The 142355-nt window shown below is 39.1% G+C and overlaps 12 protein-coding genes, 2 long non-coding RNA genes and 1 pseudogene across 32 annotated transcripts in view; 8 read left to right on the forward strand and 7 right to left on the reverse strand.

Moving 5' to 3' along the window:
* The window catches only part of LOC110054137 (unconventional myosin-X-like), a 40416-nt gene extending 31266 nt beyond the window's left edge, over positions 1-9150 (forward strand). The window contains exons 48-59 of the mRNA XM_089284320.1: positions 59-98; positions 562-648; positions 1426-1562; positions 2122-2245; positions 2528-2640; positions 3190-3286; positions 3891-3927; positions 4562-4662; positions 5019-5105; positions 5846-5955; positions 6416-6500; positions 7034-9150. Of these exons, the coding sequence (XP_089140446.1) occupies positions 59-98; positions 562-648; positions 1426-1562; positions 2122-2245; positions 2528-2640; positions 3190-3286; positions 3891-3927; positions 4562-4662; positions 5019-5105; positions 5846-5955; positions 6416-6500; positions 7034-7135 (1120 nt within the window). The 3' untranslated portion in view covers positions 7136-9150. The remainder of the gene's footprint in view (positions 1-58; positions 99-561; positions 649-1425; positions 1563-2121; positions 2246-2527; positions 2641-3189; positions 3287-3890; positions 3928-4561; positions 4663-5018; positions 5106-5845; positions 5956-6415; positions 6501-7033) is intronic.
* A 7749-nt stretch (positions 9151-16899) lies between these two features.
* On the reverse strand, positions 16900-23058 carry LOC110054342 (vesicle-trafficking protein SEC22a-like). 2 transcript variants are annotated; one of them, XM_020760731.2, is made up of 6 exons: positions 22878-23058; positions 21491-21654; positions 20575-20745; positions 20074-20201; positions 19570-19632; positions 16900-18685 (listed from the first exon to the last, which is right to left on the reverse strand). In XM_020760731.2, exons 1-6 carry the CDS (start codon positions 23051-23053, stop codon positions 18485-18487), a joined length of 903 nt encoding a protein of 300 aa, XP_020616390.2. In that variant the 5' UTR covers positions 23054-23058; the 3' UTR covers positions 16900-18484. The 2 variants fall into 2 exon arrangements, with proteins under 2 accessions (XP_020616390.2, XP_020616395.2); XM_020760736.2 differs by lacking the exons at positions 21491-21654; positions 22878-23058 and adding an exon at positions 20993-21484.
* Positions 23059-23275: 217 nt separating this feature from the next.
* LOC110054303 (uncharacterized) lies at positions 23276-40928 on the forward strand. The gene is made up of 12 exons (XM_020760690.2): positions 23276-23590; positions 25318-25443; positions 25924-25992; positions 26101-26362; positions 28777-28910; positions 32359-32566; positions 34413-34797; positions 35261-35387; positions 36807-37055; positions 38014-38118; positions 39006-39084; positions 40300-40928. The coding sequence occupies exons 1-11, from the start codon at positions 23276-23278 to the stop codon at positions 39063-39065; spliced, it is 2040 nt and encodes a 679-aa protein (XP_020616349.2). The 3' UTR covers positions 39066-39084; positions 40300-40928.
* Positions 28869-50813, reverse strand: LOC110054436 (spondin-1-like). Of its 4 annotated transcripts, XM_089284328.1 has the most exons (3): positions 50315-50813; positions 44176-44269; positions 43943-44085 (listed from the first exon to the last, which is right to left on the reverse strand). In XM_089284328.1, the coding sequence occupies exons 1-3, from the start codon at positions 50811-50813 to the stop codon at positions 44076-44078; spliced, it is 603 nt and encodes a 200-aa protein (XP_089140454.1). In that variant the 3' UTR covers positions 43943-44075. The 4 variants fall into 4 exon arrangements, with proteins under 4 accessions (XP_089140455.1, XP_089140456.1, XP_089140453.1 ...); XM_089284329.1 differs by lacking the exons at positions 43943-44085; positions 44176-44269 and adding an exon at positions 28869-28931; XM_089284330.1 differs by lacking the exons at positions 43943-44085; positions 44176-44269 and adding an exon at positions 32741-32848.
* A 170-nt stretch (positions 50814-50983) lies between these two features.
* Positions 50984-64510, forward strand: LOC149114782 (uncharacterized). Of its 2 annotated transcripts, none has more exons than XM_089284323.1 (2): positions 50984-51306; positions 60009-64510. In XM_089284323.1, the coding sequence occupies exons 1-2, from the start codon at positions 51030-51032 to the stop codon at positions 60356-60358; spliced, it is 627 nt and encodes a 208-aa protein (XP_089140449.1). In that variant the 5' UTR covers positions 50984-51029; the 3' UTR covers positions 60359-64510. The 2 variants fall into 2 exon arrangements, with proteins under 2 accessions (XP_089140449.1, XP_089140448.1); XM_089284322.1 differs by lacking the exon at positions 50984-51306 and adding an exon at positions 54967-55970.
* A 1747-nt stretch (positions 64511-66257) lies between these two features.
* LOC110066543 (uncharacterized) lies at positions 66258-69278 on the reverse strand. The gene is made up of 2 exons (XM_089284326.1): positions 68716-69278; positions 66258-67091 (listed from the first exon to the last, which is right to left on the reverse strand). Exons 1-2 carry the CDS (start codon positions 69227-69229, stop codon positions 66943-66945), a joined length of 663 nt encoding a protein of 220 aa, XP_089140452.1. The 5' UTR covers positions 69230-69278; the 3' UTR covers positions 66258-66942.
* A 58-nt stretch (positions 69279-69336) lies between these two features.
* LOC149114783 (uncharacterized) lies at positions 69337-74882 on the forward strand. Of its 2 annotated transcripts, XM_089284336.1 has the most exons (3): positions 69337-70378; positions 71416-71684; positions 74278-74882. In XM_089284336.1, the coding sequence occupies exons 1-3, from the start codon at positions 70069-70071 to the stop codon at positions 74290-74292; spliced, it is 594 nt and encodes a 197-aa protein (XP_089140462.1). In that variant the 5' UTR covers positions 69337-70068; the 3' UTR covers positions 74293-74882. The 2 variants fall into 2 exon arrangements, with proteins under 2 accessions (XP_089140462.1, XP_089140461.1); XM_089284335.1 differs by lacking the exon at positions 74278-74882 and having other exon boundaries at positions 69553-70378; positions 71416-72495.
* Positions 74883-76929: 2047 nt separating this feature from the next.
* On the reverse strand, positions 76930-82057 carry LOC110066542 (uncharacterized). Of its 2 annotated transcripts, none has more exons than XM_089284325.1 (2): positions 81553-82057; positions 76930-77975 (listed from the first exon to the last, which is right to left on the reverse strand). In XM_089284325.1, the coding sequence occupies exons 1-2, from the start codon at positions 82055-82057 to the stop codon at positions 77881-77883; spliced, it is 600 nt and encodes a 199-aa protein (XP_089140451.1). In that variant the 3' UTR covers positions 76930-77880. The 2 variants fall into 2 exon arrangements, with proteins under 2 accessions (XP_089140451.1, XP_089140450.1); XM_089284324.1 differs by having other exon boundaries at positions 76930-78041.
* A 228-nt stretch (positions 82058-82285) lies between these two features.
* Positions 82286-86951, forward strand: LOC149114784 (uncharacterized). Its single transcript, XM_089284337.1, has 2 exons — positions 82286-82580; positions 84274-86951. Exons 1-2 carry the CDS (start codon positions 82286-82288, stop codon positions 84558-84560), a joined length of 582 nt encoding a protein of 193 aa, XP_089140463.1. The 3' UTR covers positions 84561-86951.
* A 2355-nt stretch (positions 86952-89306) lies between these two features.
* Positions 89307-95820, reverse strand: LOC149114785 (thrombospondin type-1 domain-containing protein 7A-like). Its single transcript, XM_089284334.1, has 2 exons — positions 95316-95820; positions 89307-91004 (listed from the first exon to the last, which is right to left on the reverse strand). Exons 1-2 carry the CDS (start codon positions 95818-95820, stop codon positions 90886-90888), a joined length of 624 nt encoding a protein of 207 aa, XP_089140460.1. The 3' UTR covers positions 89307-90885.
* On the forward strand, positions 91827-93101 carry LOC149114786 (uncharacterized). Its single transcript, XR_016205891.1, has 2 exons — positions 91827-91897; positions 93033-93101. It is a non-coding gene; the product is annotated as an uncharacterized LOC149114786 (long non-coding RNA).
* Positions 95821-96068: 248 nt separating the features above from the next.
* On the forward strand, positions 96069-104720 carry LOC110066548 (uncharacterized). Of its 2 annotated transcripts, none has more exons than XM_089284332.1 (2): positions 96069-96357; positions 103308-104720. In XM_089284332.1, exons 1-2 carry the CDS (start codon positions 96069-96071, stop codon positions 103658-103660), a joined length of 642 nt encoding a protein of 213 aa, XP_089140458.1. In that variant the 3' UTR covers positions 103661-104720. The 2 variants fall into 2 exon arrangements, with proteins under 2 accessions (XP_089140458.1, XP_089140459.1); XM_089284333.1 differs by lacking the exon at positions 96069-96357 and adding an exon at positions 101858-102621.
* Positions 104721-111343: 6623 nt separating this feature from the next.
* Positions 111344-116401, forward strand: LOC110066536 (uncharacterized). Its single transcript, XR_016205892.1, has 4 exons — positions 111344-111706; positions 113501-113548; positions 114930-114967; positions 115918-116401. It is a non-coding gene; the product is annotated as an uncharacterized LOC110066536 (long non-coding RNA).
* Positions 116402-117807: 1406 nt separating this feature from the next.
* The window catches only part of LOC110066525 (caspase-3-like), an 81249-nt gene continuing 56701 nt past the window's right edge, over positions 117808-142355 (reverse strand). For 6 of the 10 annotated variants that reach the window (XM_089284341.1, XM_089284345.1, XM_089284339.1 and 3 more), the window contains 9 exons: positions 136491-136532; positions 133213-133254; positions 132913-132954; positions 132493-132534; positions 130271-130312; positions 126134-126175; positions 124341-124382; positions 121844-122448; positions 117808-121378 (listed from right to left, as the gene is read on the reverse strand). In XM_089284341.1, the coding sequence (XP_089140467.1) occupies positions 121211-121378; positions 121844-122448; positions 124341-124382; positions 126134-126175; positions 130271-130312; positions 132493-132534; positions 132913-132954; positions 133213-133254; positions 136491-136532 (1067 nt within the window). In that variant the 3' untranslated portion in view covers positions 117808-121210. The remainder of the gene's footprint in view (positions 121379-121843; positions 122449-124340; positions 124383-126133; positions 126176-130270; positions 130313-132492; positions 132535-132912; positions 132955-133212; positions 133255-136490; positions 136533-142355) is intronic. The other 4 variants (XM_089284348.1, XM_089284346.1, XM_089284344.1 and 1 more) reach the window with 3 other exon arrangements.
* The window catches only part of LOC110066549 (uncharacterized), a 15082-nt pseudogene continuing 10554 nt past the window's right edge, over positions 137828-142355 (reverse strand). The window contains exons 4-5 of the transcript XR_016205893.1: positions 140594-141414; positions 137828-138461 (exon numbers count right to left, since the gene is read on the reverse strand). The product of XR_016205893.1 is annotated as an uncharacterized LOC110066549 (transcript). The remainder of the gene's footprint in view (positions 138462-140593; positions 141415-142355) is intronic.

A 142355-nucleotide genomic window follows, 5' to 3' on the forward strand; every position in this document is an offset into this window, starting at 1 on the left:
AGAATGCAGAGTTGTTATGTATTATTTTTAATAATTAAGCCTGTTTTGTGAATTTCAGGGAGTTCCCACCTTCAAGAGAAGAGATTATCTCGCTTTTGGTAATAATCTGATCATTCTCTCTGTGCACACCTTACATGTTCAGATTCACAGTTAACTGATTTTGTTGGTATTTTCTGCTGCCACTGCTTTTTTATATCAATGGTGTAATTTTTTTTTATCGCACCAAGGTCAGTTGAGGCGTTAGTTAAAGCAAAGATTAACAGTGGATTTTAAAAATAGTGCTGAAAGAATTTCATGTTACATAATCCGTTAGACAAGAATGTTATAACATGGTGTACTGAAAAAAAGGAAAAAATACAAAGTTCGTCGAATATTTTCCATTTCGAAAACGTCGCGATCGTTACCAGTTTTATCCATCTTTGAGTCTTTTTGTGCCTGGCTTATGACATTTTCAACTCTCTATTCACTGTAATTTTGCAGATTTTTGTAGTTTTTATAATCAATCACTTAATATTTCATTTCTTTGAATACCTCTCTCACCTAGCTGTCTTGTTTACACAGGGCCGTCGAGAGCTGTCCGCTGTTGTGCACTGTTATGGAGGAGGGTCCTGCAAGATCACCATTAACTCCGCTACCACGGCTGGAGAGGTACGTTACTTACGGAAGGAATGGTCTGGCATTTTATGCAAAAGTGTAATGCATACAGGACGTGTTTCCTCCTCAATGGCTCGATTTACATTTTTGAGGGTCCAAAGTCAGAGACAATGTTTATTACAGAAGTAGTCCAACGTTATCTGGCAAACTGTACAAAACGAGAGGATATGTGTCCCTGCCTGCATTCGTCCTAGTTTTCAAGGGTGGATAGGGATTGTAGTTTGAAGTCGGCGTCGGCAAAGTGGTCCAGGAATGCTAGACCATCGCAGGGTTAACCCCAACCCATTTGCCAGAAGCCATTCATATTCTTAGGTGGAGTGAAATTCTGTGAGACGTACGTGTCTTGCCCAAGAACACAACAACATGACCTCGGCCAGGGTTTGAACCCATACCACTCGATCTGGAGACAAGCGGGCTAACCTTTAAGCCACCGCACCTTCCAATAGGCCATCTCCGAATTTCCTTTAGCCTCTTACTCAAAGCGAGTCTTTGTGCCCGTCCTTTCATACGAAAATGAGATTTCATGCGCGTGCAAATTAAACCCTTTTTCACTTGAATGGTTGTGCACCAGGCCTCGTTTTGATGGAGCGGCTTAAGGCAACTCGGAAATGGGCAATTCTACTCTACTATACCCTGAAAATGTGTTTAGAAATTTAGTTAGTTGCTTAAAAATGTCGTACAGCAAGTTTAATATATTTCGTTTTTGGTTTCTGGTCGCGTGTTAGGCGGGTACAATATTTGCTTCCTTGCTGTCTTGTCTTATTTTCACAGGTTGTCGAGAAGCTGTGCAAGGGCTTGAACATTCCTCAGAAGTGCAACATTTTCACTCTGTTTGAGCAGTGTGGTGCGATAGAGAAAAACATTGAAGACAGAACTGTGCTTGCAGACGTCTTGTCCAAGTTTGAGAAGTAAGCACAGCTGAGTAATGTTACTAATGCACGTGTTTGAATAATAATTATATAAAAAAAAAATGAATAAAATTGAGCGAAATCACTGAACCTTTTGACAACATCTCGATATCATTTTCTCAAACTCATTAACAATTCATCAAGTTTAAACAAAGGCAATCACGACCGTGATAGTGTTTGGATATCTGATCTTAATTGGCATAGATTTTCACGGTTTAAGTTCTCCGTTTTCTTCTCAGTTTTAGTTTCGATTGAGAAGATATACTAAACACTCGAGACAGTGTTTGACCACATTTCCAAACACCTAGAAGCTCGTCAAAAATACTCCGCTACGCGTCGTCATCTCTTCTCAGTGTTTGGAAATGTGGTTAAACGCGGTCTTTCTTGTTCGATATATTACTTGCAAGTGAAGAAATAATACATAGTATACCAAAAAGAGTGACAAATAGTCTGTTTAGCCCCTACTTCCCTCGATGTTTGTTACTGTGTGGTTTTAATATCTTAGAGTCTGAGAAGATAGAGTTTTCAGCCCAACAAGACGTTGCTTTTTTCATTTTAGGTACAAGGCGCTAGGTCTAACAGAAGCTGGTCATGCGTGGAAGCTTTTCTTCAAGATCTTTTGCTTCCTTCAACCAGAGCTAGTGGAAGTAGACTCAGTCGAGTATGGATTTCTTTATGAACAGGTCAGTTAAGAGAGAGATCAACATATTATTTCTCTTAACAAAATCAATATGTTATGAGGCGACTAAGAAGAGAAAATACATAGTCATAATAGAGGAGATGTATTTTACACGCAGCTCAAATACCATGTTGGTACATAGATAGTGTAGCCTGCCTGGTCATAAAGTGTTATCTTTCATAGCCTCAAGATTTAAGATCCTCGTTGCCATTTCCATCAAACTAACTGGGTACACAAAGGATGCCTCGAATTGTTTTCTTATCAATATTTTTTTACATTCTTTCAGGCTTGTGATTCAATTATTCTTGGTAAATATCCCGCGCCTGACACTACGCTCTACCTCTTGGCTGCTTTACGACTTCAGTTTAATGAGGGAGACTACAAACCAGGCGCTTGGGTGTAAGTATGACTAAAAAATGTAAACAACAGGTCGTGAAAGACAAAGAAACAATGTAACAGTAATAGGCCATTATACAGCGCTGTGAATTCTAACCGAGACCCTGTATAAAAACGAGGTTTGGGTTGACCTTGTCATGATAGAGATTAGAAAGTAGTTAGCAGGATAACAGAATTACTTACATTTGAAAAATAACTGGGTTTGTGTCATAACAAAGTCAACTCTAGCCTTGCTTGTGTTCAAAAGGCGTGATCACCAAGAAAGGAACTGTAAAATGAGCTATTGCTTTGAAAGACTTTGGACAAGATTTGGTGCTGAAATATTTTGTTTTCTTGCTTATATTCTAACCAATTTGTTTTTTTGTTTGTTTGTCTGTAGTATTAAGTCTCAGTTTGTGTTTTCTGTTTGTGTCTCAGTTTCTGTGCTGCTCACAGTATTCGTTTAGCTGTTTGTTTGTTTATAGTCTCCGGTTTGTGCCTTTTGTGGCATTTGATTTGCTTTTCATTTTCTTGTTTGTCTGCTTGTGGTATTTAATTTTTTTTTCTCTGCAGATCTAATCTGGACTCAGTTTATCCACCTGGAAAGCTCAAACAAAAGGTGAAGCCTGAAAACAACGCAGTAACCAGAGAACGACACTTCAGCATCAAGGTACTGACCAACATCTAACGTCTCATTACAGTGTTCATACATAAACAAGCAGACACGTATTGAGAATAAAGACGATCATCAACTGGCTAATAGTGTCTTGATGTACTACCAAATTCTCACAACAAACGCTTATTGAATATTTAGAAATGATCGTAGAGAATTGATAGTCTAGTCAGTGATTGTACGGTTGCTTTGCTGTGAAATTCCTGCGATGGCAGAGCTGTCACGACCGCTGTTAGTTAACTGTTGCCACTAAAGCAAAACCAAAATGTTAAAAATTTGCTCTTTTACTAAAATGGTTGTCCACTTAGTGTACAAAAGCGATCGATAAAATAATTTCACTTTGTTTGTGAGAAGCAGGATTGATTCCAAAAACGTCCATGAAGAAATTAAGCCTCACTTTCAAGTTTGAACAGTCTTGAGGTATTTGGTAGCCTTCTATGCAGACGCTATTTGGGATTGTCACGCAATCTCCCCCTCCCCAAAGTCCTTCGTCACGCAATCTTCCCGAGCCTATAGAGCGTCTGCGCAGGAGGCTAGGTCTTTGGTCGAAAATGAACAAATCGTTCTTCACTTTCATCTGTCTTTATTGTTTCTTCAAAAGGGCACAATAAAGAAGGCTGTGTCGCCCTTTAGATCAGGTAAGCTGCGTGTTGTGAGTTGAAACCGCTTCAATGAACTTTTTAAATAGATGCAAATTTTTCTTGCGACTGAGACCGCTGTTTTCATTAGAAATGTCGTCAGGAGGCAGCAACGAGGATGCTGTTGTGTTAGGAACCTTTAGATCGGACGATTGAACGCGAGTTCGATTTTTCAATTTCAAACCAGTGACGTTTCCAGAGCCCTCGCTCCTCATGTTGGTTTTAGGTAGTGATGGTAGCTTATCGGATGAGACGGGTATGTGACGTGAAAATGTGAAGCCTGCAAACTAGAATTGAAAAGTCGTTCTCGTACTCGACCTCGTACACGTACTCAAATCTAAAGGCCTCCGTTATTAAATTCGCGCTACAAAACAGAAAATCCTTGTGCACTTCAACGAACACTTGCTAAAAGGGATCACGCTTGCTCACTCCACGAAGTTAGTGTTTGATTCGCGTGTCACTCGATAATTTCCTAACCTATCAAATCCGATATGGGTTTTTGAAACAGATTTCCGTGTTAACCATCTCTCTTCTCTCCTGTCTCTATGAGTGGTTTTGAATGTGTCGTTTTAGGGTAATATATGTCGGTCATTTTAGTGACCTTTCGTTTGGGTTATATCATGTTCTCCTGCAGCTGGTGGGACAGAAAATGGCGAGGACGATAGCAAGAAAGCCACTGAAGAAGAATTGTCTTTTATAAAGAGTTCTATATGTGAACAGTGGAAGAAGCTTGGGGTACGTATAAAACGAAATTGCATGAGGGTGAGACCCTAGTGCGTCTATTTATTATTGTTGTTTTGTGGTTAGGGCGCAGGATTTGTAATCCGAAGGTCCCGGGTTCAAATCTTCCTCCCCGTCACTAGATGGATTTGTGTTTTGTAATTACTATTTATTATGTTCTAGGACAATTCAAATAACAGATACAGGACACAGTACTTTCGTGTGCCATTTTGTTTTTGTTTGTTTGTTTGTTTGTTTTTTTGCAGTATTTTTTCCTTATGAAATTGCCAGATTCAATTTGATAATCATTAAAAAGGCATAAAACAGTAAAAGAACTTTTGATGCAAATTTGTTTTTCTTCTAATTTTCAGGGCATGGATCAAGAAGAAGCTCAGAAACAGTACATGGAAATACTGAGAAGCTGGCCAGGGTATGGCTCCACTTTGTTTGACGTGGAGGTACGTAACGCAATACTTTCTGCTCAAATGTCCACAGAAATTACACGCCTGTTAATCTCTCTTTACACTGTGTCTGTGGGTGGTCTGCAGGGGGGGAGGAGGGGGGAAGGGGACTTGTCAGTCCGATTGATTTAGTCATGTTTTTGAGCAAGACATTTTTCTCTGAGATATCACAACATTGAATAATTGCGTTACAGATTGCTTGGCCGTACCGTAATCTGTATTAGATAAGCGTCACGTCGAGTCACGTTTAGGTAGAGTAGAATTGATGTGGATGATTTCTACTGATGGGTTATTTCCATTGATGGCTGGTTATTATGAACGGACAGACGTGAAGTTTACCTCTTAACACACTGACAAGTAAACAGCATAAAGAAATGTACCAGTCACGTGCATGTGTAGAATTAAACAGTCGAGCAATCAGCATGCGTGAACTTTTTTCGGCAGGCACAAAACTGATTCCACATTTCAGCGCACACAACCCAGCCAAGCATTTTCGGGATCTTATTTTCCTAGTTGGCTTTGACATCGAGTATTGTTTCCCCTCCTGGATGCTAGTCTGTGGTAGTCGACCTTCCTCCTTCCCCCTGCCCCTCAACCCTCCCCCCCCCCCCCCCCCTTCTCAGCCCTCCATTCTCCAGCATTTCGCAGTGCTGCTCTATCATTACAACCGACTTATGTATATACACTAACGTGAACCACAGCTTGGCTGAAGTTGAAGTTGGTGTTTTCTGTTTTAGACAAAAGATCCTGGCTTTCCTCCTGAGCTCTGGCTGGGTGTGAGTTTTAAGGGCGTAGCTTTGTACAAGCGAGGAGATGTCAGACCACAGTGTCAGTTCAGTTATGAAAAGTGAGTTGTTGCACGATTATACAAAAGTCATTTTGTGATATCCGAAACTATATCTTCCAGACTTCAAGACCCTAACGTTAATAGCTTAGTATGGAAGAGTAATGTTTAGAGAGTCAAAATTAAGCATTAAAATGCGCGGAAGGTCAGTGAATAAAATCTTCGATGTTGTTGTTGTTCCGTGGGAGCAAAACTAGAATGAAAGTGAACGTTTTTGTAAAAGCAGACATGTGTTTGTTCCATTCGGTTTCATTGTATTTTTACGTAGTTTTGCAATGGACGGCTAGGGAATGTACGACAATGTACAACGTGTGTATATTCAAGTGCCATGGCAACGCTTAATTTTCGATCTCTCCATTGGCATTACCCATACTTTGAGTAATCGAGACCTCATGATATAGATCTTAGAGATCATGTAACAATCACCTTTAGTTATTTGCTGCGTTATAACTTCTACTTACAGTATTCTATCATTTGGAGCTCCGGCTGCCAATAAATACAAAGTCATCGTTGATGGAAGAGACCCAATGCTCTTTGAAACATCACAGGTATGCTCATTTCTTATTTTAGTGACTGCCTCTTTTTTCTTCCTTTTTAGTTGGTAGCAATATTCACTTGGCAGGCGTTATTTGAACTCACACGATTTGCGGAACCAATACGAAGTCAATCGCCAGTTGACAAACGCCATGTTTCCCGCGGTTTACATCGGTTGCAAGTTGCTGCTTTGAATTCTGATTGGTTTATGTCGTAAGACGTAGTCGCATCTGATCAATTAAAACGAAGCGAGTATAACACAATCAACCAACCAATAGGAAGTCGAAGCCAAGCCGTGCAACCGATGTCAAGCGCGGGAAAACCTGCCTTAGCCAAAGGACGAATGGTTTCTGATTGATCCTGATTGGCTAGGAAAGAAGCGTATCTGTTCTGATTGGCTACAGCAAATCGCTCCAGTCAGGTATAATTTCACACAAACGCAAAGGCAAACCAGAAACACGTCATGACAAGTTTCAAGAATTTCTTAAACCGTCTTGTGATGTGAGCTTTCAAACCGTTCTTATACGTGTTCTTTTGTTACCCACAGGTTATCGAGATTGCCAAACTGATGAAAGCCTACATCAATCAAATTGTGAAACTGCGAAGATCAAGCTACCTAAGCCAAGTATCAGAAGCATCAGACTCTTAGCCAGTCGATAAACTGAAACATGAGTTACACTTCTCTCTCTGTTTATTAATTGAATAGTTAGCTTTAGTTGATATTTTCGTATTTCTGATTCTGGGGAACAAGCACTGTGTTCGGTAAACATTTGTTCAAGCGCTCGTGGTGTTTGCAATTCTCATTATTATCTTATCAAGAAAGAGCACTAAAAAGAACTCCCGATGCCGTCTTCAGCTGGTACCTGCTTCCCCTTGTCTGTACCGCAGCTGTAAATGCAATTAAGGGGACTGCGGTTAGAATTAACGTAAATGGAAGGGAGGTACATCGGAGGCAATAAGATATAGATTCTAAAAAAAAAGCAGGGAAATTTCTTGAATACTTTATCTTCCCGCAGTGATTAAAATCTTTCTCTCTCCATTAACGATAGCATTTCAAGCGGTCAGCTGATGAGAATAAAGAAGATCCGTCATAACTGAGGAATTTACTTTGATAAACCAGCAAATTCTCGACACTAGAATTAAAAGAAATCTATGGCAGTGAGTAGGGAGAATCTACACTTCGATCTTAGAAGAAGTGAACGCTTTCAGGCCGTCATACTCTCTTCATTTTTAGTGGAAAAGAAAAATTAACTGTAAGACTGGTTTATCCATAAATTTATTACTTGTAGTAATTACCCCGGGTTCCTAAATTTGTTATTCGGAATTAATTAAATAAATAAATCAAATAAGGGTTTCAAAAATTTACGTAAAGCGCGCGTGTTGTGAGACAATCAAAGACGTTTGTAGTCAATTCAATATTTTTATACTGACAATAGCAATTCAAACGACCATTTTGGTTGGTAATTTTTCTAGGAAACTGTCTATTAACGTATTTTTCGTGGAAATATATAAATAAAATATTTGTTGGAGGGGGAGAATGTTCCCATAGTTGAAAGGAATGCATAGATTCTAACTATCGAGGGGAACGCCGGATATTTTAAGGTAGTAGTCTGACTAATGATTGTTAACTGAATTCTTCATTGATAGATAATTACAAAGAATTGTCACAATCTTGCTATCACCAATTAAGAAAGCGCTGCTAGTTAGGAAACAAAGTCTGTGAAAAAGTTGAGTTGTGAGCGCGATGTTTTACAGACTATTGTATTTCAAAACTGCTAAGTATTGCGAATAATATATATCGGTTTGGGTTTTCTTAAACGAGAAATGAAGCGGCAGAATTTTTCACCTCTGATATCAAATGAGAATTTGTTGACCTGTACTTAATATAAGCGAGGTTTTCTGTTGGCTGTCGAGCGCTAAACACTTAAAAACTAACCGGTCCTTTCCCCGCGCTTGACGCGGGTCACCCAATCACGTGTTTTTGGGCTGATCGAGTTCTGATTGGCTCGTTGCGTTATTTACGTTTGTTGTGATTGGCTAGGTGTAGCTATGTTGGATTTGGTGTATCGACAGCCTTTAGAAAACCTCTAACAGAAGTATGATAGTTTTTTTAGTTTTATCACCTATTCTCCAGAATGTGAAGTCCCAGATAGTGAGATCAATAAAGATCATTTTACAGACATCTACTACAGTGAAAAGGAATCTCTATTTTCTCACTATTTTTATACTAGTAAATTATCTTTAGGAATCTTTGAATCCCTTGTGAGAAAAGAAACAACGATTGCACGGGCTCTTGTGAAGTTTTAATTGACCATTAAGATCGTTTGTTTTCCAATCTGCTATGTACGCCAATTAGAACCGACAGTCGCACGTGCGATAGATGTATGGGCACCTGATAGTCACGTGCTGGTATAACGCGGTTTTCATCGGCCAAGGAGCAGGGAAACCAAAATAGAAACGATAGAGCTCGTTTTGCCCCTAATGGTTAAATTTAACAGCTTTTAAATTGCCAATCTGTGGAACACAACAGCTAATCTTAAGAAGCTAGATAGCTGTCAATTTTAGATATGTAATTTTGTATGAATATTCTGTATCTTTTGTATTTAACAATGGTTTGTGAACAGTTTTATTAATGGAATTAAATGACAAAGAAATAGAGCAAAAGCCTTTGATTTGTCATTGAGTTCTTTCAGTCACCCCTGAACTATCAGCTGAACTATTCTGTGGTAGAGCTAAACATTCGTTAGACAGTATAGGCCCTCTCCCCTCCTTTGAGCGCAGTAAAATATTGAGGCCTAGGAACTAGGCAAAACCAGGCCATGTATGTTTCTGTTGAGAATCACAGGCCAAGCTTGTTTGTATGTTTTGGATTGTTTAAAAAAAATAGCATGTTCATCATAACATGTTATCTGTGAGTGAATACATTTTTAACCAATTATTTAAAAACTAGATTGAAATTTTCCATTTTTATGTTCCAACCCACTTAAACTTCTGTTTTTACCCCCTCCTCCTCACCTCTTCTACCCTTCCCATCCTCGCATGATGACAAGTATAGTATATATGTAAAGTATATTCTCCCACCTTTTTGTCAAAATACATTATTTTTGCATTATTACTGCATGATATTTAACTCACTATCATTAGCCTTGCCCCTTCTCTCCCCCCTCTCTCTGTCACATCCATAAAGATGGTGCTATACAGCAAAACCAACTCCCAGCCTAGAACCTTACAAAGAAATCCAACTACATGGAAAATCAGGGCTCCAACACTCTACCTGTGGAGTGAAAGGTTTGTTTTAATGGTCTTAAATCATGTTTCTATTTGTGCTGGTTGTCATTGGTACTAATTATTATTAGTATCACCCAACTAGCGAACCAATGCAAATCCTGCATTTTCATTGGCTATGCTACTAGAGGACTATTAGTAATAGTCCTTGGGTAGCGAAATTGGCGCAATCAAGCATGACGCTTTCTTTCATTTTATTCCCAAATTCCCAAATAAATATTTCTTCAACTTGCATTACTAACTTTATTATTGCCTTTTCTGTCTGACTAGTTGGGTGATACTGAAACAAAGACCCTTCACCCTCAAGTGCCTTCACCTCATGTGCTATTGACCTGTAGCCTGCAAGGGCTACAGGTCTAGTTGTTAATAGATTATATTAGATTGTGATAATCTGTGCAGGTTCAGTTACAGCTCCTGTACCACTGTGTAACTAACTTTACACTGATAAGGAAGACCAGAGAAAAAACATTGAGCAACAGTCTGAGCAAGCCATTGCCTGATTTCAAGCCGAAAAGGACTAGGTATGAGTCTGTAAATTATGGGATAAGCAACTATTGATCCACATAGTCAGAAAGAGCACACCAAGATTCACGAAATCCCCAAGTTTAGTGTTGATCAGGCTAGTTTTGACTGAGATACAGCCATTTAAGAATACCAAAATTGCACAAATATTTGGTCATCTGGACACAGCGTCCGGATGGCCATACATTTTTTTGTAAATTTTGATGCTTTCAAATGGTCGTATCTTGCTTACTATGGGTCTATTTGCACAAAACTTGAGAATTGTGTAAAGCTTGGTGCGCACTTTACATGACTATGTGGATCAATAGCTACTAATCCCATAATTTGTAGACTCCTACCTAGTCCTTTTCGGCTTGAAATCAGGCAATGAATGCTGCACAATGCATCAAGTTCCTTTCCGTTTTTGCCCCAGTGTTCAAAGGGTGCAGGGGTGGATCCAGGATTGTTCGAGGAGGGGGGGGGGGGGGGTTGGTTGCAGAATCAATGGGACATGTTCGCAAAATGTTGCAATTTGAGAATTGGAACCGAACTGAAAACCGTTACACAAGAAATACTATCAATGCCACAAAGTTGCAATTACAGTAAGGTACCTGTCCAGAGAGGTTGCCTTTGTTTCTGCCTTAATATTCACAACCTTTTTCATTTTTTTTTATGCTTTTGCTTCTCCAAAAAGGGTTGGTGGGGGCAGGGTGGCAAGCCACCCAATCCATCCCCCCCCCCCCCCCTTCCCATTTGGGGTGGATTTGCTATCCTCTGGCTAAATCACTAGCCAGTGGATAGCATAGTTTGTTCTATTTAGCTTGTTCAGTTTTCTTACTATTCTGAGTAGTTTTTTGGCCTAATTAAGCTAATTGTTTTTATGCTGTTTATTCTTATCTTGTAAACCTGGCAAAATAACGTGGTTGGTTGCTGTTGATCCACTGGATAGCAATTTGTTCAGTAGACTGAACATTATCACGCTTTGAACAGCTGAGCTCAGACTAATAGCAAATTGTTATTGCACATAAAATACCGGTAGATAAGTTCTATCGTGTATTGATGTCTTTCCTATTCCCATTTTCCTGTTTGTGATTCCCAGTTCTGGAGTCCTAAACTCCATTTTCTGAGTACAATACAAAAATCCCACTTTTCATTTACTCCTTCAGGGTCCTTCATCAAGGGTTTCTATTGATCACTCATACGAGTAAAATGAATGTACATCAGAAAATTAAATGCTGCTGTAAGTCAGTAGTTAAGAAAAATAGCTTATCCTTTATTTGCGGTAATTGCAACAAATTCTACTTTTAAGAGGATATCATGTCTCCTAGTGAAATAACCATATCTTACAAATACCTTCCACACATCACCATTGAAAATAATAATTATGTCATGGATTTTACACTGCTTTTTGTAAATGACACACAGTTTCTGTAAGGTTATCACAAACCCATTTGCCTTAGTTTACGAGTAAAATTTTCACAACAATCAAAGGACTCTTCTTATGGGCAAACCTGCAAAGACATCACAAGTAGTGAAAGAATCCGTCTTAGTAATTTAATACTTAAAAGTACTGGGGTAACTTTAAAAACAAAAATAGAGGCATTGCCATTTCAGCAAAACTTCTCTCACAAAGTTCTCATTTGAGGGTTTTTTTAAGCCCCTGAGAACAGCAGAGTTATCACCTATAATGTTACAAATGGGCTAAACTCACACTTCAATGACCACAAATGATTGAAGGTGATTCTTCAGAAATAAAAAAGTTGTCAAACTATTCTTTTTAATTTTCCCAGAATGTTCCCTACCAAGCACTGCAAGTTTTGAAAAATACAATAAGATAGTTCACCATGCTCACAAGAGATATGATGAGCCAATGTTACCCAGTTTATGCAGAAGCTGGATACAAAGTTTTTTAAAAAGTTCTTGAAAAGAAAATTGATAGGTAGAAAGACTCCAGCACTTGCAACAATATAATCTGTATATAATGTGTAGTTCCTAAATATATCCATACCTCCCCCACGGAAGGAAATTTTTGTAAGTCCCCCCCCCCCCCCCACCCCTCTGGAAATTCCGATTGAGCTTCATACATTTCTTGAAATTTTTTGGTCTTACAGAACCTCCCACCCCCAAGGAAATTCCAATCCCTTCTGTTGGGGGAGTATGGATATTTTCTGGAACTGAACAATTTATGGAAAAGACACACAATTTTAAAAGACATTGACTCAAAATGGTCCACGAGTCATTGTTTTCAGGGTCATAATTTGGATCTTGTGCACACTTTTAGCTATATCTTTTTTCCACTCAAAGAATTTAGTTTTCAATTTTCCGACTAGAAGAGAATAATTTGTACACCAAAATTATGTAATAAATAATAATGGTCACCCTGCTCATTTAAGGGAAAACTAGCATTTATTTCGCTGTGAAACTTAGGAAATCTCTTGATGTCGTGTATATGCATAAGCTCATGCACGTGTGTTAATGGCACAGAAATCCTGCCCAGTAGGTATGCACAATGCAATTCTGAAGACGCAAAATGCAATTCTGGAGAATCAGCTCAACAAGATTGCAACATTTCAAGGTTGACATTACCGCAAGCACCTTTAGCTGTCTAAATGGCATTTTCACTATTAAATAGTATACTGTAATTTTTTTCTTCGCATATTACTGCTACTGTCTTTCTTAACTAAAACTGTACAAAGCAATAGCCTTTAAATTTCTTCCTAATTTTGTGCAAGTTCTCTCCTCGTGAAAAGATGTTCAAACCGAAAAACTAGTCAACTCATAGTGATAGATGTAGAAATATAGTCTCTTACAGGAAAACAAAGCTCTTCGGCCATTCCAGATAAGAAACGTTTTACATACGTCACAGCCAAGTTATTTCATTCATTGTTCACCTCCAAGCACGATTCAACATCATTTCTTTTGTGCGGTTCGTCCACCTCTTTCACGATTAACCTTTTTTCTTTTCTTTCTAACCAAGCTCTTGACCAGATCGTAAGACAAACAAATTTAACGTCTCCTTTTTCCAGTCGTAAGTTGTCTGATCCATGAATACAATCAGAATGAATCGCACCCTCCTCTACAGGAACGATTTCCAGCGCAACACGATACAAGATCCCCTCTACAACTTGTGACGATGCTTCCAACTTATCGCATTTCACCTTGTAGTCGAAAGCAGAGTCGTGACGTTCAGTAATTGACGCCAAATACAATCTTACCCCTTCCTTAACAACGTCTGGTATACTTGTTTCGCGCGATATTCCCCCAGTCATCATCGCCAGGCAAGGCGGGAAATATAATCCAAACATGAACAAAACTACCACAAAACTCACAACCACCTTCGCCATTTTGGTTTGTTGACCGTTTTCTACGCGCGAAGAGACGTCTGGGTAAGCTACGATACGGCAACGGCAAACAAGAAGGTTTGAACGCTTCAAACAGGTTTCTGGCTCGACAAATTTGTAATTCAGGAATGAAGTTTGCGTGATCCACAGCTATTTCAGCTCAGTTTTTATTTCCCTAGCTACCACTAGTTCTGACAAGTTATGGCGAAGACGAGATGTAAAAATGGAATCCATAACTGGTTTCCAGTTTTAACCGGACATTTGTCATCAGGTAAGAGAAAATACCGAAAATAAGCTAAAATTATTTGACTGGAACGAGAAGACAATTCAAGCTGCAAAGAGGAGTATTCCAAAAATTGAAGTTAGATCTATGATTGTGTCGAGTGTGGATCAGTAGCAAAATAAAATTTCTAGCAAAGCCGGCAAAGCATAATTTCATCCAGCACACAAACATTTATAAGGAGAGTTGCGAGGTCAACACATTGTGTGAATAACATAATAGTATTTATTTACAATTCAAATTAATTTAATTCAATTCAATTCTTTACAAGCCTTTGTTTACAATATCATTAATAAGTACGCGCTTCATGTCAAACGCTTGAATAACAAAAAAGGAAAAATGTCTTATCACTCATTATTATATGGCTGTGTCTCACAAGGACTGGGAACTACCGAATTCACGAATTTGATTGGCTGAAATCGATATTGAAAGCGGTCTAGATTTTCCCATCTAAACCGGCATCTAGACCGGTAATGTTTTGCCGTAAAAAAGGTGCAAACTAAAATGCAAAGTCATTGACTGTTTTCATCTAGCAATATTTATTTATGGAAGTGCCAAAAAGCCTGATGAGAAAAAAAGGAAAGAGGACGAGCAAACTTTAGCAGAATTACATTCAGCTCATCGCCGTTCGCAAGCAAAATGACAGTTAGTACAAACCAGTTACATTAAAATGAATTAAATTATTCTTGTTTGCGCCATATAATAAACATCTTATTAACCGAGCTTAGTCGGTCTGTATGGGAGAATCTTGACCTCGGTCGTGTGTACAGACCTCACTGCGTTGGGTCTGTACTCACGACCTCGATCAAGATTCTCCCATACTGGCCATACAGACCTCCTGGTCGGTTAATAAGAGCTAAATAAAGAGCACAGAGCGTGCAACTAACCCATATTCCTATCACGGAGTTTGCACAGACCAATGTATTTTAAGTTTGAATTTATCACGAAATTAGACCCTGCAAAAACCTCAGTGAACAATCCCAAGCACGGACTTAATTTTGAACTGGCGCCATCATTTCACCAGAAGATTAAGTTGACATGTCTACCCGCAGCTGAAGCCGCCATTTTTTTCTTTGCCGATGCGCGCTCATGTAGACCGGAGCTGACCTATTTCGCGGCAAAAGAAGCCTAGTATATAGATTTAGCCAAGCCTAAAAGCGGAGCTCCTGGGCAGGGTTGTTTAAAGCCCGATTAAGTTAACCCAGGATAAGCGAGAAAAATAGACCGGTCTGTAAAAATGCCGTAATACAGGCCTAGTATGGAACTGCACGCTCCTAGTGATGGACTTTACATAGTTCGTGTTTAAGTTCTCTGGCAATTAAAAATTTAAAATTAAAGAAGTTAATTGTCCGAATCCAAGTCTGGCTGAGAGAGACTCGGGGTGGGGGTGTGAGCTACTGAAAATAAAAGGGCGAAAATGAACGAATTAATAATTTAGAGTGGAGAACTTCAGATCGAGCTGTTTATCGTGAAACACAGGTATTTCTGAAATCTTGCAGCAAGTAATAGATTTGTGTAGCCAGCCACAGAGAGAGCTTGTCAAAAGTAAAGGAATGCTGCCTTGGGTTAGCAATCGATCTTCGATCATGGGCTCATAATGCCATGTAAACCCCCCTCGACCGAGATTAAGATCAAGCCAGAAAACTTAGTGATGTTTACACAAAATATTGAGTATTTATTGGACAGCGGTTCAGCTAGTATGGGTGCCGGCTCCGTAGTGTTCTAAAATTGAGATAAAGGTTAAAGCCCCCCCCCCCCTTACCCCCGGAGGGCACTACCATATGCAAAGGACAGGGGTGCTTGTCGTACCTTTTAGGGGTTTTAGAAATGCAGTTTTGGTACCTCTTAGGGTGTTTAGCCTTAAAAGATCCACAGCAGGAGCTTTTACAGTACCTTTTAGGGTATCGAGCCGAAAAATGTCAGTGTCTGGACGGGCGTAAATTAAATAAAATTTGGATTTAGTCAACCTCGTTCCCAGCCCTGGGAACGAGGTTAGGATTGGTTTCATTTGATAGAATTTAAGTTGATAAGGTTGATTGATTAAAAAAATCCTTGAATTAGAGGATCGAAATTACTCACACGAGAGCAGGCTCCAAGCTGACCACGCGCTTTGTCAGATGACTTTTACGAACACGCGCCAAGCGATCTTCTGACCTCAGTGGCGAGTGAGAAAAAAAAAAAAAAACAGTCCAGCATCTAAAAATATCCATGAATAGACAACATGGCCAGTAACACAAGCCATTTGGTGATCAAATTGAGTCAGATTTCCAATAGAAAACAACTGATATTTGAATTCGTAGCTCGCTCTGCCAATCATTTGAGTCCGCGGTGCTTGACTGTGAGTTCTTCATGAATAACTCATCAGTCTCAAGTTTTACAAGGTTGATGAAGTCGTAAGATTTTAGCAGGCCCGAGGATTTCAGCCGCGGTACTTTGAAGGCCACGAGTTCGAATCGTGGTGTGGAAACTTCATTCTTTCTCTCCCGGGCTTCTAACGCGTGGTTTGAGTTTTTAATTGAGCGCTGGAAAATAAAAATGTTTACGTCATAAAGTAATGTATGAATATAGGAAAACGAGACTGTATACAGTATAGAGAGTTGGAATAATTTACGGAAGAAAACAGTGTGTGTGAAACTTTCGCACATCATTTCTTTTTTCGGGAAAGAAGCCCGCTCTCCTCCCCCGAACTCTTCTCGTCTCTTCTCGGGGAGGAACGTAGACCGGACTCGAGAAAGCGGCGGAAATCGAGCCTACTTGGGGGCTAAATTAAACGACCGGATACCAGTACACTGGTCAGCGGAATGTTACCACAACAAAATTTACGACCCATCAACCGAGTGAATTATTTCTTCCCCAGCTAACTGCTATAACTGCGTCTAGCTACGCCATCACTCGTTAAAAATGATAAGCTTGGAGAAAGTCTCAAGGACGTCGCATTAACGTTGATTAGTGACATCTAACTTATGAGATGGTGGATTTCTTTCTTCTCATCCATTGACTTCCTGCTTATTACAGGTATTTCTGAATCCCTTTATTGTTGTCTAAAAGGTATGTCGATATACATCCCTTTGTTATATTTGTGTAAGACATCTTAATTAACTCCAACCTCGTTTCCAGGGCCTCTCATCATCCCACCCTTCCTTGCCCCGGGTGGGCGGCAAGATGGGAGACCCTGGAAACAAGGTTGATCGAATAAACCCTTGTAACAACTTACTATGAATAAAACTGAAGTGAATCAGGAGTTATTAGTGTCCTGATGCGACTTAGTTCTACGGAAAATTAAAAGTTCTCAAAACTTTATCAATTATATCACAAGTATTGCAGAAAATGCCTTCTTGTCTTGCATAAATAATATAATTTCTGCGACTACTTTTCAGTAGAGCACCTATTAATGTTGAAGGGTTTGGAGAGGCAGGGCATTTGAACCTAGCTGACAAATCCTGTTCCCCTGCATTTGCGTTCCCTTCCATTTACAATAACACTGCTAAATTTTGAAACGTTTGTAAAATGAAAATCCCAGAATACAGTCAACTCTCTCTAAGATGGACACCATAGGAACCGGCCTCAGCTGTCCGTCTTAGAGAGGTGTCCGGCTTGTAGAGCGAAGTAACATGACCCCAGGAATTTTAAGATAATAATGCTGAACCTGTGCACAGTGAATACGCGTCTGTTTAAAGTTTGCTTTAAGTTATTTACTTGAACGAAACCTACAAACTGGAACAAAAACATACTTATAAAATTGAATCTCTTTTCATATTAGAATCAATAGTTAACGGGTTAAATAGAGTCCGAACAGTGAAGAGAGCTGTCAATTAAAGGTCTGGTGTTGAAAAGAGTCACCTACGTGGTAATTTAAGAATTTTTCTTCCCTAAATCGTAATTTGCGGTCACATTCAGCACCTCACAAGTGTCCGTTGACGATTTCAAAGTGTCCGTTGACCGTCTTATGGAAGTGTCCGTCTTATAGAGAGTTTGGTTATAGTAAAATGACTGAGAAACGGCTGGGACCAGCACCAGGTGTCCGTCTTATAGAGGTGTCCGTTAAGAGAGAGTTGACTGTACTTAAGCTTATTGTTGAAATATTTTCCTACCAAATATTAAGATGTTTTCTTTGTTACAATGGAGTCAAATTTTCCAATTTTATTCATATTGTTCCCAAAACAGTGGCACCCCTCTAAAGGGATTTTCTTAGCCATTTTGTAATGGCAAAAAAATGGCTTGGTTAGAAGACTGGAAAAGGCCGATACACTTAAATAGATTAACCCTGAGAAGGCTCAAAGTCAACAAAAGATGCCACCAGAATAAGTTACTCCCAATTAAAGATAGCTTTTCTTGCTTACAAGGGGTAGGGTAGAGAATGTTGCTTCATGCTCTTTGAACAAAAGAGGCCAGGGATATTGCAGTGCTTCACCTCTTGTATCTGTAGTTTTAAATAGTAACAGAGTAACCTAGACAGAGAAATAAAAACTAATATTATATAATTATAGCTGTACAGTTAAAGAAAGTTCTTTCCTCAAATTCACAATTACATCTAATTGATATAATTTCTGTAGTCTATATTAAAAATGTGTAACATACACATCTCTTTGTTCTAAACATTGTAATCTGGGGGCTTTTCTTGTAGTTGTCTCTTTGTAGTTTGATACAACACAAAAGCAATAACCGTGAGGTGGAAGAGAGTTTGCCAGATGTTTCGAAGGCTTCGTAGCCAATAAATAACAAGCAGAAGCGTAACAAACAGTGATCTTGCTAATGGCATCCTCCATCGCACAGAAAAGAAAAGAAGATATAGCTGTGGAAAGGATAAGGAAAAAAACAAAATAATAATTAGAAATTGTAATAAGCATTAAATCCATAAAACAATTTATTTCAAAAAGTGTGTAAACTGCATGGAAAAGACAAAATGCAGTCGGGTCTGAAAAAAAGTCAAATTAAGTCAAATGAAAATCAAGTGAAAAGTACAAGCTAAGATGTCTTCTAACCACATATGAATACAACTAAACCTGTACACTACTGGATTTGTTGCTTGTAATTCGGAGGTCAACACCTCCATTAAGCTATGTAAACAGCCAGCTGTTCTGTCTCCTGCTAGCTGGGATCATGTATTTGACCATGTTGTGCTTTACTATTTGTAAAATCGTTTTTGTCTTTTAGAAGGGCAAGCCTACCTGACTGTTTGTACCTTGAAACACCTAAAATAGTTGTTTTAGATATGGCGCTCAGTTGGCCAGCATCACACTCCATTTATCAATAAAAAATTTTACACTGGTATTACCAAGACGCAATAATGAGTTTCCTAATCTAACATGCCTGACAAGCAATAGCATCACATTCATATGGTTATGACTCCTTCCTCTAAAATTTGGCTATTGTGCAGTTCAAGAAAATATCCATACTTCCTCCACAGAAGAGGATTGGGATTTCCTGGGGGGTTCTGGAAGACCAAAAAAATTTAAAGAAATGTAAGAAGTTTAACTAGAATTTCCAGAGGGGTGGGCAGGTGGGGAGGTGTTAAAAAAAATCCCTTCTGTAAGGGAGGTATGGATATTTTCTGGAACTATACTGTACATTGTCATTTTCCATGGACCGCAATATCTATGTTCTACCCATACACTATGACCATAGGTCAAATGCTTCTCTTTTTGACTCTTAAAAGATCAGACTACATGTACAAACCTGGCAACAATTTAGAACACCAGCAAGAAAAAATCCAGCAGCCGAAAACCAAGTATCATTGGTCTAGAAAAACAAATCAACAGAAGATATAGACAGTTGTTAAAATTGCTTTGCTATCTTTTTTGTCACTGAATTGTAAGTTTGATTTTCTTTCGTTTTTTTTTTTTTTTCTAACTGCTCGCTCGAGCAATGTGCAGTTCGGTGGTCTCAGAGCAAGAAGGATATTCCGTGACTATGTACATGAAGTAATTACATTTTGTGGCTGCTTATATGAATGGATTTACGGAGTCCAATATGGCATACAACTGACGAAGCTAGAGTTTCAGCGAAGTACATTTCGTAGTGCCAGTCTTACAGTTTTTTAAACTTAAGACCTTTTTACAGTGTGTCGAAACAATATCCAGGACAAGATGTCTTTAATTCATACATGTATGCACGTATGTTTTTGACTGCTAATCATGGAATACTAAAAACCAAGTTATGTTCCTATCATAATTTCCTCACCTCCTCATCAATAACAATAATATTTAAAAATGGGAAACATCTGAGAAAGTTCAGTAGTCCACAAACACCTGCTAAAACACAGGCTGTGAGACTTTGCCATGTCAAGGGTTCAAGCTGTCTCATGGGACCTGAAAGAGATCCATAGAAATTTCTGTGTGTAAGTTAAGGTACATTGCTGTTCCCCATGGATTAGATGCCTGTGTATCACAGGTTCTCGTGAGAAATGAAAATTAATGAAAGAAAGTAGATTTCTGTCTTGCGAAGAAACTAGGTAAGGGGTGGTACACCATCATCAAAAGATACACTGTCCACGTTAAGTGTCTCACCCAAGAACATTTTGTACCGCAAGGGGACACTAGCCATGGGTTTGAGGCAGGCAGCCAGGAAGTTGCAAGCCAGGATGATAAGATTGAAAAGACTGGCTCATAATTACATTTTTTGTCAAATTTCATACCATAAACAGACTTAAATGACAACACAGGTAGAAATACAAGCATTCACCTCCTGTTTTATAAGTCTTGACATCAGCATTATTTTCTGGTCCAAGTTCAGTTTGTAAAATCTCAAATGGAGGATTGTTGTGTAAGTCTTCACTCATCTCGCTTAAATTAAGCCGCGATGTCAAAGTTCTTGTGTTGTTGTATCGTTGTTTAGTTTTCTGAATGAAGGAATCTATAAATTACATATGAAAGAAAATTAATCAATCATTTGACCATGAGTGATCAGCGTACAAGTAGATGTTATTTCTTCCTACATTTATATGATATTAATACACTTAAAATTGAAGCTCACTTGTAACCAACCTTGATCAGTATGGTCAAATTTTTTAGCTTGCACAAATTATCATTTTCATTTTAAATATGACTAAAATTAATGCAATTTAGGCTCAGTGAGTTAGATGCAAGACAATATTGCTCACCAGCAGTCTCCCACAGGGTTGGTGTGTAGGGTAGCCAGGGGTTTGGGCAGGGGCTCCTTGTAGTTCTCAGCTTGGCTTCAGATGCCAACTCATTCTGCATGTTTTTCACTGCCAGATTGTGTTCTTTGAGCCATTTTCCCAGCCCAGCTATTCCTCTTATCATGGTAAGTATGTAGCGAGTATTTTGTTTTCACTGTTTGTTTTCTTTGACGGAGCATGGTGGTTGCTCACTCCTTGGTATTACAGAACACTTCAAGAGCAAACAAGTTGCAGCCACCTGATGACTCAATCACAAAACCTGTAATTCTGCCATTTTTAACAAGTAATCACACTTTTCCTGATGCAATTTAGGCTTAAAATCACTTGTGTTCAAAACTTTCAAGTTCCAATATTTTGGGTACTTTACAAGTGGCATTGATAATAATTCTAAACTTTACCTGATCCCATGTAATTGTATGAAAAAGTAAATAATAAATTAACACAAGTACAAATGCTTACCAAACTCTATAAATGAGTAAGGTCTCCTTGCTTTTTGGACATCATGACTCTGAAATGTTATTGTGAACTCACGCTGAAGTTCCTCAAGGAAACAGAAGACTAAAACAGCTGGATATGTTCCTTCACAAACCGCCAAGAAGCAAACCCCAACAGCCTTTACAAAGCTGAAATGGAAGACAAATTAAAAAAAGAAATGAAGTGAGAGACGAATGAAAACAATGGCAGTTCTAGAAAATATCCATATGCGGTACTCTTCCCACAGAATGGATTGGAATTCCCTGGGGAGTAGGGGGTCTTAGAAGAATCCCTTCAGTGGGAGGGGTATGGATATTTTCTGGATCTACACAATATATATTGTTTATAACAGATAAGATGATCAAAGAAAGTGAAGAATGATCATCGCAGTAAATTTTCCAATTTAAGCAATTGGAAGAAGAAGCCTGAAAAAAATCAGGGCTTCAACGGGATTCGAACCCGTGACCTCCGCGATACCGGTGCGATGCTCATAGGCTTCATAGCTCAGTTGGTAGAGCATCGCACCGGTATCGCGGAGGTCACGGGTTTGAATCCCGTTGAAGCCCTGATTTTTTTCAGGCTTCTTCTTTCCAATTGCTTAAATTGGAAAATTTACTGTGATGATCATTCTTCACTTTCATCTACAACCGCAGTTCATATATGAATTATTTCATATAAACGTCAGATAAGATGATCAGTTGCTTGTTAAAGCATTTAGCAAGAAAGAATACCAGTAACGTTAATCGACATTTGATGTAAAATGTAATGTAGATGTGAAATGCCTGGAATGCATTATATCCACTTCACAGTATACATTGCACTATTGGAAGACTGTCAAATTTACAAAATGCTGTAGGGTTGAAAAATGGCAATACAACTTTGTGAGACAGCAAGACACATATCCTGTTTTGCAATCTTAAGACTTTCTTATCCTCAGCTGGTAAAAGAATTCGAGACTCTGGACAGTGTCACGAAAAATCACACTGACAGGACCTGCTTAATTAAATACTACATTCGTGTCGCATTTTTTGAAGGAGCAGTTCCTTACCCTACAAATTAAAAGACTAAAAACATATTTAATTACCATTCCATGATGATGAATCTTCACGATGTGAGATTTCATCATTGAAACAAAATACATGTACCTTTATTTCACAGTTTGTTTGAATGGCAATATGAGTATAAACCAAAACCAACATATAAGACTTCACATGGAAATGGAACATCAAAGATCAAAAGAACAGAGAAAGATTACTGCACGTGCAGTGCTTGATCTTCAAACAATCTATTACTGGACACATGTACACTTTTTCCTTACTAATCCTGACGTGAAATATTTAAGTCCTTCTTCGAACCAATAAAATTTACTCACTAGATTTTGTGATTTCCACATTGCATGGTGCATCTAGCTGGGTACTGATTAACTTTTCGTGCCAAAGTTTTGGCGAATCTCTTGCTCTCCTTCAATTCAAAGTGCATATCCAAATCCGTAGACGCTGTGAGCGGCATTCCATCGGAAATCCGTGTAATCATCGCAAACACGACCATCGTGGATCAGCAAACTGAATTTTCAAGCTTTAAGCTACACAGGCATACACAATTCAGTCGTCTTTACGCCGTTACCGAACAAAACATCGCACTCTCTTTACGTAGCCGAAGCAGTCTTTGTTGTGCGGCTATTGCAGCCATATTGGATTTCATACTGAGCCCGAGATAAGCTTAGTGGTTTTCTCTTTTAGGACGTGCGCACTGTCGAGATTTACGTTCAACATGGCGACGATGGCAACCAACATGGTCGATGTCTCTACTGCTGAAAATACAGTTGTTACAGGGAATGCAAACCTAGATGCAGGAGCCCAGGTTGTGAGGGAAGAGAAAGAGAAGCAAGATCAATTGTACGCTGACTTCCCAAGCGACGCACTTTCTGTGTCGAGTCAGAATCAGCCGGCAGAAACTTCAGGAACGGGTGCTTACACAAATGCTAATCAGACAAAGAGAGTTGATCCGCGTCAAGACTGGATTAATACTGACAAGACAAAACCTTACTATTGCAAACTGTGCGACTACAATATGGACTGTATGGAGGTTGGTGCATTTTTCAATTCCAAAATTGAAATAAAACTGAGGCAACCTTTGTGCTCTGGTATTCAATGCAGAATTTATTTATTTATTTATTTATTTATTTGTTTATTTATTAAATGCATTCTGAAATCACTGGTTATCCTTGCAGTCTGATTGGCTCTCATTGGTACGATTTATTCACGAATTGCACTATTTTTTGCACTAAATTGCATCTTTTTCTCACTCAATGAAAATGGGACAGTAGAACAAAACAACCAATCAGATTTCAAGATAAGTTTAAAGTAATCAATAAAATTTTAGGAAAATGAAAGGCAAAAAGCCATTGTGTGGAGAATTTTGCAACTACTATTGCCAAAACTTTGTTGTTATTGTAGTTTTTTCCAAAAAAAAAATTGACAAATTTAATTAATTACAGTTTCTGAATGACGATTATGAGCTCCTTCAGGCTGAAGACCTACTTTAAAGGAAGTTTCCAACTTTCAGTGTCCATGTTGATGAATATTTTGGCAATTTTTCTTCGACATCTGCTAAAGATCCGTGTGATACCGAGTCCAGTAAAACTTAAACAAACGAAAACCACACGACAACAAATTCAGAGCCATCTCAAGAAGGTAGATGTTTCCAAGTTTGTGGTAGTTTCCAACGAAGCAACAAAAGAGCTTAACTCTGTCGCTGTGAATAAGCATAGTCAAAATACGCCCCACTGCACAAAACAGTGAATGAACGAACATCTTACGAAGCTGGTGCCAGTCCCGCCATCTTTGAAATATCTTGAAACAAATGGCACTGCAAGAACTTGACAAGGTCCTGAGTGTTGAGTCCTACACCGAGGTCACAAAAAGAAACGGAGATGATAACGAGCTAGACTCCCTTAAAATCATGCCATTAAATGGTGTTTAAAAGAAAAAAAACATACTATCCACTGGGCATCATGAACTCGAGGGAGTTTCACAACTCAAAAGAAATCGATTGCAGAATTACACAGGATGCATCTTCAAATTCCTTCTCCAAAGACAATGAAAGTCCCAGCCTAAACCACAAAAGAAAGGAAGGCCTTTCATCATTGATTCAGGTGATGAGAACTGAACTTTTGTACCTGAAGTAGACTATTTTCATTCTGATTTCAGAACTGCTTGTTTCTTTGTCATGCTCGAATGAGTTTTTGTCACATGACATCGTTTTGCATACTAAATGAGACGTAAAGACGTTTCTGGTTCCGCTTTTTTTTAACAAACCAGCTACTGGGACAATATACAAAAAATCTAAAATTTAAGGCAATAAAATCGTGTGATTTCAAAATGGATCTAATAAAGTGGCAATTGAACTTCGTGTCATGCAATTTTGGTCTGAAATCATACTTGTGATTTCAAATTGAACTCGCACTGTGTGCTCGTTCGATTTTGAAATCACTCGTATGATTTCAGACCAAATTGCACTCCACTTAGTTGAATTACCATTATTTATTGATTGATTGATTGATTGATCGATTGATTAATTAATTAATTACAATTTATGGCATACAAAAACAGAAGGCAAAGAATGAAATGTAAAAGAGTCAAAGACCCCATATTAAAGCAGATCACCAATTTAGTGAAATGATTTTCAAGAACATCAAAGTACATGTAATTTGGCTGAGTAATTGCATGTGTGTCAAACCCATACCTTAATTGACTTGGTTAATTCTCCACTGTGCAATCAATACTGTACTTCATTTACTTAATTTGTACCAGGCTTTTCAGCATCACTGCATGTGTGCAAGGCACATAAAACGAGCCATTGAAGAGTTTAATATCAAGCTTCCAAAGAGACTGGAGGAGAAAGAGGAGAAGAAGCCTGTTCTCCAATATAACTGCCAGGTACATGTGTATATAATTTATTTAATATGTGTATATAATTTATTTGTCAATATACATGAATTATCCTCCTTTATCTTGATGCATTTCTTACAGTGCAAGTTGGGAGAATTTGATATATGCATTATAGCACTAAAGTTGTAATTGGAGATTTTGGTGATAGCTTTATGAATCTCATGAACATCCTACACAAGTCTACAAACTGTACAATTTACATCGTACTCTTTTAAGTTATTTGTTAGGATAACCCTGTGCAACGTTTTTTTTTCTTTTTGAAGGAGGAAGCAGGGCTTTACCCTTATGCTTTCTTTTTGTTCTTCCCTCTGAGGTATGGAGGCGTAACGTCTTCAGCCTTTGGGACCTTATACATGTACATGTGTTTGTTAGGCGTAAGGGGGTGCATGTGTCCCTCCTCCCGGCAAGATCCATCACTGGTTTCATGTTTGTTTACACAATGATGTGTTTCCTCTACTGTTTCAACAGGTGTGCTTAGTGACATGTAATAGTGACTCTGCTTGGAATTCTCATCTTATTGGTCAAAAACACCGAAAGGTAAATGCTGAAAGTTCTCTCAGTCCAGATCTTACACAGGCTTGTGCTGAGAATTTGGTAGGTTGCACACCCTTGGTGTTTAAAGTTACACTGTTTTCCCATCATTAGGCTCTAGAGAAACAAGGAGCTGAGAGGGCCCAGCAAAAGGCACAAGAGAAGAGTATCATGAACCCCATGAATACAGGATTTACCAGGGGAGGAAGAGGTGCAGGTGGAAGAGGAGGAGGTGTGGGTCCCATACGTGGAGGAACATTTGGTCCAGGTCACTCACGTAAGCCGTATGACAAGCCAATGCACGCTGTACAGCAGCCCAGCCTCAATGGTCCAATAGGAGCTAAAGACTTTGCCACCTACCCTGAGCCACTAATTGGTAAGTGTATGAATACCAGCTTACATGTACACATACATTGTATTTTATTCCCGGGGGGGGGGGGGGGGGGGGGGGGACTCCCATATGGAATGAACGGGGATGCTCGTCGTCTCGCTTAGGGGTGTAAATTTCAGATTTTGGTCTCGCTTAGGGTGTTCTGGGCAAAATGTCATTATTTTTAGCCGTCAAGGTCTCGTTAAGGGTTGCACACGAAGAAATAACAAAACAGAAAGAATTTTGATTCTTTATATTTACTCAATTCATATAAACAAATTCACCATCATTAAATGTCACTGTACTTTTTATTTGTCTGTTTTATAAACTGGTCTCTTTTAGGGGTCTGCATAAGCTTCGGCCACGCCCAGATTGGTCTCTTTTAGGGGTTAAATTCAAAATTTCCGACGAGCATCCCCGTCCACTCCATATGGGAGTCCCCCCCCCCCCCCCCCCGGGATTTTATTAGATAGTCACTGGACAGTATTACCAATTAAACCTTCATGCAGTTCATAATAATTCGCAGAATGTTGTCAGGCATTCTGCAGTGTCACTGTGCTGCAATATTCATTTTTAAGCTCTAACCACTTTGCAGTTAGTAGTTGGCTGGCAATTTGGGGCACTTAGCTATTTAATATCAACTTGGAGATAATTGTGGTAAATTATGACAGCAGTTAATTTACCACATTCGACTTCCTGTTGATAAATAGCTAAGTATTTCACTTGCCTGCCATTAATGTGGCACAATAGTTTCTACAGAGACTAATGGGCAATTTGGAAGTCAATGAGGTCAGATTATAGCTGACATTAATTTTAGTCCTTCATCAGTGGAGGTCTAACAATCAAACCATCCGAGGCCTGGTTGTCCAAGGGATGGATAATGTTAGCCATTTGATAGTTCACTTGATATCTACTGGATAAGTGTTATCGTAAATAAGTTCATTTTGCTAACACTTATTCCCTGGATGTGATTTATGATCTGACCAATGGCAATGATATTAACCACCTTTTGAAAAACCAGGACATGAAAAGAGAAAATTTTACAATCGTGTGTCATATACATACACATGCATGTACAGTACTAGTATTGTACTGTGAGGCTGTCATGGTAAGAAATATATGTGCTGGAACATGTACTTCAAGATACATTGTACAAATTAAAGTATATCAGTCATATTTCTAAAAGCAGGCTTTTTTTGGACTGGTTTTTCCGAAAATATTTTGCAAACATTCGTTATTAGCATTTTACATAACAGAAAATGAAAGTCTGAGGCACTGATCTGTGTGACCAGACTGTTGCAGCAAAAACATGGCCTTGATAACATAGGAATTGTTGTGTTTGCACTTGCGTTTACCCAAATAAAAAGTCATACATGTAATATCACAGACCAGCACAACATCTGTTAGTAATAAACCCTTGGCTTACAGGGGAACAGTTGGGTGTGCATACCTTAAGGCGTAGGAGATTTCTTAAGTGAATTTTCATTAACAAAATGTAAGTGAAATTATTTCAAAATTTCTTTGCGACTCATGATTTGAGTAAACGATGTGACAATACTGACAGTGAAAGACAAATTGCAAATTCTTGCCAGGCAACTAGGTTGTGAACTTGCTAGTAGCCTTCAAATTTCTTATTGGACTTGCGATAAAATTTTATCTCAAAATTGGGGAGTAATTTGCCTTTCATTGTATTTATTGAATAGATGCTTTAAAATAAACGGAGGAGTCACATTTGGAATGTCATTTTCAAGTCTGATGTCTTCCACTGGTTCAATACATGTAGATCAGCACTCCAAGCTGCAACCATTTTGGTCACCATGGCGAGTAAATAAATCATTTGGCAACAAAATGTTACAAGTACATGTACGTCGCCAATTTGATGACTAGTGCATTGATTGCAGTACAAGAGGCTAATTTGTGGTATAATCAGTAAGCCAAAGGCTAATTTGTTGTATAATCAATAAGCCAAACAAATTCAACCACAATTTAAAGCATGTTTGTCTTCCTTACCTGTTTCTTTTTTTCTTTTATTCACTTTCCTGAACAGATGTTGACTATTCAACAAAAAAAAAGGTACAAATGAAATCTAATAGCATTGGAACGTTCTTTGAATGCTTCCAGTGTGGGCTCATTGTGGTTGGCAATATTAACTTCATGTTAATTGACATAAAATGTCATTCTATGAAAAAGTTCAGATTTTGGCGACCAAATTTGTCTTAGTGGGCAACCATTATTCAGAAGAAGGTTGCCAAAAGGCGATTTCTGAAAAACTTGAGCTTGGAGCGCTGTAGACACAGCTGTAGCAATGGAATGCATGATACAGTTGTGTCGCATCATTACTGGGTGAAAATATGCAACTTTTGTGTGGTTGATTTTCACCTTCTGGCATGTTTGTGCCATCACTTGTTCTGTTACTGTAGGCCTGGAGTATGTTACAGAAATCCAGGTTATAGGACAGAGTCCAAGGTACCATTGCGAGCTATGTGACTCCAAATTTGATCACAACTTGAAGTTCCCGCATCTTGTTGGAAGCAAACATCGCTTTAACGTCTTGGTGAGTAAAAGATATGGACATCTGAAATTCAAAATGGAATTGCTTTGGTTCCAATGTGTTGATCAACATGAAAGTTCTCGTTACGTAACTGTCTGGCTCTTAAAAGTGATGGTTGTGTCTATTTAAGTTTTCACACAAATCATTACTTTGTCAGAGAGACAAGTAGTGATAAGAAATGAACAAAATAATGATGGAGTGGTTTGTTTTGTTGTATGTCAAAATTATCACAACCATTCAAATCAGCAGCAATTAAGTGACCATCACTTAGGGTTAGGTCTTAAAACAGTTTCAGCTTTAGTTATAGCTCTTTAAATAAAGAGCTGCTCAAAGAAATTCATGTTGCTCCAGTTGTTGGGACTAAAGTTATTTTTGAATCTCAGGGGTGACAAAGAATTCTACATGTAGCTGTCGTGAAAGTTTAATTTGTCTGTCAAATTTCAGGGCAGTGGTGTGAAATGTAATTAAGCATTTCAAGGAGGCTCAAAACAGTTTCCAGCAATTTCCAAGAGGTAGATTTTGATGGGTCATTATAACCACTCTACATCAATTGATGCCACAATCATGGTTTCAAAAAACTGCCCAATCATTGGAGAGCATCTTGGTGTCAATTCCGGGGGAACAGTATATCATAATAGCAACAGTATGAACTGCACTTAAAGCTAAAATTAAGTGTGTTTTTAACAGATTGTATTGTCCCTATGGTAACCTGCTATATAAAAACGATGACCGCAACTTATTTTACCAATGATTAAGCATTTGTGTGATACCATTATTGTACATGTAGCATCACTTGTTAAACAGTGGTAGTATTCATCTTTCAGAGAATAACTGTTAGAAAAGTGCTGGAAACTGTTGCCAGTCTCCTCGAGAACATTCTATTTGAGACAGGGTTCTTTTTTTGTGATGTGATGAAAACTGTCCTGTGCAATAATCTCACACAAGATCAAAAGTGATCTTTTCAGAATTTGGATTTTATTGATCGTAAATCAGCTGTCCCTGCATGGCCAAACTCTCAAGATCCAGAGTTGACCAGAGTTTGGGTAAAGCTTTACAGTGCTATTTATCATACCATTGCCACGTGACTTGAGAAAGTTTGTGGTGAAATTTTGACATCTTTTTGACAACATTTTGATACATTTTTTTGCTGGCTTTCTTTTCAACTGGCTAATCAAAACATGGGAACTGTCAAAGACAGTGATGTTAAATTGTCAAATTCACCATTTACTCTCCTGGGAATTTCAATTTGAAGCTGGTGGCAAGTTGTCACAGTTTGATTGGCCATTTGAAACAGAAGCCATGAGAAGTTGTCAAAAAGATGTCAACAACTAATCAAAAACTTTCCTATATATGTAGGTGGCAACAGTAAGGTGAGTAGCACTGTAAGAAAACAGCTGAAACTTACGGATTATTTACTTCTTCTGTTGAAATTGTTGAAACAAAATCTAAATTTGTACTGAATTATCATGAGTGGAAAACTAAATCCCTGCAGATGTTGTCATTCCTTGTGCTTTATAGGTCATCCTCCTTAGATTGCTAAAAGAAAGTTGTATCTGGTAACATGCAACTGTTCCTTGTTTGCTCAAAAGAAAAGCTTTTGATGGTAGATTGTTTGATAATGACCTACATCGATACTGTATACATGTACGGCAGGCCCATACACTTTAATGAGAGCTTAATCTCTTAATGGCTGAATTTATACTAGAGACCAATTATCACATGCCAAATTATATTACGAAAGGATTTTTTCATCTGAGATGATTTCTTCATCTGAGATGGATAAATCGTCTAGGTATACATCTGGTGGTTAAACGAACTATAAGACCAAATTTGTCGTGAACTGATTCGTCTGATAACACGTCTTACAGACATGCTGACATGCTGACATATGAATTTGCAAAAGAAGAATTTGAGCACATAATTCGTCTAAACACCAGATTTATACCTAGACGATTTATCGGTCTCAGAAAGACGAATTGCCTGCCTCAGACAGCTAATTCATCTCACATGGATAATTTGTCCCTAGTATAAATTTTGGCAAATGAATGATAATTATGAAAAAATTGTATAATCCAATCCAAGTATGTACATGTATAGATGGCAACCAGCTTGCTTTAATGTCAAACTGAATATATGGTCCTTTCCTTTTTTCATAGACAGGCTAAATCGAGAGTAAGGAAATACATTACGTACTGTAGTGTGATTTTTGTGTGTGATGCAAGCAGAGATGCAAGCAAGAGTGCATTGATTTTAATTTATGCAAAAAAGAATCACAAGCGGAAAGGATCAATAATTAATATAAATTTGATCCTTTTGCTTGCATTTGCTTTCTGCAGTGTTTACTTGGACTGCAAATTGTTTGCAATTACTGACAACATGTTTGTTCTTGCATCATTCATCAAAACCATGGATGCTCTTGTCAAGATTTTTTGGCCAGTGTACTCTAATTCCCAATTCATAGCCATAACTTAATGGCTGTATATGATGGGACATGCTGTTTGTTGGAAATTAAAATGGTTCTTGCAAACCATTTCACTAACAAATTGTACCACACTTTCATTGACAAAAGTGTGTCATGTAAAATATATTAAACACGTCAGACCATGGGCAATATCCATTAGATGAAAAATTCTGGTTTGAATTTTGGCAAATTTCTAGTGATAAAGAGAACAGCATTTTCCAGAATTTCTTCAAAAGAGGACAACTGCATTTTCGGAAATTTCACACCATGAATTTCTGTTCCATTTCATTTTTCTCTTAGGCTGTCACTTTCCAGAATTTTTGGTTGAATGGTTGCTTGTTCGAAATTCAACAATTTATGGATTTTCTGGAAACTTTCCCAGGGAATTTCCATTCTATTTGTCACTGTTTCAAAATTTTTGGAATTTTTGTTGAATAGAAAGTGCCCCATGTTTGACCACATTTCCAAATATGCCAAGAAGAGAGTTGAAAATACTGCATGTAGCGGAGTAGTTTTGACTAACCTTGAGGTGTTTGTAAATGTAGTCAAAGACTGTCTTCAGTGTTTGATATATTTTGTCAATTGAAACTGAAACTAAGAGACGATAGGGAAAAACGACTGTAAAATGTGATGCTTATCAAGATTGAATATTGTTGTGGTCAGGATTTTTAAACTTGCCGAATTGAATGTCTTTGAGAAGCAAAGTGATACTACATGCTCAGAGTACTCAACTTACTGTGCTCTTTTAATAACATGAGATTGTACACTCTAAAGTCCAAAACCCAAACAAATATTGTTTTTTCCTCTGCCATAAACTACAGTAAAGACAGCTCACAGCTTAGCGTTAATGAGTCATGAATAATAACAGCTGATCAGTGATGAAAAATAATTTTTAAATCAAGTGATAATTAACTGTCACAGCCTGATTTTTCCAAGAGTAGTGACACTAATTCTCTAACAGCAATGAAACAACTGTTATCTCACTAACAGAAAGAGAAGGTCCCAGATATTGCTCACAGTGTCCGTGGCGATGTCAAAAAGAGATCAGAATTGTCGAGCAAGCTGCTTGAAGAGGCGCGTAAGCTAGAAATGATGGTTGGTCGACAGCAGGTGAAAACAAGAGTGGAAAAGAGCCCATTCAATGTCATCAATAACCAAGCATCTGGCCAGTCAACAATGCAACACACAGCAAGAGGAGGTTGGTTAGCACGTTTAATTCTTAAGGGTGGTCAGCATGTGTTTTTGCTTTATTGACATCAGTTCATTGTCAAGCTGGTGAGTGGCATTTACCAGTTACGGTGGAATCCCAATTGTTCCAGACACCCAGGGGAACAGACAACTGATATCACTCAAAATAATTCAAGGGTAAATTTAATCAATAGGCTCGCAAAATCGAGGACTTGAAAAATCACACTTCCTCTGCATTGTGAGCATTTGATCCTGTTGATAACAGTTTACTCACAAAACTGAAGGATGCACTCTGTGAAATTAAATTAATCATTCTGTTATTTACTTGCCTGGTCGTTGTTGCTGGATAAGATACTTATCTCCCAGTCAATCACTTGGGAACATTTTACGCATACACGTATACACAAATGTACATGTAGGTTTGTTTGACTTGTAGAAAGTGAAACGTTAAACTGTGGACCATGTTCTAAACAGTAGTTGTCGAAGTTAAAGATAGTCACTCACTAAGGTCAAAAAAAAATTATTGCAAGACAATAATCCATTATGAATTAAAAAGGCAAAGAAAATGACAAATTAAATATTAAATATGAGGCTGAAGGTTCGCTAATGGGTCAAAAAATTTATAGTGGCTGGTTTACTACACCTTTTGCTGTTCATTTACAGAAAATATCCATTCATTTGTGTTCAAATTTGTTTCAGTATGGTTAATATACTCTCATTAACACCAATATGACCTTCATTTGCGCGTGAGGAACGTTCAAGAATAACAATATCTTCTCTTGACATTCATAGGCTCTAAATGTATTTTCATTTTTGTCGAAATAAGATTCGTTGTCACGAAACGACAATCATTTACACTTTTGGACATTCCTTTTTCAACAAAAGACTTTCAGTAACACAATTTGCATGAGCACTCACAATCAATTGCATTATTATACAACCATATCTGTGAAGGTGACAATCTTTAGTACGTTGAGACAGACATTACCGTGTTTTCACCGAACGTTAAGAGAAAACAATAGCTCATTAGCGTAATTGTTTTGAACAGAAATATCGCGCCCAATTTTCCTCAAAAATTTGATTATAGGACTAGCGACCGTATGTACCTTTTTTTAATAGATGTATGTTCACAATCCTCCCCTTGCAGATATAAATCCATCCTCTTACGAACCTTTTGCGTACAACTCAAAGGGCGCACTACAGTATACATGAGCATGTGATAAAGTGACAGTTAGATTTCCCCACAAATGCCACGAAGAAATAGAATCCCATTTGAACACAGTGAAAGGATAATCAGGGCCTAAATGTGGACGATTGTATCGTTTCATGCAAACATATTTGCCATGATGCCTCAATAGTAAGGCATTTGAGGGATAAATATTATTGTTCAACAAATTTGATATTCTCTCTTCCAAAAATAAATGTTATTAAGGCTGTAATGTTTGTCTCACCGCACTTAAGATTGTCACCTTCATGGATATGGTTGTATAATAATGCAATTGATTGTGAGTGCTCATGCAAATTGTGTCATTGAAAGTCTCTTGTTGAAAAAGGATTTTCCAAAGTGTACATGATTGTCGTTTCGCGACAACAAATTTTTTTTCGACAAAAATAAAAGTACATTTACAGCCAATGAATGTCAAAGGAAGGTATTGTTTGTCTTTTGATGAATTTGAATGTTAATACACATGCAAGTGTCATCCTTGAACGTTCCTTATGCGCAAATGAAGGCCATATTGGTGTTAATGAGAGTATATTGACCATAATGAAACAAGTCTGGACTCGAATGAATGGATATTTTCTGTAAATGAACAGCAAAAGGTGTAAACATTTCGTTTCGGGCTTGAACATTTTAGGACAGCAATGGCAAAGTCAGAGAGGAAGAGGACAGGGGGCTGGGCGTGGTGGGCGTGGTGGGCGTGGTGGACGTGGAAGTACATATGGTGGACAGGGAGCCTTGTATGGTGCAGGTGAACAGGGAAGCTCATATGGTGGAGGAAGCCAAGGAGGTACTCGTGGCAGAGGAAGGCAGCAAGGAGCACCTCATAATCAACAGCAGCAGCGAGGGTCCAGCCGAGGTGGAAGAGGCAGAGGAAGAGGATCTTCAGCCAATCATCAGAACCAATCCTGGAATCAGAACTACTCATCTTTCAAAAGTGCTTCAAACCAGACCTTCCCCACTGGTTCTTATGGCAGTTTTGATGACAGTTCACAGTGGAACAGTGGAGGTCAAAGCGGAGGGTAAGTATAGATGTTGAACACCATAAAATATTGGTTTATGCTTCTCGCATGGTTTGTGACCACACTGGAAAATAAAGTTTACCAAGTATTACTGTAGGACCATGAGAACAGTGTCCTCGTGGTTAGTGCACTTGTCTGTGGATTGAGCGGGTTCAATCCCTGGCTGGGGACATTGCACAGTGATCTTGGGCAAGACACTCGACTCTCACAGTTCCTCTCCCTTTAAATATCGGCACACTGGTATCATCTTGTCACCAAACACTATCTGTTATATAGTTGTATCAATATTTTGGAGGTGTTGGTAAGGATAGATAAAGTTTGATTGGACATTGTGGCCTTGTGATGTCGCTGTGTCACTGTTTGACATGACATCTTTTGTCATTGCACCCACCTATACATGTACATATGTAATTGGCCTCTTATGTCATGTCTTCTTCTAACTCTTGTGGCTATGTTCATGTAGAGATAAGATGCTACCTCCTGATGCATTCAAGCCCAGATCTCCAGCAAGGTCAACACAGTACGGCAACTATCATGATAATTATTATGATGACTATTATGGTGGTAGTTACAGTGGCTCAAATTATGAGGTGATCATTATCCTTATGTGTCGCTACAATACATGTGTCGCTACAATACATATCACCCCTGTCCTAAAACAGCTCCACTGGTTACCTGTTTGCTACCGTATAATTTTTAAAATTCTCCTACTAAGCAACAAAGCTCTCAATGGAACAGCACCTTACTACATCAGTGAATTACTTAAGTACAACACCCCTCAACGGAAATTAAGATCGTCCTCTCAACACCTTCTGGCGATCCCGAAAGCTAGACTGAAAACATATGGAGAGAGAGTATTTGCTGTGGCGGCACCGAGACTATGGAACTCGATCCCACTTGAACTAAGATCCAATGGTTCGACTGACATTTTTAAACGGCATTTAAAAACATCTTTTTAAACAAGCTTTTTAACTCTTTTAATTTTTAGATGATTTTTTTTTCCCCTCCCCTTTTTTAGCTTTTTAAATATTTTTTTTATTTAATGTAAAGCGCCATGGACAAATAGTGGATTGGCGCTATATAAATATTTTCCTATTATTATTATTATTATTATTATTATTATTATTATTATTATTATTATTATTATTATTATTATTATTACCTTATACCTTTTTGTTGTGTCTGTCTTGTTATTGATCATAACATTGTTAAAGGAACTGTGGATCCACAAGGCGATACCCGAGTGGATCCGCACACTACTTTGACAATGTTATGACGAACTTCATCGTCAATAACAAGACAGACCCACAAAAAACTAACATCAATTTGTTTTTTACAATAAATTATCGCATTAATTACAAATTCGTGTGTCTGTCCAATTATTGACATTGAAACTTACCCAATGAATTGGCGAGAGTTTCTGCAGTTATGGTAAATATTAGTATTGATGAGTGAATGCTATGATCATTTTCATCTTGATCAGTCAATTCACTCTGTTAAATCTCTCTCGGTAGAATGATGTGTATCAGATTAGGTTGCAAAATAAACCCTTTAATCTTTTGCATACAGATTAGACAGAGAAAGTGCCAGGTCAGAAAGTTAGAGAGACGAACGGACCAACTGACCAAGCATCTGGTCAACTGACTGACTGAACAAAGAGACAGCTAGATAGCCAGGCAGGCGGAACTCTCCTATCCCCTTCACTCCTCTATGCAGCACGAGGCATCCCCAGTTTCCTTCCACTTGTCTCGATCGTGGGCTTTGAGTTCCATTTCGTGGCATTGCGACCCTTGCTGGTTCCGCAATAGGACCTGCCTGGCCCCACTTTCATGCGGTTTTCTTAGAGTGTGGCGGATCCATTTTCACTTCTTCCTTCTAATTTCAATTACCATTCTCTCTTCGTGTGTTTTCATCCAGAGATGCACCAGAGACCAGAAAGCATAGACACCAGTGTACAAAGCCTTGCCCTTTATATGTAATCTGCCAATGTTAATGTTTTCTCTTGCCAGTACAATGACTCGTATTCCAGTCAAATCCCAAATGATCCGGGCTTCCAGCCATATGATCAAATTCCAAGTGTTAGCAGTGGAGACATGGCTGGTGCTAGTGGCAGCATGAGCGGTGGTGGCGGCGGCAGCAGTACCGGCAGCAGCACTGTCATGACCAGCGGTGGCGGTGGTGGTGGTGGTGGTGGTGGTGGTGGAGGAGGAGGAGGAGGATCAAGTGTGAGCTTTCTTCAAGGAGCTATTGCAGATCTGGTGAGAAGATGTGACTATTTTGAGCAGTACTGATTAAAAACGCCTTGTAAGAGAGGACGCACTAAAAGTCATGCTGATACAAACTCAGAACTAGAACGAGCTGTTGACGTAATGATTGCGTAAGCAAAGAGAATATGCATTTTGATGATCGAAATAAACGAGTGGTTATCATCGTTTTTTCTTGAAGCATTTTCTAAGAGAATTAGGAAACATTTCCTTCGTGTTTCTATTGAGGTAAAGAAACACTCATGAAAAATTAAGAGCACTCGAAAAGCTACAGAAACACTCGCCTACGACTCGTGTTCCCATGGCATTTCTCGACAGACGGAAAATGTTTTTTGTTTCTTACATTCAATACAGAAATTACGGGTACTACGGCTACTGTTCTCGCTGGTGGGCAAGTAAACACTGTGTACTTTGTTAATTATTATGAACCCAATGGATTGTTGTCCAAGTGTACAGTAAAGATTAATAAACAGTTAAGTACTCCCCCCTCGGGGGGTTGGTGTGGGTTTTTTTTTTTTTTCGCGTGAATATGCTTTGCCTTTTTGCGTTTGTTATTTTGTTTTTCAATGATGAGCGGTTTTCTTTTGAGTGTAGGAAAGTAATTGGTTTTGCATTTACTACGCTACGCGACTGGCTCAAAAGACTCGCGCCACTTTTTCATCGAATCAGAAGAAAACCAAAACCAATTGTAACTCACTGGCACACTCGTTTTCCCGCGCTTCGCGTCAGCTACATGTACATGTATTTACTACGAGTTGTGATTGGTCATTGGATTGTCTGTGTCCTTTGTGATTGGCTAGAGTGATTACTTTGGTTTTGGTTTTACGACACTCAATGGAAAACTTCTCTAAATCAGTAATTCATAGATTGATTTACTCATCCATGGTCTCATTTGTTTTTTTCTCTTGCAAGTTATAAGTTGATTGATTGATTTTTGTCTTGCATTTTTCAGGGGAAACTTGTGAGCAGTGAAGAAGATGCTTCAATGGCTTTACAGGTGTCTAATGCCTTGACACAGGCTCTACTTCAGTTCCGTATGAACAACTTGCCGCAAGGGGTGAGTTTGAAAAGACCGGAGTACGAGAATCCCACGTAGGAAAAAACACAGTGGAGGTGGCGTGGCCAGCCAACCTACCGCTGCTTTTGTTATCGGTAGCGCCGAGTGCAACTCTTCGACTGCATTGTGTAAATAGACAACTGGTCAGCCTCCCACCAGTTGGGATTCTTTGTAGTTTATGTTCTATTTGCAATACTTGGTTAATTATTTACAGTGTCCCTAATTAGCAAAACAGTGCTAAGTACATTTGACACTTCAATAAAGATATATATTTACTGAGGTGGAGACTACATTTGAGGTGGAGACTACATTTGGAGACTATTGATAACAGTACTTTGTACTGAAGGGTTTTCCTAGGTAAATATTCGATTATTATTATTATTTATTATTAAGATGTTGGACTTTTTCTTTACGTTTTTATGAGCGTTGTAAAGGTTTTCGTGCACTAAGAATTATAGGTCAATGCACCAGACGCCATTTTGTTCCTACGAAGGATTAGGGCGACCACGCACCGTTTACAGGGGTCTGCACGATTCGCCAAGCGAAACCATAGGTATACAACACAAACAATGCCCCTAGCCCTTAAAACAAAAGAAATGCAGATTAACAAGAACGAATCAAAAGAGAAGCTTTAAAGACGTGCAGGTCATCTTGAAGGATTACGTTCCGTTCCACTTCAATGAACTTTTGGACGCGGTTTGGTCGAGTGGTTAGGGCGCTGGCTTTGGAAGCCGGAGGTCCCGGGGTTCAGGTCTACCTGCAACTAGATGGATTTATGTTCGGTAGTCCCTAATGTCCTGTAAAAAGATGTGGCCAGAGAATTTTGAGTCCATTGAATTATAATGAGTGTGACACTTGAGGTGATTTTGTTGTTGTTTTTATTCTAGGCTCTTGGTGATAACAGCGCGTCAGCCGGTAACGCTACATCCTCAAAACCCGAGACATGAATCCCGACTCTGTTACTAGGTATGACAGTTAACGTCCCAAAGATTAAATATAACCGGAATAGACAGGACTCGATTTCAAGACTATAGGGGAACCTTTGCTAACGTCATTGTTTACATTTTTTCTCATTAACATACGACTAACTTTGCGCAGAGAAAGCATGACGCTAGACATGAATTGACTACAAACATTTAAAGAGCTTGTGAAACTTAGTAACTGGTGACGTGTTTGGCACTGTGGGTGTGATAACCTAGGAGAAATTGGCTTTCAAAAACTGCAAAATTTCTGGGTGACCAACGCGCAAATGAGCTCATACATTGTTTGTAAAATTTTGAGCTTTTGAACCCGCGTCGCACAAAACGGGTTCAATACATCGAGCTCAAATTCTCTGGGACAGTTAATTGTGCTGTGCCCTTTCAACATTCAGAACTAATGTTTTTGTAACTCCATCAGAAACTGCATCGCTTATGCTAGTGAGGCAAATATTGTAAACAAAGATTTTCGTATTAGGACAGTTTTCTACCGCCTCCAAGTCTCGTCAATGTTTGATGAAAGTAACCAGCAACAAATAAGTGCTTAAATTAAACCCCTTAAGCCATTGTAATTGACAGGCCTACAGATATATAATCATTGAAAATACTCCCGCTAATTGTGAACTAATAACTGTTATTATCGTTAACTTTGTTGATGTGATTTTGTTTCACATCCACTTTGCTGACGGCGGGCAAAAAAGCACAGCTGCTTTAACTTGCTGTGACTAATGATTCTGGCGACCTAGTCAACTCTACTCCGTATTCGGCGCTTTTCAAACCTTTCCTGAATACCACTGGCGAATTCTTAAAGGACATGCTCTCTTGCCAACCTTATGCAAAACAAGCCTGACCAACTGTGCCTTCCCTTGCCAAAATAGCCCTTGCTGAACCATCAACATTGCATTGTGCGAACCATCGGAGAAAGGAAAAAAACACACTAATTTTAGATGTTCATCCCAAAAGATGTCACAATTGAAGTGTTTCAACATTTAGGTAGAACCCTACTACTTTCCACGTGAGAAAGCTATTAAATCATCTCCCATACAATTTAATGATACAGCTGTGACCATCAGCTTCAGGGTAACCAATGTATATTTACTAATTAGTTTACGAGTAATTCCAAATGTCAGCATTGTAGCTGTTAGGTTTGTTCGTTATTGCCGGAAGGATATCCTAGTTATCGCATTTTCCTTTATTTTTACAGATAAAGAAGAACTATTGATCTCAGTGGACCATGCAAGATTCACTTCTGACCATTTTTCTTTACTAAAAAAAGAAAGTGATTATGGAGGCTCTTGTTTAAATTTTTTCATGGAGAAAGATAACATGGATTTAAGATGACGCCTCTGCCTAGGGATCATTTTGAGTCCTATTTTATGGAGAAACTGAGTACCGTTTTACTGGTTATGACCGCAGGTAGCTCTTGTCAGATTTAATTTGACTTATCCATTGGCTAACGGAAGGAGAATAAGACTGAGTGAGAAAATCAAACACAAAACAATTTTCAACTCAGCTTGTCGAACCCAATAAATGGTATTTATGTGACTGACAAAAAATGTCTCTTGGCGAGAAAACATGCAGTTCACAACTGCGTCGACAACTGCAGATTCTTTTTAAATAAAGGATTTTACTTTACTCACTTTTACTTAGATTACTGCATAGCAGACATCATGCCGCTTAATAAACGACTACTTGATTGGCTCTCGAAAGTAACTTCAAACAAACACCAGTGATTAGATACGTCTTCGCAATGACTAAGAGGTATTTTGGAGGGAAGAATAACTCAAAAAGGTGTAACTGAGTAAAATGAATAAAGTTTTTCCTGCCAATAAACCTTTTTACCGTAACGGCGGCCATTTTAAATTCCACATTTTGACGTCTTATGTGATCAGTCACTGAACAGACGTACAGCAACCCCCCCGTGGGAGGGGGGTACTCCCTTATATGGGCTATATAGGTATGTGCGGCCCCAAAGGGTATGGTTTTTCAGCCGTTTTGGTCATAACGGGGTACCGATTTTAGCTGATTTTGGCCGTTTTGGTCATAAATAGGGTGTGGTTTTTGCACTCTAGCCTTAATATGGGTTAATGTTTTTAAGAAGAAGCCACTTTTTCATCATTATCGGAAAGAAAATCAACAAAAGTCCTTCACAAATTATGTTTACGGTAATTTAACATTGGTCTGAACTTGGGAACTAATTATAACGCAGGTCTGAAACAGGGTTTTGATTTAATGGTCGCGTCATAAATAGGGTTTCGAATTTTTGGTCAGGTCACAAATAGGTTACAAGCTGCAAACCTTCACTAATCGATGTCTGAGAAAGATCCTAAAGATATACTGGCCAGAGAAAATCAGCAACAGAGAACTTTGGGCAAGAACAGAGCAAGAATGTATTCCAGCAGAGATCGTCAGGCGCAAATGGAATTGGATTGACCACACATTGCGGAATCCAACATCTGATACAACCAGACAGGTCCTTGAATGGAATCCGCAGGGTAAAAGGAAGGTAGGAAGACCAGTGAAAACCTGGATGAGGTCAGTGGAAGAGGAGCTCAAAGAAGCCAACATCACCTGGACTACGGCAAGAAGAACAGTCGCGAACAGAGTCCGCTGGCGCAGCATTGTAACCGACTGCCCTTTGTTCCACCAGGAACGTAATGGCCTAACCACTACATAAATAGGGTAGGGAATATCGCAGATTTTGGTCATAAACAGAGTAAGGGTTTTGGGAAGTGGGCCGCACACCCCACCCAATTTTTCTGGGAGTACCCCCTCAGGAAAGCAACATGGAATTTGTGTGTTTAAAAACTGTCTACAGGTATGGCTGAGAAATGACACCTCTTTACCTGATCGCTGACATCTTAGACTTTCCAAATTGACTGATAGCTGAGAAACTGCGACAATTCATGACGACCGAGACTGAATTGGAGCAAGCACATTTAACCAATCAACAATCAACGCTTTATTTGTACGAGCTGAGTGCTAAGTAAGCTCGATCAAAATACGAACGTGTACACAAAAAGCAAACCCAATCAGAACCTCTGTCTCCGAAGTATAACACATTTTTTACTCTAATCACACCGAAACGAAAATCAGATATTTTGTAACTGATCTTAATAAACAAACACAAACACAACATCAGGAGCGAGCATCTCGTTTATTGATACAGGATACAGCGAGCGTTACAACATCATAAGGAAAATACAGCGGTAAGAAATATAAAATAAAATAACTGAGGTTGACAGAGATGCAGCGTCATAAGCCGAGCTTTTCAACCAATCAGAATGTCAAAGATTCACATCCGGAATATATACTAAAACGAACTGTAAGTCATGCATTGCTGCGAAGCATATCATTAGCGAAATGTTGCAAAACAAAATAAATAAAGCAATAATAAAAAAATAGATAAATAAAGCAACAATTGACAGAATTGCCTTCGAGTGGCTCTTGCATAACTCACAAAACCTTACATAGCCTACTAACTCTATGGATTCATCACAGTTACAAGCAGGCTTAAAATACTTCTACACTCAACAAGAAACATAAACTAGTGTACATATTCTTGAATTGTAGCAAAAGGTTACATAATATATTTGTAGATTTACGGGCTGGCTTAATAAATTGTAGTTACAAATCTCGGCCGGGTTGTTCGAAAACCGGTTCACGTTAACACAAGATTAAAAGTTAACTGAAGTATAACTTTATTTATAGTTTGAGATTATTCAAATTCAACACTAAAGGACAAACAATGTAAACAGAAAACCTCACCGAAGAGTAACAAAACTATCAGTTAACTATTCATCACAGTTACCAGCAGGCTTAAATTACTTCTACATTCAACAAGAAACATAAACTAGGGTACATATTCTTGAATTGTATAATTAGCAAAAGGTCACAAAATATATTCATAGCTTAACGGACTGAGCTTAATATATTGTAGTTACAAACCTGGTATCTTGACTTCTGGATTAAATATATATGAATTGTTTTTATTAAGAATCATTAGCAATTTTGCGGTATGTTGTCTTCTAATTTATACTGCGATATACAGGTCACTTTAGTGGAATTTATTCCATGTAAGAAAAGTTCTAATCACTCCCTAATCATATCGGAAGCTACTTCTTTCCATGCTTAGCGTCGTTTATTTGCTGCATGAGGGGGATGAACAGGGGTACACAAACTGAATCCGCCGATCCGTGTCGTTTTTTCTCCAAATCCGTTGATCCGCCAATATTTTTGTTCAGATCCGAAACCACAACCACATCCGGAAACAGAAGTGTAAAAGTTCAAAGGCAAACTGGTAAATGTGAATACCTTTGCTAATTTCGCAAGAATAGTGAAGAAGGCAGCCAGCTTGATGACTCTAACACAGCACAATTCCGATAACAGTCTCACACCTGAGTTTAAATGAGCTTCGTTCGAAAAAAGAAATAATTTGGATGAACTCATTAACATATCGACCAAGGCTGAAGCAATATCTATGATCCAAATTTTGTTTAGGAGCCAAGATCTGAATATCAAGACAGGCGCAATCCGGAATCCCCGCCAAAATTCACAGATCCACTGTTTCAAGATCCGCGAATCCGCTCGATTTACCGCAAAAATCCACAACCTGTGCGCTTTTTAAGGCCTATTCCGTCGATCCGAAAACCTCTTCACCCCCCTCCTGCATGAATCAATGCAAGGTCGAAGCCGGAACAAAAATTATGACTGAGGCAATGTCCATCCCCATTTGCTTCCTAGCTTGGTATTTAGGGTGCTTATGATGATTACAAACAACAAAAACGAAAACTGATAAACTTAAGACTGAGACAAGTGCCTCGGTTTGCCTGTTACTTGTTGGCTGCGATATGTATTGGATGTACTCTTCCACGGTAGTGAGAGATGTACTCCTTTATTTTCCTCCAGAAGCATCCTATGACCACAAATACAATTACACCTAACAGACAGGTTGGGATGATCGCCCCAAGCAACTTGTTATCAAAGCCGGCTGTTTAAGAGAAATAAGTGTGTTACATATGCTGTGAATATTCAACTAGTAAATTAAAACAACGAAAAAGGAAAAAAATGAATCGATTACGTTTTGCCGCGTCCTTCAATTGTGTCATTATCGTTCACCCCTTCATTTTTCATGAACATCTGGCAACGGTAAATTGATTCATGGATACAAAATTCTTAAGTGAAGGGAGAAAAAAACACGACTTAGAAAGCTTTTATAGGAGGACATCATAAGCACAATCATCTCAATACTATGGAACCCCGTTAATACGGTTACCAACGGGCCATGACAATGTGACCGCATTGATGGGCTGGCGGTATTAACGGGATTGGACCACATATTATGGTTGATATAAATTGAATATCAAAATTGCGCTTTTATACTAAACACCTGTCCTAACTTCAATAAGCATCCGGAATGCCGATATAATTTATAAAAAAATGAACCTTCAATCAGTAGATACAATATTATCAAAGCAAAAGATAAACATAACTGGTATGAGTTGCCTTATAAACGGGGTAAAATGATAAAGGATTATCAGATACCTATTTGGATTTCAGAATGTGGCCATTGGCCGTATTAACGGGGTGGCCGCAAATGTAACAAAAGTACCTTTGCTCGGACCACAAAATAGTGCAATTCCATAGGATGATACAAAGCGAATTCGATTGCGACAATGTACTTTACCCAAGACTTCGAGACATTTTTCACCCGTGACAATTTACCTGCCGCGACCCGCGAAGATAAGACACTCTAGCTTTGAGACTTTAAGAGTGCCACTAGAATGAAAATTTCATTGTCTTAGCGATCCAAATTATCGGTTTATATCATTATTAAAGGACAGCCTTCAAGTTCGGCTGATAGCAAAAGAATCAACAGCACTAATCATTCGATGTATTTTTTCTTCCTTTTCGTTGGTCGAAAGCCAACCTCATGACCTGAAAATAACTGCCTACAAATAATGGTCTGATCAAGCGTAGTACCATCTAAATGTGTTTTGCTGCAAATAACATACTGCTCATGCGTACGCAATTGTAGCCATGATCTCTGATAAAAAATTGCAAATTGCTTCCCTGAGCTATCAGAGAGTGATTTACACCCGCTTTCAGTGTTACGTGCATAGGCGACATCTTTCGACCATCTTTCGACATGCCATATTTCGACCATGCTATGAAAGACCGTTAAACTGTGAAACTGGTAGTTTTTCCGGTTATTAGCGGAGGAAATGACAAGTTAATAATAATTACCTACCTCAAATGGCTGAAGAAGATTTTGGACTTTGCATGCTTCCCTATTTACGGAATGATTCAAGCGATTTAGTGCAGTCGATCGGTTCTGTATAGTGACTTCCAGTAGAATTGGGCCCGGCGCTGCCGCTTTTAATATTCGCAACGTGTAAACATTCAAAACAGTCGACTTATTTCACCCAGAATGACTTCTCCTAACCTTAATTTGATTTCGAAGAAATCAATCTTTCATCACTACAATTCGAGTTCGACTGTAAAGAAGTCCGTTGTGCTTACAGTTTTTAAGTAGGCCCATAGCAGGTCGAAAAATGGCAAGCTGAGAGATGTCACTTATGCACATAACACTGAAAACGGATGTAGATAAGAAAACAAATTTGGTGATCGAATGATAAAACAACAAGAAGATCTGTTCGATCTTATAACCGCGCTTTTAAAATTTAACTGTTTGCTTACCACTACAGTCGCAACGCAGTGCTGTACGGGTCCGCAAATGATCCCAGGGCCGCAAATGATCCCGGATCGCAAATGATCCCCAAATTGAACCGCAAATGATCCCGGACCGGAAATGATCCCCATATTGGACCGCAAATGATCCCGATGAAAAAAATTACGAATGGCATGGATGGTGGGATGGTGTGGATAGGGAATTGGCGTACGTGAATACCGATGTTTTTATTAAAGCCATCTTATAATTATAATGGCTCGCAACTTGATTTTTTTTTTGCATACTTTCGACTAAACTTTGTTGCTAACTACGATGTTATGAATATCACCACTCAATCATCAAAACACGACTTGGCTTACATTTCTTTGCAATTCTCGGTAAAATTATGATCGGTGCAACATACGCTACATATCCTCCTTTGTTAAACATTGATATTTCGTTGTTATAGTTAAATCACATTTTATCAACTATTAACGCCACTCGTTTAAAGTTTTAAACTAAAATCTAACCACGAAGCAACTATTATGGAAGACGCTGTCAGCTGAGTAGACCCACAAGCCTACAACGCTTCATCACTCTGTAAAACATCTAGTGTGTAGCACTGGAAATTTGAACAAATTTATTTTGTAATTTTTACTTGGTCATATTTTGGCCTTAATTCTTCGGAAATGACTACTTGAGTATTCCAAGAGGCCAAAATTCCAAGCTATAGTTATGAAGTTCAGCTTCATGACCACGCAAGGCCAAGGCTTGCGCTTCGTTTTGACAATTAGCTGTTTGATAGATGTTTGATACTATCGCCACCGGGATTTCGAGAATGTTTACAAGTATGTGTTTTTCTAAGACTTCTAATTCAATAGATCGTCTTCATGTGACATGTTTTTATCCTCATCAGGCATAAGAGGCGGTATATTTATATCTGTTTACAATTAGCGTGCTTCGTTTGGAAACTAGAGCATTTTCAATTTCAGGGCTATGGAGCTTGCGTGACACAAGGCTACGATCGAGTTTGTTGAAAAATATTCACTTATCTCATGATTTTGAGCCTTTTTAGAAGTTAGAGCATTAGAAAAAGTGCTTATGTAAATGCTTGTTTGTTTAGTACTGATAATCAGTCGCCTAGAAAGCCAAAGTAAGTTCCAGATGTTTACACTATATTCCGGCCGCCATATTGGTGTACCACGGATGTACACCAACATGGCATTTTCTTACTGGACTCTGTAAATTTCTGGGAAACATTTACGACGAATATCTGAAGTTTCGGGAAACGCACAGGCCTAAAACTTGGGGAAGTGTCTTATTTAGTTATCTTCTACAGCGTACATCACAATTTCTTAGCTTTTTCCATTGGTTGGTTTTGGATTTATTGATTTTTTTTATTGCGTGACAGTGAAAACGATCTGTATCCTTCAAAGAACAAAACAGCAACTGTGGAATATTTTTTTTGCAAAATGATAAAATATGTTTTTTAGTTCATTATTTTTGTACATGTTCTCACCTTCCTCTGATATAAATCTATTCCAGTCCTTATTTGTTGATCGGGATCATTTGCGGTCCAATATGGGGATCATTTCCGGTCCGGGATCATTTGCGGTTCAATTTGGGGATCATTTGCGGTCCGGGATCATTTGCGGACCCGTACAGTGCACATTCCAAAGCAGTCCTTGATGATTCTTTTGTTACTGTAGACATCACATCACTTGATCAACACAAACTCTATTATTGCACCATCAGTCGTAGCCGTTGTGAAATCTCCGATGACATAATGGTCTTAATCTGGAACTTTCTTCGGGATATATATAGGCATGAACGATATGAACGATACGATACGATAATAACACTAATAACAACAGCTTTCTTTCTTAAAAGTCATGATTAAATTTAATTGGTGTTTTCCACGAGTAAAGGGCTAGCAAAGTAGTCACACGATTCACATAATTCAAGACTTCCGTTATCCACGGCTACCTTTAGTACGGTGGTTATTTCCCTACCAATGACCTAATCCTTGCATGTTCTGACATGTTCTTTGCTTGGCTCGCAAATATTTAATTTTCCTTCTGATCACCGAACTCGCTGCGATAAAACGGCCAAAAAATTGGGCGTCGATAAAACCCTGAACATGGAACATTCCGGAACATCCCGGAACATCGAATAACTATCATAATTATGCGAAAAATATGTAAAATTAAATTTTTAAAACTAAAATAAACAAAAATAAACTGGTATCAGCTTGAATATGAAAAGATATTATTGGGGATAGAGGGGTCGGTAGCAGAGGGGTAGGGAGCGTTGGGTATTCATTCAACTGACCACAATGAGTGCAGGCTCCTCTTCTTTCCCGCCAATTGCATCACGTCGCTTTTCAGTACTCTGTTTTTCAACACAAACATGGACGATTCTGACGATGAATGCCAGGTAATTCATTGCGTCTCCTTTTTAGATCCCTGATTTCTTCAACATCTGAGGTGTTTGTCTGAGCATCATACAGTTGCTTGTTAAATCAGTATTCATAGTTTTGTCCCTATTCCATCTTCATGTTGTTATTTATCATCCCCAGTTTTCACGCCGCTCTGCTAGGAACGCCTGGCACTATGACCCACTAAGTGCAGACTCGGCCTTTCCGCAAGCCCGAGTAACAAACTAGTTATTATTAATAGACTAGTAGCAATCAAAGATTTATAGAGCTGCGCGTTCACGCGCGGTTTTCGCATGTCTGGTTTACTTTGGTGGTGTTCGAATGGCTCGATAGAAAACTCAGTTTGATCGAATGTCAGATAACGATCTGCACGTGAAGTCGAACTAGCGATGAATAGATTATAGCCTGCGGTAAAAGTATTTTCAATGCATTAAGTATTAACCTGTATTGGACAAACATTTTCCAGGGGATGCATTTGAACTGTTGGCGACACTTAGAATTCAATTTCAGATCGCCAACACTTGTAACAAATATTTCTAGAGACAATAAAGTTTTGACCAGCGACCCCGCAAGACAGCGCGCGCGTCGCCAAATGTTTTTAAATTTTGTGTTTGTATTTGTTTACACTGCCATCAGAGGTCGAGCAGTCCGAACTAGTTTACTAGAAACTCGATGCCGAAGAGTTTCCATTTCTTTCTCATGGAGAAACTATTTCTTCATGAGAAATCGTGTTTACGCATATCTTTGTATTGACGTAATGAATTGAATAAAGAAATCACACTCGTGTACCCATACTTTTAGGTCTGATTAACGAGTTCGAACGGGAGGCGCGGTGGCCTCATGGTTAGTGCGCTCGTCTCCGGATCGAGCGGTCCGGGTTCGAGCCCTGGGCATTGGGACAACTTTGCTAGCCCTGGCCGGGGACATTGTGTTGTGTTCTTGGGCAAGACACTTTACTCTCACAGTGCCTCTCTCCGCCCAGGTGTATAAATGGGTACCGGCGAACTTAATGCTGGGGGTAACCCTGCGATGGACTAGCATCCCATCCAGGGGGGAGTAGAAATACTCCTAGTCGCTTCATGCTACAGAAACCGGGATAAGCTTCGGCCTGATGGGCCACTTGGCTCGCATGCAGACTTTACCTTTTAAGGAGTTCGAACGCCACCACCTTAGTTTTCTGTGAAGAACGAAATCTGAGAATAATGGACAGTCACGTGTTTAAACTGACGGCGAACTACTGGAAGGAATGGATTACTTTCTTAGTTGTTAGCCTTTACTCATTACAGTCACTTTCATTTTTCTTTCTTTTTTCCTTTTTTTTCTGTGTTTTTGTTTTATTTCTATCTTTCGAGCTGATACCAGTTTATTTTTGTTTGATTTAATTTTTCAAAATTTATTTTCACATGTTTTTCGCATAATTATGATAATTATTCGGTGTTCCGGGATGTTCCGGAATGTTCTGGGATGTTCCAGACTGTTCCATGTTCCTGGTTTTATCGACGGCCCAAAAAATTTACTTCATTCGCCTAAAACCACAAGAAATACTCGCAAAATTGCAAATAAATTAATGACCGTCGCTTCTGCCGAAATAAACTTGCAAAGTAAACACGATCTTATTTGTCACGTAGCGAAAGTGAAAGCTGCAACCTCAGCGCATTCCATGGCTGACGTAATACCTTTTTTACAGGTATTTATTATTCCCTTTGAATCCAACGCTTCGATAAAACCAAAAGAAAATATATTTTACCCACAACAAAGAAAACAATATCCGTAAAATTGTCCGTGTATTAATGTTTCAACAGCCTTTGGCGAATAAACATCACACGTTGCGTGACTAAAAATTTGGCCGAGAGGGAGTTTGGGTCTGGTCAGCGACAAAAAGAAAACAAACAATAATAAATCACCGGTAAACCATGAACCACGCTCGGCCCATGGCCGCGCGGTTATTTACACAATCACACCTTTTACTGTTCAATATCCATTCATTTGTGTCCAAATTTGTTTCATTATGGTCAATATACTCTCATTAACACCAATATGACCTTCAGGATTTGCTAAACATAGAGCCAAAACAAAAACGAGTCAGGACACCTTTCAGTAAAGTAACCTTACCTTTCTTCTCACAGCAATTTCCAGAATATCCTTCCTTGCAGAAACATGTACCATCTTTTAAACTTCCTCCGTTCGAACAGCTGAGGTCTGGGCAAGCTCGTGTTTTACGAAACGTAGACGTGCATGTTCCGCCGCAATGCTCGATCACTATCCTGTGGCGAGCGCTGTGCTGTGTTCCTGAGACTCCACACGGGACAGTGCAGGCACTCCACTCCGACCACGAGCTTAGTTGGCAATCAACTCGTTTACTGGCATAACACTGCCGTGTTTCGTGTAAGTCCGGGCATTCTGCGCCTCCACAAGACGCAGACGATTCTTTCTGTCTTGATCTGCTTTGTGATCCTTGTTGTCCGCATTGCGATGCGCTGCACGAACTCCAGTAAGACCAAGAACTAACCTGACAATCTCGCACTGGACATCTGCGACGTCTTCGCCAAGCGTCACCTGGATGAACAAAGATCAGCAAAGCTACTAGAACTGTGCTCTTAATCGAAACCATTTCAACTAGAGACTCACGTAGAAACCGTTTGACTCTAGGCAAAAGCCTTTTCTTAGACGCGGAAGTAAGCTACCGGTACGTGATGTAATTGGAGTGAGCAGAAGACAAGAAAGACTGATGAGATTTCCTGTTTGAGATTAGTGGTGACACAATGAACAGCAATCTGAACATTTTGTAAAAAACCAACACAGTTTCTTGTTTAAGCTCAATGTTATAATGCTTCTCTTTTCCATTTTTGTGGTTATTGTTGGTCTTTTCGAGACCTCGGTAGCTGTTTACTCCTTTACTGGAAGCCGTGATGTTTTCCCTCTACATCCCAACGAAAGTACGCTTTTAAATGGAATCAAACTCTTTCCGCTCACCCGTCAGTTATGGAAAAACAATAAGTTTGGTGCTGCATCTACAAACGACAGCGGCTTTGGTCCAGCGTACCCTAACGTCTACGTTTGTTGGAAGGATTTTCTTGAAACATGTCAAAAGGTGACTCGAGAAGGTAAGCACTGTTGTATTATTGATCTTTTTTAAAGAAAAATTGAGAGTAACGTTTTTCATTCTTCGTTTTTCTACGTAATACCTACCTGTACTCTAAAGGAAAAAACTCTCTCCGGAGCACGTATACGTGATACATACTCGCTTAAGACATCGCTAAGACATCGCTTTTGTTTGACACAGACGGATCATTTACAATTAACTCGACATGTAGCACATAGAAAGTTTATAGACTCGTTTTAATATTCCGTGATTTAACTTTATTTATTAATGAATTCCCTCTGTCGTATTTCTCTTCAAATTCTTTCAACAATCATCGTTTGAATATTATAGTGTTTCTCAGACAAATGTTCTAGGGGCGCGCAGTTCAGCCGTTATTAACAAAGCTGTGTGTAACCGTCTGGGAATGTTTGCATTATTGTACAGTGAAAGTAAGTTGTTTGCCTTCGCTAAACATAATAAAAAGTTCCTTAGTTACAACATATAAATTTATATTCCATGCAGCTGTTATCTGTTTATTTGTTCTAAAGCTCGAAAGGCGTCGCAATGACTTCCTTGGTAACAGAATCCACGAGGAACATAAACAAATCATGACTGGCTTATTGACAATACGGAAGTGAAACGAGTGAATCGGAAAATGATACGCGCATCTCCATGATATGTTTTAGGTGGCTTGTAGTATTAAACAACGTCTTGCAAGTTGGCCATAAAGATTTTTGATTTCCAAACAAAGAAATTGTTTTTCCGTGATTAAAAGTCTTTTAAAAAAGACCACTTGAGAGAAACTCAACAAACAAACAAACAGCTTGTTTAATGTAACTATTCCCCGTTCTAGCACGTACATCTGTAAGACTTAACCTCCTGTCCCCTCGTTTTTCCAAACATATTAAGTTTTGCCATATTGACTTTCGTAAAAAATTGCTCTAATAAGAAAGAGTCCTAAATTAAATTCAAGCTGAAATGCCGTCTCACGGGTAGGTCAGGCGACTCCCTCGCGCTGATGCGAAAAACATCAACAAACTACTTAGGACAATACGGCAGTGTCCACGCTACGCTGGAGAAATTTGAAAACGCAGCTTTATTTCTACGGTTAGGCCTACTGTTCACGCTAATCCGTCACGAAAACGGTCCTCAAATCAGGAATTTGAAAATGCCGGCATTACGTTTTCGTGTGAACGGAAAACATTTTGATAACGGAGCTTTCCGAAAACGATAGCGTCACGATAATAATGTGATTTCCCCGATCGATTTTTCCTCAGATACAATTCCAAAATGACCGGTGATTGTTGGGTAGTACGTGGACTGAAACCATTTGACGCGTTTTCGGAGTGAAATCTCCGTTTTCAAATTCCTCCGGCATAGTGTGGCGTTACAACGCCGTGAACGTGTCTTGAGGACAAACAACTTCAGGTTATACCGTGACACCAAGCTAATGAAATTTGTTCACTGTTTACAAGAATATGAAGAGTCAAGACAGCAGGTCTGGAGGGTCTGAAATGAAAGATGCAAATGAGCTTCAAATTCTACTTCTGAGTGGAGCCGAGAGATCAAATCCAGACCTCTTGCTTTCCACGTGGGTTGATTTTATTTTTCCCACAGTTTTTCATTTATTTAGAATTAGAGCTCCAATAAACTCAGTCCCATGAAATTGATTGCCATTTTTAAAATTGCTAATCGCCTGGGTAGAATTTGAAGCGACCCAATTAAGGACAATTAAGCGACCACGGTCGTAACATGGTCGTTCTGAACAGGGCGAATCGTAAGCTGCTCAAATTTGAGTGAAGTAAGACAATGTCCAACGCAGATATGTCCCGCTTATCATGACAAGGTTGTGTTCCGCTGCTTCTTTTACGAGAGTTCTTCATAACCCCACCCTAAATTTACATATGTTGAGGATCAACAGCTTTTCCATATCAAACATAGCAAAACATAGCTGGATATATTTGGATATAGGTGCGTTTCAGAACTCCAAAGTTTCCCTCATGCTACACCGTCAGTTTGCAGGAGTCTATCGCGACCGAAAAGTAGTAAAATTTTGTGAGTTTGAGTTTCGCCTAAATTGAAAGCAAAACTTGAAGTTTCATCAAGGCACAATAACTTTACGTCTGTAAATATTGCTCAGTTTCGTTTGTGTAAAAATCCAATAAATCGCTGATGCGTGTTTTGGAGCTAAATATGGCAAATTGGACTTCCGCATTTTCATAGAAAAACGTAGATCGAACTTACACAATATCTCTAGTTTTTAAATATGCTAAACATAATAGGAGGACATGTTAAAAGGTTAGATGGAAATATGAAAGGCAGCAGAAATATAAACAGCAAAGTTACGGTAGCCGCTTTCAGTGAATCGAAATCGTTGGTTATTGACCGAGTTCTCCTGGGTTCTCAAAACTACTCGAAGAGGTAAACTGAGTAATATATTCATACTTGAGTTTTTTATGAGTAAAACTGAAAGTTTGAAAATTTTTCCACGTTGGTTAAGATATTCCTGAGCATTCCTGATACATGTTTCGCACCACGGATCAGGTTACTACTCGAATTGAAGACACACCAGGAAAATAAAGTCTACGGGATCTACCAGTTGTTTTGAACTAGTTTAATCAGCACAAGCTAGCTAGTCAACTGAAAGCAAAGGCATACATGTGGGTTGACTATAGCAATTCTAAAAAAATCGGATCTAACCTAAAAAACGAAACAGCAAAAAACATTCTCCAACATATTGTCGATATACTCACAATTCTGTAAGGCGTAATCCCGTTTAAGACGCGCTATTTTCCTACTTTTGTACAAAGAGCACAAACACACTGTTTTCGATAAAAGGATTACTTTCTACTGATCTCTTGATATCCTACTCGTACCAATCCACGAACGAGAGCCATAATCCGATTGGCTACTAAAGCAAAAATGGCGGGAATCTCGCGTGTTCGGTTTTATCACTAAGAAAACAAACATAATGTCTAAAAATAAACAAAACTCTCAACGAAGTGCAAAACAATACATGCTTGCTGTATGTCGTGATAAAGGTTAAAAGGTTGTACGTCACTTTTGTTTGATGTTGACGGATCATTAATTTATTCATCGACATTTATCGATGAGAGAGTTCATGATCTCGTACGAGCTCTGAAGAGGCTTTATCTTTTATTAAACCACCTTTATCCTTGCATTTCCTTCCGAATCCTCAGGAATCATTGTTCGGAATGGTGTCTTAAACAAATGTATCTCATACGAATGTTAGAGGGGCGCAGGACCTAAGAAAGCGTTAAGCCCGTATGTGATGGTCTGGAGTTGTTTGTATTATAATGACCAAGTTGGTTTTCCAAGCTAAAAATAATAGGTCTTAAAAGTCTCTTACAAACATATAATGGACTAGGAGCGTCCAAAACTGTTCAGTCGCTGCAGCTGTTCGACGTTTTCTCCCCTTTTTGTCAGAGGTTTTAACTGATATGTTGTTCGAAATCATTTTGGCTATGAAAAAGGTTGAACTTTATACCCAAGTTGTTACCTATTTGCTCTAAAGCGGAAACGCGTCGCGCCGAACGGTTAAACAACTTCCTTGGTGACGGATTCTAAAAAAAGGCATCAACAAAGCAGGACTCTAGAGTTTCTAGGTGTTTAAAGCCAGATAACAAAAAAGTGATGATTTCTCAGAAATGGGTGCGTCAAATTGAGAAGTTTCTTCACAGGCCTACACATACTTGTTTAACGGCTGGTGGGTGACAAGAGGCATAGTGTCGCGTACATTGAAGCTTGGACGTATCGACCTGCTTGTGGTGTTTTGAGATTTTACGTTAAGAGTGCATTCTTTTGGGATTCTTTCTGCCTAATTCAATATACAGTACTGTCAGGTGTCTAGCAATGCGGTTTCTCTCTCTCAAAGATATCAGCCGAACACTAGGGAATGTGTTTATGAATTGATAAATGTCTCTGTTGACATTCCACTGAGATGTGCAAGATGTCGACTTAATATGGCCGCTTGTTCCTGCTTTGACGAAGCATTTTGGTTTCGATTTCTACCATGAATATGTTGGCGAAACCTACCTCCATTTCAGTTCTAATGGCTGTTTAACTGATGAATTTGGAATAAACGAAAGCTCGTTAAAGTTGAACGAGCCGTAAAACGATACACGAAGAAGACAGTTCAAGGACAAAACCAGCAATAAAATCCTTCCTAGGACATGGCCGAGAAAACGTATGAGAGACAGAAATCCGTCTTAAGTATAACTCAAAGATACAACTGATTTCATCAACTTTATAAGCTTTTACAGATGAAACAAAAGTTTCGCGTAATACTATTTCGGTACCAACTGATCAGTGTGACCGAACAAGCTTGTAAACAAACGTCCACGAGAACAGGGAAGCACCGCACTAGCGAAACCTCAACAACCCTCCCATCGCGCCTGACTTCCTCAAAGAAGCTATGGAAACTAAAATGGTGGTCGCTTTTGACAACATATTCATGGGAAAAATTAAAGCAAACGCGCTTAGTCAAAGTAAGATCAAGTCACGGAGAGTATGTCTTGAACATTACTTCCTCGAGATACCTTTTCTCTCTGTGGGATGTCAACGAAAAATGCATTGATCGGTTCATAGAACAAGCTTACAAATTCCATACTACTGCAAAATTTACAGCTAAAGTTCCGGAGAAAGAAAATCACATTGCTGTGCGGGGTATGTACACCGTAGTGTGCAAAGTAGAATGATCCCAAAAAGGATGTTATCCTTTACTACAAGCAGACCTAATATGCCTTTCGATATAAACACTATTTCTCTTTTCACCCACCAGCTGTTAAAAAAAAAAAAGTTCCATGAAAGCTAGGAGACTCTTACTCTCAGACTTCTACTACCAAAAACTCCTTAATAAAAATTTTCGATTAAGCCATGTCCAACTTCAAAACACGGCTTGAAGCGCGTGGTTACCCAAAAAAATCTTAAAGGAGAATATAATCTGAGGTAACCAAGTCGGCTCTGGAAACACATAATTAAGAAGAGTTAAGAGTTTTAGACATACTTGGATTGTTGCGATCGGTAGACATTAATTATTTGACTTAAACAATCCGATCTGTAGATTTTTGTTCACCGAATTTTCGGTGGCATCTGCCCACCTTCATCAGAGTGAAAAGTTTTAGACATGTTTCTCACTAAAGGGTTGTTATTCAAATTTCGTTCAGACAAAGTGAAAGCATCAGAAAAGGGGACTTAACTTGAGCGTGGATTTCGTATAATTCGCCCCGATCGCTTAAGTCGTTTGAAAATATGTTTAAGCGCGCATTCGGAACGACCATATTTTGATATTCAGACAATCGGATCCGGCGATCGTGTTCAGTCGCACGCAATTTAGTGGAAATCAATTGAAATGGAAAACAGTGTGATGGAGCTCCAGTTTCTAAAGAAATGCAAAAATTAAGGAGATATGAAGAATCTCTAGGAGCAAAATTTAAACCATATAACGTGGAAAGCAAGAGGTCTGAATTTGATCCCACGTCTTAGCTAGCGGTAATCTTCTTATTCCAAACCCCGGGGGGGGGGGGTACTCTGGGAATTTCTGGGTGGGGATGTGCCGCTGGGTCCCTAGAGCCCTTAGCCTATACCAGAGCTAGTTCAGCTGAATTTTGCTACCCTAAACTAGAGTAAACTCCCCAAATCCCCCTATCTATCGACACTATTGCGGCTGATTTGCGTAAATTTAAACTTGCCGATTTGATTTTTTTTATATTTTTGAGTGGCAATTCCTGGTTTCCTTAGTCTAGAGAAAATCTTCAACCAACTAGTCAGTTTTGGGAAAAATGATACCCTGTTCTAGACCCAAACGCTCTGATTTATATACCCTATCCTAGAGTAAACTGCTTGAAAACCATACCCTTCACAGCGGCACATACCTATATAGCCCATATGTGTTAGTACGCCCCCCCCGGGTTCCAAACTTTATAGCTCCGCGCTATCCTGATACAATTATTTATAAGAACAATTGAAACTAAACTCCCTTTGGTTTCATGCTGTAACTTTGTTAAGTCGGCTGTTTCTGAAAAACGTGCTTGTTATTTCCAGTGAAGCACAAGTAACGTGAATTGTTGATATTCTTGGTCACCAAGGAAGTCGTTTAACCTTTCAGCGTGAACGTGACCCCATTTCAGCGTGAATAGCTAAACGCCGGCTTTGTGTTATCAAAGCAATTCCTCGCAAAAAGAAAAAAATAGTAATAATCACAAATTCATTTAAAATATTAAGCAATTAGATTATGAGCTCGAAATTTCTATGGCGTGATAGTCCTCGTCAACTATCACGCGATAGAAATCTAGAGCGAATAATCTAATTGTTTTAGTATAAATCTACCAGTCGTTCAAAACTTTATGGAAATCCTCTTCACAAACACGTCGAAAACGCCAAGAAGCGGCCGTCATTTTGTTAAAAAGGGCACACTGCTAGGCTACTCACTATCTATCACAGAATAGATAGTGAGTAGCGTAGCCAATCAGAGGACAGCATTCGTGATAGAAGGCTAGTAGATTTCTACTAAAACCTGATCCCCGGACGCGATAGAAGATTAATTGCTAGAGAAATAGGAATTGAGAACAGTCATTGAGGTTTTCGGCAATTTTAGGCCTGAGGCAAACGTCGAGTCTTAGTGGAACTTAATCCGTCGAACCTATTAATTTTGAAAGAGGCGCACGAATGGTGCGACGTTTGCCGCAATTAAGTACGACTCAAATTAATTGGTTCGACTCTAGAGTAAGTTCGACGATTGAAAAGTAATGGACTGGGAAAAAGTCACGAAAATACATGCACCCCATCTGCCAAAAGCTATTTCCCCCCCTGACGAGCATGCGCAGTACAAAGACAATTTCGCGACCGGAAGTGCATTCTCGTCCCCAGTGACCGCGCTCCTTTTGGTCAGCACCAAAAGGAGCGCGGTCTCTGGGGACGAGAATGCCGGAAATGGCGAGCTATCGAAAGTCATTGCTGAGGAATGTGTTGTTCTTGTGTCATGAACACTACATATAACTGCTTGAGATGCGAATAGCCTGTTTGCAATAAATGCTCAGTGCTTGAAGAAAACGAGGACGTTGAGGGATGGACAGCCTGTAAAAGCTTTGCATGCTGAGAGGCTTGTGACAGGGCCCTAAAGAGAGCCGCGCCGGATCTACCGCTGTCTGAAGAGCAGAGTATCGGCATTTCGCTAGCAAGTCCTAGCAGCAACTAGCGCGCGTCGAGTGAATAGCACGGGGACATGTGCTTATTCCCGTGTCTTAATGAAGTGCATCTTGTGAAATGGGATGGACGCAGGTTCGACGTTTGTTACCACACTCTTTGTCCACCTTTTTTTTTTTTAATTTATTCGACGCGACTTGGATCCGACATGTTAATCTCGTATTGCAGTATTGCGGTATTCTCCGAACCTGCAGGATGCGCGTTAGAAATTATCCTCCTAGTCATCCAACGTTTTCTGATCCTTTTCCACTTTCCGATTGGACGATATACTCAATGAAGCTTAGCTGTTATGGTAACGGAAAACTGCAATTCCTTGTGTCCCGGTCGGAAAAGGGTTAGTTCATCATCATTTATCCGTTCTCCAAGTGGAGAATTGGGCCTAAGCTGTCTGCCTCCAGGCTGTTCTGTCCTCCGCAGCCGATGCTGCTGCTGCCCATCTTTTCAACGAGCTGTTCGGAGAATGGGCCCCAAAGGGTTAGTTAGTTTTTTCTAATTATTAGCCCACACGGCAAAGCATGTCACATATTTTGATTATTATGTCTACATCGAAAATAACGTGACTTACCGTTCGTTAACAAATTCTTGATTGTTATTTCCGTGTTTTAGCTCTAAATGCAGCATACAGAGTACTCAGCAAACAGAGTACTCAGCATACAGAGTACTCAGCATACAGAGTACTCAGCATACAGAGTACTCAGCATACAGAGTACTCAGCATACAGAGTACTCAGCATACAGAGTACTCAGCATACAGAGTACTTAGCATACAGAGTACTCAACATACAGAGTACCCAGCATACAGAGTAGTGGTTTCGATAGAACATCGAGCTTCGACTCGGTATTGAAGTATTGCGGTATTTTGCGATTATTTTTGGGATATTGCAGTATTTGCCGAATTTTTTGCGGTGTTCAGAATCCCCTCATGCTCATGTTCAGAACCCCCTCTATAAGGTAAAACCAGCTGGTCAGTCCGTTGTGTGTTGTAAGACACTGACAACTCCAACAAAACCCCCTAATGCCCCCCTCTATAAAGTAAAACCAGCTAGTCAGTCCGTTGAGTGTTGTGAGACACTCACAACTCCTACAAAACTACCTAATGCCTCCCTCTATAAGGTAAAACCAGCTAGTCAGTCCGTTGTGTGTTGTGAGACGCTCACAACTCCAACAAAACCACCTAATGCCCCCCTAAAAAGGTAAAACCAGCTAGTCAGTCCGTTGTGTGTTGTGAGACACTCACAATTCCAAAAGAAAAAAGAAAAACTCTCCAACACTCTAAATTCCAATTCGACCAGGAAAGAGGACCTGCATGAAAACTAGCTAACCTCTGTAAGTAAATGTTGTATTTTTCTTTAATAGAAACTCTTAAGACGAATTCTTCTCAGTTGACTGTAGCGCCAAATTAGAAAATCAGACAAACTTAAACTAATTAAAGATGAGGCTCTTAGCTTCTTTGTCATGATCTAGCGAGGTTTTCAGTCTCATGTTTTGCTGTCCTTTCCAGGTGTGTGTCCTGAAGATGAACGACTGGATGAATTCTCCAATGTTGTGACAAATTCAGGCGAAGCGGTAATTGGAGGATCGTGTACCGGACTGCTTGTCATGTGTGTGGTGATTTACTTCCTATACAAACTACTCAAGGATGATTCAAGCGTTCATCCTACGACTGGTCATGTTCCTCAGCCGGATGCTGCTACAAATCAAAACACAGCTTCCAGTTGTCCACGTTGTCGTAACGTTCCCAGCAGTCCACCTCCCGCTTACAATCAAGTGTTTGAGGTGGGAGAATGTGCTGAACTCTCATGTGCTTGCATGTCTGCACCACCTGCAAATTCTAAACAACCTACTATCTGACCTAACAAATGACTTTCTCCATTGATTCAGTCACCAACTGGCTGACTGTCTGTCGGTCTGTCTGTCTGTCTGACTGACTGACTGACTGTCTGGTAAACTGACTTACTCTGACTGACCGATCGCCAGACCGACTGACTGACTGACTGACCCAATGAATGACTGAATAAATGAGCGATTGAACGACTGACTGATGACTTACTGAATAACTAACTGACCGGCTAGCTAAAGCCAAGATGCAATAATTTGTTTTAAAACCTTAGAAGAATAGAAAGGCCAGCTCTGGTTATATTTAATTGACATTCGGAGCTGCATATGCGCATTATCGTGCTTAGTCTCTTTTAAAAATGTGCAGTGGCGATAACGTCGCACAAAGTTAGCCTTTTGATGCGTGACGACATATCCTAGATAGCGACCTTTACTTTCAAACTTATAAAAGCGTGACAAACATTTGAAATCAGTATCTGGAATTTTTTGTGTTATACTCAATCACAAGGGAGATCTTCAGACCACAGAAACCACAGACAACGGAAAGCTCTAGAATAAGGACAACTGTTTGAAATGATACAACTTTTCTGGATCAGTTTTGCAAAAGGAATAGTCGCTACTTATATTAGGTTTAGACTAATTTCGTGAAGTCTAGATATAGTACATAGGATTGAGCTTAGAGCTTTGTATTAGAATGTCCTCAAGTAGGGCTCTAGAATAACTTTATGGGTTAGCATGAAGATTTGCTGTAAAATGTAAATCAATAACTTAAATATTATTTTGTAATTTCATTATGGAAAACCACGACACTCTTAAGTTTAACAAACATGATTCAGCAGATGCATCTGCTATCTTCACGGTGTTAATTGAGCTAGCCGCATTCGGCAGTTGAGCCTTTTCGCTTATCAAAAGCGTGTCTGAACACTGCAGGTAGATCTTCTCGAACTGATTTAATTTGACTTATCCATAGGATTACGAATTGAAGGGGAATGAAACCGCGTGTCACTCGAAATACGCTTCATACCGACAAAATGATTCTCAACTGACCTTGTCGAACCCAATAAATCGAATTTATATTAATGTGATCGACAAAAAATAGATGTCTTTCAGTGGAAAAACATCAAGTTCACAACTGCGGATTATACTGCGCAACAGGCACCGTCTGTCTTTATAAACGACTATTTGATTGTCTCTCGATAGTAGCCCCAATCGCATTGATATGGCATAGAAACACTACTGACTGAATGACTGACTGACTGGCTGATTGATTGATTGACAGACTGACTGCCTGACTGCCTGCCTGCCTGCCTGATTAATTAACAGACTGACATGCTGACTCACTGACTAAATGACACTAAAAGACAGACTGACTCACTGGCTGACTGACTGAACTGCACTAACTTACTGACAAGCCAAAGCCGAGATGTAACCATTTTGTTTTGAATCGTTTGATCGTTTTGAGTCTTTTTGATCCTGGGGAATATTTATCATTTTAAAATCTTAAAAGAAAGGCTGGATTGTTCAACTGACAGTCAAAGCTGCACATGCGCATCATCGTACTGAGGTCCCATTGAGCATCAATGACGCGACGGTCACCGATTCAGCCTTTCAATGCGTGGAGTAATATCCTTAAATAGCTAACTATTTACAGCAGTCCCTTTCATGCTTGTATAAGATTTGGAGAAAAATAGCGACCGCGTTTACAGAGACCTAAATGTGAAAAAGAAAATGGGGAATTGGGTGAGGGAGGGAAAGTAAAAACCGAAAGAAGAGAACGCGGCCTAAAGGATGGAAGGGATGAGCGTGAAATGAAGTAGCGAGCACTAAGGATCTGGGCTAGAGAACGGTAGTTACTTGAAAGTGATCTAAATACATTAGGGAGTAGATCTTATACTCGCCCTGCAAGGGACTGGTGCGAATAGCTAACTATTTACAGCAGTCCCTTTCATGCTCGCAGAAGATTTGAAGAAAAATGGCGACCGCGGAAAGTCACACGAAATGTGCAAACACACAACACTCACCTGAACAAACGCCATAACTTAAGACAAACTAACCTCCAAGACTCAAACTCACTAAACAAACCAAAACCAAGTTAATTCAAAACTCAAAAGGCCCTTATACATTTACATGCTCCAAGGTATTCAATATCAAAACAGCAGTAAGGCAAAAGAAAATTAAATAATGGGGACTAAGAAAACAATACCATGAATACAAACCGAGGTTAAGGAATAATAGGCTGTCATCCCTTGCGGAAACATACAGGAACAATGAAATAATGAAACATAAAACAAAAGGGAAAGGAAAAGAAAAGCAAAAAGAAAAAGAAACCACCCAAAGGATGGTAGCCTGAGCAGCAGTACTCCGGCTAGGGCATTACATGACACGATTTCAGGCTACCATGGGGAGAAGAAAGAAATTCAGTACCTAAGCCCAGTAAACATATAAAAGATAAATAATGAAACAAAAGGGTTTATATAACACGCTAGGAAATACAAACATAAGAAATCCTTTTTGGCTTCTCAACCCTGATTACGCACAGCGGGAAATGAAATGTAATAAAAATCTTCTTGGCTTCTCAGCCCAGCATAGTAATAACGACTCTATGGCTTCTCAGCCCAACTTAACAGGTCTTCTGGGCTTCTCAGCCCAGCTCATGCTCTGAGAAATGCAATTTAAAAAGACCTTTTCGGCTTCTCAGCCCAAGTTAAAAGACCTTCTTGGCTACTCAACCTTGGCAACACACATCGGAGAAAGAAATTGTAAGAAAATCGTGTTGCCTTCTCAGCCCAACATGTACAAAATAATAAAACCTCCTTGGCTTCTTACCCCAACTTAACAGGCCTTCTCGGCTTCTCACCCCAACTTAACAGGTCCTTTCGGCTTCTCAGCCCAACTTAACAGGTCCTCTCGGCTTCTCAGCCCAACTTTACAGGTCTTCTCGGCTTCTCAGCCCAACTTTAAAAAAGGTCTCCTCGGCTTCTCAGCCCAACCAATACTCTGGGAAATACAATATATAGGACATTTCCGGCTTCTCAGCCCAAGTTAAGGACGGTGCCTACTTTTGTTCAGTGCGCACACGTTCTGCGCATCACGCAAGCCATGGTTTAACTCCACGCGCGCGCTGGGGCTGACATTTGACGCAATCAGCTACGCTATCACGTACACGACTAAAATGAAAGCAAAATTTTCCTACTGTGACCAAATCAAGTTTAATGAACCTGTGCTTAAACCAGGAACACCAGAATAGCAGCATATCGCTAACCACTAACTGTTTACGTCTTCCAGCTGAAAACCTAGCTGTTATCTGTCGAAAATTATTCTGAAATCCAGCTGTAAACATGTACCTGCAGATGGCGTAGTGCGCGTGCAAAGCAAGGGCGAGATACGCAAATGTCTTACTTACTGGGGCGGTGACAGGAAAAAATGTAACGGGCACCGTAAAAGTTTTCAAAAAAGATCAATAACTTTAAAAAACGCGTGGTTATTCCTACATTTTATGTCATGAAATGGAAGTGGCAAGTCTATTCAACACGTGATTAGTTTCTGGTTGTGAGCATAAGGTATTTAGACTGTATTTTAGCTGAACCAGAGGAAGGCTGTCAGATACGCTAAAAGCGCTTTTGCAACGATTTTGTGATTAAAAACATATCAAAAATGCTTTTTTTTGTTACCATTTGCCATGTAGTTTAAAGATCTTTTTAAATGTGTTTGCTTTTCTATATGTAAAGGCGAATTCTGTGGAAATCTGTGAAGAAATATCCTTTCCTTCTTTTTACAGGAAAATGTATCATTTTTGTTGAGATTCAAGGCTACTTATCTCGAAAAAATGTGTGGCTACTCCCATTTTTCTTTGTGGATTCCAATAGCCCTTGCAGAGATCTACTTTTTCCGCGTGGTCTTAACCTGGCGCAAAAACCTTTGCAATTAGTAGGCACCGTCCTTAAAAGAGCTCTTTGGCTTCTCAGCCTTGCTAATTGCGCTCTGGGGATGAAAATGTAATTAAATTTCCTTGGCTTCTCAGCCCCCATTCCGGGCGGGATTTAAAAAAGCCTTGCACAAGCACGTGAAAGATGACGAGCGGGCTAAACGAAATATAAAAACATGCCGGGACGGCAAGAAAAGTACGCAAACGGCAACTTGCAGCAACGAACGAAGCAAAACGAGAAATATAGGAAGAGAAACAGTGAAAACGACTAGGAGAGGCAGTGAGATAGCGAGAGGCCAGGGTACACAACAGGCGAACTGGTGAAATAAAGGGTAACAAATGGGGAGGAACGCCGGTACAAAACAAAGCAAGGAAAAACTTGCAACTGTTGGTGAAGAACTGCAGCCTGGGCGGCCCCAACGCTTAGAGCGACCGGAGCTTGAATGACTTCATCCGCCATAGCAGCAAATTATTAGAGCGAGCAAAGGATAAGGTGCTTCGAGCACGCTAGTTACGTGAAAGTGATCTGAATACATTAGGAAGTAGACCTTATACTCGCTCTGCAAGGGACTGGTGCGAATAGTGAGTTTCGTGACCTTTAGGAACGCCAGAGAGAATAAGAAGTCATAGCAGAAAGCACTGTAACTTGACTTTGCCTTTTCATCTATCGCTTGTATAAAGGAAGAGAGAGGCGCAAAAAGTTAAACATATCTGTAAAGCTGATGATTTTTTAAAATCATTTTTTAATCGTGATTTAAACGTCCCAGAAAGTTCTGGAGAAAAGGAAACTGTAAAGGAAATGATACGCCTTTCCTGGATCAGTTTCACAAACGTAACATCTCAATAAACGCTTGTCTATTGGGCTAAGGATAATTTTGTGAAGTTAAGATTTGGTATATATGATACCGTTTAGACCCTTGTACTAGAATGCCCTCAATTAGGGCTTTAGAGTAACTTTATGGTGGAGTATGAAGATCTGCTGTAAAAGATCAGTCAAGAATTATATTAGTTTCTTTTGTATTTAATTGGCTACATTCGGTAAAATGTGCTTTTTTGCTTTAAAAGTGAGTTTGACTACTTTTTTGCTTTCTTTTTTTCGTGACATCTAAAACACTGTTATCAATAGTACTGATGGGAGAGGTTATCGATGGGGCGAGTTTTTAAAAGTAAGGGAAAGAACTGAACGAAGTAGAGTTCACGATAAGAAAGGTACTGTTTGGAATCTTAATCGTTTTTAATATTAAATGCCTCTAGCTCGCCAGTTAAGTTAACTAACAAATTAGTTACATAAAAGATGCCGGACTCGAAATATTTTCATAACAAACCTGGGAACCGTTCACACGAATGTCCTCATCGTTCCATAATATATTACTCTGATCATTTTGAGCTTACTTGACGCAGATCACTGCACTGCATACATCATCCGGTTTTATAAACCAAACGACTACTTGATTGACACACAAACACCACTGATTAGATACATCCTCGCAATGACTAAGAGGCATTTTATTTAGGAAAAAGAACTCAAAAAGGTGTAACTGAATGAATGAAGTTTTTTCTGCCAATAGACCTTTTTACCGATATGGCGGCCATTTTGAATTCCACATTTTGACGTCATATGTGATCAGTCACTGAACAGACGTACAGCAATATGAAATCTCATTGTTTAAAAACTGTTTACAGCTATGGCTGAGAAGGGACGCCTCTTTAACTGATCGCTGACATCTTAGATTTGCTAAATTTACTGATAGCGGAGAAATTGCGAAAATTCAACTGATAACCGAGACTGTATTTGAGCGAGCACATTCAACCAATCAACGATCCGCACTTTTGACACGTTGCGCCTAAGAGCTAAGTAAGCTCGATCAAAATACGAACGTGTGTGCAACAAGCAAGCTCTGTCTAAGAAGTAACACACTTTTTATTCTAATCACACCAAAACGAAAATCAGGTATTTATAACTGATCTTAATAAACACAAACACACATCAAGAGCGAGCATCCCGTTTATTGATATATGATACAACGAACGTTAAATCACCATAAAGAAAATACAAAGGCAAGAAATAAATTAAAAAAAAAAATCACTGAGGTTGACAGAGATATAACGCCATAAGCCAAACTTTTCAACCAATCAGAATGTCAAATTCTTGGATTCACATCTGGAATATATACGAAAACGAACCGTGAGTAATGCATGGCAGAAGCATATCATTAGCGAAATGTTGCAAAACAAAATAAATATAGCAATAACAATTGACAGAAATTCCTTCAAGTGGTTCTTGCATAACTCACAAAACCTTACATAGCCTACTGCCAGCTCTATGGATTCATTACATCTACGCGGTAAGCTGAAAATACTTCTACATTCAACAAGAAACATAAAATAGTGTACATATTCTTGAATTGTATAATTAGCAAAAGGTTACAAAATAAATTTATGGCTTTACAGGCTGGCTTAATATATTGTAGTTACAAAGAGATCGTGACTTCTGGACTAAATGTAAATGAATTGTTTTTATTATAAAGCACTAGCAATTTTGTGGTTTATTGTCTTCTAGTTTACTCTACGATATCCAAGTCACTTCAGTGGCAAGCTTGAATGTACTCCATATAAAGAGAATGCTAATCACTTCGGAATCACATCGGAAGCTACTTTTTTTCCACGCTTAGCGTCATCCATTTGTTGTATGTACCCGGCGTCCAGATCTTTTCTGTTTGCATTCCTTTATTTCCGTCCACCAGCATTTTATGACAATTAGTACAATTACAGCTATCACACAAGTTGGGATGAAGATTCCACAAAACAACTTTTTATTGAAGCCTGTGTAAGAGAAATAAGTGCGTTACATCTGCTGTGAAAATTCAACTAGTAAATCAAAACAATGGAAAAAATGAATCGATTTGGTATTGCTTGGTTCTTCAATTGTGTCATTATCGGTCCAGCCTCTATTTGTCATGAACAATTAATAGGCAACGGTAAACTAATTTCACCGATTCAAAATTTGAATTCCGCTAGACGCAAGGCTGTTAAAGGACCATTCGCCATCCCTATTTCTTAGTGTACGAATTCATATAGAGCCGGAAATGCTGCGAGTGAGTGATACTCTTAAGCTGAAAACTTTGGCATTAAGACGTCAATTCCATTAAAATGTGTCTTCCAATATGGAAAGATAATCACTTGGTTCAACTTAAAATTTACACAGCTAAACGCAATTGTTTCAGTGACGGGAGAATCTAATTCTCGCCGGGGTTTCTGATCTCGGATCTCGGGTCGCAGGTCGAGAGTAAATTGTCGCAAATTGCGGACCAAAATTTAAGTAATATCACAGAGCGCTCGTCGCATATCAGCGGTCATCCCTTGCTTACGAAAGTAGCTTGCTTAAACATGCTTAGGACACAAACTAGTCCAATTCCAAAGGATGATACAAAGCGAATTCAATTGCGACAATGTAGTTTACCCACAACGTCTTTACTACACGCTACACTGTCACAAGTTAATTGCCCGAGACATTTTTCTTTCACCGGCGACATTTTTGTCCCACAACAATTTAACCGCGAACCGCGAAGATAAGACACTCTAGAGTTGTCGTTCTAAGACGAAATTTAATCCTAATCCTTGCCTATTAGCCTTTAAGTTCGGCTAATAGGCACAGAAACGGGATTGAACAATGCTTTTCACCGGTTTAGTTTTCTATAATTATGTTCGTTAAAGATTTCATCAGGGGCACCCAACGACCGTTTTCTCTCGAGTGCTGTTAGACGCTGTTTTAGGCTATCTGGAGTACTTTTAAAGCTCTGTAGGTTAATTTTAGGTTGCACTAAAAAAATGTTATCTGTTCGGATATTCTAGGGGAATTTGAGTATTCTCGAATCTATTAGGGCTTTTTTGTCCATTTCCCGAAAACCTTAGGTCTTATCGCCTTTCCGAAAATGATAGCTGACCTTTTTTCGGTACCCAAAATGACATTTTCAACAGTCCGAAAACAACAGACGTTAAATTTCTCATATCACGAAAGTTCGAGGTGCCAATTCTCTCAAGAAAATCAGAGGGGATTAAAGGCCTTCCGAACAGATAATATACCGAAACCATCCGTTGGTTGCCCCTGATTTCATTGCACAACAGAATATCAAGAATTCTGTTTCTAGTCTAGCTTTGCAAATCATAGAGCCTAAGAAAAAATGGGTCAAAGCACCTTTCAGTGAAATCCACCATACCTTTCCAAGAACTGTGAAAAAATTTTAAAGACTAACGCATTGCATTACCCTGACAAATAAGTTCAGCCGGAGCCAAAATAAAACGGGTCAGGACGCCTTTCAGTGAAATCCGCCATTCCTTTCTAAGAACTGTGAAAAGGTTTCAACGAATAACGCATTGGATTACCCTGACCTATTAGTCTACCAGCTTTGATTAATTTTTGCGCATGTTAATAGATTTTTCCCCTTACCTTTTTTCTCACAGCAATTTCCAGAATATCCTTCCTTGCAGAAACATGAACCATCTTTTAAACTTCCTCCGTTCAAACAGCTGAGGTCTGGGCAAGCTCGGGTTTTACGAAACGTAGACGTGCATGTTCCGCCACACTGCTCGATCACTATCCTGTGGCGAGCGCTGTGCTGTGTTCCTGAGACTCCACACGGGACAGTGCAGGCACTCCACTCCGACCACGAGCTTAGTTGGCAATCAACTCGTTTACTGGAATAACACTGCCGTGTTTCGTGCAAGTCAGAGCATTCTACCCCTCCGCAAGACGCAGAAGATTCTTCTTGTCTTGATCTGCTTTGTGATCCTTGTTGTCCACACTGGGCTGCGCTGCACGAACTCCAGGAAGACCAAGAACTGACCTGACAATCTCGCACTGGACATCTGCGGCGGCGACGTCTTCGCCAAGCGTCACTGGGATGATCAAAGATCAGCAAAGCCACTAAGATAACTAGAACTTTAGTCTTAACCGAAACCATTTCAATTCGAAACTCTATATAACTCTGAGCGCAAAAATTTTTGGCTTCCGACGCGGAAGTAAATTACTTCGGTTTTTAAAGACACGTGATTGGAATTGGGTGTGCTGAAGAAAAGTACGTCAGTCCGTAAAAGAGGAGATTTCCTGTTTGAGATTACTGATGACACAGAGCACTTGCTCAGAGTTAATGGAAATCTGCATGCATTGTAGGTTATAATCATCAGTACAGTTTCTTGCTTGAGCTAAACATTTTAACCGGAACAATTTTCTGAGCACAAATATCAGGGCGAATGTTACTATGGCTTATGTGACACTATGTATGCGTTGTCGTTTTGATCGATCATGGAGTCATCACCCACAATTAATGTTTAAAGGAGCTACGTCACGGTTTGCGCGTATTGAAACGTTTAGCCTCAATTTTTCAAATTCGTCGTTTGTAATCCGTCTTAATCTTCTCCATCCTTGGCCATACTTGTTCCTTTATGGTTTATCATTATCTCTTTGATGTTTTTCTATCTTGTTAAACTGTTATTTTCAGGTTTCCTACCATTTAAAGGTAATTTTGTATGCGGCCAAAATAACTCAAAATACTGTGACTGAGCCCCTTTAAGTGATTAATACAGTAGGTGACATGTTCAGTAATCTCAAACAGGAAAGGACGGAGAAGATGACCGGAGGAGACTGGGGGTGGGGTAGGGGAAGACCTATTTATGATTATTATTATTCATTACGTTGAAAGTTGGACTTCCGTTTGATAGTTGCTAACTTATCAGTGAATGCAACAACGGAAGGAAAGGCGAGCAGAGTTCCTTCTTTAAGTTTACTGATATTATCGATTTGATGTTTCTCTTTTTCATTTTTGTGGTTATTGTTGGTCTTTTCGAGACCTCAGCAGCTTTTCTCTCCTTTACTGGGAGCCGTGATGTATTCCATGAACATTCCACACCGCAAACGCAAACTCTCAGCGACAATACGCTGTTAAATCGAATCAAACTCTTTCCGCTCACCCATCAGTTACGGAAAAACAATGAGTTTGGTACTGCATCTACAAACGAAAGCTGTTCTGGTCCAGCGTACCCTAACGTCTACGTTTGTTGGAAGGATAACGAAGAAGATTGTCTTGAAACTTGTCAAAAGGTGACTCGAGAAGGTAAGCACAGTTATATTACCGACTTTTTTAAAGAATAATTGAGAGTATGAAAATTTTTTTTCCAACCTTCGTAATATCCTACGTATCACCTTCAAAGCTGCTTTCCAATATCCGTCTGGCGTGTACGTGATACATTCTCGCTTTATGTCGTGATAAGGGTGAAAAGGTTGTATATCGCTTTTGTTTGATCCGGACGGATCATTTCTATCAGTTATTAATCGACGTGCATCACAGACAGATAAAGTTTATAAATCTGTAAAAGCTTTATTCATTTATCTCCCCTGTGTCCTATTTCTATCTGAATCATTTTACCGAGAATCATCGTTTAAATGGTTTCTCATGCAAATGTTTTGGCCAGGCGCCGTACTTAAAAAGTCTTTAGCACTTTTAACACGTCAGTAATAGCCTGAGGATGTTTGCATCACAACGACCAGGTTGTTTTCCTTACTGAGTTAAATAAAATAGGTCTTACAAGTTTCTAACAACATATGATGGACCATGGACTTTGGCATTATAACCTCCAACGTAATGCTCCAGTTATCTATTTGTTCTAATGCCGAAACGCGTCGCGTTGAATATCACATGGACAAACCATGACTGACGCATTGGCAGCTAGCTAATGCGGAAGTGAAATGAATAAATCAGAAATTGATACGCGCATTTTGTTTGACATATTACAGGGACATGGTATACATAAACGTCATGAACGTTGAAGATTTTTGATTTGCAATATCATGAATGAATGAAACTTTATTGCACACTCCCAAAAATGGGTTTTTCAGTGAACAATACAAATAAGCCGAGAGGATGAAGACTGTAAAAGAGTAAATACCCCATAAGACCTTATTTCCAAGGTAATTACCTTGGTAATAATTCGTGCACTCTGCGGGCCTAAATTGTGATTGAGTTGATAGCGCCTGAATATTATTACAAGATCGGAAGACAAACTAAGATGCGTCCGTTGATTTCTCTGTCTTTTCGTTTATACCAAATTGGCATGATCCCGTAATTGACACGTCCACTTTCGTGTTTTGCAGCGTCTTTCACAGATGACAGTCTTGAAAATGAACAGCTCGAGAAATTCCCGAATGTTTTGACGAGCTCAAGCGGAGCGCTTGTCGGAGGATCGTGTACCGGAGGAGGCCTAGGTCTGGTTTTGCTCTTGGTCATCCTTTACGCCCTCTACAAACTGTATGAACGTAACAACAGGATCCATGATGATCCCGTCTGTGCACGCTGTCGCAGAAGTCGTAGTGATTCACCTCGCCATGGTGATGGAGGCATTAATGCGGCTACTGAGCTTGAAGTATGTACTTGCATGCTTTCCTAGCGGCTAACCCCTCTGCATTTTAATTGGATGACTGGCTGACTTATTGAACAACTAACTGACTTACTTGTCTGTCTGTCTGTCTGTCTGTCACAATTTAATCAACACAAACAAAACTTACATGAAATAAAACTGCGTATCGTCACGTATAATATACATCATGCACAATCCATTGCTCGCAAAATGTGACATAGTGATATTTCTCTACTACTCCACTGTCCTTATCAGTACGCTTGTTTTAAAATATCCGATGAAGAGATCTCGTTGTACTGGAAGAGCTGCCTCTAAAGAGTTGCCTTTGTTACTGGTCTTTATTGATTAACCCAATACATTCAGTAATATTTCAGTCGAAAAGTTTAGTCTATTAGATTGATGTTAGCGGTGAAAAAGACAAAACTGAAGGTAGTTATTTTAAGGGGCATGATCTTGATATATCACCGATCATAGCACCTTGTTTAGCCCCTTCCAGGTGTTTCATTAATTCGCTCCGCTGGGTTTTCATGCTCTACTCCAACTAGTCGAACTTCTCAAAGAGGCTACATCTCGTTTGGTCGGACTAATTCTCCCTTTTGCGGAAGAGCAAGAGCCAAAATAATTCAAAATAGTGGAGACAACCAGTGCAAGAAACTAAGCATGGGATTGAGAGCCAATCTAGTATTAATAGTAAGTTGTAGTTAAAAATAGGTACCATATTTAATCTCACACTAAAACTTCTCTTCAACAAAGCTAACCGCAAAGATTTAATCATGCGTTCAAAGTCTATTATTTTTAAAGTTGAAAAGCTCTACATTTCATGACGTTGCGGTGGCCTGATGGTTAGCGGGCAGGACTCTGGATCGAGCTCATGGCAGGTTATTACCCAGCATCCTGTCAGATAGTTCCAACAGTCGCCCATACCCATTTATACTCTTGAGTGGAGAGAGGCACTGTGAGAGTAGAGTTTCTTGCGTTGCCCAAGAACACAACACAATGAACCCGGCTTGCGCTGGAACCCAGCCCCCTCGACCCGGAGTTCCGGTGCACTAATCATTAAGGAACCGTGCCTCTCCTACCATGATAAAAAGCAGAGAGGATTGTCCTTTTCTACTACTGTTATACAAAATCACTGGAGCGCACGCAAAACATACACGCTTCTCCTTCGGCTTTGGAACGGCTTTCATTCAGAGACTGCACTTTTCATGTGCCCGCCTAAACTAATGCATTCCAATTATGACAACGTATTTCGCGAGTGGTTTAACTCACAGATCATGCGTCGTGGAGAGTACCTTTTTCAGTTGTCCTACATGGCGACATGGAGAGCCAGACTAAGGCCCAAATAGCAATTGTACTGCGCTAAAATATTCTCCGGTTTACGTAAATACCACTTTGTTTAACCTGACTAGCACTTCCGCTAGTCTAAGTTAACGCTGACTTGAGAATGGTTAGCTCTTTGAAGGGTGCAATTCCTGTATTTGCTGACTGTACATCAAGAGCCTGTCTTAACAATCGAATCGAATGTGAAGCTCGTGTTTTGTCCCTGATTTGAAGTATATTTGTCTCAAATGCCGGATATCAATTTCAGGAAACAAATGTTCGACTTTCGGCCGGCCCATTACCGCCCAGGGATCCCAGATAAAAATGAAACGAAGTTCGACTTTCGAACATAATGGAGATACTGAGAGATGGGCCTGGGAGAAATCCCGTATAAAAAGGACCGGGGTGCTCGTCGGGGAAATTTAAAAAGAACCCGTAAGAGGTACTGAAGATCCCACTTTGTGGGTGTCTTTTGAAATGTTTTTCTCCCCTTAGAGGTACCTATTCTGAAAAAAACACATTATCTCCTGTCATATGTTTTTTTTTGGGGGGGGGGGGAGGGGGGGCAATACCCTAAAAGGTACTGCAAAAACTCTCGCTGTGGACCTTATGAGGCTGAACACCCTAAGAGCTACCAAAACCCTCGTTTTTAACTCCTAAAAGGTACAAAGAGCACCTCCGTTCTTTTTTATACAGGGGTACTCCCCCTTCGAGGAGATAGGCCGCAGGTTTACCATGCTTTTTACAAGACGACAGCACGAACGAATATAATTTAGGTGTTGCATTTCTGGTTTGAGACAACATTTGAGGCAGAGTGAGAAAACATATTTATCAGTGTCGTATTCTATCTTACACGTAATGCAATTTGGTATGCATCTTTTCCCTTCTTCTGCTTTCGCCATCATAGTTACGTGAGGGGGACATGGGGCTTTGCGGTGTCGTGGTGTTGACTGTTTTTCTTATGGGGTTATGCGGTGAATAAAGTCCCACCTTGCGGACTTGCGATGATCTCAAACCCTACGGTGTGCGATGTTTGTGATTTTCACGCTGCAGTGTTCGCTGAAATGAACTGTTTGATGTGCTGTGATTTCTTGTTTGACCTTCCTCAGGCCTAAATGTAGCATGTAAACTTCGTTTATGCGTGCAGCAGGCAATTACCATTGTGTTTTAAAATCCAATGCGAAGCTGTTTTTTTTTTTTTTTTCTGTTGCCCTTTACAGGCATCAGCAGTATCGACCCATAGCGTCATAGGCAATCCCATTTTCTTTTATTTTTACAGATAGAGAAGAACTAGTGATCCCAGTGGACCATGCAAGATTCACTACGGACCATTTTTCTTTACTAAACATTGAAAGTTATTATGGAGGCTCTGGTTTAATTTTTTTCATGGAGAAAGATAACATGGATTTAAGATCGCTCCTCTGCCTAGGGCTCTTTTTGAGTCCTATTTTATGGAGAAACTGAGTACCGTTTTACTGGTTATGACTGCAGGTAGCTCTTGTCAGATTTAATTTGACTTATCCATTGGCTAACGGAAGGAGAATAAGACTGAGTGAGAAAATAAATCAAACACAAAACAATTTTCAACTCGGCTTGTCGAACCCAATAAATGGTATTTATGTGACTGACAAAAAATGTCTCTTGGTGAGAAAACATGCCGTTCACAACTGCATCGACAATTGCAGATTACTGCACCGCAGCAGACATCATGCCCCTTTGTAAACGACTTCTTGATTGGCTATCAAAGTAGCTCCAAACAAAGACCAGTGATTAGATACGTCTTTGCAATGACTAAGAGGTATTTTTTGGGGAAGAATAGCTAAAAAAGGTGTAACTGAGTAAAATGAATAAAGTTTTTTCTGCCAATAAACCTTTTTACCGTAACGGTGGCCATTTTGAATTCCACATTTTGACGTCTTATGTGATCAGTCACTGAGCAGACGTACAGCAACCCCCAGCTGGGTGGGGGGAGGGGGTACTCCCTGATATGGGCGATATAGTTATGCGTGGCCCCAAGGGGTATGGTTTTTCAGCCGTTTTGGTCATAACTGGGTATCGATTTTAGCTGATTTTGGCCGTTTTGGTCATAAATAGGGTATGGTTTTTGCACTCTAGCCTTATAATAATATGGGTTAGTGTTTTTAAGAAGAAGCCACTTTTTCATCATTATCGAAAAGAAAATCAACAAACGCCCTTCACAAATTATCTTTACGGTAATTTAACATTGGTCTGAACTAGGGAACTAATTAAAACGCAGGTCTGAAACAGGGTTTTGATTTAATGGTCAGGTCATAAATAGGGTAGAAGCTGCAAACCTTTACTAATCGATGTCTGAGAAAGATCCTAAAGATATGCTGGCCAGAGAAAATCAGCAACAGGGAACTTTGGGTAAGAACAGAGCAAGAATGTATTCCAGCAGAGATCGCCAGGCGCAAATGGAATTGGATTGATCACACATTGCGGAATCCAAAATCTGATACAACCAGACAGGTCCTTGAATGGAATCCGCAGGGTAAAAGGAAGGTAGGAAGACCAGTGAAAACCTGGACGAGGTCAGTGGAAGAGGAGCTCAAAGAAGCCAACATCACCTGGACTACGGCAAAAAGAACAGCCGCGAACAGAGTCCGCTGGCGCAACGTTGTAACCGCCCTTTGTTCCACTAGGAACGTAATGGCCTAACTGCGACATAAATAGGGTAGGCAATATCGCAGATTTTGGTCATAAAAAGAGTAAGGGTTTTGGAAAATGGGACGCACACCCCACCCAATTTTTCTCGGAGTACCTCTCAGGAAAGCAACATGGCATCTGTTTGTTTGAAAACTGTCTACAGCTATGGCTGAGAAATGACGCCTCTTTAACTGATCGCTGACATCTTAGATTTGCCAAATTTACTGATAGCTGAGAAATTGCGAAAATTCATGATGACCGAGACTGAATTTGAGCAAGCACATTTAAGGTGGCTGAACACAGTTTCTGATACCTGTGTTTCATTCACCTTTTTCTCTAAAACCCTTGATCTCCCTGTCACCAAAAATGGCAGGAAGCAAGTTAACAACACAAACTTTGGTTTTTTGATGGTTAAACTGACGTCTGTGCCGTTGCCATGGCAACATGAATAAATATAAACAGGCCTTTAAAATCGGTTTTGTTTATTTGTAGAAAAGCTAGTCATTAGATTTTCTTTATAACTTGCATGCAACAAGCTTGTAACGATTCTCACAAGTTAACACCATTGTGCTAATAATTTAACAGAGAGATCTCTAATTATCCCTTGTTGAGGGTTCACTGGAATATCTAGAATTTCCTTTGTTAAAGTTCAGTTATTTTCAATACTCCAGTTACTTATTTCCTAAAGTATTTTTGTGCCAAATTTCGTGAAATTCTAATGATCGGTTCTCGAGAAATAGGCGTATTTCTGAGAGTGCAATTTTTCAATCGCAGTTTTTTGACTTACTACGCATGCGCTGCATTTAACTGGGTTCTTTCGGTGGCAAAGAAAAAGCTGCGAATTGCTGGGTTCATTGCATCGTTACCTTTTCTAACATATCTTTGTAATAAAAGACCAAAGACATCAATACACTGCGTTCAATTAAAGAGAAAAATAGTACAGATAGTGCGGGTGTTGAGTAAATAAAATTGACGGCGTGTTTGTTTGTTTGTTTGTTTTTACAGTCCTTGTGTGCGTGGTGAATTGCATCAGCTAAAGTGCGCGCGACAACTGTGTTCGGCCACCTTAACCAATCAACAACCAACACTTCATTTGTACAAACTGAGTGCTAAGTAAGCTCGATCAAAATACGAACGTGTACACAAAAAGCAAACCCATTCAGAACCTCTGTCTCCGAAGTATAACAAATTTTTTACTCTAATCACACCGAAACGAAATCAAATATTTTATAACTGATCTTAATAAACAAACATAAACACAACATCAGTAGCGAGCATCTCGTTTATTGATACAGGATACGGCGAGCGTTACATCATCATAAAGAAAATACAGCGGTAAGAAATATAAATAAAATCACTGAGGTTGACAGAGATGCAGCGTCATAAGCCAAGCTTCTCAACCAATCCGAATGTCGAAGATTCACATCTGGAATAAATACTAAAACGAACTGTAAGTCATGCATTGCGGCGAAGCATATCATTAGCGAAATCTTGCAAAACAAAATAAATAAAGCAATAATAATTGACAGAAATGCCTTCGAGTGGTTCTTGCATAACTCACAAAACCTTACACAACCTACTAACTCTATGGATTCATCACAGTTACAAGCAGGCTTAAAATACTTCTACATTCAACAAGAAACATAAACTAGTGTACATATTCTTGAATTGTAGCAAAAGGTTACATAATATATTTGTAGATTTACGGGCTGGCTTAATATATTGTAGTTACAAATCTCGGCCGGGTTGTTCGAAAACCGGTTAACGTTAACACAGGATTAAAAGTTAACTGAAGTATAACTTTTTCTTGGATATAAATGTTTTCCACTGCGTATGTTATTTATAGTTTGAGATTGTTCGAATTCAACACTAAAGGACATACATCATAAACAGAAAACCTTACCGAAGAGTTGCAAAATTATCAGTTCACTATATTCATCACAGTTACAAGCAAGAAACATAAACTAGGCTACATATTCTTGAATTGTATATTTAGCAAAAGGTTACAAAATAAATTTATGACTTTACAGACTGGCTTAACATATTCTAGTTACAAAGAGATCTTGACTTCTGGACTAAATGTAAATGAATTGTTTTTATTAAAAAGCACTAGCAATTTTGTGGTGTATTGTCTTCTAGTTTATTCTACGATATCTAAGTCACTTCAGTGGCAAGCTTGAATGTACTCCATACAAAATGATAAAGAGAATTCTTATCACTTCTCTACTACCCAGGCTTGGCACCGTTGATGTGCTGCCCTGGGCTGTACTTGTACGGGTCTTCTTATCCATCTCTTTATGACAACTATAACTAGTGCAATTACAGCACAACAAATCAGTGGGATGAAGATTCCACAAAACAAGCCTTTATTGAAGCCTGTTTAAGAGAAATAAGTGTGTTACTTCTGCTGTGAAAATTCAACTAATAAATCAAAAAAATGGAAAAAATGAATCGATTTGGTATTGCTTGGTTCTTCAATTGTGTCATTATCGGTCCAACCTCTATTTGTCATGAACAATTAATAAGCAACGGTAAACTGATTTCATCGATTCAAAATTTGAATTTCGCTGGACGCAAGGCTGTTAAAGGACCATTCGCCATCCCTATTTCTCAGTGCACGAATTCATATAGGGAAATGCTCTGAGTGAGTGATACTCTTAAGCTTAAAACTTTGGCATTAAGACCTCAATTCCATTAAAATGTGTCTACACATATGGAAGTCAAATAGTAACAACAGAACGTGAAAAGAACATGTTTCGACAGAACTTCTGTCATCTTCAGTTGAATGAATGATTACAAAGCAAGTTGAATAATAAGTAGGCAAAAATGCTAATTAAGACAAATAGTAACAACAGAACGTGAAAAGAACATGTTTCGACAGAACTTCTGTCATCTTCAGTTGAATGAATGATTACAAAGCAAGTTGAATAATAAGTAGGCAAAAATGCTAATTAAGACAAATAGTAACAACAGAACGTGAAAAGAACATGTTTCGACAGAACTTCTGTCATCTTCAGTTGAATGAATGATTACAAAGCAAGTTGAATAATAAGTAGGCAAAAATGCTAATTAGACAAATAGTAACAACAGAATGTGAAAAGAACATGTTTCGACAGAACTTCTGTCATCTTCAGTTGAATGAATGATTACAAAGCAAGTTGAATAATAAGTAGGCAAAAATGCTAATTAAGACAAATAGTAACAACAGAACGTGAAAAGAACATGTTTCGACAGAACTTCTGTCATCTTCAGTTGAATGAATGATTACAAAGCAAGTTGAATAATAAGTAGGCAAAAATGCTAATTATGACAAATAGTAACAACCGAACGTGAAAAGAACATGTTTTGACAGAACTTCTGTCATCTTCAGTTGAATGAATGATTACAAAGCAAGTTGAATAATAAGTAGGCAAAAATGCTAATTAAGACAAATAGTAACAACAGAATGTGAAAAGAACATGTTTCGACAGAACTTCTGTCATCTTCAGTTGAATGAATGATTACAAAGCAAGTTGAATAATAAGTAGGCCAAAATGCTAATTAAGACAAATAGTAACAACAGAACGTGAAAAGAACATGTTTGTAATCATTCATTCAACTGAAGATGACAGAAGTTCTGTCGAAACATGTTCTTTTCACGTTCTGTTGTTACTATTTGTCTTAATTAGCATTTTTGCCTACTTATTATTCAACTTGCTTTGTAATCATTCATTCAACTGAAGATGACAGAAGTTCTGTCGAAACATGTTCTTTTCACGTTCTGTTGTTACTATTTGTCTTAATTAGCATTTTTGCCTACTTATTATTCAACTTGCTTTGTAATCATTCATTCAACTGAAGATGACAGAAGTTCTGTCGAAACATGTTCTTTTCACGTTCGGTTGTTACTATTTGTCATAATTAGCATTTTTGCCTACTTATTATTCAACTTGCTTTGTAATCATTCATTCAACTGAAGATGACAGAAGTTCTGTCGAAACATGTTCTTTTCACATTCTGTTGTTACTATTTGTCTTAATTAGCATTTTTGCCTACTTATTATTCAACTTGCTTTGTAATCATTCATTCAACTGAAGATGACAGAAGTTCTGTCGAAACATGTTCTTTTCACATTCTGTTGTTACTATTTGTCTTAATTAGCATTTTTGCCTACTTATTATTCAACTTGCTTTGTAATCATTCATTCAACTGAAGATGACAGAAGTTCTGTCAAAACATGTTCTTTTCACGTTCTGTTGTTACTATTTGTCTTAATTAGCATTTTTGCCTACTTATTATTCAACTTGCTTTGTAATCATTCATTCAACTGAAGATGACAGAAGTTCTGTCGAAACATGTTCTTTTCACGTTCGGTTGTTACTATTTGTCACAATTAGCATTTTTGCCTACTTATTATTCAACTTGCTTTGTAATCATTCATTCAACTGAAGATGACAGAAGTTCTGTCGAAACATGTTCTTTTCACGTTCTGTTGTTACTATTTGTCACAATTAGCATTTTTGCCTACTTATTATTCAACTTGCTTTGTAATCATTCATTCAACTGAAGATGACAGAAGTTCTGTCGAAACATGTTCTTTTCACATTCTGTTGTTACTATTTGTCTTAATTAGCATTTTTGCCTACTTATTATTCAACTTGCTTTGTAATCATTCATTCAACTGAAGATGACAGAAGTTCTGTCGAAACATGTTCTTTTCACATTCTGTTGTTACTATTTGTCTTAATTAGCATTTTTGCCTACTTATTATTCAACTTGCTTTGTAATCATTCATTCAACTGAAGATGACAGAAGTTCTGTCAAAACATGTTCTTTTCACGTTCGGTTGTTACTATTTGTCATAATTAGCATTTTTGCCTACTTATTATTCAACTTGCTTTGTAATCATTCATTCAACTGAAGATGACAGAAGTTCTGTCGAAACATGTTCTTTTCACGTTCTGTTGTTACTATTTGTCTTAATTAGCATTTTTGCCTACTTATTATTCAACTTGCTTTGTTAACATATGGAAGTATAATCATTTGGTTCAATTTAAAATTTACAAAGCTAAACGCAGTTGCTTCAGTGACGGGAGAATCAAATTCTCGCGGGTCTCGGATCTCGGGTCGCGGGTCGAGGGTAAATTGTCACGAGTTGTGGATAAAAATTTAAGTAATATCACAGAGCGCTCATCTAATATCAGCGGTCACCCCTTGCTTACGAAAGTAGCTTGCTTAAACATGCTTAGGACACAAAATAGTCCAATTCCAAAGGATGATACAAAGCGAATTCGATTGCGACGACATTTTTTACCCACAACCTCTTGACTACACACTACACTGTCACAAGTTAATTGCCCGAGGCATTTTTCTTTCACCGGCGACATTTTTGTCCCACAACAATTTAACCGCGAACCGCGAAGATAAGACACTCTAGTCTTGCCGTTCTAGGACGACATTTCATCCTAATCCTTGTCTATTAGCCTTTAAGTTCGGCTAATAGGCACAGAAACGCGATTGAACAATGCTTTTCACCGGTTTAGTTTTCTATAATTATGTTCGTTCAAGATTTCATCGCACAACAGAATATCAAGGATTCTGTTTCTAGTCTAGCTTTACAAATCATAGAGCCTAGGAAAAAACGGGTCAGGGCACCTTTCAGTAAAATCCACCATACCTTTCCAAGAACTGTGAAAAAATTTTAAAGACTAACGCATTGCATTATCCTAACCAATAAGTTCAGCCGGAGCCAAAATAAAAACGGGTCAGGACACCTTTCAGTGAAATCCGCCATTCCTTTCTAAGAACTGTGAAAAGGTTTCAACGAATAACGCATTGGATTACCCTGACCTATTAGTCTACCAGCTTTGATTAATTTTTGCGCATGTTAATAGATTTTTCCCCTTACCTTTTTTCTCACAGCAATTTCCAGAATATCCTTCCTTGCAGAAACATGAACCATCTTTTAAACTTCCTCCGTTCAAACAGCTGAGGTCTGGGCACGCTCGTGTCTTTCGGAAAGTCGACGCGCATGTTCCGCCACACTGCTCGGTCACTATCCTGTGACGAGTGCTGTGCTGTGTTCCTGAGACTCCACACGGGACAGTGCAGGCACTCCACTCCGACCACGAGCTTAGTTGGCAATCAACTCGTTTACTGGAATAACACTGCCGTGTTTCGTGCAGGTCAGAGCATTCTTCGCCTCCGCAAGACGCAGGAGATTCTTCCTGTCTTGATCTGCTTTGTGATCCTTGTTGTCCACACTGCGATGCGCTACACGAACTCCAGGAAGACCAAGAACTGACTTGGCAATCTCGCACTGGACATCTGCGACGGCGACGTCTTCGCCAAGCATCACTTGGATGAACAAAGATCAGCAAAGCCACTAGAACTGTGATCTTAACCGAAATCATTTCAACCAGAGACTCAAGTAGAGACCGTTCAACTCTAGGCACAAAAGTTTTTGAGACGCGGAAGTAAACTACCGGTACGTGATGTAATTGGAGTGAGGAGAAGACAAGTACGTCAGTCCGTTTATGATGAGATTTCCTGTTTGAGAATACTGATTACCCAGAATGAATGGCAATCTGAACATTTTATGAAAAAAACAACACAGTTTCTTGTTTAAGCTCAATGTTATAATGCTTCTCTTTTCCATTTTTGTGGTTATTGTTGGTGTTTTCGAGACCTCAGTAGCTTTTTACTCCATTACTAGGAGCCGTTATGTTTTCACTCTACATCCAGGCGACAGGACGCTTTTAAATGGAATCAAACTCTTTCCGCTCACCCGTCAGTTATGGAAAAACAATGAGTGTGGTGCTGCATCTACAAACGACAGCGGCTCTGGTCCAGCGTACCCAAACGTCTACGTTTGTTGGAAGGATAACGAAGAAGATTATCTTGAAAATTGCGACTGGGAAAGGGTGACTCAAGAAGGTAAGCACTGTTATATTACTGACTTTTTTTAAAGAATAATTGAGAGTTTGAAAGTTTTTTGTACTACCTTCAAAACTGCTTTCCAAAGGAAAAAATATCCTTCTGGAGCGCAGGTGATACATACTCACTTTATGTCGTGATAAGGGTGTAAAGGTTGTATATCGCTTTTGTTTGATCCGAACGGATCATTTCTATCAGTTATTAATCGACGTGCATCACAGACAGATAGAGTTTATAAATCTGTAAACGCTTTATTCATTAAGATCTTCCCTGTGTCCTTTTTCTATCTGAAGCATTTTACCGAGTATCATTCCTCATGCAAATGTTCTGGACGGGCGCCCTACTCAATTATAACAAAGCCTTAAGCATTTGAACACGTCAGTAATAGTCTGAGAATGTTTGCATTACAATGACCAGGTTGTTTTCCTTAGTTAAATATGGGCCCGGACGCACTGGGCAAATTTTTGTTTATTTTGCGAAAAAATCTGTCATCAATTCCCTGAGACAGGTGCGTCCGGTGATTTTTAGACCAACCAAATTTTGTCAAGGCTTACCAAACTTCAAAGACACCGTCGTCCTGTCTCGGAGCAGGACAAATTTTTGTCAGGCGTGAAATCTGACAGATTTGTCAATTTACACGCCATGATTTGAAGGAAAATGTCAATCAAGAAAATTTGATCTCTACTCTTAGTCGGAGTATTTCAGTCCCAAGCCCGCCAAAATTAAATTTATATTTGCGCGGCAATCAACAATAACTATGGAAGATTCGTACTTCGGTATGCTCCATGACGATCCGTTGGCACAGTACAACTATTACGGTTCCCAAGTCTACGTTAACGTTCCAGCTGCATCTCCAGGACCAAGCTCTGCTCAATTTGTACATCCGTATGTCCACCCGAGTCAGCCGAGTACAAGTACAAGTGTAAGTTTCACGACTACATGTAATCAAATTGAAAGCGCGTAAGCGATGGTGTTAATTTCCATGTGATTGACTCTTGTGGTTTACAAATATTTTGCTGTGATTCAGTGCGCCCACGCTTGACAAATTAAAAATTTGGCAGAGACAAATTTTGTCAGTCCAGTGCGTCCGGACCCTAAAGTAGGTCTCATATAATGGACCATGGACTTTGGCAATATAACCTCCAACGTAATGCTCCAGTTATCTATTTGTTCCAAAGTTGAAACGCGTCGCGTTGAATATCACATGGACAAAACATGACTGGCGCATTGGCAGCTAACAATGTGGAAGTGAAATGAATGATCAGAAATTGATACGCGCGTTTTGTTTGACGTATTAGAGGGCCACGGTGTACATAAACGTCACGCCATGATGAACGTTGAAGACCTTTGATTTGCAATAGAATGAATGGGTGAATGAATGAATGAATGAATGAATAAATGAAACTTTATTGCACACTCCCAAAAAATGGGTTTTTCAGTGAACAATACAAATAAGCCGAGAAGATGAAGACTGTAAAAGAGTAAATACCCCATAAGACCTTATTTCCAAGGTATTTACCTTCGAAATAACTCGTGCTCACTGCGGGTCTAAATTGTGATTGAGTTGATAGCGCTTGAATATTATTACAAGTTTGGCGGACTAAGTAAATTGGGTCCGTTGATTTCTCTGTCTCCTCATTTACACTAATTTACATGATCCCGCAATTGACACGTCCACTTTGGTGTTTTGCAGTTTCTTTCACAGATGGGTGTCTTGAAAATGAACAACTTGATGAATTCCCGAACGTTTTGACAAACTCAAGCGGAGCTCTTATCGGAGGATCGTGTACCGGAGGAGGATTGGTTTTGCTTTTGGTCGTCCTTTACTTCCTCTACAAACTGTGTAAACCTGACAACAGGATCCATGATGATCCCAGATGTGCACGCTGTGGCAGAATTCGTAGTGATTCACGTCGCCATGGTGATAGAGACGTAAATGCAGCTGCTGTGCTTGAAGTATGTGCTTGCATGCTTTCCTAGCGGCCAATCCCTCTGCATATTAATTGGATGACTGGCTGACTTATTGAACGACTATATGACTGATTGAGGGACTTTCGAACTGTGTGTCTGACTGTCTGACTGTCTGATGGTCTGACGGTCTAAATTGCTTGACTGTCTGACTGTCTAACTGCCTGACTGTCTGACTTCCTGACTGTCTGATTGTCTATCTAACTGATTGTCTGACTGCCTGACTGTCTACCTGTCTGTCTGTCTGCCTGTCTGTCTGACTGCTTGACTGCCTGACTGTCTGACTGTCTGACTGTCTGACTGCCTCTCTGTCTGTCTGTGTGTCTGATTGTCTCTCTGACTTGTGAATACCAAGTGTGACACAGTACTTTCGTCCTGGCCAAGAGACTCTTCAGGGACCTTTTCTCCTTTGGTGAACTCGTTGAGCATCGCACTCAAAGTACCGTTCGCAACAAAAATATGATGACAGTAATCGGCCTTTGATCACATAAGGATTCCCGATCGCACGTAATTTTCACGAAGATATGGCAATAAAGATTGACCGTTACTTGTTAACGGGACTTTGAGCGCCGGTGATGATCAACGAGTCTGCCCAAGCAGAGAAGATTTCTGATGAGTTTCTTAGCCCGTAAAAAACACTACGTCAAATTTTTATCACAATTTAATCCACACAAACAAAACTTACATGAAATAAAACTGTGTATCGTTACGTATAATACATCATATAGAATCCATTGCCCGCAAAAAGGGACATAGTGATATTTCTAGATCTCTACTACTCTACTGCCCGTATCAGTATGCTAAATTGTGTTAAAATATCCGATAAAGGGAACTCGTTGTACTGGAAGTTCGACATTTCACTCTAAAGAGTTGCCTTTGTTATTGGTCTTTATTGATTACCCCGATACATTCATTGATATTTCAGCAGAAAAGTTTGGTCTGTTAGATTGATGTCAGTGATAAAAAGAAACTGAAGGTAATTAATTAATGGGCATGAACTTGATTTATCATATGGCTAGCTCCGTAAGCGGGTAAGATGAATCAAATCCTGCGCTGTGATTGGTTACTCGAGCGGGCAAGATGGAGCTATCTTGCCCGCTCAGGACTACCCGCCATGTCCCGTAAAAAAAATAAATTCCCCGAAAACCATATAATAAATCCTTCATTGACCAAGCTTGTACAGTCAAGATGGCTGGATATTGGCCTCCTTCTTTTTTTGCGAGTTTATGGACCTCGACTCCGTCTCGGTCCATAAAGATCTTGGCCAATGTCCAGCCAGCTTGACCTCACGCTTGGTCAATAACCCATACATATCACCGATCATAACACCTTGTTTAGCCTCTTCCAGACGTTCCTTTATCTCGATCTACCGTTTTTTTTTTTTCCGTGCTCTGCCCCAGCTAACTGAACGCCTGAGATGCTACACCTTGTTTGGTCGGACTAATTCTCTCTTTTTAGAAGAGCGAGTGCCAAAATAATTCAAAATAGTCCCAGAAAGTTCCAGAGTAAGGGCAGATAACTAAGAAAGAAATGATACAACGTTTGTGGATGATTTTTTTCAAAGGAACTCTTATCACTTGGGGTGAGACTTATTAATTTTTTGAAGTGTAGTGAGAGTTATTATATAGCATTGAGTTTAAAGCTTTGTATTGAACTGCCCTTTGTTAGGGCTCTAGAGTAACTCTTTTCAGTAAAAGACCTTTTATGATTTACTTGCTGCATTCGGTAGTTGTGTCTTTGCCTTTTTAAAGTTAGTTATATTGTTTTACACATCAAAAGCACATCAATAGTGATATTGGTAGGTAGTTTTAATTTTTTAATCCATTTCAACTGAGATAAAACGAAAACTTCGTACAATACTATAGGACCTATAGTAGAACTCTTACAAATGTTTCTTAGAGGCGATTCACATAAGACTTCACCCTAGCAACAGCAATAGAGAGAGTGGAATAGAAATTCCAGAAGCATGGAAGCCCGCGATCAACAAACATAACAACAGTAGAGCAGTACGACAGCGGACCGCCGAGAGAACGACTTGATGAAAAAGCGAGGATCGAAATGCGCCAATCACAGCTGTTTAAAACCAACCAATCACAGCGAAACATTGTGTTTTATGAATGATGTGTACCTAGCTGACCTCATCGCCTGATAAAGACTAACATGTGCTGCGAAACATCGCGATCTACATCCCAAGTGACCACATCGTGAAACAAACGTTACTACTTTATTATTGTACTGTTTACACTGCTTATAATATAATGAACGCTTACACGACTTACAAACGAATACATACATCAGTTAAAAGACCATGGTCTACTTAATGGTGGGACAGGTTGTTGATGGTGTGAAAGTGTGGGACAGATTATCAAAGTCCAGTCCATGCAAATAAATGTATGTTTTGAATTGCAGTCTTCTTATTTCAAACGAGTAGATTTTGTTTAGACAATTAACAAATCAGTAACGTAAAAGATGCGGATGATTTTCTTTACTGTTCCATGCAATATTATAGACCCTATTCATAAATGACTGCCAATTAAAAATTCTTTTGTAAGTATTAAAATAAACCCAACTAACCCGTTTTTGAGTTCATAATTTCAAATAATTTTTACTCAGACCTGATGTCAGACGAGGTTAGTTGGGCTAATTTAACTACATACAAAAGATTTTTAAATTGGCAGCCATGTATGAATAGGGTCTATGGCAATCCTTACCTGACGCAAAATCTTCACGAAGTAGAGACCACCAGGGTAAGAAACTCAGCCGGAGGATTGAGAACTAATCGAGTATTAATAGTAAGTTGTAGTTAAATATAGAAAAGTAAAGTCTGCATACGAGCCAAGTGGCCCATCAGGCCGGAGGTTATCCCGGTTTCCGTAGCATGAAGCGACTATGAGTATTTCTACTCCCCCCTGGATGGGATGCTAGTCCATCGCAGGGTTACCCCCAGCATTAAGTTCGCCGGTACCCATTTATACACCTGGGTGGAGAGAGGCACTGTGAGAGTAAAGTGTCTTGCCCAAGAACACAACACAATGTCCCCGGCCAGGGCTCGAACCCGGACAGCTCGATCCGGAGACGAGTGCACTAACCATGAGCCTACGGCGCCTTCCCAGTTAAATATAGGTATCATTTTTAATTTCATGCGTTCAAAGTCTATTATTTTTAAAGTTGAAAAGCTCTACTACTTCAAGGGTGAAGGTGCGGTGGCCTGATGGTTAGCGGGCAGGACTCTGGATCGAGTTCATGGCAGATTATTACCCAGCATCCTGTCAGATAGTCCCAACAATCGCCCATACCCATTTATACTCTTGAGTGGAGAGAGGCACTGCGAGAGTGGAGTTTCTTGCATTGCCTAAGAACTGAGAAACTCGCTTTTCCTTAAAAATTAGGAACGGCTTTGGAAAGGCTTTCATTCAGACACCGCACTTTCATGTACCTAACCTATTGCAATTCAGTTATGACAACGTATTTGGCGAGCGGTTTAACTAATTAAGCATGCGTAAGGGAGCATTTTTCTTCAGTTGTTCTACTCGGCGACATGGAGAGCCAGACTAAAGCCCCAATAGGAATTGTACTGCGCTAAAATGTACTTCGGTTAGCAGCCTAAATACCACTTTGGCTAACCTGAGTAGCACTCCGGTGACTGATAGGTCAGCTCTTTAAAGGGTGCAATTCCTGCATTTGCATTTGCCGACTTTACATGAAGAGCCTGTTTCAACAATCGAGAAGCGAAGAAGAGGATATGTGAAGCTCGTGTTTTGTCCTTGATCTGAAATATATTTGTCTCAACTGTCTGATATCAATTTCAGGTAACAAATGTTCAACTTTCGGCCGGCGCATTACTACCCACGTATCACGGCAAAAAGGAAGCAAAGTTCGACTTTTGAAAAGAATGGAGATACTGAGAGATGGGCCCGTTGGGGGTGGTGGGGGGGGGGGGGGGGGGGATAAAAGAACCCGTAAGAGGTACCAAGATCCCAAGTGTGGATGTGTTTAGAAATGTTTGTCACCCCTAAGAGGTACCAATTCTGAAATAACACATTATCTCCTGGCAGATATTTTTTTGGCTCAATCCCCTAAAAGTTACCGCTGTGGACCTAACTGAGGCTGAAAACCCTAAGAGGTACCAAAACCCAGGTACGAAGAGCATCCCCGTCCTTTTTATACGGGACTACACCCCCGTCCTCCTCCCGGGGAAGACGGGTCGCAGTGTTACCCTGATTTTTACAAGACCACCGCATGAACTAGTGTAATTTGGGTCTTACATTGTCGGCTTGAGACAATTGAAACAGAGTGATAAAACATACATTTATCAGTGTCGTATGTATTCTATCTTGAATGCAATGCAATATGGTATTCATCTTTTCCCATCTTCTACATTCGCCATCATAGTTGCGTGAGGGGGACATGCGGTGTTGCGGTGTTGACTGCTTTCCTAATGGGGTTACGCGGTGAATAAAGTCCTACCTGCGGTGTTGCGGTGTTGACTGCTTTCCTAATGGGGTTACGCGGTGAATAAAGTCCTACCTGCGGTGTTGCGGTGATCTCAAACCCTACGGTGTGCGATGTTGGTGTTTTTCACGCTACAGTGTTCGCTGAAATGAACTGTTTGCGGTGCTGTGGTTTCTTGTTTGACCTTTCTCAGTCCTAAATGTAGCATGTAAACTTCTTTCATGCGTGCTGCAAGCAATTACCATTGTGTTTAATCCAAAGTTGTTTTTGCCCTTTACAGGCATCAGCAGAATCGACACAGCATCATTGGCCAATGACAAACCTTATCATGTGTTTATTTTGTGGAAAATTTTTGAGGTATAAAAGTATTACGTCAAGTGTAGACGTTCGTATCATGGGGCTAAAAATATATGTTGCGGTGACGATCGTCGACTTTTCTTGAAGCGCCTGAGGAGGAGGCAGGAGGCCCCCATGCCCCCCTCTTACGTAGATTTTCACCAATTGATGGATTGACCAAATTGGCTCCCTTATGAAAAGGTTGGGGGTGCTCGTCTTCTCACTTAGGGGTGTTATGATCAAGAATTCTGGTCTCATTTAGGCTTTTCATGACGAAACACCACTATTTTAGCTGTAAAAGTATCTTTTAGGATGCATTTAAAGAAATAATGATAAAAAATGCTCTTATTTCCGTTTCCAGGCTCGATTTCCGTTGTTCTCTCAAGTCCGGTCTACTAGTGCGGGCTCCTATCTGGAACAATGCTAGAAATCGAGTGTATTTCGTTTTAAGCGGTATCCTAAAAAGCTCGAGTCGCACCCAGATTGGTCTCCTTTAGGGGTCTAATTCAAATTTTCCTACGAGCATCCCCGACCTTTTCATATGGCGGTTCCCCCCCACCCCCCAACTGGGATCAACCTTTAATTGTTTAGAAGATTGTCATTCATTATCACGGCTGTGTGAATATTTAACATTTCATTATGAGCTCGAGCTTTCTGTCACCAACATAAATCGAGGATGAAAAATCTTATCGTTGTAACATGGATCTACTAGCCGTTCAGACACTCCGAAAACGCACTTTTGTTAACATCCGCGCACTCCTAGGCCTCTCACTGTCTACTAAACAATTAGATTATGTGCTCGAGATTTCTATCACGCATAGAGATCGAGAGCGAATAATCTAATTTTTTAGTATAAATCCACTAGTCGTTCAAAACGTTCACAGAGCCTTCGAAAAAGCCCAGAAGCGGCCGTCATTTTGTTAACAAACGCACACTGCTATGCTACTCACTGTCTATCACATAATAGATAGTGAGTAGCGTAGCCAATCAGAGAACGGCATTCATGATAGAACGCTAGTAGATTTATACTAAGTAACAGATATTAGGCGTCGTCCGATCGACACCGATTGATACACACGCTTTCGACTATGCTTTTTAGCCAAATACGCTCTCAGTCCGTCCAAACGTTTTCGTAGCGTTTTCCCCGTCCACACTAAGAGCTCGATAACGATGATATGCTACGAGAAAACAGCACAACTGTCATTTGCACATGCACACATGATATGAATGGCGTCAGCGTTCACGAATGCCTACGTTTCCACTGTCAACACTTATTCGGTAGGGTTCCGTTCCAAGTCGCTGTATAATCTATATATTTTGTTGTTGTTATTGTTGCTGTTGTGTGGAAATAAAGAAACTTGAACTTCAAATTTCACTGTCTCCACTCTGTATGCGTTTTCCGGCGATGATGACGATGGACAGTAGGGAAAAATACATCAAAATGTCAGTATACGTTTTCAAATCAAAACATATTAGTGTGGACGGGGCGTTATTTTGTTTCTTTGAACCATTGACATGCTTGTGAAAAGGTTAGAGTGTGCCGTTATTATTAACCGTTAGCGCCTACACTATTGTTCTTGTACTTACGATATATCAAGATAGCTATAACGACAGAGATTACTATCATACAAGGCGGGAAGATCTTCCTAAACCAATGTTTTGAAGGGCCTACAGAAAAGAAAAAGTACTGTCAATGGGTATTTATCCAGTGTTTATCTAAATAAGAAATAAATAATTACACAAACAATTAGATATAAAATAAACAAATTACAAAATCAATTAAGTAATTTGTAGGGCTTCGATATTACACCTTTCGATCTAACATTTGGTGGAAGGTATCCTTGTATGACTGGCATTAAGGCCCCATCCACACTTATCCGGATATTTTTGAATCCGCAACCTTTTCTTTCCGGATACGGCTTCCGTCCACACGCATCCGGCGAATTGGGCAACGAATTCGATAACGCGTGGACGGTGAATACGGATATTTTCGAATCCGATGACGCAGCAAAATTGTGTCCAGTCTCTTATCGAACAATAAACCAATATGGTGGCACAACGTGTAGGCCTAGTTTCTCTGGAGTGAATCCGGATGCCATCGGATGCGTGTGGACAGATGAATTCGATTTGAATAAGTCACGTGTGGACGGGGAAATTTTTGAATCTGGAGAGAAAAAGTTGCGGATTAAAAAATATCCGGATACGTGTGGAGGGGACCTAAGAGTACAATTTTGTGTTTGGCTTAGATTCTCAATAGCTGATAAATTAGCAGCTTTGTGTAACATGCCCTAGTGTTCCCTGTCAAAGCTTGCACGTACAACCTCTGTAATAAATCATTCGTGTAGACTTTCATAGAATCCGACTGTTAATATAACCTATTCTATAAAACTGTCTCTTCATTGTAAACCTAGACAGTACAAGCAAAGCCATTCAAAAGGTATTGTCACATGATGGGCTGAATGTGATCCGAGATTTCAACGCTCATTTTTTTGAGAAGGACAATGATGGCGCCGATGAGATCATGGGGACGAACGGGCATCAGCGACAACAGCCTGTTTAAGGTGGCTCAAAAGAGTTTCCTGCTTTTTATATTTTATTTTTAGACTTCTAGAGCTAGGTGCAATTTTTCAGGCTTGGAGCTGTACTGGTTTGAATGGCTGTGTTATTTTTTTTTTAGGTAACTCTCCCTGTACCTTTCATTATTTTTAAGTCATAAATTAAGATTGTACCGTTCTGTTGCATAGCGACAAACTTGACCCCCTTTTTCCCATCAATTCCACCTGTCTTAAAAACTAAGCCATTGACCCGATGTTTTTTTTTTCTAAAAATCTTTTTATTAGCCACAGAAGAAGAAATATAGGGAAAATTATAAAACCAATCAAAACAGAGGATGTAAAAACCTGAGAGTAGAAAAGTAATACCAGGTTACCAATTTATTATAACAGCTAGAAGCAAGCAAAAACTGGCACAAAACTTCTCAGGCATCAATCCAGTATTTACACCCGCTCAGAAGACCATTCGGCCAGGCAGCGCTATTCCTTGAAGTAGGCGCGGTAAAATCCAGAAATTCAAGACCTATAAAACTGCCTGTTCCATTGAAGAGAACAGGCCATCGAATCTTTCCAGTGCCTATTGTAATATTCAATAAAAAAGAATGAAATCAAAACTAAAAACAAATTACTGATTGACCTTAAAGCGGTTTGCTTGCAGCCAGTTTTTTTATGGTCTGCTGTGTTGATTTATCTAACTGTCATCTTACAGATCAAACAGAAAGTGTATATATATAATGAGGTAGCGTGTTCGCCAAATATTGAAACGTAGCTTATTCTGACTCCTCTCGCTGATAAATCAAAATGGCTGTGAGCCACTCAACTTGGAAAACGGATCGTCTGTAAACAGTGACAATTTTCATGCCACTGACTTCAGGGTTTAGTCCGTAGGTTAAGTTAAAGTTGAATGCCACTAGCATTGATAAGAAATAGTGCAAAACGCAACGGTAAGAGAATACACGAGGAGATGTAACACTGTTGAAAACATTCATGAAGTTATCGGTCCGAGAGACCGAGTTATCCTCGTCCGAGAGACCGAGACAATTATAAAGAAAGTAACACTTCTTGCATGTCCGATCACCAAAGCAAGTAACAATTCTGATTTTCATTCCTCTCATTTTTTTTTTTTTGTTCTTTATTTTCCCAGCCAGTATCAGTGATATACATTCAGCGTAGAGCCACTATATCACAAGGACAGCACCACGTCTCGTCCGCTCAACAAAGTTAAGTCCTGTTCGGCGGAGTTCGTACTTGGATAGGTGACCAAATACCCTGTGTTGTAATAACTTCTTTTTTTTTCTTTTTTTTTCCCTTCCCTTTCCAAGGCGATATTAAAGACTCCAGAACTCCCAGCCTTGTGTAATGTCGTTTCTTCTATTTATCAACTATTTGTTCCTCATTTTGCCATGTCCGCGTTCATGTGTATTTATTTACAATATCGTATAAATAAACAGCGGAACGCGTCGTTCGAATTCTCCTCAATTCTCTTGACTGTTGATCGTCTAAAACATTTAATCACAGCTTGAATCATTCGAAAATACATACAGCTCGTCAATTTTGTGACTTTCAGTGTCACTCGATATGAGTATAGTTAAACCAGTATGAGCGGGCACCTTCGGGAAATGAGCTATTTATTCAATTACAGGTAGCTTCTATTTATAAAAACGTTCGTGTGAAGATTTATTCAATGTAGACAGGGCGGTAGCCAGTCTTCAGAACAAGACGAGGCAATTTTCGAGCGCCGAAGGCGCGAGCCGCTAGGGGGTTTGGGGGCATGCCCCCCTCCCCCCCAGAGAAGTTTGAAATCTAGAGGCTCAGAAATGTTCTTTTAAGCATTTTCCGTGGCATTTTTCTTCAGAAAAGTCAATCTTGGGTAAGTGTAGAAGTTCGCGTTTTTATTGCTGAGCGATACTGGTGCCAAGTTAATGACCATCTGCATTTTAAAGCATTCAAATGTTGTAACACGTACTATAACAATGAAATGAATCCACGAGAGTAGCCAACGTTTATGGATTTTATACAGTAGATAATTAGGAGAAGTCTTAGGTAACACTTTTTTGAAGTTAGTTCTTAGATGATATACAGAATCACGCTCAGTTCTCAATTATCTGTTTCGATACACTCTTGCTTATATTAGCTGCTTTTATCTTAACCAATCCAATTTTTTCTAGGGATTATTTTCTCAATTAAACGTTTCTTCAAAAAACAACAACAGAAAAAGGCTAAAACCATGACGAGGCAATTGCCTCGTCCTGCCTCATGCTAGCTACGGCCCTGGTAGAGCATTTCTGCGGTAAGATATTGAGTACTTGCACCAGAAATTCAAAGAATAACTAACTTGACACAGTGCAAGGGACTGTAAAATGGTGGATATTCGAAAAACGGGGGGGGGGGGGGGAAACTCCTTTATGAAAAGGTCAGGAATGCTCGTCGTCTCAGGTACAAATCTGGTCTCACTTAGGGTGTTGATAACGAAACGTCACCATTTTTAGCTGTCAGATATATCAAAATTGCACTTTTAAACTAAACAACTGTCCTTCAATAAGCATCCGAATGCGATATAATTTATGAAAAAATGAACCTTCGATCAGTAGGTACAATATTATCAAAGGAAAAGATGAACATAACTGGTTTGAGTTGCCGTATAAACGGGGTAAAATTATAAAGGATTATCAGATACATGTTTGGATTTGAGAATGTGACCATTGGCCGTATTAACGGGGTGGCCGCAAATGTAACAAAAGTACTTTTGCTCGGACACAAAATAGTGCAATTCCATAAGATGATACAAAGCGAATTCGATTGCGACAATATACTTTACCCAAGACCTCAAGACATTTTTGTCCCACGACAATTTACCCGCGACCCGCGAAGATAAGACACTCTAGCTTTGCGACTTTAAGAGTGCCACCAGGACAAAAATTTCATTGTCTTAGCGATCCAGATTATCAGTCGGTTTATATCATTATAAAAGGACAGTCTTCAAGCTCTGCTGATAGCAAATGAATTAACAGCACTTGTCATTCGATGCATTTTTTCCTTTTCGTTGGTCGAGAGCCAACCATATAACTTGCAAATAACTGCCTATAAATAATGGTTTGATCATGCGTAGCACCGTCTAAATGTGTTTTGCTGCAAATAATACTCTGCTCACGCGTAATTGTAGTCAAGATCTCTGGTAAAAAATTGCAGATTGATTCCCTGAGCTGTCAGAGAGTGATTCAAATAAGAAAACAAATTTGGTTTATCGAATGATAAAACAATTACACCTTTTGCTGTTCATTTACAGAAAATATCCATTTATTTGTGTCCAAATTTGTTTCATTGTGGTCAATGTACTCTCATTAACACCAATATGACCTTCATGATTTGCCAAACATAGAGCCAAAACAAAAATGAATCAGGACACCTTTCAGTAAAATAACCTTACCTTTTTTCTCACAACAATTTCCAGAATATCCTTCCTTGCAGAAACATGAACCATCTTTTAAACTTCCTCCGTTCGAACAGCTGAGGTCTGGGCAGACTCGTGTTTTACGAAACGTAGACGTGCATGTTCCGGCACACTGCTCGGTCACTATCCTGTGGCGAGCGCTTTGCTGTGTTCCTGACACGCCACACGGAGTGGTGCAGGCACTCCACTCCGACCACGAGCTTAGTTGGCAATCAACTCGTTTACTGGCATAACACTGCCGTGTTTCGTGTAAGTCAGGGCATTCTGCGCCGCCACAAGACGCAGAAGATTCTTTCTGTCTTGATCTGCTTTGTGATCCTTGTTGTCCACACTGTGATGCGCTACACGAACTCCAGTAAGACCAAGAACTGACTTGACAATCTCGCACTGGACATCTGCGACGGCGACGTCTTCGCCAAGCGTCACACTGATGAACAAAGATCAGCAAAGCCACTAGAACTGTGATCTTAACCGAAACCATTTCAACTAGAGACTCGCGTAGAAACCGTTTAACTCTAGGCACAAAAATTTTAGGCGTCCCGGAAGCTGAAGTAAACCGTACTGCGGTGTTAATCGGGACGTGATGGAATTGGCGTGAGCAGAAGACAAGTACGTCAGTCCGTTAAAGGTGAGATTTCCTGTTTTCAGATTACTGATGACCCAGAGTGAATGGCAATCTGAACATTTTATAAAAACCAACACAGTTTCTCGTTTAAGCGCAATGTTATAATGCTTCTCTTTTCCATTTTTGTGGTTATTGTTGGTCTTTTGGAGACCTCTGTAGCTGTTTACTCCTTTACTGGGAGCCGTGATGTTTTCCCTCTACATCCCAGCGACAGTACGCTTTTAAATGGAGTCAAACTCTTACCGCTCACCCGTCAGTTATGGAAAAACAATGAGTTTGGTGCTGCATCTACAAACGAAAGCTGCTCTGGTCCAGCGTACCCTAACGTCTTCGTTTGTTGGAAGGATAACGAAGAAGATTGTCTTGAGACTTGTGAACAGGTGACTCGAGAGGGTAAGCACTGTTATATTATTGATCTTTTTTAAAGAAAAATTGAGAGTTTAAAGTTTTTCATTCTTCGTTATTCTACGCACTATCTGGATTGTAAAAGAAAAAAAATCTCTCCGGAGCATGTATCTGATGTATACGTGATACATACTCGCTTTATGACCTGATAAGACATCGCTTTGGTTTGACACAGACATATCATTTACAATTATTGACTCGACATGTAGCACATAGAAAGTTTATAGATTCGTTTCAAAATTCCGTGATTTAACTTTATTTATTATTAAATTCCCTCTGTCGTATTTCTCTTCAAATTCTTTCACCAATCATCGTTTGAATATTACAGTGTTTAATTTCTCAGACAAATGTTCTAGGCACGCGCAGTTCAGCCGTTAACAAAGCTGTGTGTAACCGTCTGGGAATGTTTGCATTTAATATTGTACAAAGAAAGTAAGTTGTTTGCCTTCGCTAAACATAATAAAAAGTTCCTTAGTTACAACATATGATTTTATATTCCATGCGGCTGTTATCTGTTTATTTGTTCCAAAGCTCGAAACGCGTCGCAATGACTTCCTTGCTAACAGAATCCACGAGGAACATAAACAAATCATGACTGGCTTATTGACAGCTAATACGGAAGTGAAACGAGTGAATCGTAAATTGATACGCGCATCTCCATGATATGTTTTAGGTGGCTTGTAATATTAAACAACGTCTTGCAAGTGGGCCATAAAGATTTTTGATTTGCAAACAAAGAAATTGTTTTTCAGTATTTAAAAGTCTTTTAAAAAAGACTTCACTTGTGAGAAACTCAACAAACAAACAAACAGCTTGTTTAATGTAACTATTCCCTGTTCCAGCACGTACTTCTGTAAGACTTAACCTCCTGTCTCCTCATTTTTCCAAACATATTAAGTTTTGCCATATTGGCACTCGTAAAAAATTGCTCTAATAAGAAAGAGTCCCAAATTAAATTCAAGCTGAAATGCCGTCACACGGGTAGATCAGGCGACTCCCTCGCGCTGATGCGAAAAACATCAACAAACTACTTAGGACAATACGGCAGTGTCCACACTACGCTGGAGAAATTTGAAAACGCAGCTTTATTTCTACGGTTAGGCCTACTGTTCACGCTAATCCGTCACGAAAACGGTCCTCAAATCAGGAATTTGAAAATGCCGGCATTACGTTTTCGTGTGAACGGAAAACATTTTGATAACGGAGCTTTCCGAAAACGATAGCGTCACGATGATAATGTGATTTCCCCGATCGATTTTTCCTCAGATACAATTCCAAAATGACCGGTGATTGTTGGGTAGTACGTGGACTGAAACCATTTGACGCGTTTTCGGAGTGAAATCTCCGTTTTCAAATTCCTCCGGCATAGTGTGGCGTTACAACGCCGTGAACGTGTCTTGAGGACAAACAACTTCAGGTTATACCGTGACACCAAGCTAATGAAATTTGTTCACTGTTTACATGAATATGAAGAGTCAAGACAGCAGGTCTGGAGGGTCTGAAATGAAAGATGCAAATGAGCTTCAAATTCTACTTCTGAGTGGAGCCGAGAGATCAAATCCAGACCTCTTGCTTTCCACGTGGGTTGATTTTATTTTTCCCACAGTTTTTCATTTATTTAGAATTAGAGCTCCATTAAACTCAGTCCCATGAAATTGATTGCCATTTTTAAAATTGCTAATCGCCTGGGTAGAATTTGAAGCGACCCAATTAAGGACAATTAAGCGACCACGGTCGTAACATGGTCGTTCTGAACAGGGCGAATCGTAAGCTGCTCAAATTTGAGTGAAGTAAGACAATGTCCAACGCAGATATGTCCCGCTTATCATGACAAGGTTGTGTTCCGCTGCTTCTTTTACGAGAGTTCCACACAACCCCACCCTAAATTTACATATGCTGAGGATCAACAGCTTTTCCATATCAAACATAGCAAAAAATAGCTGGATATATTTGGATATAGGTGCATTTCAGAACTCCAAAGTTTCCCTCATGCTACACCGTCAGTTTGCAGGAGTCTATCGCGACCGAAAAGTAGTAAAATTTTATGAGTTTGAGTTTCGCCTAAATTGAAAGCAAAACTTGAAGTTTCATCAAGGCACAATAACTTTACGTCTGTAAATATTGCTCAGTTTTGTTTGTGTAAAAATCCAATAAATCGCTGATGCGTGTTTTGGAGCTAAATATGGCAAATTGGACTTCCGCATTTTCATAGAAAAACGTACATCGAACTGACACAATATCTCTAGTTTTTAAATATGCTAAACATAATAGGAGGACATGTTAAAAGGTTAGATGGAAATATGAAAGGCAGCAGAAATATAAACAGCAAAGTTACGGTAGCCGCTTTCAGTGAATCGAAATCGTTGGTTATTGACCGAGTTCTCCTGGGTTCTCAAAACTACTCGAAAAGGTAAACTGAGTAATATATTCATACTTGAGTTTTTTTAGGAGTAAAATTGAAAGTTTGAAAATTTTTCCGATATCCCTGAGCATACGTGATACATGATAATTTATTTATTTATTTTTAATATAAATATAGATGTGGCCAGCCTAGATTAGCCAAGGCTACCTGCGGGTTCGCGCTGTTGCTATTGCTATTGCTGTATGTCGTGATAAAGGTTCAAAGGTTGTACGTCACTTTTGTTTGATGTTGACGGATCGTTAATTTATTCATCGACGTTTATCGATGAGAGAGTTCATGATCTCGTACAAACTCCGAAGAGGCTTTATCTTTTATTAAACCACCTTTATCCTTGCATTTCCTTCCGAATCCTCAGGAATCATTGTTCGGAATGGTGTCTTAAACAAATGTATCTCATAGGAATGTTAGAGGGGCGCAGGACCTAAGAAAGCGTTAAACCCGTATGTGATGGTCTGGAGTTGTTTGTATTATAATGACCAAGTTGGTTTTCCAAGCTAAAAATAATAGGAGGTCTTAAAAATCTCTTACAAACATATAATGGACTAGGAGCGTCCAAAACTGTTCAGTCGCTGCAGCTGTTCGACGTTTTCTCCCCTTTTTGTCAGAGGTTTTAACTGATATGTTGTTCGAAATCATTTTGGCTATGAAAAAGGTTGAACTTTATACCCAAGTTGTTACCTATTTGCTCTAAAGCGGAAACGCATCGCGCCGAACGGTTAAACAACTTCCTTGGTGACGGATTCTAAAAAAAGGCATCAACACAGCAGGACTCTAGAGTTTCTAGGTGTTTAAAGCCAGATAACAAAAAAGTGATGATTTCTCAGAAATGGGTGCGTCAAATTGAAAAGTTTCTTCACAGGCCTACACATACTTGTTTAACGGCTAGTGGGTGACAAGAGGCATAGTGTCGCGTACATTGAAACTTGGACGTATCGACCTGCTTGTGGTGTTTTGAGATTTTACGTTACAGGGTGCATTCTTTTGGGATTCTTTCTGCCTAATTCAATATACGGTACTGTCAGGTGTCTAGCAATGCGGTTTCTCTCTCTCAAAGATATCAGCCGAACACTAGGGAATGTGTTTATGAATTGATAAATGTCTCTGTTGACATTCCACTGAGATGTGCAAGATGTCGACTTAATATGGCCGCTTGTTCCTGCTTTGACGAAGCATTTTGGTTTCGATTTCTACCATGAATATGTTGGCGAAACCTACCTCCATTTCAGTTCTAATGGCTGTTTAACTGATGAATTTGGAATAAACGAAGGCTCGTAAAAGTTGAACGAGCCGTAAAACGATACACGAAGAAGACAGTGCAAGGACAAAACCAGCAATAAAATCCTTCCTAGGACATGCCCGAGAAAACGTATGAGAGACAGAAATCCGTCTTAACTCAAAGATACAACTGATTTCATCAACTTTATAAGCTTTTACAGATGAGACAAAAGTTTCGCGTAATACTATTTCGGTACCAACTGATCAGTGTGACCGAACAAGCTTGTAAACAAACGTCCACGAGAACAGGGAAGCACAGCACTAGCGAAACCTCAACAACCCTCTCATCGCGCCTGACTTCCTCAAAGAAGCTATGGAAACTAAAATCGTGGTCGCTTTTGACAACATATTCATGGCAAAAATTAAAGCAAACGCGCTTAGTCAAAGTAAAATCAAGTCACGGAGAGTATGTCCTGAACATTACTTCCTCGAGATACGTTTTCTCTCTGTGGGATGTCAACGAAAACTGCATTGATCGGTTCATAGAACAAGCTTACAAATTCCATACTTCTGTAAAATTTACAGCTAAAGTTCCGGAGAAAGAAAATCACAATGCTGTGCGGGGTATGTACACCGTAGTGTGCAAAGTAGAATGATCCCAAAAAGGATGTTATCCTTTACTACAAGCAGACCTAATATGCCTTTCGATATAAACACTATTTCTCCTGTCACCCACCAGCTGTTTAAAAAAAAACAGTTCCATGAAAGCTAGGAGACTCTTACTCTCAGACTTCTACTACCAAAAACTCCTCACTAAAAATTTTCGATTAAGCCATGTCCAACTTCAAAACACGGCTTGAAGCGCGTGGTTACCCAAAAAAAATCTTAAAGGAGAATATAATCTGAGGTAACCAAGTCGGCTCTGGAAACACATAATTAAAAAGAGTTAAGAGTTTTAGACATACTTGGATTGTTGCGATCGATAGACATTAATTATTTGACTTAAACAATCCGATCTGTAGATTTTTGTTCACTGAGTGTTCGGTGGCATCTGCCCACCTTCATCAGAGTGAAAAGTTTTAGACATGTTTCTCAATAAAGAGTAATTATTCAAATTTCGTTTAGACAAAATGAAAGCATCAGAAAAGGGAACTTAACTTGAGCGTGGATTTCATATAATTCGCCCCGATCGCTTAAGTCGTTTGAAAATGTGTTTAAGCGCGCATTCGGAACGACCATATTTTGATATTCAGACGATCGGATCCGGCGATCGTGTTCAGTCGCACGCAGTTTAGTGGAAATCAATTGAAATCGAAAACAGTGTGATGGAGCTCCAGTTTCTAAAGAAATGCAAAAATTAAGGAGATATGAAGAATCTCTAGGTGCAAAATTTAAACCATATAACGTGGAAAGCAAGAGGTCTGAATTTGATCCCACGTCTTAGCTAGCGGTAATCTTCTTATTCCAAACTTTATAGCTGCGCGCTATCCTGAAACAATTATTTATAAGAACAATGAAAACTAAATTCCCTTTGATTTCATGCAGTAACTTTGTTAAGTCGGCTGTTTCTGAAAAACGTGCTTGTTATTTCCAGTGAAGCACAAGTAACGTGAATTGTTGATATTCTTGGTCACCAAGGAAGTCGTTTAACCTTTCGGCGTGACCCCATTTCAGCGTGAATAGCTAAACGCCGGCTTTGTGTTATCAAAGCAATTCCTCGCAAAAATAAAAAAATAGTAATAATCACGAATTCATTTAAAATATTAAACAATTAGATTATGAGCTCGGAATTTCTATCGCGTGATAGTTGACGAGGACGATCACGCGATAGAAATCTAGAGCGAATAATCTAATTGTTTTAGTATAAATCTACCAGTCGTTCAGAACTTTATGTAAATCCTCTTCACAAACACGTCGAAAACGCCAAGAAGCGGCCGTCATTTTGTTAACAAGGGCACACTGCGTGCTGACCAAAAGTAGCGCGGCCTCTGGGGACGAGAATGCCGGAAATGGCGAGCTATCGAAAGTCATTGCTGATGACTGTGTTGTTCTTTTTTCATGAACGCTACATATAAATGCTTGAGATGCGAATTGCCTGTTTGCAATAAATGCTCAGTGCTTGAAGAAAACGAAGACGTTGAGGGATGGACAGCCGGTAAAAGCTTTGCATACTGAGAGGCTTGTGACAGGGCCCCAGCGAGAGCCGCGCCGGGTCTACCGTTGTCTGAAGAGCAGAGTATCGGCATTTCGCTAGCAAGTCCTAGCAGCAACTAGCGCGCATCGAGTGAATAGCACGGGGACATGTGCTTATTCCCGTGTCTTAATGAAGTGCATCTTGTGAAATGGGATCGACGCAGGTTCGACGTTTGTTACCACACTCTTTGTCCCACCTTTTTTTAGAATTTATTCGACGCGACTTGGATTCCACATGTTAATCTCGTATTGCAGTATTGCGGTATTCTCCGAACCTGCAGGATGCGTGTTAGAAATTATCTTCCTAGTCCTCCAACGTTTTCTGATCCTTTTCCAGTTTCCGATTGGACGATATACCCAAATGAAGCTTAGCTCTTATGGTAACGGAAAACTGCAATTCCTTGTGTCCCAGTTGGAAAAGGGTTAGTTAGTTTTTGCTTATTATTAGCCGACACGGCAATACATGTCACATATTTTGATTATTTTGTCTACATCAAAATAACGTGACTTACCGTTCATCAACAAATTCTTGATTGTTATTCCCGTGTTATTTGCTCTAAACGCAGCATACAGAGTACTGGTTTCGATAGAACATCGAACTTCGACTCGGTATTGAAGTATTGCGGTATTTTGCCATTATTTTTGGGATATTGCAGTATTTGCTGAATTTTTTGCGGTGTTCAGAACGCCCTCATGTTCATGTTCAGAACCCCTCTATAAGGTAAAACCAGCTAGTCAGTCTGTTGTGTGTTGCGAGACACTCACAACTCCAACAAAATCCCCTAATGCCCCCCTCTATAAGGTAAAACCAGCTAGTCAGTCCGTTGTGTTGTGAGACACTCACAACTCAAAAGAAAAAAAGAAAAACTCTCGAACACTCCAAATTCCAATTCGACCAGGAAAGAAGACCTGCTTGAAAACTAGCTAACCTCTGCAAGTAAATGTTGCATTTTTCTCTAATAGAAACTCTTAAGACGAATTCTTCTCAGTTGGCTGTAGCGCCAAAGTAGAAAATCAGACAGACTTAAACTAATTAAAGATGAGGCTGTTAGCTTCTTTGTCATGATCTAGCGAAGTTTTCAGTCTCATGTTTTGCTGTCCTTTCCAGGTGTGTGTCCTGAAGATGAACGACTGGAAGAATTCTCCAATGTTGTGACAAATTCAGGCGAAACGCTAATCGGAGGATCGTGTACCGGAGGGTTGCTTCTCATGTGTGTGGTTATTTACTTCCTATACAAACTGCTCAAGGATGATCCAAGCGTTCATCCTACGACTGGTCATGTTCCTCAGCCGGATGCTGCTACAAATCAAAACACAGCTTCCAGCTGTCCACGTTGTCGTAACGTTCCCAGCAGTCCACCTCCCGCTTACAATCAAGTGTTTGAGGTGGGAGAATGTGCTGAACTCTCATGTGCTTGCATGTCTGCACCTCCTGCAAATTCTAAACAACCTACTATCTGACCTAACAAATGACTTTCTCCATTGATTCAGTCACCAACTGGCTGACTGTCTGTCGGTCTGTCTGTCTGTCTGATTGACTGACTGACTATCTGGTAAACTGACTTACTCTGACTGACCGACCGCCAGACCGACTGACTGACTGACTGACTGACCCAATGAATGACTGAATAAATGAGCGATTGAACGACTGACTAATGACTTACTGAATAACTAACTGACCGGCCAGCTGAAGCCAAGATGCAATAATTTGTTTTAAAACTTTAGAAGAATAGAAAGGCCAGCTCTGGTTATATTTAATTGACATTCAAAGCTGCATATGCGCATTATCGTGCTTAGTCTCCTTTAAAAATGTGCAGTGGCGATGACGTCGCACAAAGTTAGCCTTTCGATGCGTGCCGACATATCTTAAATACTGACCTTTACTTTCAAACTTATAAAAGCGTGACAAACAATTAAAATCAGTATCTGGAGTTTTTTGTGTTATACTCAATCACAAGCGAGATCTTCAGACCACAGAAACCACAGACAACGGAAAGCTCTAGAATAGGGACAACTGTTTGAAGTGATACAACTTTTCTGGATCAGTTTTGCAAAAGGAATAGTCGCTACTTAGGCTTAGACTAATCTCGTGAAGTTTAGATATAGTATATAGGATAGAGCTTAGAACTTTGTATCAGAATGTCCTCAATTAGGGCTCTAGAATAACTTTATGGGTTAGCATGAAGATTTGCTGTAAAATGTAAATCAATTATTTAAATATTATTTTGTAATTTCATTATGGAAAACCACGACACTCTTAAGTTTAACAAACATGTTTCGGCAGATGCATCTGCCATCTTCAGTGTTAATTGAGCTAGCCGCATTCGGTAGTTGAGCCTTTTCGCTTATCAAAAGCGTGTCTGAACACTGCAGGTAAATCTTCTCGAACTGATTTAATTTGACTTATCCATAGGATTACGAATTGAAGGGGAATGAAACCGAGTGTCACTCGAAATATGATTCATACACAAAATGGTTCTCAACTCACCTTGTCGAACCCAATAAATCGAATTTATATTTACGTGATTGGCAAAAAATAGATGTCTTTCAGTGGGAAAACATCCAGTTTACATCTGCAGATTATACTCCGCAGCAGACAGCATCTGTCTTTGTAAACGACTCTTTGATTGTCTCTCTGGATAGTAGCCCCAATCGCATTGATATGGTATAGAAACACCACTGAGGAATTCGTTATCCACGCTTGAGCTTTTAAGTTCTGAGTTTGGAATTCTAAATATCCACACACATTACACAACGTGTGTTACATACAACCTCGTTCCCAGGGTCTCTCATCCTCCTGCCCTCCTGCTCTCTCGCTCCGGGAGGGCGGGAAGATGAGAAAGTATTGCGTATAGTACATAGTCCTCCATATACCTTTGCATAAATGGCGCCGATATTCAGTGAATAACAATACTTATAATCCATCAAATATTTTCGCTCGCGCGCGATTGGTCTAAACGCGTCACGTGACCGAATATTCCTCAGCTAAAACTGGGGAATATCCGAAAATATTTTCGCGCCAAATGGAGGCTATCGTTTATTTGTACATTCTAAGCCTCACATTCATGTGAAAAGTTCTTTGTCGGAAACATAAGTACGAGGCTAAGGATGCCAAGGTATTGTTATTCAAATTTAGGCGCCACTTATGCACAGTGTCTGTGAGGTCAGTTAAATTTGAAAGTGGGCTCCAAAAAATATTGAAACGCCTTTGATCTTGATCTAGAGAAATTCTTCTTGCTTTATTACTATGCACTTAACTCCAGCTATGAAACACCCACTCCAGTCATGACTCTCCATTCTCTCCGCTAACATAATATGTAGAGAAGCAACAAAGGTCTTCTAGCGCAGTCTGGTTTGGTCGGCTTTTAGATTGCTTTCCACCTGTAGTTTAAGACCCTCATTTCTGGTGTCGCTGTAGGCCGCCATGCCTCTCGCATGGGAATACCAGACTAACCCTAGTTTTCAAGTGTTCTGTGTAGTGCTGTCCAGCTGTATAAAAAAACCACTTGTCCCTTCGTCCTCGTCTCGGGAAAAATGGAGACTCGCGGAAAAATAGAACTGTTTCCCGCGAAACCAGTATTTAAGTGTATGGCACACGGTTTATAGAGAACGTAACCTTCCTTGATCGACCCAGTGACAATCTGTGGCGCGCGCCATTCAAACGGCTTCATAAAACCCCCTAAACAAAATGGCGCCTAATCAGTCACTAATGTTTTCATTAGCTGGTGTCACACGACGGTCGCTGTTAACACTGTCCTGTGTACTACACATGCGTTCTCGACAGCTCGGGAAGATACGTGTACAGTGACATATCAGTGACATATCGCTGAGTATTTTACGGCCTCAGTGAAACAATAGTTATTAACACTTATTGACTAGTCCCGAGTGGAACGGTTCACTTGTTTTCCAGAGAATCAGGCAGACTGTACTGAGGTACCAGTCATAAACTGATTTGTTATTTAGCACAATGAAGCCATTAAAAGGTGTGCAACGGCGTGCAGCGGCGATCATCGGTCAACATTAATTCACAGGTAACAGGTAACAGTGCACTGCGCATTAATTCACAGGTAACAGTGCACTGTGCCAATGTGTAACCCTGTTAGGTCATAGATTTTTCGATTGTGCCTGCTCAAAGACTAGACGTCATGTGGCCTCAAAGTAGCCAATGAGAGCGCACACTGTTGAAAAAGAAATGCTAGTTGAATCGAATCAATCGAACTTAAGGTTCGCTAATACAGGCAACATTTTTCTTCGACTTGTCTCGCAACATTGTTGCATTGCAAGTTGAAACACATTGTTCCGTGTATTACCACGTTTGTGACCAACTTGTCTCGAAGCAAAATACAATGTTGCAAGTTGAGGCAACCTGTTGCGCAAAGTAGACCCGAGTTCTACTTTCTACAACAAATTTTAGTTTTGCTGTTCGTATTACCACTGAAGCTACAACTTGTCTCGCAACAAATTTGAATTTAACTCTTGTGATTGGCTGTCGCGAGGCGCGGCAACGCGGCAAACAAAACAAACGTGGCGGACGGTGAAGACGAGCGTAAATTCGAAGTATACCAATAACTCTCGGAAAGTCATAAATTTGCCCTGTACAAAGACCTCGAGGACCATCATAGTCTTTGGGAAAACAAGAGGCAAAAAAGGCAAAAGGCTTGGAAAAACTATCGCAAAAACACAACTTTTCGCATAGCTATCTGAAACGACACTGAGCTTCATACTGAGAGAACTTCGCTGGCACGGAAAATTAAGAAGAAAATGACGGCCAGAAGTCGAAGTGGAAGTTCGTGGAAACGCTAAATTATATGAAAGAAGGCGCCATCTTTATTTACACACGATTGACCAATTATACGTGAAGAATTCCGCAGACTTGCAACAATGTATTTTGCTGCGAGACAAGTTGGTCACAAACGTGGCAATACGCGCAACAGAGGGTTTCAACTTGCAATGCAACAAAGTGTAGAGACAAGTTGAAGAAAAATGTTGCCCGTATTACCGGACCTTTATTAAGGAACTAATTTAAGAATTACTAAAGGTTGCTTGTTTATTTAAAGCTCCATCCAAACGATCGCAACGTATCAACACAACATATCGCAACATTGTTGGCCCAACATTTGCAAGCTCCGGCCAAATGATCGCAACATTTGAACACAACATATTGCAACATTGTTGGACGCAGGTGGTATGGAACCATGGTAGTCTTGATTCTCCAGGGTGTTGAGGAGATGAGGAAGGAAACCTTTACGTAACTCGGTCAGTCCGAAGGCGGCAGGAAAGATGGCGAGAGGAAAAGGAAGAGAGCAGAGAGTCCTTAAAGGTGAGATTGTCCGATTTCAGCGAGAGGATCTTGGTACCGATGGTGATCTGATCTTTGACTTCACGGTGGTGTTTGTACAACTGCAACACAAACAGCCATCGTAGTCTTTGAAATTGTGAAAGACCACGATGACACGTCGATCGTCTCCGTCTTCATCCACAGTTAGCGAATCGAGATGATCAAACATGTCCTCGGTGCAGTTGGGACCGTAAAACGAATGAGTGTAGAACGAATGTTGCGCGCGTTTGGCTACCCTGTTGCGACCTCTTGCGACATGTTGGGTATTGAAAATCGAACTAGTGCGCATGCCCGGGTGCAACATTGTTGCAAGAACCTGGCCAAACGACTACAACATCATGCAACATCCACAAATGTTGCATGAAAAAATTGACCAGTTTCAAGCCCCGGCCAAACGAGCGCAAAATTTGAACGCAACATTGTTGGTCGCAGCATGTTGCGCGCTGTTCGCCACCCTGTTGCCACTTGCTGCGACATGTTGCGACATGTTGGGTGCTGTTGGCTCAAGTTTGAAAATGGTCAAATTTTTCATGCAGCATTTGTGGATGTTGCATGATATTGTAATCCTTTGGCCAGGTTCGTGCAACAATGTTGCGCCAGGGCATGCGCACCAGCTCGATTTTCAAATCCCAACATGTCGCAACACATCGCAACAGGGTAGCCAAACAATGTTACGATATGTTGCGTTGAAATGTTGCGATTTTTTGGCCGGGGCTTAACATTCACTTTTTCTTGTATTTGGCCTTGTTAATTCTGTATAATAAGGGAGGTTTAATGAGCAGAATAAAGACACGTGCACGTGCGTTGCAATTCTTGGTACATTTCTTTGCCACCTTCTGAAAAAGAAGACAGCGTGAAATGACCAAATTCTGCGTTGTCTGTAGAACGGGAACCACGACGGCTAAGTTTTCAAAAAATATATTTTTAATTTACCACTATGTTCCAGATTCAGTCTCGTGATAGTTTTGACCGTGATAAACAAAGTAGACGACTTTGGAGTATCGCGAAATTTGTAGGTAAAATTTCAAATTACTTTTTACTTGACGTTGTCCTCGGCGTCGACGTCGTGGTTAAGTAAACTCCTTATTATTATTATACTGGATTGTAAACCTGGAATTTCACAAATCATAAACGAAAATGTTAAGTTGTGAGAAAAACTTTGCAGGATCTATAGGCATGGCGGAATTTTACATATATAATCACAGCAAAAACAAATTGAGGCCTTCTGATTAAGTGTATTTCCCCTTTTGAATCGTTCATTGAAACTCTGGTTCATATATACAGTTATTACGGGAAAAAGTAAGTAAAAATAGATAAGAAAAAATTAATAAGTCGAATGTGGTTTAGCGTGGTCTGTACTCTTATCGACAACGATATGCGTCATCACAGTGGTCAAAATGATGTGGACCCACGACGCGCACAACAAATTTTGACCACTGTGATGACGCGTATCGTTGTCGATAAGAGTACAGACCAGGCTAAACCACATTCGATTTGTTTTTCACCACAATATCGACGTCAAAGAAAATGTTTTTTTTAGAGCGCGAGCTGCGTTGTCTGGACTCTTATTGACAACGGCAAATTAGCCAATCATGTTGCGAGATTAGTAGTAATTGTGGTAAAAATTAATTTTGTTCAAACGGAAGGAATAGTATATCTATGTGGAACTATTAAACAGCTGCATTCAAATTTTCAATTCAGGGCTAGCTGCGTTATATAAAGCGGGGGATGTACTTTAAATCACGTTTTGTTTCAAGTTACTGAAATAACAAGTTCTGGAGAAAATTAAGTACCAAGTATATCTGATTTGGGAAACGTTCGGAATAAAGAAAACTACCATGTTCGTCCTCTCACCACGTAAAGAGCACTACAAATTTATGAGTGTATATGATAATGGTTTCTTTTGATTAGGTTTTAAAATGCGTTTCTGTATGATTGCGGAGAAACCAACCTCTCAGTGAATGCGCGTTTCTCTAGAGTAGCCCAGACGAGAAGTAGATTTCGTTTTTTCAAAACTCAGTTGACACAAAAGGATGCTACTTTTTTGCCTTTCAAAATATCTTAAAAGTTATTTGCATCTCCATGATGGGAATAAATTGCTGTACGTCGTTTACATTTTATCGCAATAAAAACATTGTATTCGTATTTTACTAACTGAAACATAAATAACTATATTCTAGAACTAAACCAATCAGGTGAAAAATCTACGCATTTCTAACTTTATATTCAAAATCATGATAAATGCAATTGATCTAGAAAAGTAGAGTCGTTATTTGCATTTCCGTGAGAATTTCGACTCGACTTGTTGTTTAATCTTAATTGCATTGTTTGCTTTGGCCTTAAGGTTCATCTGGGTAATTGTTTTGGGGTTTTAAAATTTTCTTTACACTTCTTGTCTTGAAAAGAACGCCAACTCGAAAAAAGAAAGAGGAACTAGGAGAAAAAAATAGAAAAAATACGTGTGGATACAACGGCCCGATTAATTTCCTTTAAGGCTGTTTTTTTTTCTTTTTTTTCAGTGAAGTTATCGAAAACACTGTCGCGCCGCCCACCCCCCCCCCCAACCTGATAACAACTTCTTTTCGATTATATATATATATATATATATATATTGTGTACTTTTCAAAAATGTCGTAGAGTTTTGAAACACTTTTTAAAACCGTATGACGACCTACGCGCTAGAAGACGTTATAAATAAAAAACAAAACGCTTTTTGCATGAAGCGAACCATGCAGGTTGTTTTTAATTAAACCACGTTTGATAAACCTGCTCAGGATGTTTTTATTTGAGGTAAATTGAATCATTTCCGTGTAATAAAAATACGTGCCGACGAAAAAACTCTACTCAAAAACAAGAAGTCTTCTTTTAAGATAATTTTCGTTCATTGTCTTGTAAGGTGATAAGAGATTAAACTTGATCGAGTTGATAAAAGGAGTTTTACTATCAATAGAAATTGAAACTGACGCTCATGTTAAATAGAATAAACTCGACATTGATTGAAATAGATGGCCCTTCAAACACTTTACTCGAAATCATAACGCTTCTAAGCTACGCTTTCACAACTCAGATAATTAAAAGCTGTGCTATTCGAGAATTAGATTCTGCCTTATTTCCTTTGTTTAATTCGTGTTATGAACTTGAATAAACATCAGCTTCCAACGCAGCGAAGACAAAATGGCTCCCATTTACCAATTGATTTCGTATTAAAACTAGTACTGACATGCGGACAAAACTGTCGAAAATTTTGTAGTTTAAATTACATTCCTTACTTTTTTGGCTAGAAAAGTTTTTACTCAATAATTCGTTGTTTACACTTAAGCAGAGTCACTTTTAAGTCGGCCGCCCTCGTGATTTAATTATCTATACTTACTATACAGGAAATTGCACAAACAATAGCGTCTTTTGCAGACCTCTTAATTCATAGCGTTTCTCGTCGTATGGGGGATGGTATCATTTCCTCCCATGACCTTATAGTGTTCAATCATTGGTTATAATACACACTTTAGTCATAGCTTTGTTCAATTTATCAACTAGACATGCCATTACTTTTTTCCCTGGTTTCCAGTGGCTACATCACAGAGAACGCGCCAACTATCTCCAACTGAGATATAAACTTGAACAAAATATATTAACTTTTCCATGACTAGAAAAAATATGAGAAGATAACATCGCATTTGAATGGTGCTGCGTCTTAAAATATCTTGTAAATATGCGCGAAGATTCTGTGGAAAGTAACACGTCTCGCCAAACATCTTGAAATAGATTTGTCATATACACGCAGTGTTTTTTGTCTCATCTACGTCCACCCAACATGTATAAAACGTGTTTGCCGGAGATACGCATTTTTAAGCGTCGTTTTCGCGGTTTTAATAGGAGATCATAATCACAATCCCTGTATTGCAGATGTTCCATTTGTGCTCCTTTTGACAATTACACGCCTTCGCCTTTTGTCGCCAAGTCCTATAAATTAACAAGGTTGATGAATAGAACGCCGCGTTTCTGGCACGTGGGGGTGAAGCAGACGGAACTACAATAAAACAAGCACTGGGTCAGAGATCAGACTGTTGGAGAAAAGATGAAAATCACAACAGTACTTCTATTTGCAGTTGTTGTACTTCTGTTTGGAATGGCTTGTTCCAAGAGTGTCAGAGAAGTCTTCGAAACAAAAGGTAAAACGTACTTTGAAGAACGCTCTGTCTATACAAATGACAGCGTCGTTCGTATATAAGTAGCGTCAACTTGCTGTAAACTAAAAAAAAAAAAAAATACAGCTTTTGAAGAAAATCTCTTTTACTCCAAGAATGAGCAATATCTAAACTCCTTTTCTTTATAAATCAAAGCAGTTTGAAGTATTCAAATGACAAGAGTAGTGAAATCGTCAACCGCTCTGTTGACATAATCTTGATTTTACAACAAATTCTCAAAACTAAAATTAAGAATAATAAACGACAAAGATGTCAAGAAAATGGAACTAAATTTTAATTTTGGGATAGAAGAGTTGCAACATTCCTTACCAGTGTACACTAGAATCTGTGTACCGTGAATATATGTGAAGTTTTTCCGAGAACGAACTTATATATCAAATATTCGAGGGTTTTTTTTTTTTTTAGCGCATAAGCAAAATTTCCGTTATATTCTAGTAATTGCTCAATCTTAGATAATAGAATTGAGCGACACCATGCTTCTCGCAACAGAGTGAACAATCACTTTCAAAATTTTATTTGGAGCAGAACCAACAAGATATTTCGATCAAATGTTTTGTTCGTTAAATATTCACAGAAAAAGTGGAAATGCGAATTTGGTAGCCGAGGTTGTAGCGACGCACTGTAGAAAAGTCAAGATTCAATTCAAATTGATCCAAGGCTGATCACTGTACGTTTTGCCTTTAACAGCAATATTGAATATTACTCTCACCTTTTCAGTGCCAGAGTGTTCGTAATTAAGTACACTATTTTTAGCCATTTCTGTGCACGTGTAAAGGAAATAATTCGCTGAAATTACTTCAACTTATATATTCTCATCCCAAGCAACAAACACTGTTGATTGCTACCGAAATGGTTGTTTCAAACACTTTGCTTGTCCCTTTAGGTTCATTGATAAAATCGTTAGTAGTTTAGAAGACGAAAAAAAAAAAACAAAAAAACAAAAAAAACAACAACAGAAAAATGGAAAAGTCCGGCATTCTGCGAAATCTTCTTTGCAGAAGTGGAAATGAAATTTCAAACGAAAATATGCAAAGCAAATAGAGCATAAATGTGCAAATTTGATATCGACGAAAAATCCTCGGAAGTAGACATCATTCTGTAGGTTGCCTAATTATGTCAAGGGGAAAACGTAATAAAAAAAAAGACATATTAAAAAAGAAACTGAAGTCACAAAGGAAACGCGCTTTCAGGCATGCGCACTAGTTTGATTTCTTCATAGGTGACGTCACGTACTTTAATTTGGCAAGACGCTTAACTCCTGTCTCCATCGATTTACATCAACTTTAAAAATAAATTAGATGGCTGGTAACAGTTTACAGTATTGTCAAAATATCTACAGCATGAATATTTATCGGTGTATAACAGTTTCAGTGCATGCGACAAAGAATGGCATCGATCAAATAACCATTCATTTATATTTTATTTATTTATTTATTTTCTTCATAGCAACGGTATCAGTACCTGTTGAAGCTCCCCTAATTTTAACTTTAAGTGCTTAGGTCTTGTTAACGGTTTCAGTGAACCTTATTATCTATTATCGAATTATAATTAGCAAGTCACATATGCAAGTTTTTACACAAACGTTTAAGAAAAAAAAAATTCAGAGCCATTGGCGAATCAAATACATGGGGTGTCTCAAAGGGAGTCTGAGAAACACGAACAGCAACTAATAATATCCGTCTTTAAGTTTTGTAAATTACTCTTTGGAGTAATGAGTTGATGAACTTACAATAATTCTGGCTTTTTCCATTTTTTCAGACATGACTGATGACTTCGAAGATGAAGGAAATCAAGCTGACTTACAAAGTAAGGGCTTGCATTATTTGGTCAGCTGCAAGGCTGAGGAGGAGTCTAATACTGATTTTCTTTTTTGCTTAATAAAACTAGTACTGCAAATGTTTCTTATCTCACTTATAAGTTTAATCAGAAGCATATCACCGAGGTGATATGCTTCTGGTTTAATGAAGTGCTTCTTGAGAAAAAAAAAAATACAGCAAAAATTACTTTTTTCAATTGACGCTTCTATTCCTCCTTTATGAAATCAGAAGCACGTGACTCCTTTAGTTAAAAAACAAAACAAAACAAAACAAAAACAAAAACGCAAGACTGATGTAAACGCGAACTAGTTAACGCTCAGCTAGCCGCAGTGAGATATAAATTACTAGTTAACCAGAAGCAAAAAGTGACAGCTCATGTGACTTGGTATATAGTTTTCAAGGCTGGTTTTCAGTACGTACGGTATAAAGCATGCATATTTAAGCAACAGACCACAAGTTTTTATGGTTTATCGGCTGATAAACCACGCGGGATGTTGGAAGAACACGAGAAGAATTCGTAAATCACTCGCCTGCGGCTCGTGATTTACGATTTCTTCGAGTGTTCTTCCAACATCCCAAGTGTTTTATCATGCCTCTAAACCATAAAAACTTGCGGTCTATTGCTTTTATATAATAATTCAGAAGACACGCGAAATTTCCACGCGTTTACTGGCACAGTAAACCATAGCTGATTGACCAATCAGAGCGCGCGCATTCATTTGATCATTATATAAACAAGGATAACAAAGAACGTCGACCCAGTAAGCTGCCGTTTAGAGCACCTTGTGTTAGGCAATTTACCAAAAAATGCGCACTAATTAACATCATAACATGCTACGTCTCCCAATGTTTCTAAGGCCCGTCCACACTACGCCGGAGAAATTCAGTGAAAACGCAACAATCATCAGTCATTTGAGATTTGTGTTTGAGCAAAACTTGAGCCAGGGAAATCACATGATTATTATGACTTCATCTTTTTCGAAAAGCTCCGTTTCCAAAGTGTTTTTGTCCACCCTAAAACGAAAAGCATGCGTATTCAAATTCGTCCGATTTGACAAGCTTTATTTTCGTTACGGATTAGTGTGGACGGTAGGCCTAGCCGTAGAATTAATGCTGCGTTGCAAACTTTCTCCGGAGTAGTGTAGACTACATGTGTAAACATGACCCGCCTAGATTAGCTCAGCTAAATTGTAATTTTAATTTGAAAACAAAATAAAATGGGCCTTATACTTATGAACTCGCGGAAAGCAACCTTAAGACTGAATGGTTCTCTTTTTTCCCTTCTCTTTTAGTCTGATACCACGAACAAATTAAATCAAAATTAAATATTAATCAGTCATTAACTTGTTATTTTATTTTGCCTTATACAGAAAGAGGATATTATTGGATCGTTTCAGCTTGGGGCCCAGTAAGTTTTAACTTGGGGACAAATGTGACTAAGAGATGTGTCCAGCTAGTTAATGCCATCAGGGGAGGATTGGGGGGGGGGGGGGGGGGGGGATTTTTACCGCCCTTTTGGAAAGCAAAAACATAAGAAAAAAATTGAAAAAGATTGTGGATATCATAGACAATTCTCAAATTGTAACATTTTGTGCGCGAATATCATTGAATCTGCAACCCTAAGGTAACAGCCACACAAGGTAGCTATATCACTGGTGATATAATTCTACCATACGGAATCAAAGCAACACATACAGTAAATTCAGTTATTTAAAAATATGCAAGGTCAAAAATGTTTTAAACTCTTCAAGACTTAAAAGCAGTCAGAATCACAAGATCTATTACAAGATCGATTTTATGACTGAGTTTTGTTTTGAGCCGTTACCAATTTCCCCTTTGGCCCTGCCATTGCAATACTCGTTGGAAATAATGTCTTTAAGAAACTTGACCTAAGTCTACAGTTAACCACTCAAGCTTATTTTATCCGTCTCCATCTTGTAATCTTCCACTTTAAATGATTCGCTTTTTCGGAATAAATTTTTCTCAATCATATCAGTATCTATAATACAGCATATTCAATATAACAGTTATTCCAATCGCGCTTATTGGATATGGGATGGTAGATAGCCAACGAGGCGCATAGCGCCAATTTGGCTATAACCAACTCATATCCAACAAGCGCGAGTGGAATACTTGTTTTATTAAAAACGCAACCAAAATACTAAACTAAAATAAAATAAAAATAAAAACGCCCCCCCAAAAACACGCGTACGCTTACCATATTTGTAGAGCATGGTATAATGGATCATATCATGATGGCTAAGCCAATGAAAACTCTTGAATTGCATGATCCAATGATCCAGTTTTTAATAAATAATCTTATTACATAACCTAACGTCGACCGTTTTCAATCCACAGTGTGAATGTCAAGGCGATATGGCAATTGGAGTTCAATATAGGGTTGTGTCTTGTACAAGAAGGCCTTGTCACTTTATCCGTGCTCCGCGATTCCAGCAAGTTTGCAAATGTCATTAATGACAGATAACACATGCTAACTGATCTCTGAATGTATAAGACTAAATAGGAACGCCAATTATGATTTTATTACAAGAACTGTATAGAGCGGTTTTCAATTGAGCCTCGCAAGTAATCAGGCAAGTAATTAGGTTTCGGTTTTGGTTTTACTTCGTTTTGAGATTGGCTGAGTAGTCTAATTGCTCTAGTTCTGGTTTTACGACACTCAACTGAAAAACGCTCTATTTAAGGTAATCTTGGCATACTCCAGCCCTTTGTTGAATTTTAAATCAGACTAATAACCCGGCAAAGCCAGTGTAAAATGTCTTATTTAACTCAGGAAGATATGATAGAAGTTGTAAAATTAAAGTTAAAGTTTATCCTTTTACCTTCTTGGAGAATGATTAGTTATTTTGTGGCCGGTTACAGAAATATTTTATTTTGTATTATGATGCTTTGTCAGTAAGATTGGGATGGGGGACGTCAGCAAAAATTTTCAAGCGTTGAGTTACATTATATTCGTCAGTCTGATGGTCTCAGCACTCACAATGAGACGAACTTCATTAGAGTAAGCTTGAAAAACATGGTCCCGTCAATTTGCACAAAAGTGTTATAATGCTCGAAAATCCTCCTTCTTTGATATATGGGCGGGATTTTGCTAATAAAAGACTGATTCTTAGCCAATTTGAAGTTTAGAACCTCATAGTTCTAAAATAAAGAACTGACTGCCATAGTGTGACATAGCCTGTTGAAGGATCTCTGGCTATAAGCGATATTTGATTTTTTTTTTTCAGAATTACAAGTCAGCGAGTGTAATTTGAAAGAATTATTTTGCGATATCCCTCGTAGCGTAGATTCTTTAAAATTACTCGTGCTTTCATTCGATTACACGTGTTTTACACGAAATGTATAATTACAAATGGATTGCACGCTCGTAAATTTGTAACGCAGTGCAAATAAATAATCAACGATAACTGTGCCTGTTCTCAGCCAATCACAATGAAGAAATTTTCTCAGTTACCGAGTACAGCAAATGAAGAACGGGGCATGATGAGGCACTTTGACGCGCGCTTTTTAAATAAACAATTCAAATTTATAAGTGATCTTATTTGTTATACGTATTACGACTTAATTTGCGCGGTTCTAAGGCTGCAAATCGTCGTCTGTTCACTTCAAATGTCAATCTCCGTTGGCACACACTGATTACCATCACGTCAGGTTCACTGATTAAACTAAAATAAAAAGTGACAGAATTACAGGGACATCAACTTGAGGGCGCTCAGTCATGGCATTTTGAGTCATTTCGGCCAGGAACAAAATTACCTTTAAATAGACCAATTTCGATCTATTAAAATTCAGCCTAACACAGTAGACCTCAGTACGAGGCTCCGGGAATAAACCCACAAACCCTGTATTTATTCTCCGGAGCCTCGAGCTGAGGTCTATTGTTTTAGGCTGAATTTTAATATATCGAAATTGGTCTATTGAAGAAAACCTGAAAATAATAGTTTACTAAGACAGAAAAACACCTAGGAGATACTAATAAACCGTAAAGAAACAAGGATGATAAGTATGGAGGAGATTGATACGGATTACAAACGATTAACTTAAAAAATCATGGATAAACTTTTCAATATGCGCAGAACGTAACGTGACTAACGTAGCTCCTAAAACTCCGGGACCGGTGGAGCTTGCACTGTTTTTCAGCCAAGACTTCCATTAAAATAGAAAGTTCCGCCTCAGAGATGGTGGGATTCCCTTGTCATATGAATTAATACTCAACTTCTCCAGACATATAGTAGCAAGTAGTAATATCAACTTTATTTTAAGAGGGTGTTACATTACAGTAGACACTGATAAACAGATGAATCACTATATTAGCTCTCATAGTTATTAACCGAGCAGGAGGTCTGTATGAGAGAGTCTTGACCGAGGTCATGAGTACAGACCGAACTCGGTGAGGTCTGTACACACGACCAAGGTCAAGATTCTCCGATACAGAACGACTAAGCTCAGTTAATAAGATGTGCATTAAATTATATGGCAAACAAGAACAATTTAATTTGTTTGACTGATTTGTTCCAGCTGACATTTTGCTTGCGAACGGCGATGAGTTGAAATTAAATCTGCCAAAGTTTGCTCGTCCTCTTTACTTTTTTTTCTTATCATGCTTTTTGGCACTACCATAATATTTTTAGAAGAAAATAGTCATTTTTTTTTTTGGTATTTGATTTTGCAACCTTTTCACCCCAAAAAGTAACCAGTCTAAACGCCGCTCTAAGTGGGAACTAGACCGCAGTCAATATTGATTTCAGCCAATTCGTGAATTCGGTAGTGCCCAGTCCTTGTAAGACAGCGGTATGATAAGAGACATACACTTAAACTATACGATAAATGGGTAAAATCAACGTTACCTTAAACGTTTAGAGGTGTCTCACGTAGCGTGTTTGGTTTTAACAGTAGATACCTAAACCCTTACATAAAATTAAAGCTTATAGAGCTCGCTATCAAACTATACCACGTTGAATTTTTTTAAACTTTTAAATGCGAGCATCCAAATCACCTTTTTGAAATTTTTTTTTCGCCAATTTAATTTGTTCTTCAGTTAGTCCGGACCTAAAGCGTTACAAGACGTGCCTGCGTTTTGCAATATTCCATTTAATGAAATGGAACAATGGAACATTTTCGAAATAGATCGAAGTAAAAGCGGAGTGATCGAGTAAAAATCGCGCCAGGAGAAAAAATATTTGAAATTAAAAAAAATTCGGAGACATCTTTTTGTGTTTTGCATGTCAAACTAGCTACTGTCCAAATTTGAGGGCAAACGAACAAATTCCCTTTCAAAAGGTGATTCAGACACTCGTATTTAGGAGTCGTGAAAAATTAGACAATTCTTTATATTTCAAAATTCTTTGTATAGTTAGATAGGCCAGCTCTATATACTGAAGCTTTAATTTGATAAGGGGTTTAGCTATATACAGCTTAAACCGGACGTGCTGTATCTCTTGGACGAGAGACACCTCTGAAGGTATGCAGTAACCTTAAGTACAAAATTAAGAATTCTTGGTAGGCTGTGAACTTAGAACATGATGCAACATTGTGAACTTAGTACATACATGCTGCAAAATCTCAAGAACCAAACCGTGCAGTAGCAAATAATAAGATGTCAATTTCAGGAATTATTTTGACAGAACATTGCTGGCATTTCATCGTTGGTTAACAAATAAAGAGATGCTACTTAACCTAAGAACTACGACAGCAGAATGACATGTTCTAATATACTTTATCCTGTACATCTGCTACCTATTGTTCAAAAAAATACATAACTATTGATTATAATAAGCTTATATGGGTGACTCGGACCAGAAACCCAGTGATGAAATGGACGGTACTCTTAAACGGCAAAATCGACAACAGACATGCATGGTTTCATAGTTTTACAAGTTACTGAAAATCCACGTGGGACACGGTATTTCTGTTTTGAAGAAAAGCACAACTAATGAGAGTCTTATTAGGGACCGTACGCAAAACACGACGTCAACGGCGACGAGAACGTCACTAAACAAAAGATTTAAAGAGTAGAACAATGGCTATGCTGGCAATATAATTCTTGGTAAATATCTCTTTTCCGTCCTCTGCAAAACAACAACGTGAAATGTCCAATTTCCAAGTTTTTTGATAACGGGACCCACAACGGCTAATTTTTCGTATTTTTAGTTGGAACTGAACGCACTCGTAGCATATTCAGCAGGGCCAAGCTTTAATACCGACAAACACACTGAATAAATCTACGTAAATACGAAATTCCAAAGTCAAACATATGCACACTTTTTAACAGGCATCGTCCTTGCCGTCGCCGTCGTGCATGCGTAATTAGGCACCTTAAGCAACAGACGTCGCCGACCTGACGAGGGCAACCGGAAACGTGACATTTCTTTCTAGACGTCACTGCGCATGCACAACACGTTGTGACCTGACGTTCCCCTGAAGAACGTGGGGTTTCACGTCGCGACGAAAACGTGAGTACTTAATCTTTTGTTTTGATCCCTTTTAGCTTGCTTTTGTGCTATTTTGGTGCCGAACCAAGGTAAAGTTGCATAATGATTGCCTTTATGCTTAAAACATAGTTTTGGAAGTATTCCTGGACTCATTTTTTCTCAACTGAAAAACTGTTTTTCGCATGTCAAACTAGCCTTCAGCGAAGAGGTTGCTTTTACCTTTTTTTTAGTTTTGTTCAGATTTTCTCAACGTATAATCGGAGATTGCTATAGCTTGAAATAACATGAATTTTATTTTGGCAATCCCCTCGTCTTGGTATTTCGTTTAACATAGAGGCTTTTTTAATCGACTCGATGAATTTTGTATTCGAACAGTGTGTACAGGTATTTTGTTAATGTTTACAAGAGCTGACAAACTTCGCGCTACCAAATTGTCTCGCCTGGATTTTATTTCTTGTACATACAAGATTATTGCATCCTTCGTAGAATGCTGTTTACGATTCTTTATAAAAAGAGCTGGCAAAACTCCTGTATTTGAGCGCCCGATCAATGTGTCGAATGAAAAACGCAGTTAGCTGAGATTTTGTTCAAAATCTATGTTTAGCAATAAAATCTATGTTTAGCACAACAAGGTGTGTGTGTAATCTTGGCAGTCTAAAAATACACCTGTCTTTTTCTCAATGAGCGGTGATACAAACTTCGGTTAAAAAACTTAATTAATTGCTTTAGCAATACACGTTTCACATGTAAAATAATTTTTGCTCTTTACATTTGACATTTCAAAGCAGGCAAAGTTTATAAACTTAAATTGTTTCGTTATTTTTGGCAATGATTTTACATCTCTTAGTAAAACATGAATAGTATAAGGTTTAATTACATCGAGTTATTTTTAAACTTAAGTTTATCTTCAACTCGTTGATGGAGTGGACAGAACAAAAAGAGGTGATGCTAGCCCGAGAAATCCTTCTTTAAGGATGGTAACTTGCTGTCGCGACCGCAACCTGAAGCCGTCCTAGTCCCAGTTTCTTATCGGTCGTCACGTCGCCGTCGTCAACGAAAACGTCTGTTGCTTAAGGTGCTTATTAGGTCCCTAATATTATCGCTAGCAAAGCTATTCTAAAAATGTGGCTTGCATTCAATAACATCGCCAAAAAAAAAAAAAGATAATGATAACCGTATTGTTGACTCTCTCCAGGCCTCTATAGGAACACTTTCGCTCTCAGAGTGTTAGACTGGGCTGGGACTTGAAATGAGAGATCATGCTCTGGATAGTCATTTGCTATAGCTCCTACTTGTTTGTTCACCTCTGTCAGCATGTCGAGTAAATGATGATGACGGTGGTACTTTCGGATGACATCTGCCAGTACCTGATAACATGAAAACGTAATTGAATTTTCTCTTTTTTCTCGCAGAAACAACACATCTAACAACAGACAATTAAGGAGTGACCTTTACTGACGTTAACTTCTTTTCTTCTTATCCTTAAAAACCATCTTCAACCAGTGTCTTTTGCTCGCTTCTGTTGTTGTTATCATTCGGGCAGTCTCCGCGTGACCTAACATGCGACTAATGAACAAACGAGGGAAAGTCGAAGTCTAGCGAGCCGACTTCCAACAGAGAAAGATTGAAGAAAGCAACAACATTTCCATTTTGGACTTTTTTCTCCGTTAGATGCTTTAATTTTTTTTCAAGGAAAGGTTCGTAGTTCATGACTGGCTCCTTGAAAAAAAAAACAATGAATTTTGTTCAAATTGAATCACAATGCTTTACTGAAATTCTCGAGGACAAAAATTATTCACTGTATTCCACGCGGTGGATATACACCTACTTACTTGAATATACCAGGAGCCCGCTACTTGACTTCGCCAGGCTTTGTACCCTGGTACTGTTGCGAATGAGAGCAGGAAGTCAGCTTCTAGGGGAGTAACACCGTGTGCGAGATTTGAGTCAGCACAAAGCATCATGGCAATGCCGTTTCCTTCAGTGTTCCTCAATCGTGCTGGAAGCCGATCCTTTCTTGGATCGCTTAGTTGCCCTCTACATGCTTCGATGAAAAACAGCTTGGGCTTGTTCCGAAGTGTTGGGCACTTGGTCACCGAGAACAGAGACATCAACGGTGCCACTTTGACAAACGCACCGTCCACGCCTTCAATGGCATCTTTATCACCATGCGACATGATTATGAACACAAATTCCGTAAATTGGCTGAGATCCCTTGCTGCAAATTCTTTGGCTGCTTTGAGAATTTCCGAACCAAGGAGATTCTGTAGAAACTTCACTTCGAAGTCCAGCTCGTCTCGGAAGAGATCTACTATCTTCTTTTCGTCAATTTCGGCTCCCTGACGTTCTCTCCCACGGGGAAAGTTGTAATTGTTTATTACAAGGCAAATTCCACGTCTACCTTGCTCCATTTCGTATCGGTCCAGTTCGGTCGCATCTATTGGATTCAACAAGAAACCGGCGTCAAACGTCTGAATGAAGAACATTGTTCGAAATTTTAAATGTGCAGAACTTGGTCAAAAGTATAGAAGACCTTCCGAGTTATTTGCACTACGCCAAAGCGAAAATATCCTAAAGTATTCTAGCCTCGTATGTGCCTTATCGTATGGCGCACGCCATAGGGAAAGTACGCCTTGAGTATTTAGGCTAGGACTACCATACCATAGTCAAGCATTGACAAACGAAGTATTTAATTCGAATCTTAGCTGAGAGTATTCCAGTGAGGCTTACGAAACACGAGACATCTGTCTTCTTTTTCCTTTTTACCTTTTCTATTTCCTACTACAATATTCAGAAGAGACAACCAGAATCATTGGTAAAGGCCTTCAGTGGCCTCCAAAATTATACACGTCTTCACCTAGTGGCCAACTACATTCTACTTCCTACTTATAACTAGTAATACCTTCCGGTAGAGTGCCAAGTAAAAACTGTGACAGTTGCGTGCCAAGTGAAAATTAGTTCAGAGTATTTTGGAAATACCGGCAACTGATGAGATCCACACGGACGATCGAAACAACGGCTTGCCTGAACTAAACCCGGAACTAAGTTGACCAATTGCTACATTTGAATCATGTGGTGCCAGAACGAATCAAAGTGGCTATGAGCCACTCAACTTGGAAAATGGATCGTCTGCGGTAAACAGTGACAATTTTGATGCCACTGAATTGAGGTTTTAATCCGTAGGTTAAGTTAAAGTTAAAGCCCACTGGCATTGTTAAGAAATGGTGCAAAAATGCAACGGTAAGAGAATACACCAGGAGATGTAACACTGTTGAAAACATTCGTGAAGTTATCGTCCGAGAGACCGAGACAATTATAAAGAAAGTAACGCTTCTTGTTCGATCACCAAAGCAAGCTAAGTAATAATTCTCATTTTCATTCCTCTCATGTTTTTCGCTCTTTATTTTTCTAGCCAGTATCAGTGTTTTTTTTTTTTTTTTTTTTTTTTCTCTTTGTTGTCTTTTCTCATCTTAGGAATTAAAAAGAACTGCGTCTCGTCTGCTCAACAAAGTTAAGCCCTGTTTGGCGGGGTGCGTACCTGGATGGGTGACCAAATACGAATACTCCGTGTTGTAATAACTTCTTTTTTTTGTCCCCTTTTGTCCCCTTCCCTTTCCAAGGCGATATTAAAGACTGCAGAACCCTTCCAGCCTTGTTTGATGTCGTTTCTTCTGTTTCTCAACTATTTGTTCCTCATTTCGCCATGTCCGCGTTCATGTGTATTTATTTACAATATCGTATAAATAAACAGCGGATCACGTCGTTCGAATTCTCCTCAATTCTCTTGACTGTTGATCGTCTAAAACATTGAATCCCGGGTTGAAGCATTCGAAAATTCATACAGCTCGTCAATTTTAAGACTTACAATGTCATCTTTGGCAATCGAGTATGGTTAAACCTGTATGAGCGGACACCTTCGGGAAATTAGCTATTTATGTAATTACAGGCAGCTTCTATTTATAAAAACATTTGTTCGAAAATGTATTCAATGTAGAGCATTTCTTCGGTAAGATTTTGAGTACTTGCGCCAGAAATTCAAAGAACTAACTTGATACACTACAGGCGATTGTGAAACGGCCTCACAGGAAGTGACCCAGTAAGGGAGTGAAGGAGTGAAATCGCTTCACCACTACAACTTGGAAAATAATATTTTCCATGTTAAACAAAAGGAGGAATAAACCTATTTGAGCGACATAACCTCGATCAGATAGATGCAAGAAACATATCAGAACGGTAGCGGTATTTGTAGGGGTCTAGGTATGACTGGTGTGATACAGAGTAAAAATCTTAGGTAGCAGGGGCATTTATTATGTGGAATCGCTCACTCACGTTCCTTGTCTCTCTGGAACCTCTCAATCTCTGCTTCCCGTTCTGAAAAATAAAACAAAACGGCTGACTTAGGCTCCATCCACATCATGCATGCATTTTCGAAAGGATACATTTTCGATGAAGCGTTTTCGTCCAAAAACGCATCAAAGCCTCTGTGCCCTCACTACCGTTTTCACAGTGTTTTTTTTTCTCTAAACTCCACACGTAACGCGCGATAATTCGTTTTGCTGTCGATTGCAAGTAGTTGTCGACAACTGAATATGAAGGCCCTCGAGCTTGTATAGCGTCTTTTGAATTGAAATTCCACTTCCCTTGATTATGACAGTTTGCCTATGAAAATGATGCAAAGATAGGTTCTTGAAGTATTTCATTCCCCAGGCTTTTCATCCCATCAATACCTCTCTTCCCGCGTTACACCTTAATCGCCCATTCCCTCTACGGCCGTTAAAGATAACCTTTCTGAAGTTTTCAAACCCACATCTGTCATACCCTGCTTCAAAAGGCTGATAGTTAAAGATGACCCGTAATAAGCGAATCACAAGACCTTTAAAGCCCTTCCTAGGAAAAAATTCAAACTCAGAGCATGGAACGGCCCCTGCCGCCAGCGGCTTGGAATCCATCTAATAAATAGTCTGGGAGCTTGAGTATTCCAGTGGTAATTTTTGGAAGAAACTTGCTAAGAGGGTATTTATGGGGGTCTACATATGACTGGTGAGGCCTACTCTGGGACCTTAAGTCGCCGTAACTTTAGGCGACTTTGGGCGATTTAAGGTCATGTTTCGCGTGCAAAAACACAAGAGTAAATTAGAACTCTTTTGCCGGTTGTTTATCTACCGTTTTTGTCATATTTAATCGATCCTAGGGCAGGCGTGGTAGCCTAATGGTTATTGCGCTCGACTACGGATCGAGCGGTCCAGGTTCGTGCCCTGGCTGGAGAAATTGTGTTGTGTTCTTGGGAGAGACACTCTACTCTCACAGTGCTTCTCTCCACCCGAGTGTATAAATGGGTACCGGCAAATTTAATGTTGGGGGTAACCCTGCGATGGACTAGCATCCCATTCAGGGGTGAGTAGAAATATTCCTCGTCGCTTCATGCTACAGAAACCAGGATACACTCCGGCCTGATAAGCCACATGGCTTGTATGCAGACAACTTTTACCTAATCTGTCAGTCTGAAACTATTGCTACGTTTTAAGAGCCACTGCCAGTAAATATGGAGAACTTGACGACAAGAGCGAAAATACGAATTTTCTTTTATTGCGTCAAAAAGACCCTTTTGGGAACTATTTTCAGAAATATGCGTTTAAGTTTTCAACGAGTTCACATTTTGGTGAAATCTAGGAAATTTCGAAATACAGCTTCATCAACCAAGATGGCCGATGGAATTTATGTAAAATCGAGCATTTTCAACAGGCCAGTACAGAAAGAAGCAAACCTGCCTTGATTTCTCCGTTTTCTCCTTAGTTTTAGTTTCCATTGAGAAGATATATCAAACACAGAAAACAGTGTTTGACCCCATTGCTACGCGTCTTATTTTCAATTCTCTTCTGGGCGTTTCGAAATGTAGTCAAACGTGGTCTTTCGTGTTTTATATATTACTTATACAATCGTAACAGTCGTAAGAGGAAAACTTTTCAAGCAAATCCTATGTGATACCAGAAAAGGTAATTTCTTTTCGGAGAAATTCAAAAGGTCCCCCTGTGTAAGAGCTCTTTGCCAGTTATAGCTGGTTATACAGCCACGAACAAATCTTATGCACAAGGACATTTATTTTGTGGTACATGATAACTTACCTTCTTCTCTTTGTTTGAAAATCTTATTGTCTTCTTCCAGACCTGAAAAATTCAAAAAAACAAAACAGCTAAAGCCTACCCACACTAGTGGGTTTTCAAAACGACGGGTTGTCGTGCCAAAGTGTACGTTTTGACTAAACGTCACAACCGTAACTTATGCATGTGTATGTGATGTCAACGGCGTCAGAGTTTTTGCTTTCCACTCTAATCCGATAGGGTTCCGTTGTCAAAAGTTTTTCCGGCTCTGAGCAGCGTTTTAAATGCATGTTTTTTCAATCGCATTAGTGTAGGCGGTAGGCGAAAACGCTTACGAAAGTGTTCGTTTTCAATCAAAAATGCATTAGTGTGAACGGGCCCAAATCATTATTAAATTAGGACTCTTTAGCTTTACAATTAATGTCAATATATCTTAAATTGGATCAATGGTCTATGAACTTTCTGAATTTTAAACTTATTTTCAACTGTGCGTTGGCTTTTCATTTTCTCCTTCTAGGACTCTGTGGGAAATGTAATTACCAGGTTTTGTAAAAGAAAGCTTTGTCTAATAAAAACAATCATTTACAAAGTCCCAAACTGGATGACTTGACACCAATAAAACAACAAATTGTGTAATGCCAAAAATTGCCAATTAACCACACAGTTAAGTTATCAACTGTAAATCTTGTCAAACGTTAGGGTCTTGTTTCGGTCTATGAGTTAAATCTTATTTGCTATTGAATTGGGGTATGCAATGGACTCTCTAACAACGACTCTGCAAAAGGTAAATTGTTAGATTAACAACTGATGTAGAAAGTGTGCGTATTAGTTAATATCTACTGGAGCTGAACTGTTGCCATAAAACATCTATTTCGCGACACGTTCCATCATGCATATATCCTGTATATATACCTAACTCATACTAGAGTTTACATTTCGTAAGAACATACCTACGGATATACATATAGGAAAGACAAACTCCGCGGTAATGCGTTTAGGAAACAGGCGGTAAATTTTGGCAAGGTGTGACATATTTTGTGCGTGATATAATTTTGGGGCCCACAGTTTTAGTTAAAACTGTGGGCCCCAAAATTGTCTTTCCTATATGTATATCCGTAGGTGATTTTTTACAAAATGTAAACTCCAGTATGAGTTAGGTATATATACAGGCGCTTCTTGTTGTATTGTTAAACTCCCTGACGAAGTGTGCGTTAGTCACACGAAACGCGTAGGAGAAATAAAGAAGTTATACAACTACTTTTCGCAGAGTGCTGCTCACTAGTAAACTTTATATTAAGCTTTCCCCGCTCCTTTCTGGTTCCTCACCTGTACCGATGAAGTAACTTATTTTGTAAATATGGGGTTTACGCCGCAAAGTGTAACAACTAACGCAAAATGTAACATTAACGCAAAATGTAACAACCTTTGACGCAAAATGTAACATTGGCCTGAATTGTAACAACTTTTCAACGCAAAATGTAACAACTTCTTTAACGCGAAATGTAACAACGCAAAATGTAACAACTCTGGTCTTAATATATAAAGAGGAAAATTCAGACATATTAGCCTAGCGTTCTTCTCAAGCTTGACAAGTCAAATTACAAAAACTTACTGGTCACATGACTAGTTCTTTATTTTCTCTAGTTCAATGAAAAGATAGGTTGCTTTAAAAGAATTGTCAGTCGTGATTGTCATACCAAGCTCGTGTCTTTTCGTCCGTGCTGTAGGGACGGACAGCAACTTAATATGTTCTAACGCTAGAGAAACAACAATAAAATACACAACATGTCCGAAGTCACGAATAACTACTAACACCTGCCAGTCACAGCTGGAGACGTTAGAAGTCACATGACTTACGAAAATTGCTTGTCCACTACCTTTGCACAAAAAATTGGTCACCTACAGGAGGTCGCTAGGAAAGAGCTGACTGTATTTGATAAAATTTATTTGGTTTCGACACTGTTACTCTTATTAAAATATTTTAGAGCGCATAGAATTTAGAGTGCAGAGCGATAGAGCGGTAGGTGTGTGTATGTGTTTTCATGATGGGAAAAGCAACAGTACATTGTAAGTAAAAGCAAGTGTAGGTAAGAAGTGAAAGTTGTTTAAGTAACCATTCTTCAGGTACCAGAGATAAAACTTTCGAAATTGCTCCTGTATGTCTGTAATATTAGAGGCAACGAAGACACCACATTTATGCGATTACCACCTAATCTGACAACCGCATCAGCTTGACTTGTCCTCTCGCAATTCTGAAAACTTGAATATTGTGACCCTTCACTCCTCTTTCCTACTTTACCTCTACTAGTATGGATAGTAACTAGATAAACAGTAGAAATAGAAATAGAAATGTAGCTTGAGCTCTACCAGTAATAATTTATCGAAAGGGTTGTTACATTGTACGCTTAATGTATGGTCCTGAGGGAAACAGTTAGTTTTGTTTTCCCGAGGTTCCTGATGTTTCCCGAGACGAAGGCGGGGGAAACATCAGGACCTTCCCTTAAACAATCATATAGCAAAAACAAACAAACACATTAAAGACGGCGCAACTTCTTTATTCACAACCGTCAATCCTGCTGAATGAATAAGTCTTAACTTAATTACAAAATCATTTGTAATTATAAAAAATTGATGGTAACAATTAGATATGCAATTTTCAGAGCTTTTTTAATAACCCTCACAGATTCTGTTCGTTTCATATCTATTAACCACAAACATATAGAGTGGTCTGCCTGTGGTTGAAACTGAAAACTGGCAGTGTTCTCAGGTCCGCCCCCGTCAATCAAGCTAACGTTCGCACGTGCTGAAGATCACGCCATTTTTAATTTAGTCATGCACTGATCACGTGCTGTTGTATTCGGCGCGCGGGCAACAACTGCGCAATTGTATCCCGGTCGGGATACATTTGAATTTGATCAGGGGCACGTGACCAAGAATCAAACAAATACAGTGCCCGTTTTGTTGAGTGAAAGTCTAGGTATATAACAATTTGCGTTGTTACATTTCGCGTTAAAGAAGTTGTTACAATTTGCGTTAAAAGTTGTTACAATTCGCGTTAAAGAAATTGTTACATTATGCGTCAAAAGTTGTTAGAATTCGAGTTAATGTTACATTTTGCGTCAAAAGTTCACATTTTGCGTTAGTTGCCACATTTTGCGGTGTAACAGGGGCCAACTAGGAAAGCGAATCGCTTACTTGACTCCGAAACTTAAACTTTGAAAATAAAAAATTCTGACCAACATATAGTGTAAACTTTAAAAAGCAGCAATTTAATTTATAAATGTAATCTGTGAGAAATAAAGTATGTTGACAACAATTAGTTGTCAACAACTACGTTATGACCGTTTTTTCCCCTGTGTGGGAATCATTAGTTCAGTTGTCGACAACTATTGAAACATATAACACATTTGAGCATGCGTATTGTGTTTTGAGTGTGCATAGTGAACTTTAGTTCCCAAGCTCTCACTGGCCTGATTTAGCTGTCGGCAACTAACACTCTACTGTGTGCAATGCTCCCATCGGACACAATTAGTAGTTGTCGAAAACATTTAGCTGTCGATAGCAAGTAGTTGTCGACAACTAAATGTGGAGGCCCTCGAGCTTGTATAGCGTCTTTAAAATTGAAATTCTACTTCCCTTCATTATGACAGTTTGCCTATGAAATGATGCAAAGATAGGTTCTTGAAGTAGTTAATCCCCCAGGCTTTACATCCCATCAACGCCTCTCTTCCCGCATTACACCTTAACCGCCCATCCCCTCTCCGGCCGTTGAAGACAACCTTTCTGAAGTTTTCAAACCCACATCTGTCATCACCTGCTTCAAGTGGCTGATTAAAGATGACCCGTAATAAGCGAATGACAAGACCTTTGAAGCCCTTCCTAGGAAAAAATTCTAACTCGGAGCATGGAACAGCCCCTTCCGCCAGCGGCTTGGGGTCCATCTAATAAATAGTTTGGGAGCTTCAGTATTCCCGTGGTAATTTTTGGAAGAAAACAAACCAGTTAGCTAGTAGTGTTCAGTTGACCATACGGAATCTAAACAAATGTTGTTGGCAATTTTATTAAGAGGGTATTTATGGGGGTCTACATATGACTGGTGTGATACAGAGTAAAAATCTTAGGCAGCAGGGGCATTTATTATGTGGAATCGTCAACACTCACGTTCGTTGTCTCTCTGGAGCCACTCAAGTTCTCCCTTCAGCTCTGAAAAATGAAACAAAACGACTAACTTAGGCCCCATCCACATCATGTATGCATTTTCGAAAGGACGCATTTTCGAAGACGCGTGTTCGTCCAAAAACGCACCAAAGCCTCAGCGGACCGGCCTCATTACCGTTTTCACGGTGTTTTTTTTCCTAAAATCCACACGTAACGTTCGAAAATTCGTTTAGCTGTCGATAGCAAGTAGTTGTCGACAACTAAATATGGAGGCCCTCAAGCTTTTATAGCGTCTTTCAAATTGAAATTCTACTTCCCTTGATTATGACAGTTTGCCTATGAAAACGGCGCAAAGATAGGCTCTTGAAGTATTTCATCCCACAAGCTTTTCATCCTATCAACGCCTCTCTTCTCGCATTACACCTTAATCGCCCATTCCCTCTACGGCCGTTGAAGATAACCTTTCTGAAGTTTTCAAACCCACACTTGCCATCCCCTGCTTCAAGTGGCTGATTAGAGATGACCCGTAATAATCGAATCACAAGATCTTTAAACTCCTTCCCAGGAAAAAATTCAAACTCAGAGCATGGAACGGCCCCTGCCGCCAGCGGCTTGGGGCCCATCTAATAAATAGTCTGGGAGCTTGAGTATTCACTTGGTAATTTTTGGAAGAAACTTGTTAAGAGGGTATTTATGGGGGTCTACATATGACTGGTGAGGCCTAATCTGGGACCTTAAGTCGCCGTAACTTAAGGCGACTTTGGGCGATTTATAGCCATGTATCGTGTGCAAAAACGCAAGAGTAAATTAGAACACTTTTGCCGGTTGTTTACCTACCATTTTGTTTCATATTTAATCGATCCTAGGGGAGGCGTGGTGGCTTAATGGCTGATGCTTTCGAGTCCGGATTGAGCGGTCCAGGTTCGTGCCCTGGCTGGAGAAATTGTGTTGTGTTCTTGGGAGAGACACTCTACTCTCACAGTGCCTCTCTCCACCCGGGCGTACAAATGGGTACCGGCAAATTTAATGTTGGGGGTAACCCTGCGATGGACTAGCATCCCATTCAGGGGTGAGCAGAATATTCCTCGTCGCTTCCTGCTACAGGAACCAGGATTAGCTCCGCCCTGATAAGCCACTTGGCTCTTAGGCAGACAACTTTTACCTAAACTGTCAGTTTGAAACTATTGCTACGTTTTAAGAGCCACTGCCAGTAAATATGGAGAACTTGACGACAAGAGCGAAAAAACGAATTTTCTTTTATTGCGTCAAAAAGACCCTTTTGGTGAAGTATTTTCAGAAATATGCGTTTAAGGTTCCAACGAGTTCACGTTTGGTGAAATCTTGGAAATTTCGAAATACGGCTTCATCAGCCAAGATGACCGATGGAATTTATGTAAAATCGAGCATTTTCAACAGGCCAGTACAGAAAGAAGCAAACATGCCTTGATTTCTCCGTTTTCTCCTTAGTTTTAGTTTCCATTGAGAAGATATATCAAACACAGAAAACAGTGTTTGACCCCATTGCTACGCTTCTTATTTTCAATTCTCTTCTGGGCGTTTCGAAATGTGGTCAAACGTGGTCTTTCGTGTTTTATATATTACTTTTACAATCGTAACAGTCGTAAGAGGAAAACCCTTCAAGCAAATTCTATGTTATACCAGGAAAAGTAATTTCCTTTCGGAGAAATTCAAAAGGTTCTCCTACCTAAGAGCTCTCTGCCAGTCATAGCTGGTTATACAACCACAAACAAATCTTATGCACAAGGACATTTATTTTGTGGTACATGATAACTTACCTTCTTCTCTTTGTTTAAAAATCTTAATGTCTTCTTCCAGCCTTGAAAAATTCAAAAAAACAGCTCAAGCTTACCCATACTAATGGGTTTTCAAAACGAGGGGTTGTCGTGCCAAAGTGTACGTTTTGAGTAAACGCCACAGCCGTAACTCATGCATGTGTATGTGATGTCAACGGCATCAGAGTTTTTGCTCTCCACTCTAATCCGATAGGGCTCCGTTGTCAAAAGTTTTTCCGGTTGTGAGCATTGTTTTAAACGCATGTATTTTCAATCGCATTAGTGTAGGCGGTAGGCGAAAACGCTTAAGAAACTGTGCATTTCAAAAAAAAATGCATTAGTGTTAGATTAGGACTCTTTAACTTTATAATTTATGTAAATATATCTTAAATTGGATCAATGGTCTATGAACTTTCTGAATTTTAAACTTACTTTCAACTATTCGTCTGCTTTTCTTTTTCTCCTCCTTAGACTCTGTGGGAAAAGTAATTACCAGGCTTTGTAAAGGAAAGGTTTGTGTAAACAAAACAATCATTTAAATAGGCCCAAACTGGATGCCTTGACACAAATTAAACAACAAATTGTGTAATGCCAAAAATTGCCAATTAACCAAACAGTTAAGTTATCAACTGTAAATTTTTTCAAACTTTAAGGTTTTGTTTCGGTCTAAGTTAAATCTTATTTGCTATTGAATTGGGTTATACAGTGGACTCCCTTACAACGACTCTGCAAGTGATAAATTGTTAGATTAACAACTGATCGTAGCAAGTGTGCGTATTAGTTGATATCTACTGGAGCTAAACTGTTGCCATAAAAAAAACGAATTTCTGTACAGTGAAAAGTTTAACGTACCTCTAATCCTTCTCAGAAGCTTCAGTCTGTCTTGATTGTACTCTGATTAAAAAATGGCCATTTTCGTGTTTTATATATTGCTTATATAATCGTAAGAGTCGTAAGAGGAAAACCTTTCAAACAAATCCGATGCGATACCACAATTTAAAAGCTAATTTCTTTCCGTAAAAATTCAAAAGGTCCTACTAGCTAAGAGTTTTACTCTCTGAAACTAAACTTTTGCCATTTATAGCTAGTTAAACAGCAACGAAGGAAATCTTATGCACAAGGACATTTATTTTGTACTACATGATAACTTACTTTCTTCTCTTTGTTTAAAAATCTTAATGTCTCCTTCCTGCCCTGAAAAATTCAAAACAAAACAACAACAAAAAAAACCAGCTAAAAGTCTACCCACACTAGTGATGTGATGTCAACGGCGTCAGAGTTTTTGCTCTCCACTCTAATCCGATAGGGCTCGGTTGTCAAAAGTTTTTCCGGCTTTGAACAGCGTTTTAAATGCATGCTTTCTCAATCGCGTTAGTGTAGGCGGTAGGCGACTGAACGCTTAAGAAAGTGGTCGTTTTCAATAAAAAATGCATTAGTGTGAACGGGGCCCTAATCATTATTAAATTAGGACTCTTTAGCCTTACAATTTATGTCAATATATCTTAAATTAGATCCATGGTCTATGAACTTTCTGAATTTTATTCAACTGTGCGTTGGCTTTTCATTTTCTCCTGCTGGGACTCTGTGGGAAATGTAATTACCAGGTTTTGTAAAGGAAAGGTTTGTGTAAACAAAACAATCATTTACAAAGTCCCAGACTGGATGATTGACACCAATAAAACAACAAATTGTGTAATGCCAAAAATTGCCAATTAATCAAACAGTTAAGATATCAACTGTAAATCTTTTGAAACGTTAGGGTTTTGTTTCGGTTTGTAAGTTAAATCTTATTTGCCATTGAATTGGGGTATGCAATGGACTCTCTAACAACGACTCTGCAAAAGGCAAATTGATAGATTAACGACTGATGTAGAAAGTGTGCGTATTAGTTAATATCTACTGGAGCTGAACAGTTGCCATAAAACATCTATTTCGGGACACGTTCCATCATGCATATATCCTGTATATATACCTAACTCATACTAGAGTTTACATTTCGTAAGAACATACCTACGGATATACATATAGGAAAGACAAACTCCGCGGTAAGGCGTTTAGGAAACAGGCGGTAAATTTCGGCAAGGTGTGACATATTTTGTGCGTGATATAATTTTGGGATCCACAGTTTTAGTTAAAACTGTGGGCCCCAATATTTTCTTTCCTATATGCATATCCGTAGATGTGTTCTTAGGAAATGTAAACTCCAGTACGAGTTAGGTATATAGACAGGCGCCTCTTGTTGTATTGTTAAACTCCCTGACGAAGTGTGCGTTAGTCACACGAAACGCGTAGGAGAAATGAAGAAGTTATACAACTACAGTTCGCAAAGTGCTGCTCACTAATGAATTTTTTATTACGTTTTCCCCGCTCCTTTCTGGTTCCTCAACTGTGCCGCTAAAGTAACTAATTTTGTAAATATGGGGGCTTACGCCGCAAAGTGTAACAACTACCGCAAATGTAACATTAATGCAAAATGTAACATCTTTTGACGCAAAATGTAACAACTTTCGAGGCAAAATGTAACAACTTTTGACGCAAAATGTAACATAGTACATTGGCCTGAATTGTTACAGCTTTTCAACCCAAAATGTAGGAACTTCTTTAACGCGAAATGTAACAACGCAAAATGTAACAACTCTGGTCTTAAGAGCGACTCTCTATAGGGACCGAGTGAGATTGAAAAAATGTGGCACAAGGTTGGAAAAATGGACCCCTTGATATTTTGTCCAGAGATACATACCTATGGTATGCTAAGAATCGTGATATAAGTCTTAGGTTCTAGAGTTTTTACATTTTTGAGAAAATTACGAAAAACCGTGGACAACTCGTGAAGCCGAAAAATCACAGAAATGAGGTCAAATTTCATGATCAGATAATCGAACTCGCGTGAAGACGCACAGCAAATTTTGGCTTTCCGTAGTTTATAATGTTATTTAGGAGGTATTGCTAAGCTGCCTTGATGATAATTTAGACTTACAATTGTAATTCCGAATTCCTGGAGAGCAAGCGAAGAGAACCGAAATTTCTAGACTTTGAAAATCAAAAATTCCATACCGTTTTCAAACATCTCAAAACATACTAGGTATTATGTAGAATTCTTTCAAAATTCAATTCTAGCAAGTACAAGAGCTGCTTTTGAACGTGATATAATTTTTTTCTTGGCAAAAGTTATTTCTGAGACGAGCGGCTCTATGTTGTATTGTAGGTTTTAGAGACACTTTGATCAAAGACAGCTTTTACGGGTTTTTACAAATTGAAGTGCACATGCCTTCCATGTAAGTGATGACGCCATGTATTGTGTGTAAAAACGCAAAAGTAGATTAGCACTCTTTTGCCGGTTGTTTATCAACCGTTTTTGTCATATTTAATCGATTCTCAGAGTCCCTTAGGTCATATGCAATTTCTCGCCTTTCAAATTTAGAACTGAGATAGTTTGGAGCCAACCCGTGTAGAGACCTATAAACCATCGTAGCTCTTTGAATTTCCTGCTGGCAAGCTAGATTTTTCCACCCTACAAGTTTGGTAGAGACACTCTACTCTCACAGTGCCTCTCTCCACCCGTGCGTACAAATGGGTATCGGCAAATTCAATGCTGGGGGTAACCCTGTGATGGACTAGCAGCCCATCCAGGGAGGAGTAGAAATATTCTTCGTCCCTTCATGCTAGAGAAACCAGGATAAACTCCGGCCTAATAAGCCACTTGGCTAGTATGCAGACTTAACTTTTACCTAATCAGTCAGTTTAAAACTATTGCTACGTTTTAAGAGCCACTGCCAATAAAAATGTAGAACTTGACGACAGGAGCGAAAAGTCGAATTTTCTTTTATTGCGTCAGAAAGACCCTTTTGGTGAACTATTTTCAGAAATATGCGTTTAATGTTCCGACGAGTTCACATTTTGGTCAAATCTAGGAAAGTTCGAAATACAGCTTGATCAACCAAGATGGCCGATTAATTTATTTAAAATTGAGCATTTCAACAGGCCAGTACACAAAGAAGCAAACCTGCCTTAATTTCTCCGTTTTCTCCTTATATTAGTCTTAGTTTCTATTGAGAAGATATATCAAACAGACGAAACCCCCTGAGTGTTTGACCACATTTCCAAACACCTCGACGTTCGACAAAAATGCTTTGCTATGCGTCTTATTTTCAACACTCTTCTGGGCGTTTGGAAGTGGGGTCAAATTTGGTCTTTCATGTTTTGTATATTACTTATACAATCGTAGCAGTCGTAAGAGGAAAACCTTTCAAGCAAATCCGATGTGATACCAGAAAAGGTAATTTCTTTCCGGAGAAATTCAAAAGGTCTTACTGTCTAAGAGCTCTACTCTACTGGAGCTAAAGTTTTGCCAGCTATAGCTAGTTATAAAACCACAAACAAATCGTATGCACAAGTTAAGGACATTTATTTTGTGGTACATGATAACTTACCTTCCGCTCTTTGTTTTAAAATCTTAATGTCTGCTTCCAGCCCTGAAAAATTCAATAAAACAGCTAAAGTCTATCCACACTAGTGGGTTTTCAAAACGACGGGTTGTCGTACTAAAGCGTACGTTTTGAGTAAACGCCACAACCGTAACTTATGCATGTGTATATGATGTCAACGGCGTCAGAGTTTTTGCTCTCCACTCTAATCCGATAGGGCTCCGTTGTCAAAATATTTTCCGACTCTGAGCAGCATTTTAAATGCAAGTATTTTCAATCGCATTAGTGTAGGCGGTAGGCGAAAACGCTTATGAAAGTGTGCGTTTTCAGACAAAAATGCATTAGTGCGAACGGGCCCCAAATCATTATTAAATTAGGTCTCTTTAACTTTCATTTATAATTTATGTAAATATCTGGATAATAGCAGGCGAGAAACTATTTTTTAAGAAATGGACAACAACTTTAAGTTTAAAACAAGTTAACAAATCGAATGTGGTTTGGCGTGGTCTATACTCTTTTATATGATAACCCAAGTTATTCTCGCATTTTGAATGGTCCTCGCTTATGATCTATTAGAGGACAGACGCACGATTGACGTCATCATTACAAAGTTTTTGCCTCTGTTTTAAAATGGCGTAAAGGTTTGAGAATTTAGATAATATTTTACATGACTGGGCAAAAGATTAGTACAAAAAAGTCTTGTCGAGGCATTGAACAGGTACGAGAAGCATAGTCTAGCAGGAAGAAGAAAGATAAAGCCGTTTCTTTTTGAGAAAATGACTCAGAAAAAATGCTCGAGCAGTCTCAGTCGGTAGTCGACGAGACTACACAAACACAAAATTGGTCTTGGTAAGCCGAGAACCATTGCTTTATCTCGAATTTAAGAAACCCAATAAACAAAATGTTTATGAGATTAATTTATTTAACAAATTTCAACTTTTCTCAGTCTCAAAATAATTGTTGACACTCTGATTGATGTCAGGAATGAGACCTCAAAACCGCTTCTTAAAATCAGCTAAAACTAGATGTAGCTCTCGCTAAGTGCCAACGAGCAACCATTCAAAACAAATACTAACTGGCAACTTAAAAAAACAGAGCCATGTTTTGTGCACGTCACTTTTTTGTAGTCAAGTATTCAAAACAACGTCAAATGTCTTAAATTCTGATGTAAATTATTTGATTGACAACGCAGAATCGCCAAAACGAAAATAACATTCTTGGTTTTAAATCATCGTGATACTACGGTTTCAGCTGTAATGATAACTGACATCGTTTTCTTCCCTTTTTGAAAATTATTCGGAAAATTGAATAATATAACAACAAAAGAATACAGAACAAAAATGAACCCAACAATAACTTTTTATATGGTACTATGCAAGTCAGATTTACACAAACTTACATGTCTTTCGTGTCAAACAATATATTTAAGCTATAAACAGTAACAATTTCAATTATTTAACGTCCTCGGACAAAGAACAATAGAAGTCTACGTTTCAATGACAAACAGCTTGGTTTGAGGATTTACAGAAACTTACATGCATTTCGTTCCGAGGCTTGTTGTATAGATTAGTCAAATCTCTAACATATGAGGATAAACAGTAACAAAATATTTCAATTATATAACGTCCTTTGTAGTCGAACAGCTGGCAAAGGACATGCACAAACTGTTTGCTTTGGGATGCTTGGGCCAGTCGGACGTTAACGGTATTGAACAATTTCAATTATATAACGTCCTCTGAGAACGAACAATCAAATTGTACATTGTAATACTCGCACAAGGGTATTGCACAGTTCACAGAAAATGAAGAAATCCGTTTTGTACAGACTTACATTTGCCCGCTAATCAGACTTTTCTTTTGGACATTTAAAGGAAATGACCTTTGTTATTTTTGTTGTTTGGACATTGTAAACCAAACAAACATCTTCTAGAGACATCAGATATACTTCGATGTCGTCGATTTCATCTTTTAAGAGTGCCTGCCTGTAAAAATCAGACAAATTCTTAATTCGCGGCAAGGGTCGAGAATTCGATTTCGCTCATATTTTTATGGTAGATAGGCTAGGCATGACAAAAACTACTGGGTAGTTTTTTTTTTTGGCAAAATGTCCTTTTATTTCAAAGAAATATACAAATTACCAAATTCCGTTAAAATCGTCCTTTGACGCACCATTTTATTAAACAAGTTTAAGAGCCTCGCATGCAAAACCACATCATTCTTCCGTCTTTAAAACGCTCAAATATTTTTGTGCAATGCTTAAATGTGTACTGGGTTGATTTTAGGGAATGTTGCGTTGTCTCTTTGGGTGCAAAATAATTAAATTTGGAAGACATGTATTTCATTCACTTAAAAGTACTTCGTGAGTATAACTAGTTTCCACCATGTGCGAAACCTTTAAATGGATTAAGCTTCTGGTGGTTGAATCGCAGAAGGATGTTCTACAGATTCCTGTAAAAATTTCTTTGGGCAAATGATTGTGAGCGACGCGAGAGCTTTTCAAAGTACGTTAAAAATGCAATATTTGACCATCCGTCGTCACATTTCAAATTACGGATTAGACGTATATTTTAGCATGCGCCGAATGACTTGACCTATATTAAGCTAAAATAGACACAGAACTGATAATTTGGAAATGTTTTAACCTTATTTGCTGTAAAAGGCAGGTCCAAAAAGCCGATTTGACGTGTTTCTCTCACCATTCGTCGAACCTAAAGCAGTAAAGTTTGCTTCTGTTTACACAACGTCCGATGTACATCGCCTACTGTCAACCTATTATTGGTCGAATACCATGAATCTGTGACCATCTTTCGGCGCATATGATCACCACTGCATCTAAGTCAGAAACGGCTAAAATATTACGTTTGATCGATTGCTGACCGTTGCTGATAAGCGTATCGGCGCAGCACAATCTTACAGGATTATTTGTTCGTCACGCAATGCTGTCACAGCATATGGTGCACATTTTGATCTATTTTGTATAGAGCACTCTCAGGATAAATGAAACAATTTATTCATCGTTTAACTGTTCATATATATAATAATATGTGTATATTTATATAATCGTATTTTATATTTATATTAATCCATTTGAAGGTTTCGCACATGGTGAAAATCAATTGCTGGTTTTCAGTGTCACGCAATTCAAAATAGATCAAAATAAAAATCAAAACCGGTCAACAGATAAAGTCCAGAATCTGGGAAATGAAAGAAGGTAAATATGCAAAGACTCTCGCCAAAATTCTGGTCACAACAATTTTTCTTATGCGAGATATGCGGAAAATTTTTTTACCCAAATTTATAGAGATTTGTATGGAGACGCCATGCTGGTGCCCATCCGTATGGGCACCAACATGGCGGGCGGAAACCAACAGAAACATCTGTCACTGACTTTTGCCACAAAAGCGTGAATTTATCCCTCGAGGAACTCTAAAACATTAAAAAAGAATACTTTTTCTAAGACATGAACTGTTGAGATAGCCAAGTTCCCCTAAATAAGCCACTTTTTTAACTATCATGACAGCTCTCTAGGCCGTCATGTAAATGCCGCGTCACGCAAAAGTTTAGAAATTTAAACGTAGTGTATTACAAAACCAAGAACCCATTCGGAGCGAAAATTTGTATGAATATTAGTTTTCAGCAGCTCCTATACATTATTTAAGTAAAATCTCAGGAAGATCAATAGTTTTGTAGTTCGAATTTTACTGACGTCATGTGAAAACCAGCTATTATTTTTACGAAGTACTTTTAAGTGAATGAAATACATGTCTTCGAAATTTAATTACTTTGCACCCAAAAAAACCCGCAGCATTCCCTAAAATCAGCCCAGTACACATTTAAGCACTGCACAAAAATATTTGAGTGTTTTAAAGACGGAAGAATGATGTGGTTTTGAATGCGAGGCCCTCAAACTTGTTTAATAAAATGGTGCGTTAAAGGTTGATTTTATCGGAATTTGGAAATTTGCATATTTTTTTTGAAATAAAAGGATATTTTGCCAAAAAAAACTACCCAAAAGTTTTTGCCATGCCCTAGCCTATCTACCATAAAAATATGAGCGAAATCGAATTTTCGACCCTTGCCGAGTTATGTTCCATAGTTATGGACAGGGACGCTTATGGACAAATTAGATCCAGCCAGCAGGGCTTCTAGTTGCTCTGTGAAAACCAGGATCCAGATATCTTGGTTGGTGTTTCCCTCGGACTCGGTGACGCAAAGTTTTGCTGAAGCCTCAAGTTTGGTATCCTTCGACCTCTGTCGTGTACCACAATTCTCACATTTCAGTGTGGTGCACGTGAATGATTCCGCATCGTTTAATCCTTTTTTGCATACTTTGCAGGAACAAAATATGTTCAGCTTTGATACCAAATTGAACTCCGTGGCGGTTATTTCTTTTTCTGGACTTTTAAGCATACCTGGTCCAGTCAGTGTTTCAACTGTTTGTGTCGTAGGGTTTGCTGTCGTGCTTGGTGATGTACTCAGATAGGTAGATCCTTGGAAATTTCTCACCGTGAGGTTGGTGAAGGAGTATGAGTTACCAGTTGCTAAGGTATGCACAAGTGGCTCCCAAATGTGAATCATAGACGAGCCAGTTTTGTCCTCTAACACACAATCTTCCTTCACATGGACTGTTGCCCCAGTGGATCTGAGAACAACAGCCTTGAGATCTTCTTTTCCCATAGTGAGGGAACCACTGATATTTACTTTCTGGTTTGGGTGCAAATTCTTTACTTCAGACACGGTAACTGACATGACAGCACTTGATTCTGCCGCACTTTCAAGCTTTGGTTGGTCGATGCAGCTAAATGACACATAAGCCTGCCTTATGTACGGCTGATTGTTGGTTGAAAATGCATTTGCTATTTTCTTTAACAACAACGTTCTTAAGCTGTACTGGGCTGTTTGTTTCCTCGAAATGTATCAAGGAATCGTGTGTATCAACGCTAAATGTAATACCAACCGTAAATGTAATAAAAATTAATTCTAAATGTAATACTATCTGCAAATGTAATAAAAATCAACCCTAAATGTAATAACTTATCCCACCGTAAATGTAATACAATTTAACGCTAAATGTAATAAGCTGACCAACCGCAAATGTAATACAAGTTAACCTTTAATGTAATAACACGTTACTAAGGGTGGCAAAGGCGTAAGTGGCATCAATATCATTAGTGATATGATATCACTTCAATAGATTATCAGATTACCCAATCACGGTTAATCACCTTTACCAACTAAACCGTTAGGCAGATTACCCCGGGGGGTTACTCCCATACAATACCTATACGGGTATGAATACGTTTTTATAATATGTTTATTTAATTTACAAATAAGTTGTGATTATATATGAATGATAATCGTTGCTATAAAGTTGTCATTATATCAACTGTACCATCAGTATATTCTTATCTGTTTTATCATACTACCGTCTCATCAAAATCTTTAGAACACAACCAGAAGGACTTCTAATAATAGCCCACTTTCAAAAAAAGTGTAAACCTGGAGTGAGTATGGGTGAGGGATCAATTATGGGATCGTTTGGCGGCGCTCGCACATTTGTTTTCAACCTCGTGCTCCCCCAAACGATCCCAGAACTGAGCGTACGCCTTCTCTCGCCCAGGCTTCCACTATTTTCGAAAGTGGGCTATGTAATTGCGCGATCCGCTGCAAAGAATTTCGGAAATGATGTTTGCAAATGCTCGACCATCAGAAGGGCTATTTTCTTGAGAAATCTGCAGAAGTTACCAGTTAAGCTTTGACCGGAACTATGCAGAACCTTAGCAATGTTCACAAAAATCACCGAGACTTCAAGTGATGCCCGGTAACCGTAAGGGAGCTTTAACACTATGTTATTACATTTGAGGTTAACTTG

The sequence above is a fragment of the Orbicella faveolata genome, unplaced genomic scaffold (assembly GCF_042242905.1).
Source record: "Orbicella faveolata isolate gen_17 unplaced genomic scaffold, um_ofav_v1 contig_13, whole genome shotgun sequence".
In the NCBI taxonomy this organism is placed as follows: Eukaryota; Metazoa; Cnidaria; class Anthozoa; order Scleractinia; family Merulinidae; genus Orbicella; species Orbicella faveolata.

Coding starts and splice junctions, on each gene's coding strand:
- LOC110066548 (XM_089284332.1), top strand. CDS start 96,069: ATGCTTCTCTTTTCCATTTTTGTGGTTATTGTTGGTCTTTTGGAGACC. Junction 96,358..103,307: donor TGAACAGGTGACTCGAGAGG/GTAAGCACTGTT, acceptor TGTCCTTTCCAG/GTGTGTGTCCTGAAGATGAA.
- LOC149114784 (XM_089284337.1), top strand. CDS start 82,286: ATGCTTCTCTTTTCCATTTTTGTGGTTATTGTTGGTGTTTTCGAGACC. Junction 82,581..84,273: donor GGAAAGGGTGACTCAAGAAG/GTAAGCACTGTT, acceptor GGTGTTTTGCAG/TTTCTTTCACAGATGGGTGT.
- LOC110054342 (XM_020760731.2), bottom strand. CDS start 23,053: ATGGTCGTGTTTGCGATGATTACACGGATTTCCGATGGAATGCCGCTC. Junction 21,655..22,877: donor TGTGGAAATCACAAAATCTA/GTGAGTAAATTT, acceptor CTTCCATTTCAG/CTTTGTAAAGGCTGTTGGGG. Junction 18,686..19,569: donor GTGTTCTAAATTGTTGCCAG/GTTTGTACATGT, acceptor TCCTTTCCACAG/CTATATCTTCTTTTCTTTTC.
- LOC110054436 (XM_089284327.1), bottom strand. CDS start 50,813: ATGGTTTCGATTAAGAGCACAGTTCTAGTAGCTTTGCTGATCTTTGTT. Junction 44,086..50,314: donor AAATTGCTGTGAGAAGAAAG/GTAAGGTTACTT, acceptor TCTCTTAAACAG/CCGGCTTTGATAACAAGTTG.
- LOC149114782 (XM_089284322.1), top strand. CDS start 55,568: ATGAAACAAAAGTTTCGCGTAATACTATTTCGGTACCAACTGATCAGT. Junction 55,971..60,008: donor AAATCACATTGCTGTGCGGG/GTATGTACACCG, acceptor TGTCCTTTCCAG/GTGTGTGTCCTGAAGATGAA.
- LOC149114783 (XM_089284335.1), top strand. CDS start 70,069: ATGTTTCTCTTTTTCATTTTTGTGGTTATTGTTGGTCTTTTCGAGACC. Junction 70,379..71,415: donor TCAAAAGGTGACTCGAGAAG/GTAAGCACAGTT, acceptor CGTGTTTTGCAG/CGTCTTTCACAGATGACAGT.
- LOC110054303 (XM_020760690.2), top strand. CDS start 23,276: ATGGCGACGATGGCAACCAACATGGTCGATGTCTCTACTGCTGAAAAT. Junction 25,993..26,100: donor TTGGTCAAAAACACCGAAAG/GTAAATGCTGAA, acceptor TCCCATCATTAG/GCTCTAGAGAAACAAGGAGC. Junction 28,911..32,358: donor AACATCGCTTTAACGTCTTG/GTGAGTAAAAGA, acceptor TCTCACTAACAG/AAAGAGAAGGTCCCAGATAT.
- LOC110066543 (XM_089284326.1), bottom strand. CDS start 69,229: ATGGTTTCGGTTAAGACTAAAGTTCTAGTTATCTTAGTGGCTTTGCTG. Junction 67,092..68,715: donor AAATTGCTGTGAGAAAAAAG/GTAAGGGGAAAA, acceptor TCTCTTACACAG/GCTTCAATAAAAAGTTGTTT.
- LOC149114785 (XM_089284334.1), bottom strand. CDS start 95,820: ATGGTTTCGGTTAAGATCACAGTTCTAGTGGCTTTGCTGATCTTTGTT. Junction 91,005..95,315: donor AAATTGTTGTGAGAAAAAAG/GTAAGGTTATTT, acceptor TCTTTTCTGTAG/GCCCTTCAAAACATTGGTTT.
- LOC110066542 (XM_089284324.1), bottom strand. CDS start 82,057: ATGATTTCGGTTAAGATCACAGTTCTAGTGGCTTTGCTGATCTTTGTT. Junction 78,042..81,552: donor AAATTGCTGTGAGAAAAAAG/GTAAGGGGAAAA, acceptor TCTCTTAAACAG/GCTTCAATAAAGGCTTGTTT.